General features: G+C 34.9%; 2 protein-coding genes, 1 long non-coding RNA gene and 1 pseudogene across 3 annotated transcripts; 2 read left to right on the top strand and 2 right to left on the bottom strand.

Moving 5' to 3' along the window:
- Positions 1 to 1,971: 1,971 nt before the first annotated feature.
- Positions 1,972 to 3,471, top strand: LOC100923090 (annotated as a pseudogene).
- Positions 3,472 to 31,967: 28,496 nt separating this feature from the next.
- LOC116423453 lies at positions 31,968 to 36,668 on the bottom strand. Its single transcript, XR_004234070.1, has 3 exons — positions 36,405 to 36,668; positions 36,214 to 36,312; positions 31,968 to 32,002 (listed from the first exon to the last, which is right to left on the bottom strand). It is a non-coding gene; the product is annotated as an uncharacterized LOC116423453 (long non-coding RNA).
- Positions 36,669 to 48,672: 12,004 nt separating this feature from the next.
- Positions 48,673 to 85,713, top strand: SUZ12 (SUZ12 polycomb repressive complex 2 subunit). Its single transcript, XM_023503615.2, has 16 exons — positions 48,673 to 49,165; positions 51,721 to 51,767; positions 51,853 to 51,917; positions 57,046 to 57,114; positions 63,522 to 63,571; positions 68,460 to 68,545; positions 72,954 to 73,185; positions 73,812 to 73,914; positions 75,682 to 75,787; positions 77,090 to 77,267; positions 78,027 to 78,118; positions 78,391 to 78,534; positions 79,363 to 79,520; positions 80,836 to 81,034; positions 81,629 to 81,708; positions 83,387 to 85,713. The coding sequence occupies exons 1-16, from the start codon at positions 48,853 to 48,855 to the stop codon at positions 83,730 to 83,732; spliced, it is 2,268 nt and encodes a 755-aa protein (XP_023359383.2). The 5' UTR covers positions 48,673 to 48,852; the 3' UTR covers positions 83,733 to 85,713.
- A 5,642-nt stretch (positions 85,714 to 91,355) lies between these two features.
- On the bottom strand, positions 91,356 to 125,003 carry CRLF3 (cytokine receptor like factor 3). The gene is made up of 8 exons (XM_031967633.1): positions 124,788 to 125,003; positions 113,602 to 113,809; positions 106,921 to 107,008; positions 106,009 to 106,186; positions 104,707 to 104,929; positions 103,929 to 104,061; positions 93,639 to 93,751; positions 91,356 to 92,881 (listed from the first exon to the last, which is right to left on the bottom strand). Exons 1-8 carry the CDS (start codon positions 124,920 to 124,922, stop codon positions 92,625 to 92,627), a joined length of 1,335 nt encoding a protein of 444 aa, XP_031823493.1. The 5' UTR covers positions 124,923 to 125,003; the 3' UTR covers positions 91,356 to 92,624.
- Between the last annotated feature and the right edge of the window lie 7,371 nt (positions 125,004 to 132,374).

Below are 132,374 nucleotides of genomic sequence, written 5' to 3'. Positions count from 1 at the left end.
AAATTTCAATTAAAAAGCATTCTTAAACTTTTTCATCTAACAAAGATTTTTAGACTTCAACTAGCAAGCATCTTAAAAGTTTTTCCATTTAAAAGCATTTTTAAACTTATTTTAGTTAAAAATTTTAAAGTTTTTTCAGTTAAGTGTTTATTTCTTAACTTATTTTTCAATTAACCATTTAAACTTATTTCAATTAACAAGCATTGTTAGCTGAACTTAAAAACAGAAGAGCAAAACTGTCCCTGCTCTTGAGCTTGTGGTGTGGTAGAAGAGATATTATTGAGAGGTTTCTGTTGCAAGTCAGATGGAAAAGTCAGTAGTCTTTAGGTTACAGCAGCAAAGTAGATATGAATACTTCTTTATTATCATTATTTAATGTCATTTAATTTCCAGGGTTTGGGGATTCAGAGTGTCCTTCTTAGAGCCTGAAGGGAGATGATGGTCAGTGTTTTGACTTCCTTGACACATGTTCCCTATTTCTTCCTCAGGATGCTCCACTTTCTCAGTTAGGCTATCTATCCATCCCTTTTTTCATGTGGCAGCTGATGAGAATGGTTGACCCCTTTTCCACAAAAGTTATCACTGAAGGGTAGACTGGAAGCAGGGATGCCAGGTGGGAGAAAGGGGAGGTGCTGTCACCCTCAGAATTCATGTGCTTGTCATTTGTGGATAAAACGAATCCAAAGCATTCTATATTATTCTAATATTACGAAGCAAACATCAACCACTAGTGGAAGCCATACTTCCTAGCAAGAATGAATGAATTGGAACTGAGTTCTTGATTCCCAGCCTAATAGTCTACTCACATAGCTGCTTTCCATAGGAGTCCGGACACTCTTTAAGAGGCAATAGAAAATAAACATGACTAACAAAGAAAATAAATGAGCAAAAAATTTTAAAACAGGACAAAAAAGGAACAATGAATTCATAGTAATGTCTATGTAGATAGCAGGGATATCATTACATCATCTTAAGTTGAGTTGTTTATTTCATTAAATCATCTGCTTCTGGAGAACATTTTCCCCTGATAATTCTGAGTCTGAAGGATCTATCCTAGGCCACTGTTCACAAACTAGTGCTGTCAGCTTACATTTATCCATGAATCAATACTTTCAGTTGTGACCCAAAATAGGCCTTTCTACCTCCTTTCAAGGACAGATTTACAGAGTTGTTTTTTCCTAGTCAATCCACAAGTCAGTTTCCAAGTTGTACAATCCCACTTCTTGGGGTTCCCTAAGAAATTCTGCTGTAGCCTGACAAAACCTAATCACTCTGCTGTTCCATAGAAATCAATGCAAACCTTATGGTACTGCCCTGCATAATAATCAATAAAGATATAGGAAGGATATCAAGGCAGAGTACCTGACATTCATTTGAAAGTTTTGAGAGTTTCAATTTTCACATTACCATTTATTCTTTCAATATTACCTAAGCCCTGTAGATGATAATGGACAATATCTGAAGGTTAAAGGAAGAATCTTTTTTCTTTTTTTTTTAAGATCCTGAATGACCTGAACTGTAAAATGCTTAATATCAACAATCTTCTGCTTAGTATCATCAGATAAATGTCTCAAACAGGAAAAACATGATTAGACATTTATGGACAACTCTCAAATCAGTAGCTGGTCTTCATGACAAATCTTCAACTCACATTGAAACTTTATAGCTAATTACTAAAATATATTCAAAACATTTGTATGAAATTCATCTGTGGATGTTCAAATGCACCTTCTGGAATACTATCAAAATTTTACCCTACTTTTTCAAACTTCTTCCCTTTTACTTCCAAGAAAAAATATGATCTGGGAGCAGCAGTTTTACCATTCTTTTCACTGGCACACCAGAACAGAAAAATCTAAAACTACTAATAAAATTGTAGTTATCTTGAACCCCATAAATATGTTCTTTATCCACTGGAAAATGTTTGGAAGTTATAGATGCATATTTCAGTTCCTAATGGAAATATTCTAATCATCTTGCCTCTCTCAACATAAAGCTAACTATTCTATTAAGAATGAGAGCTTTTTGAAACTTATATGCTTCTATCATGATTGGAATGACAAAGAGATTAAAGTGTTGAATAAACAATTTGTTTCTGACTTCAAAACCGATGATTTAACTATGAAAGACTAGGTTCTTCTCAGTGACTTATTGATCCAAGGCAATCTCAATAAACTTTGGATAGAAAATGCCAACTATATCCAGAAAGAGAACTGTGGAGATTGAATTTAATCAATTCATTCCTTTTTTCTGTTTTTCTTTCTGTCCTGTGTTTTTTCCTTTTTGTTCTTATTTTTCTCTCAACATGAATCATAAATATGTATTAAAATTATTTTTTTATTATTATATCTTTTTATTTACAAAACATATGCATGGGTAATTTTTTTAGCATTGACCGCTGCAAAACCTTCTGTTCCAACTTTTCTCCTCCTTCCCCCATCTCTCCCCTAGATGGCAGGTAGACCACATATATTAAAATTTACTATAAATACATATATATGTAAACATATATAAAACATGTATAACTAGAAAAAATAAATAAGAATGTTTAAAAAAAACCCCAATGATCTACTTGTCTCATCTTTCAGAAAAGGACTACATTAGAAAGAAAAACAAATGGTTGATAAAAATTAAAGAGTAGATAGACAAGAGTGACCCAGGTGCTTTCTTTTCAGTGAAGCCTTAGAACTCAAGTTGCTCTGGGAGATGACTAAAAACCATTACATTGAATTCCCAATCCCTATTTATGCCCATATGCATTTTTGATTTCCTTCACAAGCTAATTGTACAATATTTCAGAGTCTGATTCTTTTTGTACAGCAAAATAACGTTTTGGTCATGTATACTTATTATGTATCTAATTTATATTTTAATGTACTTAACATCTACTGGTCATCCTGCCAGGTGGGGGGTAAGAGGTAAAAAAATAGAACAAGAGGTTTGGCAATTGTTAATGCTGTAAAGTTACCCATGCATATATCCTGTAAATAAAAGGCTATTAAAAAAAAAAAAAAAAAAGAACTCAAGTTGCAAGAAATGAGTGCTGAGGAGAAACAGAAGTATCTGCAAGAGAATATGATATAAAGTGCTTTGCCAAAGATCATTAAGGCACTCCAACTAGAACACTTTTTCACTGCAGACCCATTTGAAGTACATGCATAGACCATCAGGAAAGAGACAAAGGTTCCTCAATCAGCAAGAAAAATTCACACTGATTTTGAAAAGGAATGCACTATGGCTAAAGTAATGAAATATGAAGATTTTAAAGAGAAAGGTTCAGAAAATGCTGTCAAGGCTGCTGGTATTTATAGACAAGGTAGAAATCACATAGTTGAAGATGGGGATATTATCTTTAAATTAAATACACCTCAAAACCTGAGAAGAAATGAATTTCAAAATATTGCTCATTGCTCAGAAATAAACAGTGCTATTTCAAAGAAAAAAAAAAAAGAATGTGAGAGCTTTTTATAACCTTATTTTCCTTTGAGTACATATTTAATCCTCATGTATTTGCTTTAGGTCAAAGGAAGGAAAAGGTTGTTCAAACAGAGAGTATGAGGTTATGAAGACATATTCTTATATATGAATATGTAACCATTCAACCAATGGAAAAGGAAATAACAATTCTAAGAACTGTCTACCAATGGTAGCTTCGATCAGAATCTTCCTGAGTTCAAATCCAGTCTCAAACATTTACTGGGCAAGTCACTTCACGCTGTGTACCTCACTTCCCTTATCTGTCATATGAGTTGGAGTAGGAAATGACAAACTGGCCCAGAATCTTTACCAAGAAAACCCCAAATTGAATCCCTAAGAGTCAGAAAGGACAAGAAATAACCACAAATTCAGAACAGTAAAAATATGAGCAATAAAGATTCTTGTATAATGTTTACTGTGTGTAAGGCACTGTGCTAAGCATTTTATAATCACATTTAATCCTCAGAGCAACTCTGAAATACAGGTGCTATTATTATCCCCATTTTACAGAGGAGAAACCTGAGGTTAAATCACCTGCCTAGGATTGCACAGCTAATAAATATCTAAGGCCATATTTAACTCAGGTCTTCTTGACTCCAGAGTGATGTAACCAAAGTATCACCTAACTTCCCCTCCAAGAAATTCTCCTTAACATTAGTAGTTCTACCCCTTGCAGCTCAGAGCAGTGTACAATTATTTCTCAAGTTAACAGTAATATCAATAGTCTCACAATAAATAGTGAAAATATTTATCCTTAGTACTTATGAAGCATATGCAAGTTCCTTCTAAAAGCTTTCAGTTGATTTTTGTTTTAGTTTCTGATGAAAAAAAATCATTAAAAAAGATGAAAATCACATTCTGGAATTTGACAAATAAAGTGAAATCAGAAAAATCCATTCAAAATCCAAAAGGCAATTTTAGTTAGCTTAATGTAGCATATGTCAATCCCCAAAGGAAAAAAAAAAAATAAAGACAAAAGAAAATCTTTTAAAATGGAACCTCCTACTCCAAAGTTGGTTCAAAAATGTAATTCTGATAGAGATCAATTCAGTTACAATTTATTCAATTAGTTTCCCTAGATTTCATGAGTAATCAGACAATTCAACATATAAATAATTTCTATTCTATACTACATTGTTAAAGTTTTAAGCCATCCCCCAATTGGCTTTTAGTAGGAATGATATAGGGTAGTGGGATCTTAGTTGCTTGTTAAAACAATTTTCCAGTGATTCTCATCTCAGGTTAAAAATTTCCTTGGATACCCATTCCTACAGCTTCATCTTTCATAGAGTTCATAAATCTATTTGACTTTTCCAAGGCCAAAGATTCAGAAGTTGGCAAGTTCCTACAGAACTTCTTATAGACAGTGAGACTTCTGGAGGTATCTGGTACTTTCCCCAAACACCATAATAACTTTTTTGACAAAACCTATATGAATACTAAGGCAATCTTTAAGGATAGGGTCTCTGTCTCTACCATCCAGAACTTGGTGACACATTGGATGGTATAAGAGACTTGAAGTAAGGATAACACAAGCTCAAATGTAGTTTCAGACCCTTAATAGCTATGTGACCCTGGACAAGATCTATTTATCTCCAGCCACAATAACATTTATTTCACAGGATTGTTGCTGAGACCAAATGAATCAACTTTATGAATGTTTACACAAATAAAGTTTGTATGTATAAAAGTTTAGATGTATAAAACACTTTGTAAACCTTAAGGTCTTTAAGAATTGCTAGCTTGTTATTAATTGTTCAAATCAAATCACAGTATTCAAGTCAAAAGAGAAGCTATATAATGATACAAATGCATAACTCTTAATATCATTCCACAAATCAACAGCACTTTTTATTTTTTTGTTTTTTTCTTTATTAAAGCTTTCCGTTTTCCAAAACATATGCATGGATAATTCTTCAATATTAGCCCTTGCAAAACCTTGTGTTCCAATTTTCTCACCCTTTCCCTACATCTTCCCCTAGATGGCAAGTAGTCCCATAGAGGTTAAACATGATAGAAATATATATTAAATCCAATATATGCATACATTTTTATGCAATTATCATGCTGCACAAGAAAAATCAAATCAAACCAGTAAAAAAAAAAAAAAAGAAAAGAAAAAGTGAAGCAAAATAAAATGCAAGTAAACAACAAAAAGAATGAGAATGTTATGTTGTGAACCATATTCAGTTCATATGGTCCTCTCTCTGCGTGTAAATGGCTTTTTTCATCATTGAACAATTGGACCTGGATTGGATCATCTCATTATTGAAGACAGCCACATCCATCTGGATTGACCATCTTATAATCTTGTTCAACAGCACTTTTTTAAAAAGCAATGCTTTATACTGGATTCCTTGCCATCTAGAGGTGGAAGCGGAAGAGGGGGGGAATTAGAACACAAGATTTTTCAAGGATTAATGTTGAAAAATTGTCCATGCATATGTTTTGAAAATAAAAAGTTTTAATAAAAATAAATAAATAAATGAAAAAGAAATGCTTTTCTAAAACCACCTTGCTAGAAACACAAAAACTGTAAAAGCTAATAAAGGCCGCTAGGTGGTGCCATGATGCACAAAGCGCCAAGTCAGGAAGACCTGAATTCAAATATATCCTCAGATATTGACCAGCTATGTGACCCTGGACAAGTCACTTAACCCTGTTTGCCTCAGTTTCCTCATCCGTAAAATGAACTGGCAAAACATGCTAATATCTTTGTCAAGAAAATCACAAAAGGGGTTTCAAAGAGTCAGATATGACTGAAAATGACTAAACAAAGATGTATGACACAGGGGCTCTGCTAAGCATTAGGTGTACAAAAAAAGTGACTAGATAGTTTCTCACCTCAGGTACTTACATTCTAATGGCAGGTACAATATGCAAATGAACATATGTAAAGCAAGAAACTTTATAGGATGAATAGGAAATTATTAACAGAGGGAAGCACTATAATTAAGAAGTATCAGGAAAGGCTTCCAGTAAAAGATGAGATTTTAGTTGGGATTAAAAGGAAGCCAGAGAAGTGTGTTTGATCTTTACAGCAACATTGTAAATCCAGTTGCTAAGAAAAACTTTAGTTTTTGCTCTTTCCTAAAAGGAAAAGTCTTTAAAGGGATTTAAATTTAAGAAAATGTTCACTTTTGTTAAAAAGAAAGATTTTAACATGTTTCTACACTGTCAGTCTATCTCTATGTGGAGCACAGATAATACCATAAAAAAAACACATATATACATATATACATGTGTGTGTTTATATAGAGGTGTGTGTGTCTTTGCTTTGAAAGTTCTTACTCTTGTCACCCTATTTTTTTGGCTGATCACACCACTGGAAAACAGTACTAGAACACAATACTAAGAGACATTGCTGACTGTATAAAAACATTAAACAATAAAAAACAAAAATCAAGGAAACACAGTATTACTTGTTCTTGGACAATTTTTTTTTTACTATAGCTCTAAATTCACTTTTGAGTGGATATTATAGGCACTTAAGTGACAGCAAATAAACAATCTCTTCCATTAAAAGATCTACAAAGGATGATAATATTCTTGGCCAGGGACAGCTAGATGACTCAGAAGATAAAGCACTGGACCTGGAATCAGGAAGACCTGAGTTCAACTCCAACCTTAGATACTTACTAGCTGTGTGACCCCAGTATCCCTTAACCTCTATTTGCTTTCATCCCCTGGAGAAGGAAATGGCAAAACACTCCAATATCATTACCAAGAAAACCCCTTAAATAACATAGTCCATGGTGTCATGAAGAATCAGACATGAGTGAATAAATTCTCTGATTAAACATTTTAATAATTTTTTCCAATAGAGTTCAGGGAACTTTTTGCTTATTTTGAATCCCATTTCTAAGGAAGACACCTTAAATATGAAATCAGAGACCATATAATTATATACCACACAGCCTAGCCAATTCCTAGATTTGACTGTGAACTATGAACTGCCTTAAAAATAGGCTAATCATTTAGTCTTAATTTAGTTTAAGGTTTTTTGTTTGTTTTTCAACAAACTAACCAACCACATTCAAGTTAACCAACTATAAACTGACTTAGCCACTACAGAAACTATACTACAGTGAATTGTATTTACCATCTATAAAAAGAATTTTCCACAGGTTTCCTAAAAGTCTTAAACGTATATGAATAGGTAAAGGGGTGATAGGTAGCCTCTTTATTTTAACATTACTGCTTTTTTTGTTGTTGTTCATCATTCAAATTGTTATTTTCTATTTTATGTCATCTTTGCCAATCTGATGTGTGTGAAGTGGAAGAATTACCTAATTTGCATTTCTTTAATTATTAGTGATAAAGAACATTTTTTATATGACTTGTGACAGCTTGGATTTCTTCTTTGATAACTGGCTGTTGTCTTCAACAATGTGGTGATTCAAGGCAATTCCAATATGGAAAGAGCCATCCAGCAACCAGAGAGAAAACTACAGAGATTGACTGTGGATCAAAGCACCATATTTCGCCTTTTTGTTGTTCATTTGCTTGTTTTCTTATGTTATTTTCCCTTTTGATTTGATTTTCCTTGTGCAGCATGATGAATATGCAATATATTTAGAAGAATCCATGTTTAACCTATATCAGATTGCTTGCTATCTTGGAGGGAGGGGAGAGAGAGAAAAATTTGGAACACAAGGTTTTGCAAATGTGACTGTTGAAAATTATCTTTGCATGTATTGTGGGCTTGATATACTCTATATACTTAATATACTTTATACCACATACTTTAACTATACTTACCACAAAGATTTTCTCCCAAAAATACATCTTTCCTTTCTATTTTTAGCTTCATCATTATTATTTGGGCAAAATCTTTTTAATTTTATGTAATCAAAATTGTCTATTTTGTCTCCTGAAATCCCTTTTTTGATCATGAATTCTTCCCTAGATCTAAAAGGCAATTTCTTCCTTTCTCCTAAATCATATATATTTGGAGCTTTTTTTTTTTTTTTTATTTAATAGCCTTTTATTTACAGGATATATACATGGGTAACTTTACAGCATTAACAATTGCCAAACCTCTTGTTCCAATTTTTCACCTCTTACCCCCCCACCCCCTCCCCTAGATGGCAGGATGACCAGTAGATGTTAAATATATTAAAATATAAATTAGATACACAATAAGTATACATGACCAAAACGTTATTTTGCTGTACAAAAAGAATCAGACTCTGAAATATTGTACAATTAGCTTGTGAAGGAAATCAAAAATGCAGGTGTGCATAAATATAGGGATTGGGAATTCAATGTAATGGTTTTTAGTCATCTCCCAGAGTTCTTTTTCTGGGCATAGCTAGTTCAGTTCATTACTGCTCCATTAGAAATGATTTGGTTTATCTCGTTGCTGAGGATGGCCTGGTCCATCAGAACTGGTCATCATATAGTATTGTTGTTGAAGTATATAATGATCTCCTGGTCCTGCTCATTTCACTCAGCATCAGTTCGTGTAAGTCTCTCCAGGCCTTTCTGAAATTATCCTGTTGGTCATTTCTTACAGAACAGTAATATTCCATAATATTCATATACCACAATTTATTCAGCCATTCTCCAACTGATGGACATCCATTCAGTTTCCAGTTTTTAGCCACTACAAAAAGGGCTGCCACAAACATTCGTGCACATACAGGTCCCTTTCCCTTCTTTATAATCTCTTTGGGATATAATCCCAGTAGTAACACTGCTGGATCAAAGAGTATGCACAGTTTGATAACTTTTTGAGCATAGTTCCAAACTACTTGGAGCTTATTTTCAAATACAGCTTGAAGTGCTGGTCTTAACCTAAATTCTGCCAAATCCATTTCCAATTTTCCCAGTTGTTGTTTTTCCTTCATTCTCAAAGAGAACCATAACATCAGGGAAAAGTTGTCATGATATACAAGTGAATTGGATTTAAGTGTGAGAGGACTGTGCCTCACTTTCCCCTCTAGAGCTATCTGGGTCCAATGACAAAATATAGATCAGATGGACTGGAGATGGTCCTGGATACAGTGGGAGACCTTGGTCTTTTTAAGCTAAAATCTTTCCCAGGTCTCAGTTTGACTGAAGTAATACTCAATCAGTTAATTAGTGTAAGGTAAGAAATGAAATAGAGAATGATCTTTCTTACCTAGTTAAAAGAAAGTACATCTCTCTTAAAGCAAAGACAAAGGCAGTGGACACACAGTTTACATATCTATCAATACAGTAGTTAGGCTAACTAGTTACCAAAATTGGAAGTGAGTTATATTAAAATGAAAGGCTGAATATCTTTTGGATAAGGAAAGTATCTCCATATCAAACCACTTATAGCTTTGGGCTATCAATTCACAGAATGTATATCCCACCCAAGGTGAGCAGAACACAATAGTTTCTACCTGGGTGAGGCTTTGAAAGAAAAAGTATATCCAATCTCATCACCAACAATGTCCTTAAGAATTGAATTTAAAGGTCAAAACTTGGTAAGTAAGGGTGGGGAACTCCAAATCTCCCTAAGATATCGATAATTAATAATCATTTCTCATTCTTGTGACCTCCTAATGCAGTGGTTCTCAAAGTATGGTCTAGAGAATCCTGGGGATCTCTGAAACCCTTTTAGAGGGTCTACAAATTCAAAAATAGTTTTTATTTCCAATATGGTAAATGTCTATAAATATAACCCAGATAAACAAAAACGCTTTGGAGAGATCCTCAATCATTTTTAATAGGTAAGGATACTGAAAACAAAAGTTTGAGAACCACTGTCCTAATGTATCACTAACTGATATAACAAGCCTTTCATCAAGAGTTTCTAACTATGGGATTTATGAGGAAAGAATGTGTGGGGGGAAGGGAAAGGTGGAAGAAATTTTGATGAAAGTGGGGGATAAGCAGATCTTATAGATAAAAGGTACAAAGGGGAAAAGTAAACAGCAAAATAAAATTCATATGTGTATGTCCTTCTGTGGCACTGGAAACATCCGATACAGTCCTGTGGTTTGGATGTGGTCTCAAAGCAGTTTTTCTCCAGTTCAGGTTGCTTTTAGAGATTCTCTTCTCAGCTAAAACTTTCCTACAAAAATTGATCTTAAGATAAATTTCACACATATCAGGTCAGATAATGAAGGTTACCTTAGAACCTTTTAAATCAAACAATTTACAGATTTAGGTTGTCCAATCATCATGTTGAAATATCTAGACATATAGATTACATATGAAACCCAAATTCAAAAATAATCTAATTTTTATACTTAGCATTATATTAGGATAAGATTTCGCTTTAGAATTAGTAACAATAGTTTTTTTTATAAGATGAATTTTAATACAAAAATGAATTTAAAAGTTGCCTAATTATTTTGTGACAACAAAAGTGTTGAGGTCTAGATTTGGGGTACCTAAATGAAATTAGGATTTAGTTGAGGTCTAGTGGCAGGTTTGGGGTACAGGGAATCAAACAGAGCTCCCCTGTAACCCCCCTTGGATTCGGCAAGGATACGTCGGTAAATGAGGTCTAGTAGCGGCGGGAGTCCCCAATAAAAGCATTTATTGGCCCAAGAGCTAGATTGATAAAAGAGGTTTATTATTGAGTTTAGAAGTAGGAGAGAGGTGAAGGTAGAGATAAGGAGGGCACTGGACAGAGGGTCCAGTGGACAGAGGGTCCTCACATGGCTACCATGTTTGGAATCTCTGCAAAGAGGGATTCCCAGCGAGGCCCTTTTATAATAGGAGGCTTAGCTCGAGGGGCTTTTGGGTGTAGCCCCAAAGTTGGCTCAGATCCGGGTGGGGCTGGGACAGGTCTGGATCTCCTATTGGAATTCAAAGGGACCAGGATTTGTGAGTCAAAGGGTAATTTACATTAACTAGGGGGGATTGGGAATCAAAGATTGGAATCTTTCCCACATCAAAAGGTTCTGGAATAGGTTATATAAATACATTGAATAATCCATCTTAAAACGGCATACCAAGTAAGCTATTTATAATTTATATTTATATATTTATAAATATATATTTATTGTTATATGTAATATAAATAGTATTTATATACTTATAATTATAATTTATAATATTCTAGCCAAGTTCAAAAAATGAATAGTGCTTAGTAAAAATGAATCTTTCTTTAGGGCCTTTTCAAGATAGACAAGATATCAAAAGGCATTGGGAAAAGAGTGAGGAGAAAAACATCAAGAGGCAGATTGCCAAGGTGGGCTAACCAAAAAGGATTGAGCAAAGATAGCCTAGGCCATGTGTAGATTCATAGAGGAAATTTAACCTCAGGCTTTTGAGATCATAACTTTCAAAGTATGGTCTAGAGAATCCTGGGGATCTCTGAAACCCTTTTAGAGGTTCTACAAATTCAAAAATAGTTTTTTATTTCCATTATGGTAAATTGGATACCTTTCTGATTTCTGATTGGATACAGTAAGGTGATGTTACCCAAGACCTCCACAAGGGGTGGGGCTGTAAAATTGAGCGGATCCCAGGGAGTTGCCTCAGGGAGTTTCATGATTCATGATTTTATATTGATATTATTCACCATACTAAGAAAAGGTTCATTTTCTTCTATGCTTTTTTTCCCATTTTTAAAAGCAGAAATGGGGGTTTTTTGTGAAATTTTGTCAAATTTATTAATAGAATCATATCATTTTTTGTTCTTATTAATGATGTGGATCCAGAAACCAGCTTATTCCCTGTTCTTGTCAGGATATGCTAAAAAACTCATCCTAGGAACTTAGTTTCCCAGACTGTCTTATTAACAGCATCAAAGCAACCATAATATGCCCAGACTGCCTTGAATAGCATTTTTAAGATACCTTAGATGGGAACTCCCAGACTGATGAGAATCCCAGCCTTGATAAAAATCAAATTTTCTCATAATATCTTTAAGAGTCTCAATATCTCAATATACATCCTTGTTCTTGTCTTTATTTCCACTTCTTCCCTGAAAAACCCCCAAGGTTACATTTCCCCTATAAAAGATATGCTTATAATGAAGATTTTTTGTTGAATTCTTTCCAGAATTAAACACTAATTCTAATTTTAATATAACGCACTCTCTACACCTTAGTCCAAAACATTTTCCCCAGGTGGCTCCTTTTTCCTGGTTTCCAAGTTCCACTAGGAACTTGTTAATTCGCATAATAAATAGCATAATTTTGTAATCTGTGTTGGATGTCTTGTCGTGGCTGTTCTATGTCATGAACTGAATATTATGGTATTTTCATACAACTTTTTTTTTTCAATTGGGATGACCAAAGAAAATGTCCAGAGCTGAGAGATTGGAGTGTCTTGTTCATGAAATAGCCAGGAGACAAGCATCACTGGATTGAAGAATTTGTGTTTATGTTCAAATTGAAGGGAGTAAGTCATAAGATTGGAAAGATAGGAGGGCATTGATTATGAAGGGCTTTGAAGGTCAAAGAGAAATTTGGATTTGCTCTTAGAGGTTACAATAGGAAACCTCTGGAGTTTATTGAGTGGGGTAGGATATGTCATGGTCAGACCTGTGCTTTAGGAAAATCCTTTCAGTGGCTGAATAGAGGATAGATTAGAGTGGGGAGGGTCTTGGAACAGGCAGACCCACCAGCAGCTATCATGATAACCCAAATGGGAAGGGATAAGGGACTAAATAAGAATGATTATGTGAATAGTACAAGAAGATGTAAAAATAAAAGTGACAAAAAAATGAGTCATATAGTGACAGAATCTACTTGGATCATCCTATTATTGTTGTAAAGTTTCCTAGAGAACATCTAGTCCAATCCTTACATCCTATAAAAGAAGTGACTAAGACTCAGAAAAGTTGCCCAAGACCATACTTTGTAAATACAAAGCCGTGATGTCAACCCAATCCAACAAATTATCTGTTAAATTTCTATTATATTGCTAGGCATTGTGTTGAACTTTGGGGAAAAAATAGCTCTTGACCTCAAAGAGATTTTATTCTACCAGATGGTATAACATGTACAAGGATCTAAATACAAATTTATTAGAGGAGAGAGGGAGCATTAATCCCTGATTTTGCAGAGCAGGTAATAATACCCAGGGAGATTAAATGATTTGCCTATGGCCATATAAGTAGTAAGCATCAAAGGTGAGATTTGAACCCATGTCCTCTGATTCAATGTTCAGTTACACTGAACCATATGAATAACATGCTTATCTTCATGCATGTGTTGGCTATGTGTATTTCCTATATATGTGCTTTTCCACTTCTGGTTTGTTTATACTATGCTGTTTCAGTAAATACTTTTGCTTTGAACTATTTGTCACCTCTAGCCAAACAAAGTCAAGGTAAATACACTGGTAGAGGCTCATAAGCTATACTTTAGTAATTTTTTAAAAAGTGTTTTAAATCTATGATAGTCATTACCCATGCAACCAACTTGTGAGTATAGATGGGGAAGGTAGCCTACCTAAAAAGACAGACTACAGTCAGATTGTGAAAGGTTTTCAGTATTTTCAGGATTCAGTATTTCAGCTGTAAGGTTGAAAATTCTATTCAATTAATAAACTCCAGTGGTTCCTTATTATTTCCAGAATCAAATACAAAACTTTCTATTTGGCTTCTAATTTAGACCTTCATAACCTGCTATTTTCCTACCTTTCTAATCTCCTTATATCATACTCCTTCCGTGTACTTGTAGTTCAGTAAGGCTGATCTTTCTGTTCCTCATACAAGATATTCCATCTCTTGACTCCATGAATTTTCACCATCTGTCCCCATCTCTGAAATTCTTTCCTCATCTTCTTTGCTAGCTTCCTTGGTTTTCTTTAAATCTCAACTAAATTCCTACCTTCAGCAAGAAGCCTTTCCCAGCCCTCCCTAATCTTAGTGCCCTTTCCTCTGAAACTATCCCCAATTCACGCAATCTTCTTTGCGCATAGTCGGTTTTATGTTGTCTTCTGAATTAGACTGTGAAATCCTTGAGGGCAGGGACTATGTTTTTGCTTTTCTTTGTATCACCAGGGCTCAGCACAGTACCTGACTAAGGTTGCAGATTTCACTTCTAAGAACTGATGGAGTTATAAGACCTAAAATAATACAGAATGATTGGTGATGGTCATGACTACTTTCCCTTGCTTGTCATACTGGCATTTCACTCCTAAGTCAATTTATTGCTAGTCTGGGTCAAACATATTACCCACAAAGCAAAGAATCCAGTTCTTGGACCTCTGATGGCTCTACTGCCCTTTGAAGTGCACAGATTGTAATCTGGTCTGCTCTTCCACTAAAAATAAGGAATGAATAAAAGGACAAAAGCCATACGAAATCTCCTGAACTTGGTGGGAAACAAGAGCAGGAGTTCATCCATCATGACTTTCTAGAAGAAGGCTCACCAAGCAATCATTAGGATGGTAGCAGACAAAACATATTGTGACTGGTCCAAGGACTGGACATTCCCTGACAAGTTTCTCTCCCTTCCCCATTACAATAGCAGTGACACAATTCAATAATTTTAAGTTCAACAAGATAATAATAACTAAAAGGAGAATATTTGTTAGATTATTTTATTTCATCATTCTTATTAATGGCTAATCACTCTCATTCTCATATAGGAAATGTTTGACCACTAAGTAAAATCTTCCTATTTTTTTTTGTTCCTTTTTAAATGAACAACACAACAGTTCAGGCAATAAAACTAATTTAGGAAATAGAGAAAGAGAAATCAATGATTTCAGCTTAATTACTTCTTGGTTCTGGAAGCATCAACAAAAGATCCCCTCATTCATTCATTCAATATTTATTAAGCAGCCACTTTGTGCAGAGAACATAGAGAAGGAAAAAAATTAGATAAGAAATCCTCTCTTGGATGTGGGAAAATGGGGACACTAATACATTGTTGATCCAATCATTCTGGAGAGTAATATGGAACTATACCCAAAGGGCTATCATACCCTTTAATCCAGCAGTGTTTCTACTGGATCTGTATCCCAAAGAGATCATAAAGGAGGGAAAAGGACCCACATGTGCAATAATGATTGTGACAGCCTTTTTTGTAATGGCAAGAAATGGGAAACTAAGTGGATGCCCATCAGTTGGGGATTGGCCAAATAAATTATGACATATAATTGTTATGGAATATTATTGTTCTATAAGAAACAATTAGCTAGAGGATTTCAGAAAGGCCTAGAGAGATTTACACGAACTAATGCTAAATGAAGTGAGTAGAACCAAGAGAACATTGTACATGGCAACAGCAAGATTATGTGATGATCAGCTCTGATGTATGTGTCTCTTTTCAACAATGAGGTGATTTAAGTCAGTTCCAATAAATTTGTGATGGAGAGAGCCATCTGCATCTAGAGAGAAAACTATGGGGACTGAATGTGGATCATAACATAGTATTTTCATCTTTTTTGTTGTTGTTTGCTTGACTTTTGTTTTCTTTCTCACTTTCTTTCCTTTTCTGATTTTTCCTGTGTAGCATGATAAATGTGGAAATGTGTATAAAATTGTATATGTTTAACATATTTTGGATTACTTGCTGTCTAAAGGAGGGGATGGGGGAAAGGGAGGAAGAAAAAATTTGCAATACAAAGTTTTGCAAGGGTAAATGTTGAATACTATGCATATATTTTGAAAATAAAATGTAAAAAAAAGAAAGAAAGAAAGAAAGAAAGAAATCATTCCATTCTAATCTCACATCTCAATTGCCTCTAAGTCACATGAAGTATGAGGTGCCACATCCTGGCAATTTTAGCCTCTCTTGTATGTGTACTCATCTATCCTCAGACACTTTCACCACCCTGATTCAGTGACTTTATCACTTCCCTCCTGGACTATTGCAATAGCTGCTGTTTGATATCCCCAACTCAAGTCACTCTATGTTCCATTGTTCAGTTCCATCCTCCACTGAGCAACCAAAGTGATCTTCCTAAATTGTAGGTCTGATCATGACAGCCTCAACTGTCTACTTAATAATTAACTCCAGTGACTCCCCATCACCTCCAGGATCAAAAATAAAATCCTCTTTTTGACATTTAAAACCCTTCAGTGCCTCATTCCTTCCTAAGTTTCTAAAATGCTTGCACTTCACTATTTTCCATGTATTTTACAATCCAGTAGCACTAACCTACCTCCTTGCTACTCCTCCAATATAACATTTACTTCTATGCTTTTTCTATTTATTTCACTTCTTGTTCTGGCCTTTGACATGCTTCCCTTCCTGGTCTCTGCTTCCTGGCTTACCTGGCCCCCTTTAAAACTCAGCTCAAATCCCATTTTCCACATTAGAAAATGAGCTCCTCCAGAGCAAGATCCATGGTCTGATTTTCTTTTGTAGCATTTACACTGTACCAAACATACAATAGGTCCTTAATAAATGCTTGTGGTCTTAACTTCTAGATATGTTCTTAGGTTCCTAAAAATCCTGGGTGTTTTATTCCATTTTCGTATGGTAAAATCAATGTTATATATTGAGTGATGGTGGGAAAGCTAGGGACCCTGTTATGAACATTTAGGGGCGACATAGAGTCAGATATGACTTTGTGACCCCCTTTGGGGTTTTCTTGGCAAAGATACTGAAGTGATTTGCCTTTTTTTTCCAGCTCATTTGACAAATGAGGAAACTGAGGCAAACAGGAGTAAGGGACTTGCCCAGGGTCACATAGCTAGTAAAGTAGGATTTGAAAAGAACCCTCCTGACTCCAGGCCTTGGCATAGGGCACCATGATACTGCTTAGGTGCCCAGACATGATTTATACTTATACTTCATTTTTGAGATTGTCAGAAGTAAAATTCAGGAAAGAGGACAATAAATCAGAGATTGTTATTGCTTGTTCTTCCTTCTTCAATAGGATCATGACATCAGGGAGGGGTTGCCCTGACAGGCAAGTGAATTGGATTGAAGTGAGGGAGGGCTGGGCAAGTTCACCTGTCTCACCTTCTCCTCCAGAGCTTTGTGGGTCCACTGGTCAGATAGAGATCATGAAGACTGGGGATAGTCTTCACCAAGAGAGAAAGCAACATGTGAAATCCAAGGAAGATTTCACCACAACAGGGGAAAAAAAAGTAGCAGCTGAGTTTGGTATAGTAGAAAGAACACCTGGATTCACAAGAGTTCAAATCCTGGTTTTGCCATTTAACTACTTACATGACTTTAGGCAACTTTTTTGCTTTGTTTTGTTTTTAATAGCTCTTTACTTTGCAGGTAGTTTTCAACATTCACCTTTGCAAAACTTTGTGTTCCAAATTTTTTTCCCCTCCTTCCCTCCTTCCCCTCTCCTCTAGACAACAAGCAATCAAATATAAGTTAAATTGTGCAATTCTTCTAAACATATTTCCATATTCATCATGCTATGCAAGAAAAATCAGATCAAAAGGGAAAAAAACATGAGAAAGAAAAAAAAAGCAAACAACAACAAAATGTGAAAATACTGTCCTTTGATCTACAGTCAGTCTCCATAGTCCTCTTTCTGGATGCAGATGGCTCTTTCCATCATAAGTTTACTGGAATTGTTTTGATTCATCTCAGTGTTGAAAAGAGCCTAGTTTGAATGTCTTAACTTTTCTGGGCCTAGATTTTTTTCTCTGAGGTCCCTTCTAGCTCTAGCTCTATGATCCTAAAGTAATTAGTAGAAATTCAATAAGCAGAAAAACAGGAGAGGGATTCCAGGCATAGAGCACAAGTTGAACAAATGTAGGAGGAAATCAGTGGGAGACAACCATTAGTCTAGTGTGTACAGAAGAGTAATATGAAATAAGCATTAAAAAAGTAGAGTAGATGATATTCTATATCCAAATAATTTTAAATTTAAATTCAAAAATTGTTAAATTATCAACATAAGAAATGAGAATTATTAATATAATGTAAACTGGGGAGTAATTTGATTTTTGTTATCAATTGAAATTGATATGGAATAAATTGAGTTGTGAACAAATACCCATTTTCACAATATGGGAATCTTGGGTAAACAAAAAGGGCAAATAACAATAAGTCCAGAATCGAGGAGAAATTTTGGGAAATTGCTCATTGCCTTCAATGAAAACACAATGGATGTCTCTGCAAAACCCTATCTCCTTTACTTCAGTGTTTTTCTGTTGGTCCTACACAAATGCCAATTATGGACTACATCTATCTCCTAAGAATTGAAATGATTCATTCAAAGGGCAAAAGAAAAAAATTGGTGGGCATAAGTAGTTATGTTACCAAGTGTTAAACTAAAATGTTATGAGGAGTGGAATGACAGATACCATGAAGAGAAGTATGATCAGAAAAGGAGACTAAGTGGGTCGTGCAGTGAGAATGAGGGACGAATGATAATTGGACAAATCTGGGGTATTGTGCTTATATCTGGATACCATATTTTAGGAAGGATGTTAATAAACCAGAGAATGATCCATTCAAAGAGGACAGTGAAAGGAATGGAAATCATGCACTACAATAATGGACCAAAGGAACTGGGCATTTTTAGCCTGGAAAAGACTTTTGTCTTCAACTTTTTAAAGGGCTGTTGTCATATGGAAGAGGGATTAGATTTATTTTGCTTAATCTCAGAAGGTAAGATTGGAAACAACTTGTACCTTCTGAAAGATAGATTTTAGCACTATAATAATGGAAAGTTTTCTACAAAAATTAAAGCTGTCCCAAAGTGGAAATTGTTGATTCCCTTTCACTGAAGCAGAGGTTAAAGAGAATATATTTTTATCGAGGATACTGTAGAGGGAGATTCCTGCTGAGATGTAGGTTGGATTGGTTGGCATTTTAGGTCCCTTCCTACTTTGAAAGTCTATAAGCCTATGATTCATACCTTCAAAAATACAGAAAGAACAAGCCTTTTGAATAGATCTGCTTTGGAGGATTTAAAATAGAATTACAGACAAGAATTACTCAGATCAGAAAGTGTGGAGGAATTACATTCCTCATAGTTGAAGTAAATAACTACAGTGATAAAATCCCAGATCATTTAAGGAATAAACCACTTGGCTTCTACATACAATTTGCTTTAGGAGAATATTAAGATGGAAATAAGAGAAATGGTAAGGACCTCTTATGTCTGTTCTACCTCTCATGAGACATATATTAAAAACACAAACCTAGAAAATTTTGCTCCAGATCAAAAAACACATTTTCTAGTCAAGGAGAAAAAGAAACCAGATTGCACACAAATGAAATGACGCATTTTATCAAAACCCCCATAGGTTTTAGGATTACTAAATCAAACAACCTAGTTAATCTCAATTTGGGTACCAAAATATTCTTTTAAGGTGTTTGCTGTTTCAATGGCAGCCAGATATTTATAATTAAAGAGAAACCACATTACTCTCCATAGCACTGACCAGTGTTTAATTTTCCGGTGAATCATTGATAAAACAACACTGTAATACCTGAAAATAGTGGGTTTATATCATATACTCAGTGGTTAAAAATCAGCCAAGGTAAAATGAATTATCTTCCTCTTTCCTTTCCCTCGGTAAAGTAATATACATAATTATGAAATTAGTGAGAACCTGGGCACCTGGAATTCTACTTTTTTTTTAATCCCTAGCCTATATCTTCCTTACACACAGGAGCTCCCGCGGACTTCAAAGTCTGAAGCAAAAGGAATGATGGGTACAGTTCTACCCTTTGATGCCCTAAAGAGCATCCCAGCTTTAGTCCAATGCTTTAAATGTGCATTTTTCAAATTTTACAGTTATCTCACATTTCTGAACATAAAAAGCTAAAAATATTTGGAGAGCTTTTACACAGCAACTACATTAGACTATTTTGAACTATTAACTTTTCATTTGTTTTTTCTATTATTTAAGGCTTTTTTTTTTTTTTTCTCAGGGAAGAAAATTGCTTCTGGCACCCAGCCTTGTCAGCCTGCCAAATTTCAACTGAGGCAAGTTTTTACAACCCAGTTAATAAGCCCTGAAAATTGGGAACTGAACATAATGGGAATAATGACATGGTGTTTGAATATAGGAGCAAGGGGGAAGGGGGAGGAAAGAGTGACAGTACAAGGTAATAATGGATTCCATTTTTTTTTTTTTTTAACAAAAAGCGTCTCTCTATTTTGGAACACATACCTATGTCAAGTGGATTGCAATTAATTGCTTAAAAGCTGTTTTTCTGATGTCTAAGTTTTCGGGGAATTTTGCAAATTAAAAAAAAAAAAATTAGCAAGATGGTTTCCAACAATATACACTAAATCATTTTTATTAAATCAAACTGTTGTACAGGGAAAAAAAAGTTCTGAAATGGTGGGATTTTACCACGTTTTGAGATTCTTGGGACTGATTTTGTTTTGTCTCAACAGGCAATTTTTAGAAGTTCAATTTGGTTAGCAATATGGTATGTTTCTAACATTAACCTTAATCCAGAACTGAAACCCAATCTCAACTTTGGCCAGTAGAAACAACAGATTAAATTTTCAATTTTGATAGAAATCAAAGGGAATAAACATTTTAGTAATTAAAAAAAAAAAAAGGCATAATTCTGAATTGCTTGCCAGATTGATTGGACCAATTCAGAGTTCCACCAACAATGTATTAATGTGTTCATCTTCTTGAAGTACCTCCAAAGTTATTTCTATTTTTTTGGAATCATTGCAAATATGCTAGGTGTAAGGTGAAATCTCAGAGCTGTTTTAATTTGAATTAGTCTTCTGAGAGAACAATTTTTCATCTAGTTCTTGAGAATTTATAATTCATTTTCTAGAAGTTTATATTCCTATCTTTCTACCACTTATCCATTTGGAAACTGAAAACTCTTCCTATTCAGAACTTAAATGATAGGTGATTATCAAGAAAATTTTTCTCACCTTTCTTTCTACCTTTCAGTTAGCTCAGAAGTAGCCATCTAGCCCACATACTCATCTGGCCTACTGTATGTCTGAGCCTGAAATGCTGAGTAAAGGCTGTGGCATTTACATAGTAAAAGAGCAGCTTTCCTAAAGTGCCCACTTCATAGAAAGGGGAAATGTGTGGGTAGCATCCTTGCATGTCACACTTTTCTTTGCTTATTTGAGCAATGTTACTTTTAAAAGTGTCACTTTTCTCCTGTAGATGGATAAATTTAAATGTCCTTTAAAATATTGAGATAATTGTAATTTTTCTTCAAGCCCTCAATCCCCTTAGCAGATGATTTAACTGCTTATTTTACAGAAAAGATAAACATCATCCAAATAAGCAAGCAGCCCGGAGCCCAGAAGTTGGCTCATTGTTCACTTTAGAGGGAGAAGAGCCTCTTCCCAAATGACAGAAATGCAACCCAAAGGCTTCCATTCCAATCTGGAGGGGCCAGGAACTCTGAAAGGGTTGGGCACAGTTTCCTCATCCATAAAATGAACTGGAGAAAGAAATAGAAAATCACTCCAGTATCTTTGCCAAGAAAACCCTAAATCAAGACATAAAGAATCAGACATGACTGAAAACAACAATCTTTTTTTTTTTTTTTTTTTTTTTTAAATTTAATAGCCTTTTATTTACAGGTTATATGTATGGGTAACTTTACAGCATTAACAATTGCCAAACCTCTTATTCCAATATGAAAACAACAGTCTTATGGAAATTTTGAAACCTGAAACATTTGCTCAATAAGTTTCTAATTGGTAGAAAGAATGATGACTCAATGATGAGTACCTGGATGTAGGGCAAAGCGGCTGCAAGGATTTTTTTTTCTCTCTACAGATCTCCCAAAAGAGAATCTAGAACATCATGTACCTTTCCCCTAAGAAGGAATAAAGAAATGTTTCTTCTCTCCAAAATCCTCCAAAATCTATCTTCTACCTCAACCAGGCAGCTTTGAGTCAAAATTATCTCATCCAATAAGGACAGTCTTATGTAAATGATCTAGGCTTGACATCTGGGTTATATAATATGAAAAAAAAAATACCAAACAGATCAATAGGACAATGTATTGATCACCTCAAAAATCAGAAAAATAGACCAATACAAGATATTGGAGTAACAGGATTGAAAGGAATCAGGTTTTTTCTTACAAATGACAGAAAGTATTAGAGAAACAGTATCCTCTCTGGACTTCTCCCAAATTGTCCTTGTACTCATGTTAGATCCCAAGAAGGTGGTTCTAAGGTACATTGAGTATGAGAACTCCTATTCTAGTTCATAAGACCCCACCAGTGTGCTTCTAATTAGGAATCGGTCAGTAGACAATTGTCAGAAGAAGAGAAAAAAAACACCTATAAAATATTCCTTCTATAAACCTGGAATTCACTCTTATAATTAAACATTGAATCCATGGGGACAGAAATTTATTAACGTATGATGATAGTGAAACACACACATAGAGAACACGGTTTTTTTGTTTGTTTGTTTGTTTGTTTTTATTTAATAGCCTTTTATTTACAGGTTATATGCATGGGTAACTTTACAGCATTAACAACTGCCAAACCTCTTGTTCCAATTTTTCACCTCTTACCCCCCACCCCCTCCCCTAGATGGCAGGATGACCAGTAGATGTTAAATATATTAAAATATAAATTAGATACACAATAAGTATACATGACCAAAACGTTATTTTGCTGTACAAAAAGAATCAGACTTTGAAATATTGTACAATTAGCTTGTGAAGGAAATCAAAAATGCAGGTGGGCATAAATATAGGGATTGGGAATTCAATGTAATGGTTTTTAGTCATCTCCCAGAGTTCTTTCTCTAGGCGTAGCTGGTTCAGTTCATTACTGCTCCATTGGAAATGATTTGGTTGATCTACTTGCTGAGGATGGCCAGGTCCATCAGAACTGGTCATCATATAATATTGTTGTTGAAGTATATAATGATCTCCTGGAGAACACATTGTTAAAGCTACTTTTTGGGTAAAGCCAGATCTCAAATTCCCCTCTCCTGTGGAATTCTCATAAAGCTTCCCCTTAGCTTGTCCCAGCAATGTTTCTGTTGGGTGCAGTGTTCATTTGGCTCTCCGGATCTGTTCCCCTTCACAGCTCAGTTCTCAGTTATCAGGACTAGGGTCTCCTAAACCCATAGCTAGCAGTTTTCTGCTGCCAGAGGTCACACTCCCTGAAGCTGTTTCTCTGTATGATTTTGCCTGTATTAAATATCAGTTGCCTCAACTATGCGTCAGTCTCTCTCAAATTGATTCTCCAACTGTTGAACAGGGTATCTCCTGAATGGAAAGATGAAATGCTAGAAACTATGGCCTTGCTTGCTACTCGCTGATATAAACCAAGGAATCACCAACACAAAAAGACTTAGATTCACCAAAGCTCTAAAATTTGTCCAAACCTTAGCTATGGAACAATATCTTAAAAGGCATTAATAACACATTGGCTCTAGTAAGAAAAATCATAACCTAGAATAAAAGAACTTGAAAAAAATTTCAAATGACTAGAGCAATTAAGTTAGAGCTTAAATACTTTAAAATAGCAGGAAGAAATAGTGAAGAAAATGACCAATATGGATAATGAAATAGAAAATCTCAAAAATTCAAAATATAGAAAAAAAAAAAGAATTGACCAAAATATAGAAGAAAATGGAATTGTACACAATGCAAAATAGTTGTAAATAAAATAACTTATTGGAAAATACACAGATCCAAGTGATAGTCTTGGAGTATTATTTTTCAGGAACCTCAGGATTGTTAATATCCCAGAAAACTTAGCAAAATATAAGAATCTAAGTCTTATATTCTATGAAATTATCATGGAAAATTGTCCAGAAATGGCAAAAAGATGTGAAATACAAATAGAAAGAAGAAATGAAACCTCAAAAAGCAAGTATTCATAATTATTCAAAACAGAATTTGACACTAAAACAATAAAGAAAAATAGAAGCTGCCAGAAAAAATCTAGAAATCACTTGCCAAAAAAATAAACAAACCAGGATCATAAAATATTTTTTTCAAGAAGGCAAGGGAAAATTGGGGAAATTGAAATGTAACACTTAGAAAATTAAGAAGCATAAGTCAATGATTATTGTCATTGTCATATAAGTCAATATTGTCATATATTGTCATATTGTCATATAAGTCAATAATTATCCACTCAATAAAAAAATGATATGCTCTATGAAAATAGAAGATGATTATTTGAGAAGCCAGCTTTGAAAAGTCAGACAAGGAAATTTCAACCCAGTCTTCAATTAAATTTCCTAACTGAAAGATTTGTTTAAAAAATGACTCATATTTCTTAAGTCAAGATAAACCAGTTGTTAATAAAATGTGAGAACCCTCAGAATGTGGGAACCCTCTGAATGTGAGAACCCTTAGTAGTGACTAAATCATTAAAACTTTCAAAGGAGTATTTCAAAGAAATAGAGAAGAGAGGAAAATAGCAAAAGGGAAGTGGAGGAGGTGGGGTAATTCCAAAGCAAAGTTCCTATCTCTGAATAATTGGAAACTTCAGGTTAAAGAAATTTGTATCATTATTAATATGAGACAAAGAAACTTTGTTCAGATTTGTTTGGATTAGTAATTAAAAATAAGAATGAGGAAGTGAGTATTCCTTTCCAAAAAATAACTATTTAAAAAAAGACAAACCTTACAAATTTAACATTAGACCTAAATGGACTAATCTCCTCACTAAAACAAAGACTCAGGAACTAGATAAAAAAGTAAAACCTTAAAATATCCTGCTTGGAGGAAATATTTAATGAAGAAAGAGCTCAATAGATTTCAATGAAATTTTATTCCCAACCACAAAAAGCAGACATTAATACTATAAGTCAAAGCTGAATTCAAGCCAAAAAAATATAATACAAAGTAGAGTGTAATGGGGCAGCTACGTGGTAGAGTGAATAGAGAGAGAATTAAATTTTCTTTCCAATCTCTACTTTTTAACTAACTCCTTGCCTCTGCCCTGCAAATATATATGAACCTTGCTTATTCTAAAAATTTCTCTCACAATGCTATCTCTCCTGTCCTTTTGTCAGACTTCCCTCACTATCCCATTCACTTTTCAACTCCTTACAATCTCATTTCTCTTCTTAGAACTCTATTGAGATAGCATTATCAAACTAATGACTTCATAATCACCAAATCCACTGACCTTTTCTCAGTTTTTTCCCCCCTTCCCTTCTATACCATTGTTTGCTACCTTTTTTTCCCTCCTTTGATACTATTCTCTATTCTCTTAACTTCCATTTTGTCAAATTCTCTAGTCTCACTTTTGGACTACTCCATCTGTCTTTTGCTGGTTTTTTTCTTTCTCTCTTGTCCTTAACAGGAATAACCAAAGCTCTGTCTTCAGCCTTTTTTTCTTCTGTGTCTGCACTCTTTCCTAGATAATCTCACTCATACCAGTAGCTTCAACTACTATTTTATGTGACAAAACTCTCAAATCTACATCTTAAATTTTGTGATAGAGAGAGAACCTGATATACATTTTAAATTTTGGGAAAGCAGATTTCTGAGTGTTTTAGCCCTTTAAATTCTATAAGGGATATCAGCCCAAGAGAGATGGAAGACATTGAAAAGTAAAATTCTAAAGACAAATAATGAAACAATTCAAAGAGGAGGAAAATGGAAGCTACCTAAAGAGAGTGAATATATACAAAAGGAACACATCAATCAACTTTGATTTTTTAAAAAAGATATACCTACATGTGCAAAAATGTTGGTAGCAACTCTTTTTGTGGTGGCAAAGAACTGGAAAATGAATAGATGCTCACAGTTGGGTAATGGCTGAATAAATGATGATACATGAAAGTAATGGAATATTATTTTTCTATAAAAACTGAAGAACAGGCTGATTTTAGAAAGGCCTGGAAAGATTTACACTGATCCTGAGCAAAACAAGCTGAACCAGCAATACATGGTACACAGTAACAGCAAGATTGCACAGTGATGAACTATGAAAACTTGGTTTTTCTCAGCAATTCAGTGATTGAAGGTAATCCCAATAAAATTGAAATAGAAAACACCTCTGCATCCAGCACATGTTATGTTCACTTTTTTTTTTCCTGTAGTTGTTTTTCCCTTTTGTTCTGATTTTTCTCTCCAAACATAATTCATAAAGAAATATGTAGGGGAAAAAATGAATGTACATATTAAAAAAAAAAAAAAAGAAAAAGAAAAAAGAGAGCATTGCTCATTTATCACATCCAGATGTTTTTGGTTTGGAAAATTTAGTCATTACAACCAAGAGATAATTTTATCTCTATTTTTTTTCCAAGTCTAGTAGTCTCAGATCTAGAAAAAGTTAGTTACATAATAGATAGTATCTTTGTATTATGTTTGCCAAACTTTGAAAACTTTAAGTTTTATTCTATTTAAAACAATTGTTTTTCCAACATAAAACATACAGGGGCAGCTAGGTGCAGCAGTGGATAGAGCAACATCCTTGAAGTCAGGAGGACCTGAGTTCAAATGTGAATTCAGACACTTAACACTTCCTAGCTGTGTGACCCTGGACAACTCACTTAACCTCAATTACCTCAACAAAACAAATAAATAAAATTTATATATTTTATATATATATATATATTATATACCACAATTATTTTTTAAAAATTAAAAGACTTAAATGTGTTCCTTAAAAAAATACACAAATACAAACACACAAAGATATATACAGATGATAGCTAGATAAGTAGGATAAGTAAAAGATGAGGAAATTAAGGAGATGGGACAGACTTGTATGAATAGTGTCAGTGCTAAAGCTCAGTTAACCGAGGCTGGTAAAATAAAGGAAGAATGGCAAAAATGGTTGTTTAAGGGGAAAAAATATTATTGGGAGAGAAAGGAGGATCAAAGAAGGGATGGGACTTCTGCCTGAAGTTGGTGGAACAATAGTGACAGATAAAAATGAGAAAAAAAAAAGTTGCTCAACTATTTTATTTTGTGTTTTCTCTACCAAAAGGAATAACCATTGCGATAGAAATGACAGGACAAATATGACTATTAAGCAGTTGATTCTTGATGTAACTCAGGAGATAGTAAGAAAGAATCCAGATTGTCTTTTAAGAGTTCAGGTTACCTGATCCAGATGAATGTATTTTAGGAATGAGAAATATCTACTAGAAACTTGGTTGGAACCATGGCAGTAAGCGCTATTGTGCAGCTAGAAATCATGACCTGCAAAGCCTTGTGACACAATATAGTGGGGGGTTTTCCCCTTAAAAAGCAACAAAACCATCCTCAAAATTTAAATGATCTAGGAGATAAAGGCTTAAAGCCTTGATATAGCTTCCCGTTTGTTTAAAATATAGGAGCCCAAAGCACAAGTAATCAATCTTTTCAGGCTTGATAAATTTGCAACTCCCATGAAAATCAACACAACCTTCTAAACAGGTAAACTATTGTGGCAAATACAAAAAGGAGGGGAGTCGAAACACTACTGAATCCATGCTATATCTACTGATTATCCTTTAAATGATATTATTGAATAAAATTTATTTTTGTTAAATTGTATATGGAATCATTTCACTTCATAATTCAGACTGAAATATTGGACTGAGCCCAAAACATTTGCAAGGCCAGGATTAGCTCAAGATGATCTTGTGGCTAACTGTGATCAAAGTAGGGAAAGGGATATGTGGAAGGATGGGTGATATGATACTAGGGCATAGCAACCTCTAAGCCATTATGCTTTCAGCCAAATATATCAAGTCCTCTCAAGTGGAGAGAAAAAGAATCTCTAATTAATACTATGGGACCATTGGGTAGTAAGGAGCTTTCACAGGGAGATTAAAGATAGTACCAGGGCCAGAACTCTCTGGCTATTGCTGATGGCCCTAGAAATTCTGTGATCTAGGGCCTAGAGGGAATAGGACTGAACAATCCAAAATTCTGCCTTTGAAGTCAGAACCAATGAAGGAATTTCATCCTATGTACAAGTTGTTTATGGAACATGTCAGTACCCATCAGAGATATCATGAGCCTTCTGTTGAACTGAATTACTAAACTATCATTATTGTGGGACAATATGATCCCCCTAAGGACAAAGCAGCTAATTTCAACAAGCTCCTCATATCAATCAGAGCAATCACCTCTGAAAGAACTTGGGTATCCTTTGGAGTTCTCAACTTGTTTCCAGCTGTCCAATTAATTATACTGGACCCTTTTTCTATTTCAGAGCAAAAGATTTATCCTTATGGAAGTAAATACCTACATAGGATATGGCATTCTAGAGTACCAGTACCAGTCAGGTCTACTACCTTGCCACTATCAAAATTCTCATAGAACATATTCATCTTCCACTTCATCATGAAGAAGGTTCAAAATTGGATAAAGCTGTTTGCCCAGGATCACACAGCTAGTAAGTCTCTGAGAGCAGATTTTGACTCCAGGGTCAGTGGAGTCCATTGCACCACCTGGTTGACCTTGAAATGGACTCTTAAAACAAGAGTTTCATCATAATATTCATGATTCCCATGGTTGGGTTTTCCATCTCCCAAAACCCATGCCAGCATAAGAAGGGGAAAGTTTTCCATTCTAATGGTTTTTTAGATCTAGTGGAGGACTGATTGCTTTCAGACACAGCTCTGATTGACATTGTCTGGCCCTTCCTTATTTTATCCTCATGGACATCTAGATTCCTGCCTCCTAAGACAGTTCCATACTCCTAAGAAAATGGCTTGAGCATCTCTCAATTGGCAGGGCTTTTTCCAATGATAACAACTTCCCTGTGAAGGCTTGGCAGAAAAAGGAGTGGAATTGTTGGCAAGTGCCTTCTGATTTCTAATGGAAAGGGGGAAGATGGAACTGTTTCTGCATAAAAAAGATGAGTATGAACTTAACTGGAAGAAAGGAGATCCCTTAGTTGACTTGGTAGCAATCCTGAGTCCCTAAGATGAAGGTTGCATTCAGGAGAGCTATAATCTTTTACTATCTTACCACATATAATCCCGTTGGAAATTGGTGATTATACCATAAGTGTTATTATCTTCATAATGTACTTAATTTTTTTGACATTGTTCCTATTCATCATTGCTATACATTGGGAAATTCACAGTCCACTGATTCTGATATTGCCACCCATATGTGGCCCCGTCCACTAAGTTCTAGGATTTAGTCCTAAAAAGAAAAGGTGATTCCTAGGATTTCTTGTCTTTGTTCCTTCAAAAGGTCAATCTATCTTTTTTTTTTTTAAACTGTGTTCATTTTCAGTGTTGTCTACACTATGCTTAAGGTCACTTAAGTGATAACTTAGAAGACCTATAGGATCTGGTCACTAAAGTTTGGAATGAAGTAGAAATCATATATATTATACCATTCTCAAGATATGTAACAGTTGGTCCTGTTACATAATTTATCATACATTACTTACAAAAAGTGGTAGGTCAAATAGATCTATTTGTGATCTATTTGATCACATAGACTAAGGATAATTTTTCCCTGAAAAAGACAATGAAACTTTCCTCAAGATCAGTTTGCTACAAAAGCAAATGCTTCACCCAAATCAATGAATGAATGCTATATTTTTGCTGAACATCTTTATTATATTACTGTTGAGTAAATTTCCTTTTGTTAAATGTTCTGTGGTCTATGATTTTAGGGTCTGTTTTCATTCTAATGTCAAGCCTGAATCATGGATCAGCTTGAGTCAGGTCTAACTGAAAACACTAGTTCTTTGTGAATCTGATAACTGAACCACTATTAGTAATATCTGAAAGATTATGGAAACCAGACAAGGTACTACAACAGCAGAAAAGAGTAAATAACCAAGACAAAATCTGTGAACTACAGGCTAGTGAGTTTGATTTTGATTCCTGGGGAAAATCTTGAGCCAGTCTTTAAAGAGGTAGTTAGTTAATGAACATGTAGAAAAAGAAGTGGGAAATATCAAGAGCTAGCATAGTTTTAAGAATAAGTCATTCTAAACTAACTTAATTACCTTTTTTTTTTTTTTGACAAGGTTACTAAATTTATAAATAAGAATGATGTAAATATAGTTTATCTAGATTTTAGCAAAGCATTTGATAAAGTATCTCATATTATTCTTATAGAGAAGATACAGAGATTGACTAGAAGATATACAATTAAATGGCAAACAGATGCAGAAGATGATAATGATTTTCAATAGGAATCAATTTGAACTTTTACACTCAGGTTAAAAAAAATCAATTGCACAAGTATGGAATAGGTAAAATATGGCTAAAAGCATCTTTTCAGAAAAAGATTTGGAGGTTTCCATGAACTACAAACTCAACATAACTCAGGATAAAGTGGCAGCCAAAAAATCAAAGGTCACTTTGGATTGAATTAAGAAAGACATAAGCAAAATAGGAGTGATTTGTATAGGATCCCTCTTTTCTAAATCCTATATAATGTAAACCTTTAAGAGCCTGGATGAAAGTTTCTTCTACAGCAAAGTTTCTTCAACTATGGATCTTAACCATCTATGGAGCCATTAACTGAATATGGGGTTGTGAAATTATAATGTATTCTCAGAAAGTGTTTGATTTGTATACCTTGTGTACCTAGAGGTATGTAAAAAATTTCTTCGGTGAAAAGGGATTGTGAACATGTTGTTTTTGCCTTTGTTTCCTTGATTGTTTTTTCCTCTCATTTTTTTTTTTCTTTTTTGATATAGTTTTTCTTATGCAGCATGATAAGTGTGGAGATATGTTTGGAAGAGTTGACCTATATTGAATTGTTTTCTGTCTGGAGGAGAAAATTGGAAGGGGGGGGGGGGGCAGAAAAGTGTGCAACACAGGGTTTTGCAGGGGTGAATGTTGAAGGCTATCTTTGCATGCATTTTGAAAAGTAGAAAGGTATTATTTAAAAAAATGAATAGGCAAACCATATTTACATGTAATTGAAGAAATAATAATTAGGATAAATTTTTTTTTTGTTTTCAAAGTTGTAGGATATGTATTTATTTATTTTTAAAATTATAACTTTTTATTGACAGAACCCATGCCTGGGTAATTTTTTACAACATTATCCCTGCACTCACTTCTGTTCCGACTTTTCCCCTCCCTCCCCCACTCCCTCCCCCAAATGGGCAAGCAGTCCTATACATGTTAAAAATGCCATAGTATATCCTAGATACAATATATGTGTGCAGAACGAACAGTTCTCTTGTTGCACAGAAAGAATTGGATTCAGAAGGTAAAAATAACCCGGGAAGAAAAATAAAAATGCAAAGAGTTTACATTCATTTCCCAGTGTTCTTTCTTTGGGTGTAGCTGCTTCTGTCCATCATTGATCAATTGAAACTGAGTTAGATCTTCTCTTTATGGAAGAAATCCACATCCATCAGAATACATCCTCATACAGTATCGTTGTTGAAGTGAAGTGTATAATGATCTCCTGGTTCTGCTCATTTCACTCAGCTGTTTATGTAAGTCTCTCCAAACCTCTCTGTATTCATCCTGCTGGTCATTTCTTATAGAACAATAATATTCCATAACATTCATATACCATAATTTACCCAACCATTCTCCAATTGATGGGCATCCATTCATTTTCCAGTTTCTAGCCACTACAAACAGGGCTGCCACAAACATTTTGGCACATACAGGTCCCTTTCCCTTCTTCAGTATCTCTTTGGGGTATAAATCCAGTAGTAGCACTGCTGGATCAAAGGGTATGCACAGTTTGATAACTTTTTGGGCATAATTCCAGATTGCTTTCCAGAATGGTTGGGTTTCTTCACAACTCCACCAACAATGCATCAATGTCCCAGTTTTCTCACATCCCTTCCAACATTCGATAAATTTTTTTAAACAAGAAAAGGTAATGAAGAAGAAAAAAAAAAAAAAAAAGGAATTGTGAATAGAAAAGGTTTAAGAAGCCCTGCTCTACCGAATGATCTAATAAATTTCTAAAACTATTTTAGACTTTTTGGGATTTGTTTTTGGGAACAACACTCATTTAAATCCCAAATAAAATCCTATTCTTTGCTCAAAGCTTTCCTTAATCCCTCTTAATTTTAGTACCTTCCTTTATTAATCATTTTCTTGTTATCTTGTATATAGGTTGCTTTTTATACATTTGTTTACACATTTTCTCTCCCTCTAGATGTTAAGCTACTTGAGAACGGGAAGTTTCTTTTGCTTTTTTTTTTTTATACCCTCACAATCCTCACCTGTACAGAGATGGATCAAGATAGATGAGTAACTATAAACATTCAATAAAATTGGTTGAAGCCAAATCATAATAGAATAGGACAGCAAGGATAAGATCCATTGCAAGTACTGGTTATAGAAACTCAAAACAATGCTTTGGATGGATCCAAGACCTGGGGAAATTCCCAATAACTCATAATCATTTTCAGCATTCTAGCATTCTAGTTCTTGGGATCAAATTTTTTAGTGTAGACAACCTTTAATCACATAAAGTTGGATTGAAACAGCAAAATAATTGTTCTTGACCAGTGTAATAAATTATTGTTCCTGTAGAAGCCAGAAAAGTCAGCAGTAGAAGTTAAGGAGGGAGAGTTTCTAGGTTTGTGGGATGGAAAATGCCTAAAGATTTGTATTAGGATCCGAGAGAGCAGAATTAAAAGCAATGACCAAAGAAATGACTTTTCTCTCAAGTTCAGACCCTTTGTTTCTTCTTCTTTTATTGGCACTCCTAGTACAACACATTTAAAATCCAAATCATTATCTCCCCTTAAATACAACTCCTTTTCCTAATTTCCCTATTTCTTTCAATGGCATGGCTTACCTTCTGTTTGCCTCAATTTCCTCCTCTATCAAAAGGGGATAATCACAGCACCTATCTCCCAGGATTGTTGTAAGGATAAAATGAGATATTTGCAAAGCCGTTTTCAAACCTTAAAGCACTCTGTAGATGCAAGTTATTATTAGTCTCAGTTTTCTATGCTCATAATGTCAATCATCTTTCAGGTTTTCTTTCCTTTTTAATTCATCAAGTCCATCATCCATCCCAGCAATAACTTTCACATCTTTTCTTCTGCCACTAGTATAATTCAGGGCCTCATTAATTCTTATCTAGTTTCTACTTACTAGTCTGAAATTGTCAATGGTTCCCTATTGTCTTCCAAATAAGACTAAACCCATAGAAGTACAATCTTCACCTTAGAGAAAAAATCTAAATTTCTAGTCTTCTGTCACTCTACTTTCCTTCAGGTAAGCCAAAAGTTTTCTTTGTCACTCTGGAAAGTTTTTCAGCATTTTTCTTCATATGACCTTTATTTTTAATTTATGTATCTATAATAGTTAAAAAGATTTAGTTGCTCAAAGTCATTTTTTTCCAACCTAATTTTTTTACTTTTTTCCAATTATATGTAAATATAGTTTTCAACATTTTCTAAGATTTTGATTTCCATTTTTTCTCCTTCACTCACGCCTTTCCCACCAAGATGTCAAGCAATCTGATAGATTATACATGAACAATTATTTTGAACATCTTTTCACATTAGCCATGTTATAAAAGGAGAATCAGAAAAAAGAAAAAAAAAAGCATGAGAATGAAAAAACAAGCAAACAAAAAAAGTGAAAATAGTATGCTTTGATCTGCATTCGGACTCCATAGTTCTTTCTTTAGATGTGGATAGCATTTTCCATCATGAGTCTTTTGGAATTGCCTTAGATCTGTATTGCTGGAGAAACTGAGGCAAGATAGAGATTAAAGAGTATTTAATAATTTATTTAAAAGGGAGAGGTTTACTGGGATCAAATGGATCCATGGTTTGGTCCCAGGACTGAATGAGACTATAGTCTCCAAGAATCCAGCAAACAATGTGAGTTCTCAATGAGATATATACACATGGCTCAGACTCAGGGGGTAGACTGAGGCAGGGGTGAAGTCAGGGTGCTGAGAGCTGGAACGGGACTCTGACAGGGTGGAGTGAGCATCGGAGAGGGGAATAACATAATGGGGGAGGCACCCCTGAGATGGGGAGAGGCATCTTGATGAGATGGTATCTATTATAGGTTGGGATGGAGAGACGCATTCTGATATTCTAAAACATAAGATGTTTTATCCTTATCAAATATTCTGATTAAGAGGGAGGGGAGGTTTTGCAGACAATTATAAACACAGGTAGAACATTTAGGGTAACTGAGGCAGGACTGGATCCGGATAATTAGGGAAACTGAGTCAGGGCAATAAAAGAGAACTGTGGCATAATAGATCTTTGCATTGCTGAGAAGCTAAGTCTTTCATAGTTGATCATTGCAAAATGTTGTTGTTGCTATGTACAATGTTTTCCTGGTTCTGGTCACTTCACTCAACAATGAGTGAACAAATTACTTTTGTTCATAGTGTTTTTTAATACCTTGAATGCTCTTCCTCCTATCTCCAGTTGAAACCCCATCTCTTCCATGTAGTTTTTCTTTATCTAGCGACTGTGACTTGTCCATCATCTCATTTCAAAGTACTTTATATTCCTTTTATGTACTTAATCACATTTTAATTTCTATTAAGTTATTGTTGTTAAACATATGTCACCGTTGGCCAACATTTTGATGGTGTTTTTCTTTTCACAGTTTGGTGCTTAAAGACTTTCCAACTGATGGGATCTACCAGACCTCAGCTGATAGAATCTGGAAGTTTTTTCCCCAATTCTTTGTTTTTGGTATATGATCTTTATGTTTTTATCTGCTTTGAGAGTAGAGGCTCAGTACTGAGATTGCTGGGTCAAAAGTTTAGTTTTTTTCCTTGCAAAATTCTAAATTGATATCCAAAGTAGCTAGACCAATTCACCAATAATGTATTTGTGGTCACTTTCCTTTAGACCCTCCAATAGAGACTATTCTCATTTTTTGTCAGCGTTCTCCTCCTGTTCAAATTGATTCAATGTAGCTGTTTGACATAGTTTCTCTACCACAAACTTGTTTTATAACCCTGGGTAAGAAGACAAATCAATTAACTGATTGATTTAGGAATTAATAATGTTTGTTGACTGACATACCTGCAGTTGCCATTTACATTGAATGCCAACCTTAGTACATCACTGGTTTGTTTGTTTGTTTTTGGGGGGAGGTTGTTTTTGTTTTTGTTTTGTTTTGTTGCAAAGCCAGGAGAAAGTTAATCAGACCCCCCAAATGGGATAAATCTGTGACAAAATTTCTGGGAGAATACAAATGAGAAGTGAACACAATGGCAGTTATGGATGAATTGCAATTATGAGTACTTGAGTAATTTTGCCATTTTTGCAGAGTTGAGGTGAAACCTCAGAGATGTTTTAATTAGGATTTCTCTTCCTAACAGAGTGATATAAAGCAGGTTTTCAAATAAAGCACCTTAGGACTCTCTTGCAGGATAAGTTCTACAGAATGGTTATGCCAGATTCCAAGTACTCTCTGGAACCATATTCCTAAAACTATAGTTCACAAGCTCCTATTGATGTGTTTACTTTTAATAATCAGCCAGAAAACACAAATTATCAAGGTAAACTTACTAAAATGGATTAATAGAAAAGTAGCAACAAAACATCTCTCTCATAAACTTGGGGTTCATTCTCACATAAGAAATCCTTAAGCCAGTGTAAACATGGGAGAGGCATATGAACATTAGGAATAAGTTTATTCCTTGCCCGTTTAATGAGGGACAGCTTACACCCCTGAAACTACAGATCTGTCAATGTCTTCATGCTCTGCTTGCAGACCTTGGTTTATAATTTCTGATATTGCTCTGCTGTTAAGGTCTGGAAACTGCTCTGCTAGATGCTAATTTGCTATAATCTATACTGCCTTTGGTTTCAGATTCTGCTGAATCTTTAGAATGAGCAGGAGGCTTTACATAGGAACAATTTATTTCCTTTGGTCAATTAACCGATCAGGTAGCATTTATTAAGAAACTACTCTGTGCTAAGTAATCTGCTAAACACTAGGGATACAAAGTCAAAAGCAAAACAGATCTTGTCTTTAAGAAGTTTACATTCTAATGAGAAAGTTAATATGGATATGTATAAGTATATACGAGGTTGATACAAATTTACCTTAAAGATGAAGGCAATAGAAGTTAGTGTCAAGGAGAAGGAAGGACCAGGAGCAGGTTCCTGCAGGAGGTAGGCTGAGTCTGAAGGAAAGCAAGGATTCTAAGAGGTGGAGGTAAAATAGAGAAAACATTCTAGGTATGGGGACAATCAAACATGAAGAAACTGAAGTAAATGTGGGTTAAGTGACTTACCCAGATAAGTATTTGAGTCCATAAGTGAACGAAGGTCTTCCTGATTCTTTGCCTCCTGTTCTATCCACTGTGTCATCTCTGTGCAGAAGTCCAGGAAAGAAGTGACAAGAGTGTGAATTAGGCAGGGCCTTTGTGAGTGTAGAGGAAAAAAAATGTAGCAGAGATAGAAACGACAAGATTTGGCAACTGATTGGATATGTAGGCTAAGGAAGACTAAGGGGTTGAGGATGACACTGAGATCATCAACCTGCGTAACTGGATGAATCATGGTGTCCTTGACAGTGAAAGCAGGAAGTTCATGTCATATAAATATAGGAAGCACTTACTAAGTTCTTCCTAAGTACCAAGCACTATGCTAAGGGGTGAGGATACAAATAGAAAAGTATAATAGTTACTGCATTCAAAGAGCTTATGTTTTAATGTGAAGAAGAGAGAGTTCAGGAGGAGGAGATAGATTCTCTTTCAGAGAGACCTAGAGGTCAAAATGTCCAGTAGTGATACAGAAGTGGATTTCAGGAAAGAAACTAGGACTGGACATGTCACTGTGGGAATCATTTGTATAGAATAATTGAACTCATGAAAACAATGAGGTCATGAAAGAATAGAGGAAGAAAGAAGAGAGCCCAAAACAGAACCTTAGAGGGACACTCAAAGTTAGTGGGTTTGACATGGATGATGATACAGCAACAGAGACAAAGAAGAAATAGTTAAGCTGAAAGGAGGAAAACCAGGGCAGAGTGCCTTGAAAAGGAGGGAAGAGTGGAGCAATATTAAATGATGCAAAGAAAAATAAAAGAAAAATAAAAAAAAATAAAAATAAAAAATGAAAACTTAAAGCAAAAAAAATAAATAAATAAATGATGCAAAGACTTCAAGAAGATAGATTCTGCTATCTAAAACTATCAACAAGCATGATGTTATATTTATAGAATCCTAGGGAATCGACTAAAAAACTATGGTGAGGGTTTTCTAAGAATGAGAGAGATGGACTTGTTTGTAGGCTACAGGAAAAGAGTCAAGAGATTGGGAGAGTTTGAAGGCTATAGAGGAGGCAAGAATGATGCGAGAATTCTGCTAATCACAGACATCAGGATCTGGATTGAGTGATAAATTTGTTTAAAATGAATATCACAAAAAAGTTGTCAAGTGAAGACAGTATTAAAAAGAGTATGGAAAGTGGCAATGAATATTCTGGTCTGTGTGGGACTATGGCAAAGGGGAAAGATTAAAGGAACAAACAGCACTGGAAAGGATGGCCAGAGATGCAGCACCACTTAGATGGAGCCAGATCTAAGTGAGTGCCAGAAAGTGGAAAGAGCTTGAGAGGAAGAGGTCTAAAATGAAAAGAAATGTGTGAATTATGGAGTGAAAATTCCACAAGCATAATAAATTAGCAGGAAAATGTCAACTGGGACACTGATAAAGAGTAGGATTAAAGGGAATAGGAACCTGGGAGTAGACAGAAGATATTGGAGAAAGGTGTTCACTCTTTGGCAATCAGAGATTGAGGATCATTGGGACAGCAATTGGGGGAGGTCTGAGAACTAGCTAACCATTGGGTAATGAGACTGGGCAGAGCATCAAGGAATGGGAAGAACAATGCTAAAATAAAGATATGTGATTAGAATGTTCAAGGTCTTAGCACAGCTCTTAAGTCTTGACACAAAGTCCTCATATTCTGTATATGGCTCTTGAAGTTTGGGGAGGGGGGAGTTGGACCTTGAAGTTTCAACACAATCCTCAACTACTAGAGGAATTATGGGGCCAGGAGATCCTGAAGCCTTCCCTCTGGTGATGTTGTCTCAGTGCTATGGCAGTCCAGCACTTCCAGAAACAAGCCTGTTAGTGATGTGTTTCCAGGGGTGTCTAGGATCTCATGACCAGAGACTGTAAGTCTGGCAGTGTTGGGTCCCAGGGATGCCTGGAAGGCAAGCTTTATGGCAAGTAGAGCTGTAAATGTTGTGTCCTAGGGATGTCCAGAGCAGGATATATCAGAGAATCTTTTCTCTCAAGAAGATACCATTTAAACTTGGCAACTCTTGAACTTGGAGTTTCTTAGGAAGCAGCTCTCCAAGTTGATGCTGCCTGAAAAGTTTGTTTCTTTGCTGGAAAGTCACCTTATAGTAATTTGGAATCCCTTTTTTTCTACAAAGAATATTGGAGTTCAGAAAGCAAGATTCTTTTTATTACCATCTCTGGCTAAATACAAGCATGTCTCCCATGCCATGTCCTTGTGAGGCAGAAGAGAAATCTCATTGAACAAAAGGTGAATAGAAAGTGATCAAAAGTGAGAGTCTGTGAGTGGTGCAAACTTGTCCACAGAGGTCAGGAGAAATGTCACTAATAATTTAAACCAAAAAAATCACTTAAGAGTTCTCTGTTTCCTTGTTTATTCATAAATTATTTTCTTATTCATAAGTTTAATAGATAATTTATTCCATGTTCTTCTGGGGTTTCTTATGATAGTTCCCAGCTCTAGCTGGGTTTTCTTATGATATCTATGTCATGTATTCATTTGGACCTTACCCAATTTCCACTTGGTTGCTTTATAGGTTTCCCAACAACTTTTTACCAAATAGTGTATACTTTTTCCACAAGCTTAAATATTTACATTTGTCAATGCAAATTTATTATAATTATTTACTACTGTGCATTGTATGTCTACTCTATTCTGGTAATTTTGGTAATTACTGTTGTAAAATATAGCTTAACATGTTAAAGTTCCTTCCTTTACATTTTTTTCCATTAATTTTTTGTTATTCTTGATATTTTGTTCTTCCAAATGAATTTTATTATTTTTTCTAGCTTAATAAAATATATTTTTTTGTAATTCTGTTAGGATAACATTGAATAACTAGATTAATTCAGGAAGAATTGTCATTTTTATTGTATTAGCTCCTTTAAATCATGAACAATTAATATTTGTCCATTTATTGAAATCTGACTATATAAAAAGTATATTCAGTCACTTCTTTTTAGGAGAAAATTATAGATCAGAAGAAAGTAAAAGTGTACATTTCCATAAAGATTTTTATTCATGGAGAAATGAACTACATATATGCATATATATACATAAATGTATAAAGTTTTAATTCCATAGTTAGATAATAAAGCAAAATATTAGATAATACGTACCTTTCTAGAGTAGAACTTCTTAATGTTTTTTTGTATCATGAATCTTTTTTTTGGAAGTTTGTTGAAATCCATGGATTTATTCTCAGAATAATATTTCAAATGTATAAAATAAAAATATAGAATTGCAAAGAAAATCACTCATACTGACATCATTACCAAAATACTTTAATAAACCAATTCATAAACACTAGTTTAAGAATTCCTGCTGTTGTGGTAAGAAGGAAACTTTAAATATTATTTAGTACTTAGGAATTAATTCCATTACCTTTAAAGATAGTATGTACATCTATATCTATATTAAAAAATAACAAACTTTAAAAAAAAGAGTTCTCTGTTTCTCATGAAGAATTTTTATCCAACTGCCAATATGAAAAACTCTTATCAAGTTTACAGATGAATTCTTGAGTCTGATCAGTCATTCCCCCAGTCCAACTCCTCCTCCTCCTCCTCCTCCTCCTCCTCTTCCTCCTCTTCCTCCTCCTCCTCTTCCTCCTCCTCCTTCTTCTTTTTTTGCTGAGGCAATTGGGGCTAAGTGACTTGCCCAGGGTCACAAAGCCAGGAAGTGTTAAGTATCTGAGATCACATTTGAACTCAGATCCTCCTGACTTCAGGGCTGTACTCTATCCACTGCACAATCTAGCTGTTCCCCTACCCACCCACCCCAGTCCAACTTCTTTACACAAATCAAATAGCTATTGATGATATGCCATTTTTTTAATTGAAGCTTTTTAATTTTCAAAACATATGCAAGGATAATTTTTCAACATTGACCCTTGCAAAACCTTGTGTTCCTATTTTTCCCTCCTCTTCCCCCACCCTTTCTCCTAGATGTTTGCCATTCTTTTGAAAGCTAGTCATATCCTAGAACTAGGCTAACAGGGGAATAGACAGGAATAATAGATTCAAATGAAAAAAAAATGCCAGAGGAATGCTTTCCAGAGGAACAATGAAATGACCAAGTAATGTTAGGTTACATTCTGCCATAATGGTGGGTGACTAGGACAGTGAAAACCTGAAGGGATCTCAAGACTTGATGCCTCACATGGTTACTCACAGAACTGTTTTCAAAGCTACAAAGAATTAAGAATTAAGTTGAAATAAAACCATTTCAAGGCAATGCAAAATAGAAGTCCAGAATTATAAATTACTTGAGACAAGTTGTCTCTCAACAACACATCTTAACTTGCCAAAGTTAAACAGCAATAGACACATTACTTGAAATTTCTAAAGGCTATGATTAATGGTTGTTGATTAACCAAAACTGAAAACCAACAACATTTGTTTCTTTTTAAACACATGTATATTTTATAGAGTAAAATATTAATAAATAAAAGGTTTTTATCGTTAAAAAAAAAAAAAACTAATCATATCCTTTGAATGGTACTTGCCAATGTGTCATTTAGAGAGTTAGTGCTCTGACCTTCAGCATCTCTTACATTATTTCCTTTGAAAACTCTCTCTGCTGGAACTTAAGTACCTGCTTTTAGATTACACAGCCTCAAGCTATTTACCTCTTCCAGGAAAGGAATCTCACCTGTCTGTACTTTGATCCTTGCCTCTGCATGCCCCCTTTAGCATCTCACTTCAATCTGCCTGTCTCTGATATGAATAATGCTGCCTTGAATCAGGACTGCTTCTCTATTATCCCTCTAGTATAATGCTTTGATCTACCTGAGATTCCACAGAATTGATTTTACGCTTTTGGCCTCCTTTCCCCTTTTTACTCAACTCCATCTGTACTAAATCGTTGCCTTGGTCCCTGTCATAACTTCTTGCTTATCTTAGCCCTATTCTAGTCCTGTCTCAATGATATTGATGTTGCTAATTATTTTTAGAGTGATATTGCCCAAAGCATCAGCGCACTTAAGAGTAGACACTCATAACCTTGAAGTAGAATCTAGGTACCTCAGAGTTATCTGAAATGATCAAAGGAGAAACGAATGTACATCTAGAATTGGGTACAGAAATACACTTCATTCAGTAGAGAAATCAGAGGAGAAGGGAAGAAAAGAAAAAAGGGTAATTAGAGGGAGGGTAGATTAAGGAAATAGATCTAAGCAAAACAAACCCTAAATAAGGATATACAAAAATTTTATAGCTCTTTCTGTGGAGGCAAAGAATCAGAAACTGAGGACATACCTATCAATTGGGGAATGGTTCAAAAAATTATGGATAAATGTAATGGAATACTATTATGCTATAAGAAATTATTAAGGGGATAGTTTCACAAAAAGCTAGGATGACTTGTATGCCCAGATACATCATGAAGTGAGCAGAACTTGGAAAACAATTTATATAATGACAATATTGTAAATACAATTTTGAAAGACTTATAAGCTCTAATCAGTATAATGAGCACCCAAGGTTCCAGAGGATTCATGATGAAACATGCTACCCATCTCCCAACAAAGAAGTGAAATGAAAGACTCAGATTATAGAATAAGATATTTTTTGGACATGGCCAATATGGAAACTTTTTTTCTTAACTATATATATTTAAAAAAGGGGACTTGTTTTTCTTTCTATCTGAATTGGGGGAGGGATGTGGGAGGAAAAGAAGATAGTTTTTGGTGATTGAAAAAAATAAACTTTAAGAAAAAACAACAATGAAATAAAGTCAGATAATTGAACTGATGATGGTGGCACCTAATATAAAATAAACTATAATCAGTAGCAATTTTTCCATCATTAATTAATATAATTATAATACAAATTAATATTATAGCATTATAATTTTACAATATAATTACATAATAATATAACTAATAATATTATTGTCATAACAGAAAAAAAAGATTCTATAAAGAGTAGCAAAGGAGGAGAGAATAAGGATACATCAGTATATCTTTGACACTTTATAGGCAAAGGAATGCTCTGATTTTAGGAAAAATACCTGGAAAATAAAAGGCTTCTATAGCATAGTAGTAATATTAACAGCAAAAATTAACTTTTTGGTTACCATTGGGACAGGTTCACTGAAAGTGAGAGGATAATTGAAAAATTATCTGATTTCCCAAATTTTATTCATTTGGAGACCAAAAATGTAGGCAACTTTATATAAGCAGTAAGCATGTTATATGGCAGTAATAGCTTAACTAGAGCCTGACTTTGGCATGTAAGATGGTATATTATATTATTTTCAGAAAATCATATAATGTTAGAACGGGGACTTTGGAAATGGTCTAATCCAAACAGTTCATTCTATAGGCAGTGATGCTAAGGCACAGAACTTGAAGGATTTGCTTAAAATCATATTGCTGAAACATTAAAAAACTAGAAATAGAACCCACTTCTCCTGATTCCCAGTCTAGTGTTCTCTCTCTCTCTCTCTCTCTCTCTCTCTCTCTCTCTCTCTCTCTCTCTCTTCAATTTTTAGCAAGTTGGAACTTGAGGGGAAATGGATAGTTAGAAATGTGGCTGGAAGTTATTTCCTAAAGGAATTTCTGAACTACAAAGATTACCTCCAGAAAAAGAGTGAATGAAACATTTTAGTTTGGTCCTGTGGACTAATTTGACCTAGGCTGTTAAGTGTTAAACACTTTATTTATTTTAAAATGGAGAAAATTGTTCTTTAATGTGCTCTCTCCTCCTCCTCCTCCTCTTCCTCCTCCTCCTCTTCCTCCTCCTCCTCCTCCTTCTTCTTCTTCTCTCTCTCTCTCTCTCTTTTCATTTGCAGTGTCTATATGATGGAAAATAGAGCTCTACAATTGTATTTTTACTTGTGGATTTTTAAAAAATGTTCTTAAGGAACTTTCCTTAGGCATGTATAGGGTACACTAACTACCCTAAGCAGTAAACAAGCCTGCAGTTACTCTATCAAAAACATAATTTTATTAATTCTGGAGTTGCCTTCTAGAGTACCTCTTATACAGAGTTCTACAGAAAAGGTGGAATATTTCTCAAACTATTATTAAATCACACAAATAGTTTTCAGTCACAACACACCTAGGCAAGTCAAGAATGTTATAGCCCTTACTGTGGGCAATTCCAAACAAACTTTTTAAGAACAAAAATTCCATTTTGACATTAAATAATTTCATGAACCATCCAAGAGAAAAGCTGTACTACTTGAGAAAATGTAAGATGACAAAAGCTACTATGAATTCAGTAACACTTTTAAGTAAATTCCCATTTTATTCATTAAAAAACTACATTAGATGTATAGTTATACACATATTTTGAGACAATCTATAGAAGGGATCTGTTTATTAGTTATTCTATAGGAAGAATATTTTCATGCTGCATATTTTATGGAACCTAAAAATCAACAGGGCAATATTTGGTATGAATCTAAGTTTATGGATTCTTAAAACAACTCAGAGTTTTGTGGCCTCCTTACTGGGAATTATATAATTATTAAGTTGTCACAAGGGTCAGTGTTTAAAATAAAAGAAAAGCAATTTAGTGGGGAAAAAAAAAATGTACTGAGTGATTTTGCTTCACTAGGCCTCAATATTTTCATCTGTATGTTAAGGGTTGTAGTTTAGGTGATTTCTAAATTTTCTTTCCAACTTTAATAATTTTAGATGAAAAATGAAGAACAATAAATATGAAAAATAGATACATTTTCAAAAATGGAATTGAGTTGACAGCAAGTTTCCCCCAGGAACCAGCTCTAAATAATAAAATATTGAGCATAAGTGACTCTAAATGGGATTGACAAAATTACTATATATACACATATGTTCTTTTTTCATGAAATATGAGAGTTCTATAATATAGATATGTATGTATATATATTTATAGATATATATGTAGATGTTATATGTAGATATATCTGTCCACATATCTATATTTATCTATCTACCTATACAATCTATTGGAAAGGGCACTGAACTGGGATCAGAAATTTTGCCTGATATTAAATTACTATATTTTCTCATCTTCATTTTCATCATTTGCCCAATGCTGAGGATGGGGAAGAATGGGAAGGATTATATACTAGATGATTTTAAAGGTATTTTTCAGCCCTGACATTCCATTCACTATTGACTTAGCTTATAGGACATTAATTAAAACGTTAAAGTAATTTATACATTATGGGAAATGAAAGTTGCAGGTCTAGTGTTGCAAAAATTCTAAAATGAAGCATTTGTTTCAAGTTGTTTTTCTAATAATGGTACCAAGTTGGTAATTATGTCATCTGCAAAGTTTTCATTGAAGTCTAGTATTGTAGTTTTAAAATCAGAATCCTGGCTCCAGAACTAGAACATATGGTTTTGACAGTAATGTTATTGTTTATTTTGACATGATTCATTTATTTGCTGGAATTCTAGCAATTTTTTTTTCTTTTTTTAAGTAAATGTATTAAAATATGTTTTTGATAAGTGGTCAAGTTTACATGAGGAATACCTACATTTTTAAAACAAAATTCATAACCAACTAAAGGGGGAATAAGCAAGACCAGAATTTTCTATGTAGCTTTTATCCCTCTTCTTTACCAGAGTCCTATTTTTTGACGGTATGAAATTCTGTGTTGTGTATATATAAGGATAACAGTTTACTAAATCTCACTTTCCTCTAGTTCCAGAGCCTTGATTTTCCCCATCAATGCTATTTAAGATTAATTAAAAATCTGTCCAATAGGTATAGATTGCACTTAATATCAGAGAGTCCAGGTGTAAATCGCATCAAAATTCAAGTTTACATATTTCTAAACTAGCTCAGGTGCCTTTTGTCCTCAGGTAATTGGTGTCAAATAACTACATTTCCCAGGAGTCCTTAATTCCTCCAAGTATCATTACATTATTATTATATCTGGTTAACTCTAAAAACACATGTACTAAATTGTGTGAAATTACAAAAGTCTAGTAATATTGCATAGTCTATGATTTCTCTGCCTTTATTTTTCTTTTAGAAGAAAAAGGAATTTTTTCTAAGGACCTATAAATCTTTGGTTCTCTTACAAACAGGACTATTGAATCAATTCTATAATTTCCCACAGATTATGAAAATAACTCAAGTTTCATTTGGACCTTTCCCCCCATGCAGTGAAATTAGGTCCCAAAGATAATTTAGTGGATTATTTATCTTTTGGGACCTTATCTGAAATACAATTTTTAAATTTTCTAAAAGGAAGACTTTGTTTCTTTCAATTTAGCATTCTTTGTCTTATTTTTTTTTTAGTCAAAATTCTTGGTTTTAGGGTGAGGGACAAGTCACCGTAAAATAAAATTAAAATAGAAGAGTAACCGGACAATTTTTATGAAGAACAGTCTTTCACCCTACGGATTTTTCATTCCAAAATTGGATTACTTTTAAGAAGACACAATATAATTTGAGGCAGCAAATCAAATTAAATGTTTCTACATCTCTAAATCTTCTAAGCGAAATCAAGCTTTTCAAAAATATACAAACAGTTCATGTCATTTGAATGTATTATTTCATTCCTAATTTTTGGTACTTTAGAATTCCTCCTTTTGTGTGCTTTTCAATTCAATAGCATTAAAATGCAATAAAGATGCAAAGTACCTTGTATTTTTTTAAATCTTTTATCCCAAAACCCTCTAATATATACTCACAATTTGGATGATTCTATTCTAATTGGACTATTTCATTGAGTTCACAATTATTTAATACCCACTGCATACATACAACGGCCAGTGATACACAAAGGAAAAACTGGGTCCTCCTACCAGTTATGATTGGAAAATAGTTTAACAAGAGTGAAACAATTAGACAAGGCTTCTAAGGTAATAAACATGTAAGTAGCAAGGTGGCCACAACATACATATACATAGATTCTTGAGGAATTCAAAGTTAAAAAAAAAAAAAAAAACATCATTGGGGGTAGGCATTCCAAAGACTTGCTTGAGGAGGGAATGCTTAATGTTAGGTCATTCATTCTCAGTCGGCTTTGACAAAACCCTGGGAATGCGCTTATAAATCAGTACAGGTATATCTCATTTCATGCAATAGGTATGTTCCTAAGAAAATAACGCTGAACATCATTCACAAGGAGAACTTGCTTTTTGGAGGAAGTAATGATTTTGTAAGGACAGCCAAAAGTTCTTTTGTCAGGCTGTGAAAATCACCCACCTCTATAATTTACACCACCTCTGCAATCATTGGAACTATTACTAGGTTTGTCTCTTGGCCAGGACTTTCAAAACAATGGTTTAAGGGTCAAGTTTCTGATAGTGAAATGAATCAGGTAATTGGCTCTTACCTAAATTACTATTATGTAATAATTGAACTGGAAGGGCCCCTTTAAAATCGCCCTGACATCCCACCCTCAGCTTCTGGGCAGAACTGTATCTTAAAACATGCCAAAAAGATTGGTTGTCTACCTTTTCCTTTTGCTGGAAAAGTCAAAACTTCTCTCAACAGAGGGACCTATACTTAGATTAAAGAATCTCTAACTCAAATCCTAGTGACTCCAGTTAAAAGTGCATTCCTGTATGTCTACGAGTCAGGGGCAAGGGAAAAGTGAAGAAACAGAAAGCAGCCAGCGCGCTGAATCTGAAGACTCAGGCTTCATCTGTCGGTTCTGTTTGTGACCATTTCTGTGACCTTGGGAAAACACTTCTCCAATCAGGGCTTCCATTCCCTCATCTCGGTCACAAGAGGCTTGAACCAGTCTCTTCCTAGATCAAAATTTGGAGAGCGGATCATTCAAACAAGCAGAGAACTCAGCGTCGGAAGATCTGAATTCTGCAGCTGAGAAACGCTTGTGGAGCAAGTCATTTCCTTTCTCTGGGCCTTGGGGTTAAAAGGGTTAGGGGAGAATTAAGACGATCCTGACTCCTTTCAATTTAAAACATCGATCAGTCACCATTTATTTAGCACTTACTGTGTACTAAATGCTGTCACCATTTATTTAGCACTTACTGTGTACTAAATGCTGTGCTAAGAGCTGGGACTACCAAGAAAAGCAAAATTCCTGGAGACCTACAACACCTGACTTGCAATTTGAATATAGCAAGGGTGCTCCGGGGAATGGAGGGGAGGGGACTGCCTCGCTGGGAGCCTCCCCACTCCCTGAATAAAATTACGGGGCTCATTAGTTACCCCAGCGCACGTCGGGGAGCAGAAGGCATGTGGGGGCTGAGAGCAGAGAAAGGGACCCCCCTGATGACTCTGGCCTCTCAGATTGGCAGCTGGCAGCCCTCGAGTGCAAGGATTCCCCTTTCTCGGGTGGGGGGGACGGCCGGCAGGCTCCATAGACCCCTTCCCAAAGTGATGGTTAGAGGGGAAGCCGGAGGAGTGGAAGCTAACAGCATCGTGGAAAAAGCAAGTTCATGCACCCCAGACCACTGCCCCTTGCCTGGCCCAACTCCCATACTGGGCGACGGCGGCATCATCCGGACAAGGCTCTCACGCGGGCTGGGGCCAGAAACCAGGGCATCTAGCTCTCTCCCCCCCCTCCGCAACAACAAGGAGGGCCCAAGGGGGTCGTGGCGGAAGGGTCCAAGGACCTTGGCTGGGGCCACCGGGCCGGCCAGCCCGGTTCCTGCCCGCTCTCCTTCCTCGTCCCAGCCATCTCCCTGGACCCAGCTGCGCCCCTCCCCCTGCTGTCAAAGCTCGGGGCAGGGGGTGAGGACCCAAGGTGCGGGCACCTAAGTCCCGGCACTGGCCGCCCCGCCCCTCGGCAGTGCGCAGGCTCAGAGAAGACTCGGCCTAGGACCGGCTGGCGGGGGGAGGGAAGAGAGAAGGGGGGGGCCGGTCCGGAGCTAGCGACTCGCGGCTCGCGCTGGGGTCCCCTCCCACAATGCACCGCGGCCGGGAGGGAAGGCCGCTCTGACCCCTCATTTTCCCGCGAATTCAGTTCAAAGAGGCGGTCGGGCCCGCGAGCGGCCGCGCGCACCGGCCAACCAACCCCTCCCCTTCCTCTCCTGCTGCTGCTTCCCCCACCCCCGAGGGCCCCCGCGTCCGCGTGACAGGCGCCGAGGCCGCGGCGGGCCAACGGGCGCGGGCAGGCGGGCGGCGCGCGCGCCCGGCGGCCAATCGGCGCTGCGGGCGGAGGGGGGCGGTGCGAGGCCGGGCTCGGGCTCGGGTGCGCGGGCCTCCGGAGCGGAGTAGGGCTCGCCGGAGCGGGCGCTGATTTTTTTTTTCCTTCCCTCCCTCCCCCCCGCCGTCCTCCCTCCTTCCTTCCTTCCTTCCCTCCTGTCCTCTCCTTCCTCCTGTCCTCCCTTCCCTTCCCTCTCCTCCTCTCCTCCCCTCTCTCAATCCTTCCTGCCCCCGTGCGCGGGCGGCGGGCGGACAGTCGCTGGGGCCGGCGCTTCCCCGTCCCCGTCCCCGCGGCCCGCCCTCCCGGCGGGGAGCTGGCGGCGGGGGGCCCGCGGCGGCGGCGGCGGGAGCAGCGTCCTCGGCCATGGCGCCTCAGAAGCACGGCGGCGGTGGTGGTGGGGGAGGGGGCGGCTCGGGGCCCAGCGCGGGCTCGGCCGGCTCCGGCGGCGGCGGGGGCCACAGCCACGGCCACGGCTTCGGGGCTTCGGCGGCCGTGGCGGCCACGGCCTCAGGCGGCAAGGCCGGGGGCGGCGGCGGCTGCGGGGGCGGCTACTCGGCCTCCTCGGCCTCCTCCGCGGCCGTGGCGGCGGCTGCGGGAGCCGCCGTGCTCCCGGTGAAGAAGCCGAAAATGGAGCAGGTCCAGGCTGACCACGAGCTTTTCCTCCAGGCCTTCGAGAGTGAGTGCGCGGGGGTTGGGGGGCGGAGTAGGGACCCCTGAGAGTCAGGGCCTCCCTCCCCGGGACTTCTTTCGTGCCAAGGGACTTCAGTCCCTTGTACCCCTACATCAGGGACTGATTTCTCCCGAGTAAGGGATCCCCTATTCCGTGCCCTCAAACTCAGAGACTCCCTCCTCCGTGTAATGGATCACCTACACCCGCTGAGAAACCCCCTTGGAGCCCCTCCCGGAGGGATTCCCCTTCTGAGAGAAAGATCTCATCCCGTGCGTCTGCTCCCCTGCACTTAATGACTCCCTCCTTTCTCTGAAGGGGTTTCTTCCCTGTTCGTTAAGCTCCCACACCTTCCCGCTGCCCTAAACGGCTCCCTCCTTCCCCTCGTTAATGTACGCCCAGGGACCCCTTACCTCTAGAACAAGGGACTTTGTCTTTCTCCCGGCTAAGGCGCCCCCCCTCCCTGGTTCCCAAAGTAAGGAGAACTTGTGGGGATCCGGGGCTGGGTCAGGACGCACCCCCTCGTGCGCTGAATGAGAGGCAGGTCCTTCCCCCTGCACGAGGGAGCCGGGCCCCGCCGCGGGACAGCCCGCACCCAGCTTACAGCTTGACTGGAATTACTCATGTTCGAGAGTCCCAAACACATTTCAACTGCGGGTTCCAGGGCACAAAAAAAGACTAAAGTTTGAAAGAAAGAAACGAACACAAATTGTGGCAGGGTTGATGTTTTTGCTGCTTGGCTGGTGGTAGCAGTGCTGCTGCTGATCATCCCTGGCGTTTTCACACGTTAGTCCTCAATTCTTTTTAAAATACTTGTGATTTTTATAGATACACAACTCGGGCGTGTGAGTAAATTGCCTGCAATTTAGCTAACTCTGCCTTGTATTAATATAACAACCTCTTAAGATGTTTACTTGGCCCATTTTCAGCTTTTCATGTTTTTTTAGGGGTGCTTGCTTTCTCTAAGGAAATCCCTCTCCAATACTTAGACCAATAACATCAAAATTGTGAATAATCCGAATTGTTCTGTAATGGAGTTGTGTTCTAGTTTTTACTACACTCTTTGCATAGCCTGTAGTTTGAGATGGCTATAATTTAGAAAAATGTAGATAAGTTAGCATCTCTGCTATATTGGTCTTTTAAGTTTTATGCTGCATCTAAAGTTCAGGGTGTGAGCTGTTCTTGGAAAGAGAAAATTGCCTTATTGAATACTGGTTGGTTCTCCACTCTTACGTGGAAATTTGAATTGGGGCTTATTTAAAAAAATCAAAGTTTTTAGTCAAATGTTACCCTTGGTAAGAACAATGCTCACTTGTGTTTAATTTACTTTCAAAGCCAGGTGAGCCTTGATCATTGAAAATAATGAGCTCTTTTAAAGCAGTGATATTAAGCATGCTGGTAGTACAAACATAAATACCTGTTTGTACCTTTTCTAATTTATTCCTTCCACTTAATAGCTTAATCGGAAGTATTACTACTATAAAGAAAACGTTAAAAATATATATTTTTGCGGAGTGTCGCTGAAAAGCAAGTTGTCCCAGAGTTTACTGTTGAATTTTTAGATGTTGCTCTCTAATGGGTAATCCCATGTTAATTACAAGTAGGTCTGATTGCACAAAATAGAACTTCTTTGTGGGCAGCTAGGAGGTGAAATGGACTGCAGTTAGAAAGACCTAAGTTCAAATCCAGCTTCTGATACTTACTTACCAGCTGTGTGACCCTGAGCAAGATGCTTAAAGTTGTTTTCCTCCATTTCCTCATCTGTAAAAATGAGCTGCAGAAAGAATTGGCAAACTGGTCCAATATCTTTCTCAAGAAAACCCCAACCAGGGTCACAAAGTCAGACACAACTGAACATTTCTGTTGTAATCCATGTACAATTTATGTGAAATTTAATTATATTATGAATATAACTTTGTCCGATTTTGGAGAAAATCTAGGATGGATGGAGAACGGTTGCAATTTTTTCCCCTTGTCTAGCATTATGATATACATATCTAATATTGGGGGGTTATGTTAAGGGGCTTGTAGTAAAGTAAATGTCAGTTGTCCCAAAAAAAAGTCTTATGTATTTTTGTGATATAAAGAACTTTCAGAACAGTATATTAATATTAAAGATCTAAAAAAATAGAAATTATTAACATATCAACTGAGAATTGAAGTTTTTCTAGTTTTATAAGGGGTTTCCTTAAAAATAAGTATTTTAAATATTGAATAAATTTCATTGTCAGTATTTGTATAAGGCAGGATTTAAAGATTTATTTAGTAAACGTTGACTTAATAGACATAGTGCTAGAAACAGTCATGTTTAGATTGAGAGTCAGTTGGATCAAATGCTTATTTTACAGAAAGCACTCTTAACTGCTTTTAATCAATGTTATATATACTTAGCCAACAGGTCTTTGATGCTCATTGTAGAAAGATATTATTGGAGACAAGTCTGATTTTTGTTAACATTAAGATAAGATTTTAGATTTCGGTATATTGTAGAATTTCCATGATAAGTAATCATTTTTTAATCATGATAACAGTTTTGATAGTGGATTTTTTCTTCTGTTATGCAGAACCAACACAGATCTATAGATTTCTTCGTACTCGAAATCTCATAGCGGTAAGTGTTTGATAATACTAATCAATATCTTTACTTAGTACTTAATCTATATTTAATTTTAACAATTTTTTAAACTTTTTTATAGCCAATATTTTTGCACAGAACTCTTACTTACATGTCTCACCGAAACTCCAGAACAAACGTCAAAAGGTACATTTTATGAATCTTATTTAAAACTAAGCATTTGAACTTAAAAAACAATTTCATTGTGAAAACTGAAGTGGGGGGAGGGTGACTGGATAAATGTGTCATGAAATATTTTTAGGTGCTGTCATCTATTTTTGTAAAGTATTGTAGCAGATTAGCTTTCCCCCAGAGAAGCATGCTGGTAGGAAAATGAATAAAATTGGCTTTGTTTCATTCTGACCTGGCATAAATTCTTGCCTTGGGCAAGTAGTTATATCCATACTTTATAATTTCAGAATTTACTGTACACGGTAGAATGGTCTTGGGCATATGAACACAACAAAGTAATTATTAATTGCCCACTCCAATACTTGGCTTACTGAACAATGAAAGATTTAAGTCATCTCTTTTAGAGTATGAATGTCTGGGTAAAATATCTATCATTTCATGCCTCATATGCCAAGTAAATTTAGTGCCCCTTATCGTGGGTAAATATGCTTAAAAACATAAAATAAGCCAGGTTTTTGTACAATTGTAGTTAGGTTTCATTGTTTTCAGAATTATGGCATGTTGTCATTAAATAAGAACATGAACTAGAAAATAATCTTAAATATTCCGTTTTGGAATTAGATCTTGAAAATTTTTAATATTTTAAGTAAAAACAAAACTTAATTTTAGTTATTTAAATTAATGTTTTAGTGAAAAGTGTTTTAGAACTTTCAGTAGTTATGGGAGTTAGTTTTTTTTTTTTTTCTCACTGAGACCTAGTTGATGTTTGAGAGAGATTAGATTTTTTTGTACTCAATTATATTATTTGACAAGCCTATTTCAAGCAAAAACTCCAGTTAATTGTTGACTTTCCCAAGTTCTTCCTGAGAATACATAATAGAGATGTGTCTGATCTTGTTTTTTCTCTACTCAGAATCATTCAGTGACTACTGTTGCTTGTCAAGTGAAACACAAAATCCTTAGTCTGGCATTGAAATTAGACAGTATGGCACAACCTTATCTTTCCAGCTTTATTCTCATACATCTTTGCACAAATTTTGTACTTTAGCCAAACAAAATTACCTGCAGTTTTCTAATATGTGATCTGGTCTGTCCTGCCTTGGTTGTTTCCAGTGTCTTTACCCTCTCTTAACTTTGCCAGTTGATTTCCACCTGCTCTTGACAGCTTCCTAGAGATGTCATCTCTTTGGAAGCCTTTGGTATCCCTAGACAATAAATTCTTTATGCTTGAACCTTAAAGAGCAGTAAGACTATAAGTCTATCTATGAAAGTGACCTCAGGCTATCTGGTGCAAATGCCTTCCTCCCCCATTTTTATATTTAAGAAAATTAAGGCCCAGAAGATTCTATAAAGTTACTATTCAGTTTTTTATTAACTTTTAACTTTATTAAGCTCCGTGAGGCCAGGAAACATGTTTCATATAAATTTTGTATTTGCCTTGAAATACAAAGTAGATATTTAGAATATGTTTTTGAATTGAGTGATAAAGATTATTCTAGGTGCCAAAATAAGTGATTTAATCAATTCCTACCCAGTTTAGTCTGCCATAACTTAAATCATTATTAAAGCCTGTTTTGTTTTCATTAGCTTGTTTTGCATGTTTTCACTACCGACCACAAAAAGGGTGTCCAAAATATTCAGTATAAAACCCATAAAGGATAAGATTTATGTCTTTAAGAATTGATCTACCAAAAAAATCAAAAGTAAATTCCGAATTAATTCATCCCTTAATTGTAATAGATTTTTATCATGTTACTTATTCTCAAGAATACGATTGATTATGTTTTACCAATAGATGAAAATAGTTTGCAGTATTGGATAGCATAGTATAAAGTTTAGGGTTTTATTTTTTATAAACTTGTCCTTTGCTCTTTTATTATCTGAGAATTATTAATGTGAATTATTAGGGAGGGGGAGGAGATCAGATAGGTGGTACAGTAGATTGAGCACCTGCTCTGGAGTTAGAAGGACCTGAATTCAAATTTAGCCTCAGACAATTATTATTTGACCTTGGGCAAATTATTTACCTTTAGACTCCCTATCCAACTCCTTCCCCCCCCAAAAAAAAAAATTATTGAGGATGTTATCATACATAATAAAACGTAATAACTAAGATACTGAGACAAATTTCTCAATATATCCTGATTTATAGATTTCAGTGAGTGTATGAATGTTGTTCATTTCAGTAGGATAGGGTTTGTTTTGGGTTTTTTGAGCATGTATACGTTACTATTGTTCAGAATAGCATTTTTGTAGCTACTTTCTGAACCAGTGGTGATCGCATTATTGAAATAAGTATGTAGCTTTCTAAGGTGTAATTGAAGGATAACTTCAATTCTTCATTCAACGAGCATTTATTATTGGTTATTTTAATAGACTGTTATGTTTGAGGATAGTCATGGGGTAGTAAAGAGTTGGCCTTAGAGCTAGAAGACCTGTTTTAGAAGTACCACTTCAGACATAATGCAATAATTGTAACTCATGGCAGATGGTGTAGACTACTCCTGTTAAATTCAAATGGAAACAGTACTATATATTTACTTTTAAAAACTACAAATTAATGTTACGTTATATTGTATTTTTATTTATTTTGTTAAACATTTTCCATTTACAGGCCAGACTATTTTAGGCAATTCCCTGAGAATGTTAGTTGCAAAGATGACACCTACCTACAATGGTAGAGGAAATTGGCTCATCCTCCATTACAGTCTCAGTTTCTATCTCTTACCTGTTTGCAGTAAAATTATAAAAGCAGATGCTTTCTTTTTGTTTCTAAAGCACTATAACCAGTGGGTTTCTTTTCTAGGTTAGTTTTTAACATTAGCACACTATAAACAAAAGTATAACTAAAAATGAATTGACAAAATGCCTGCATGTTTTCTTTGTCCATCTGAGTTCTGCCCCCTCTGTACTATCTCCTTTTTAAATAGTTTTGGTGATTTCGACTTTGCTTTATTTGACTCCTTAAAAAAAATTTTTAAACAGAACTGCAATATTTGATAATATACTGTCACTTAGCTAACCATTCTTCAGTCATTTCACTAAGTTTATTCTGAATTGCTTATGGATTTTCTAAGAAGTTCCTGAAAGTTAGATTTTTTTAAAAAATAACTATTTCCTACTTTTTGAAGACATTTTAGAGACTAAAAATACCTAATGTAGATATGGAAGGGAAATTTGATTTTTCTTATGGCATTGTTTATACCAGTTTTCATTTGGCTTGCTGTGATTCATAGCATTGAAAGGAGGGGAATGGACTTATAGAGTTACTAATTTACCCCTTTATCACCAGACAGGATTTCATATTAACCATTTCAGAAAAGTGCTATCCACCCTAGTCTTTAAAGCTTCCACAGAAACTTGAAAACCTCCTTGGAAATAATTATTAATTACAGCAGATATTTAATAAGTTGTTACTATGCTGTTCAAGACACTAGATATAATACAAAGAAAAAAGTCTTGCTATTATGGAAATGTGTGTTGTAAGGCAAGTGATTGGTCACATAAATCATGACTAATGTATTAAAAATAACTATATTCTTCACTAAAAATATGTATGGGATGAAGCAACCTCCCCCCACAAAAAAAAAAAAAAAAATTGGTTCTGTTTCATTTAAACTACAACCTGTTTGTGCTAGGGCACATGAGGACCTTAGAGTTTGTTGCCACTGCTATTGTTTAAAGCTTTAATTGATATGCCAAGGGACCAATTGAAAGCATGTTTTTATTAAGTCATGTCAAGAAAAATGAATTCATAATAGGCCTCTTAGGTTGTGTAGGACCCTCTTTAAACATTGGAGTAGCTTTGCTGGATTCTGTGTAGCCATTGAGATGAATAAAAATTAAAAGGTTAAAGAGTATGAAAATGAAATCTTTTATTCCCACTATGAGCCTGCAAAAATCTTCCAATTTGTATATTACAATCTACAAAATGTAGACTTAATAGTTTCTTAATAGTTTAAGAAGGTATTGTCTGGTTTAGGCTATCCTAACACAACTTAAATATGATGAATCTTGTCAGCAAGATGTGTAGTCTTTTCATTTGTATATAAACATTTTACTAGGAAGGTTCCTAATCAAGAAATTGAAAATATTTTTGCTGTATTTTCCTTTTTTTTTTTTTTCCTTTTTATGGAATTGATGGTGGTTGTGTATAATATAATGTATTTGATAAAGCATTTGTATTAAAATTAGATTACTGCTAAGAGTAATAAGTTTTCTTTAGGTTACTAATGGCATATTATAGCCTTATGCCTTTGCAAGGAAAATTGTTCCACGTAGACTTACAGTCACTGCTGACTGTAAGAAACTAGAAGGAATGTACACTTAACATTTCTTTACTGATATTTTTTGAAACAGCAAGCATGACAATAAATGTTTGTATCACATAGACTATGAAAAGATGTATTAATCTCTTAAATGGTAGGAATTAGTTTCTTGAATATAATAATAATTAGTATTATTTCTGAAAAATGAAATTATATGAGCTTTAGATTTTTATTTTACATTTTGAAGTCTATTTGATATCGTAAGAATTTACATGAGATTTTTAAAAAACTTGTTAATGCTTTAATTGCTTTGAGGATTTTAAATTTAAATAACACAACCTTTTATACCTTTGTTTAAAAAGATTTTTTTTCTCCTTCTATGAAATTGATTTACAAGTCAATTTTAAATTCCTAAAATTTCTTTTGGTATGAACATTAAATTGACTTCAAAACAGTTTTACGACTGTTAACCCAATTTTTAATCTGACTTAAAATTTAGTTTCTACTGTTCCATGAGAAAAATTGAATATGTTGAATTTGTATCTTTGCCTAGGTACTTTGCTTTAACATGTGGAATAGATGTTTTGTTTTGCTTTTTACAAAATCTACATTAAATATCACTTTAGCAGAAATTGAAAGGTTTCATATAGTCCCCAGATATTAGTGATTATTTCCATATGCTTGTTTTACCATTATATACATTCTGTTGAAGAAAAGGCATACCAGTTGTTATGCTTGACCAGTCCTGTTTAATCTCATTAAAGTAATAGATGAGTCAAAATAAAAAAATTTCCATCTTGTTTTGTTGTAGGGCCATTAAAATATATTCACTTATTTTTCTTGAGAAGCATTAACTTAATTTCTGTTTCTTACAGGAAAACATTTAAAGTTGATGACATGCTATCAAAAGTAGAGAAAATGAAAGGAGATCAAGAATCTCATAGGTAAGGTAAATTATGAGCATATATGAGTGATAGAATATAAGGCAAAAGGTGATAACTGTGATAAGATTCCATTAAAGACCTTAATACAAGGATCCCTTCTGTAACACCCTGACCAGTGAGTATCCAGCCCCATTAGAAGTACTTTACTGTGGCCGGTACTCCAGAGCTCCTGGCTGCATGAGATGGTCCATTCCATTGTGGTTAGGGCTGCTTTATTTGTTCAGTGTTGAGCTTTTTTAATAAACTTTTTCCAATTTCCAATTATCAGTTCTTGTAGAGGAAAAAAAATAAAGATAGGTTTTCTTCAAGACAGTCCTTAAAGTATGTGAAGACTGACTGTCCAGGGTATTCCCCCAGTTCTCCTTTTTTAAACAAAACATTGCTTAGCTCTGTCTTTCCTGACTGTGTAAGCTCTCTGAGGGAAGGGGTTTTATTTTTTTATTTTTTTTTTTTTTTTTTAATTTCTGTACCCAGTACCTAGCACAGAACCTGGCTTACTGGTGCAGAATAAATGCTTGAAGATGGATTGTTTTCTGATTACTTGAATGATGACCATTATATCTCTGCCCCTTTGAAAATGAGGCTCAGAAATGAATGAGTAGATTGTCTGCCTTTGACAAAACACAAGGGCAAGTTAAAAAAAAAAAAAAATGAAGAAAACATGATTAAAAATAGAGAACTGAGAAAAAACCAGGAACTTGTGCTATATTCCTTTGAGTACTTGTATACCAAATAGGGCAAAACTATGAAGAGATGCAAATTTTGAAGGAAATAATTGGTCGCATAATTAAAGTTGGGAAAGGGATCTTAGAAATCTAGACCAGATCCTTTCTTTTTTTCAGATGAGGAAGCTGAAGCCCACAAAAGTTAGAGGACTTGCTTAAGGTGGTGTAGGTAATACCAGGTGGCAGAGCCAGGAATTGATCCTAAGCCACTGGTAAAGCCAGGCCTCCCTGATTTCAGGCCTTGAGTATAACATTGCTTTTTTAGTGCTCTTGTTGTATAAGGAAACTAATGAATGAGAATACACAACCAGTTTTCCCATTTTAAAAAATATACTTTCTAAAATATACAGTATTTGATATAATTTTTAGTGATTTGCTGTGAGAACAGTTTAGTTTGTTCAAACTTTAAAATTTGTCTTTAGAATGAAATAGTTTTGTAACTATTGAATTTTTTTTTAAAGCAAAAATTGATTTTTAACCTAATCTTATAAAAAATCTTATTTTAAAAAATTGCAGTTTGGGATGTTTACAAATAGAGCCAGTCACTAATTTATGAGCAGGTTCGGTTCAAGAAGTTTTTTCTAAGTTAGGAATCATTTTCCTATAGAAACAATGTTATCAATGGTTGGTATTGTCCTAAGGTAGCCCATAAAAGTTCTTACTATAGCATTAGTAATACAGACCCCAATTGCCATTGATAACATTGTTTCTGTGTGAATGCTCGCTCATTCAGAGTTTTAGCATCATCTACCAAGATTATATCTCTTGATAACTATTCAGGCAACAGGAATGGATCCTCAATTGAAATTGTCATTCATATGTTAGGGAAGTTTATAAGATAAGATATTCTTAAATTGTCTCATTTATAATAGAATTGTATATGACACTAAAATTATGGCTTGTCATTGCTTAAATTTTTAAAATTCTTTAAATTTTTTTAGTAACCAATTCCATCAAAAGCCATTATCAGATTGCTCTTAAAATCTAAATTATACCCATTAATCAGAATTTTACAACGAACTTAAATTTAAATGCATCGATTTTTAATACCTTTTCACAGTTGTCACACTTTGGATGTGTGGATGCCTATGTTTACCTAATCTAAAATAATGTACTAAGTACTTGATTACATGAGATATTTGAAATACTACAGTGGAATATATAGTATTTGCCTGATATATAGTGTGCATTTATATCAAGAAACCAGATCTTTAATATTTTAAGTAACAAAAAAATTGGTTTGATAGGTAGAGTATCTGAGAGGCTTGAAATTCAGGTGCTCTTTTCTATTGAAGATTGCAGTGGGGTTTTTTTTTTTGTTTTGTTTTTGTTTTTTTGCACTGAGACAATCGGGGTTAAGTGACTTGCCCAGGGTTACACAGCTAGGGAGCGTTAAATATCTGAGGTCAGATTTGAACTCGAGGTCCTCCTGACTTCAGGGCTGATGCTGTATCCATTCTACCAGCTAGCTGCCCTCAAAAGAATATATTTTTTAAAACTAAGTTGTAGGATAGGAAGAGGCACTGGACCTGTGGTTTTATACTGATACAGGGAATTTCTGCATAAGGAAACTCCATCTAGTACTGCAGGTCATCAGCCCTTCTCTCCCCCAACTCCTATAGTTAATAGAGTTATAGGAGTAAGAAAAGGGCCTTGAACCTTGAGAGGACAAGTGATTTGTCTGAGTCACACAACCAGACATACAGGTCACATCTGGAAGTGCCCAGCACTTTGTCTACTATGCCGTATTTCCTCTTATACTTTAGTTAAAATTACAAGTTCAAAATATAAACTTCACACAAGAGAGGAAGGGTGGGGGGAAAGTTAGGAACTGACATCTTATGCAGCAGTTTAATTCAGAAACACATAAGTGCCTTCAAAATCCAAAATATAAGGTTAAGTTCGAGGGGAACTATAAAGTTAAGGCTTTTTCCCTATTAACAGCTGCAGTAATAGAGGACTAAAGCATACATATTAATAATTTTACTTAACCAGCCCTCTGATTTTATTATATGAAGAAACTTTATAATAAACGTTGGCATCTGGTGGTTGTGAATTAACCCCAGAGGACATAACTGCTGCTTCCATGTTGGGGCTTAAAGCCAGGTCTTGGCCAACTTAACTGTTAACTCTTCTCTAGTCCTTGCTATTTTAAAAAAAATAACTGCAGTACAAAATACTTGAGCTTGCTATATGTACATTCAATTGTGTTAGCAAATGTCTGATTTTTTTTCCCAATGAACAACAAAAATCACTTTTCTTTCCCTGCCTCTTCCTCCATTGGAAAAGAAAAACAAAATTCTTGTAACAAATAATAATCCAAACAAATTTCTACATTGAACATGTCCTAAAGACAAGAACTCATTCTGTCCCCGAGTGGCTCACATCTCTGGCAGGAGGTGGGTAGTTTGCATTATCAGTGCTCTGAAATTGGAGTTGGATCATGCAGCACCTGTTTAGGAAGTGTCAGTTTCATGCCGAGGAAGTACCATATAAAAGCTAGCTCTGTAGAAAACCTTACTGCAGCTCTGCCTATGAAGAACTTAACCTCTAGTTAGGTGTCATCATAATGAATTAAGTATTTGAGTGCCTGCTACTGTATGACACTAGGCATTGCACAATGTAGTCCAGGCCAACAATCTAACTGAAGGGGGAAAAAAATCTATATATTAAAAAATGGATTAAAAACCAAACCTTTTAAACCCTGGCCCTTATCGACCCTTCCAGTATTCTTGCACTGTAATTATGTATACATTCTGATGTCCAGTCACAATGCCTTCCTGACTTTTTATACTGACTGTCCTCATTTGCCTAGAATACTTTGCCTCCTGGCATCCTCCTAGACTGCACAAATCCCACCTTTTATAAGACCACCCCCTCAAGGATGTGCTTCTGCCATCTCCCAGCATCTTCCGTCTAAGATTGCATTGGATTTACACTGCACAGATCTTGTGTGGTTAGAATTGTTTGTATGTTGTCTTCCCCATTGGAATGTATGTTTGAGAGCAGAGGCTGAGTTTTTGCCTGTCCTACATACATATAGCCAGCATAGTAAGTGCTTAATAAAGGCCTATTGACTGATTACTGACTACTAAATTTAGTGGCATATAAAAAATAGAAGACTTGAGAGTTCATTGAAAAGAGTAATCAGAGATGGGATATTGGAATTGCCAAGTTTTGAACCAAGTGTAAAATCACGAAGTATAGAGGAGCCTCAGAAAAAGGGAGAGTGTTTTCTGGGAGGCCTTAGAAGAAGTGTGCAAGACTTGAGGTATGGACAGTAAATGTTGGTAGATTGTGTTTCAGAGGTCTGGAGTGGCAGCCACTGGGAGGATTTTGTCACCTAGGAAGATAAATGTATTACCGGTGTTGATAGGGCAAATTTAATGGTGACAGGCTCTTTTCCCTTCTGGTTTTGTGCTACAAAAAAAAAAATAATAATGATGATAATTTTTCCTTTGGCTGTCTAGGAATTGAAATATTACCCTTAAGTTATTTATTTATCTTCGTGGACATTTCAGTAATTCTAAGTCATGTAGAATTTGCTCAAAGCTTTTCTTGCCCTCATGTTTACATTGGAATTTAATTCTATTCATAAAAACCAAGATTTGCTGACTTTTCTTTATCCTCCTTCTATAGCCTAACTCTAGAGCCTTTCACAAATATAAGTATGCAATAACATTTTTATTGAATGAATTATTTGATTTTTCTTTAAAGATCAAATAACTGACCAACAATTGTAAAAATAGATTTTGAGTTTTCTAGCACTAATTAGGAGAGCTGAACCACAGAATTCATTAGCCAGATGGCTGGCATTATGTAATGGGTTGAGGTTTTTTATATATTTGATTTGTGTGATCAGGTAAACTGTTTGGTCCCTTTAGCTAATAATTATCTGTAGTTCAGAGGGCCTTAATGTTTAAAAATCAGAGTCCCTTCAAGGTATATTTGTGTTTATTACAGAAAAGTCAAATGATTTTTATATTAAACACTAGGTATAGTGATTTGGACAATGACCTTGTGCTTAGGAATTAGGAAAAGGTGCTTTCTGAAACTTTGGTGTAATTAAACAAAAATTGTGAAACTTATTTTAAATATAGATTGTGCAAGAATACTTACACTCATTTTGGCATAATTAGATATGATTTAGATTAAATCAACCTATCAAAATTAGCAGTATGAAATGCAACATTTTCACATTTATTTAAAATTGCCCCATTTTCAAGAAGGAATGAAATGACAACTTATATAATTTCTGAGCTTTGCTTTCCTTGTCTGCAAAATGACAGGGTTGGAAATGGTCCCTTAGAACTTAAAATATAACTTTATGTTTCTGTTGGCAATTTAAAGTTTAATGACCACATGTGTGTGTTCTATTAAAACATTAGCTAGGGGTCTCATTGTTGCTCAGCAGTTCTTCTATTGATCACCATTATATTCCTTGTTATACTTGCAAAAGCAGGTATTTCAAACCTTTGCTCCCTTTATGATTAGCCTTCTTTCCCCATTCAGCTTTGTATAGATAACCCCACCTATTTCACTTGCCAAGGAGATAGAAATCATCTAGTATGAACTCGCTTTCTCATCTACCTACCTTTACTTCAGAAAAGACCTACCTTCTACACCCAACTTCTCAGTCCTTCCCTCATCTCAGAGGAAAGTAGGTCTCTGTAAAGCCAAACTTTCCACCTGTGCTCCATCCCTTAATCTCCAGAGTCATCATTCCTATTCCACTGATGCTTTCTCTTTGTACAAAATGAATAGCTGAACCCCTCTCCTGGAAAACATTTGAAACTTTATCTCTTCTTTCTTTCATGACCAACTTCTTGAACTAAGAGCCTTTTACCTCCATTTTCTCAACATCCACCCTCTCCTTAATCATTTGCAACATGGCTCCTGAAACTGAATGCTTAGTGTGACCACCACCTAATCAGCAGATTCTGTGGTCTTATTCTCAATTCAGCAAGAGGTTATAGGGAATGTCTTATGTGGTTGATAATTTTGCTCAGTTTTTCATTTTCTTATCCGTTTCATCTCTGTAATTTTCTTTCCACTTAAGCCTTTAAAACAATCATCTAAATGCTTTCTTCTTTTCGTTGTTCCTTAAATTAGAATTGATGTATACATTTAAACCAAATAAAATTATTCCCACTAAGTTGATGTCTGAAGCAGTGTTTGAACGTGTGCATAGCAAACATAATTTAAAGAGGAACATAATTAAATGTTTTGCAAAAAATTGTTAAAATTCTATATCTATAGAATGCACAAAGTAGTTTGGATAGATTCATTTTTTTTCTAACAGCATTCCTTTGAAAACAGACAATCCCCATTTTACCAGTAGGGAAACTGAAACACAGAAAACTCTCTTTGGATCATCTGTTTTCCTTTTCTAACATCTTGTAGTAAGGGAGAATTATTATTCACCTGAAAACATTCATCTTCTCTTTTTTCTCTTACAAAGCTAGACTAAATAGGATTTTAGACATAGAAAGCAGAAGTAAAAATATTTAAAAATTAAGAATAAGGGGGTAGAAACTGTACTTTGGCCAGGAAAAACAAAACTATTATCTTTTTTATTTTTGCACGTCAGATTCCCAAAAGTACTTTACGTCAATTTAAATAACCAGTCTTGTCATCATGAACTTTGAGCACACATCCTAATTTTTCCTTTTCTTTGTTTAGCTTGTCAGCTCATCTACAGCTTACATTTACTGGTTTCTTCCACAAAAATGGTATGTACCTTTTAAAAGTTTAATAATGTTGGCATTCTTACAGAAAATGCTTTTTGTACATGTGTAAAATGCCCCTCCTTAAATAGTAATTCTAAAATTACTTAAGATGATTATTCAGTGATTGTTAGTGGGGTTTTTTTTTTTTGTTTGTTTGTTTTTTGGTTTTTTTTTTTTTTTTTTTTTTTTTTTTTTTTTTTTTTTTTTTTTTTTTTTTTTTTTTTTGGTTTTTTTTTTTTTTAATCTTTGATTTCTCCAGATATTAACCAGTTACTTATTTGTTTTTGCTTCATGTGATCCTCTGGGAGATTCAGGTTAAAGTACCTATCTCTGAACCTAGAGTCTCAGATATTATGGACTTCAGCCTTACTTTCTGATTGCCTTTTTGTTACCTGTTTAAATTTTCGGATGCATTTTGGTATTGGCATTGAGGCTAGACATCAATCCTAATAATGCAGTCCAGTCTTGATACTGAATCCATTTGCTTCATCTGTCTTACGATCATCTCAAAATCAGTTGTATTATCTTTGAATTGGCCAAAATTTAGCTCTCATCTTTAATCCATATTATCATTTCTGCTGTTCCCAAATATTAGAGAAACTTTATAAATATGCAGCATAAAACTGCATCTCTATAACCATCATTCTGGTGATCATATTCCAAGAGAGAACAATGTCAAACCTATAGAATCTTGGGGTGAAAACAGACCTGGGTATCCTCGTGTGTATTGGTATTTATCAGTGAACATAAGATATGTTGGGTAGTGCAAAAGTGTGAAAAGTTATACTTCATACATAATCTAGAAGTCTTATGGGCATCCTCAAGTTGGTTATCATTCATCATCATAAAAATCCATAATTCTACAGTGCCTGATTGTCTTTGGTACAAAAGAGAAATGCTGCATAATCACTTTAATAACTTAGTTCTGGCCTGTAGACCACAGGCATATTCAAGAGAATTCATATTCATTTCAACAGAATTAAATTCTACATCCATATTTTAGGGTTTGATAAGATATTAGAATAGCTGTTAATCAAATGAATATTTTGGCTCTTTCTGATTTCTATAGTTACTACCCTCCCTTCTTCAGATAAGTATATATTTATTTTGTATATGCCTTATATTTATTTACTTTTGCATCTGTAAGCTCCTTGAGATGGCAATATGAGGTATTTGTACACCTAGTACCTGGCGATATTAGACACTTGATTTGTTAATAAGTATTTATTGAGTGTTTTAAAAGCTAATTATCAATTTAATCAACATCATGGATGCTCCTATCTAAATCTTTCAAAAATAAGGGATCGCTTCAACTATTTTTAGTGTACCTGTAACTGAGAAGGTTATTGGGCTACTCAGGTATCCATATAGAAATGAACTAAAAGCTACTGTTTTGAGTTTTTTGGTTTTTTTTTAATATATTTATACTGTTTATTCAGTTTGTTCTATTGGGTTACTCTGATATTTTTGAAATATTTGAGGCCTTTATGTTTCTTCACACTTCTTTAAATAAAAATTATGCCAGAATTTTTCCAAATTCGGGGGGGGGGGGGTCATAATTTAAAAGTTATTTATCTTTGTTAATTTGAAATTTTTGATGGTGTCCAAAGCTTTTAAAGCAAATTAATGGCTTTACAATAAAATAAAAAAAAAATTGTTAGCTTCCTTTCCCAAGAAATAACTTCTTAAAAATAGTTTTGAAATCAATGTCAGTTGGGGAAAATTGGATATTCCCTGAGTTTGTTTATTTTTGTAGGGTTTTTTTTGTTTGTTTGTTTGTTTTACTATACTAGAAAGAAAGATTAGAGGGAAAGAAGGTTACCACTAAGATGTAACTTTCCCTTGTCTGGTTTTATTTACTACCTTTTTTTTTTTTTTTAAATGGACATTGCTTGACAGGTATTTCTTGAAGTTAGGACTCTAGGATGTTATTATAATTGAGTAGCAGTCTTAAAACAGCCTGGGTTTTTATTCGCTTTATTTTTTCTAGTAGCATATTTTTATCCTCCCTTAGTTCTTAGAAATTTGATACAATGAGGCCAAGATAGTGATGTACACATACAATATTCAATAAAAAAACATTTATTCAGCATCTAATATAGAGCCAAGCTCCTGGTGTACAAATAAAAAGATAGAACTCAGAAAGAAAAGTTCTTGATCCCAGTAAACTTACATTCTATGAAGGGGAGAGATGAGGGATCAGAGGTAAAGAGGGGGCAGGAAATGCCTCATGTAGAAGATGGTTCTGGAACTAAGCATTGAAGGATCTCTGAGAAGTAGAAGTGAGAAGTGGAAATACATTCTAAATCTGTACTTAGATTAGCCTTTGCAGTGAAAATTGAAAAAACCTGTCTTGGGGAAGGAAAAGTAAGGCTATATTATATAAGAATGAGTTATGGAATTCAAACTGATGAAGTATATGACTTTTTAATGGATATATTAAACATTAATTATTAGTAGTAAATGGAAAAAAATGATGGTCTAAAAGCAATTTCAGAATAAGGAACCATATTTCCAGACTATTTATATTCATTTACTTTAGTAACTTTTTTATGAAAATTAATGAATCATCAATTCTGAAGATGGAGCAGTTGGAAGACTGAAAGGGAAAAAATACATATTACACCTGACAGCTGTACAGTGATGACTTAAAGCTCTTTTAGCAGGAGAAAAGAGGAAGGAGTCAAATTCTCCTTCAAAAAATATAATGAACTCTAATAAGCATAATGCTTTGAACCTTACTATTCGATAATTTTTCTATCCGTTCTAGGAACAAAGTAATATCAAAACTTGTTTTCTTGTAAAATATTTAGTTGCTGAGTTGGACTAGAATTATAGCTATCATAGAGGATTTCACTTTAAACAATTTTTCATTTTAATAACAGAATTCTAAGCATTTAGAATTAACCTTGTTATTAATTATGACTTGCTTCAGGGATACTGAAACATTACGATCTAAAGTTTCTATGTTATGATTATCCATATTTGGAATAGCATGCCAGTTAGAAGCTTTTTATAATTATTAATCTATTGGTTTATTTTTGCATTGTTTTCCTTTAAAATTAAAGAAGGAAGCCTGATGTTAGTTTGGAATTCATGTTTCAAATATGGCTTCATACTGGCTACATGTTACTAGATAACTCCCTATACTGATGAAATCACAGGTCTGGTGTCTTCAGTGTTCGTGACCCATATCACCCAGTTAATTAAAATAATTTAGTTTTTTGAAGGTTATTTTACTTGTATTTTTTGAAGACATCAGTATTTTTTTTTTTAGCCCCTACAGTAACATTAACAAACTCTTTTTTAAAAGTTTTATTATCAGGTTAAATTTCCCTAAATTTAATGTATGACATTTATTTTAAAAGCCTCTATAAGTTTGATAGAGTTAATGATATTTTTGTTAAATATGGTTGAAAAGCTATATTGAAAGTTCCCAGTTTCTAAGGGGAAAAAAATCCAGAACTAGATGGATTTACAGGTGAACTCTAATAGATTTTCAAAAAGAAATTGTATAAATTTTTTTAAAAATTTAAAAATCCTACCAAATTTCTTTCAAGACATAATTATAATACCTAAACCAGAAAGAGTTAAAGCAGAAGAAAAGAAAAACTATTAGACCAGTTTCCTTAAAGTTCTAAATAGTAGCAGAGATTACAGTAATACATCAAGAAAATCATAGATTATGACCAGACTGGCTTTAAACCAGGAATGAGGGGCTGGTTCAATATTAGGAAAAGAAAATAAAAAACACTATGCAAGAGAAGATCAAAACATCTTAATAGTTTTACAAATAGTAATTGCTATCTAAATTAAGTTACTTAGTACCATACAAATCAAACTGCCAAAGAATTACTTTATAAAGCTAGAAGAAACAATAATAAAACTCGGCAGGAGAAACAAAAAGTTATAAAAGAATATCAAGAGTCCAAAAGAAGAAAAAAGGAAAAGCACATGGCTTTAGTGGTAACAGAATAAGAGTCATTCATGAACTGATAAATGGTCAAAAGATGTGAATGGGCAATTTTCTGGAAAAGAAATCAAAGATGTGGGAAGATGCTCTAAATCACAATTTAGAGAAATGTAAATTTTAAAGCCTTTCTGAAGTACCACATCACACTCATTGGACTTCTATTGACAAAAAGGTTGAGTAGAGGCTTATGAAAAGGCGTCAGGCATGAGTCAAGCAGAGGTCAAGTCTTTTGTACAACTCTACTTAGAGGAGAGTTTTAGATATGAGATGAAAGTTTAAAGAGGCTCTACAGGTAATATATTATTTAAGTCTTTTATCTTTCAAAGATGTTTTTAACTTGTTTCTAAGGATTTACATTTAATGCTAACTTTGTATCCATAGTTAAGTAAATGTTAAAACTTGAAATTTTGGAGCAATTTATATAGATTAAAATAATAAACTTTTTTTCAGATCCAAAAATCTTTTTTTTTTCCTTTTCTTTTTGTGTGTGTGTGTTTACTAATTTTCAGTTTCAAATTCTCCTATGTTCCATATCCATTGAGAAGACAAGCAATACAATATCCATTATATGTATGTTATTCACCTATTTTTTGTTTTGTTGATAAAAAAGAAAGTTTGCAGGGTACTCTAGAATTGTTTAGGAAACAACCTGACAGGAAATTGACTTACCTTGTGGCACATTGACAAGGTAGCTGGAACTTCTTATCTGAGAAAATTGCCTGGAGGTTGAGAGCTTTTTGATATTAGAGCCAGCTGCCCTTGTGTTCTGTACTGTTTGTCATTCTAGTAGGAAAGTTTAATTCTAAGGAAAAGTATTTAAGTTAACTTAATTTGTAAAGATTTTTCTGAAGGTTTGAACTTGTAAATATTTGAAAAGTCATAGGTAAAATAATTTAACCTGTTGATTTTTCTATTTAGATAAGCCATCACAAAACTCGGAAAATGAACAAAATTCTGTTACGTTGGAAGTTCTACTTGTGAAAGTTTGCCACAAAAAACGGAAGGTAATGCATAAAATTATTATATTGCTAGTTTTAGTGAAACATTACTGTGAGCATTACATTCTATGCTAGTCCCCAAGAAAACTAGCAAGAATTAAAAAATCTTATAACTTAATTTGGGAGTTAAGTGTGCCCACAGGAGTACGACCTAAATGTACCAATTCTAGAAGGTAAATATATATTTAAAAAAAAAAAAAAAAAAAAAAAAAGGACAATTCTTGAAAAAGTGCTAATTAAGGGGAAAGAGATGCCCCTGGAGATACCTTTGTGCTTTGATAGTAGGAAAAACTCTTCATAGAGGAAGTAACTAACCTTAAGCTATCAAGAAACAGGATTGAAGATTTTATGTGCAAGGTTACTTGCAACCTTCTTTCGCTTATGTGGATTGCAGTCCCTTTTCCCTTCTCTTCCCCATCCCCCTTTATTCATGACCACAAGACAGAAAATTTTTGGACAAGAAAAATTTCAGCACAGAGAGAGATGGGGGAGATAAGGTTTGGTGGCAGCATTGCTGCCGTCAACTTTAAGTATAAGTATTGGATGAGTGGTTATGGCAGAGTACCCATTGGCAGGGTGATGGGGCCATCAATAAGAATAAGTCATTTAAAAGGCAAGTGCAACTATTTTGGAAGGACCTACATGGATTTGATTATTGTAACTGTAAATCAACCTGTTTGGATTTTTACGAGGGGATCAAACTTAGCCTATTTGATTCTGTCTGCTTCACTTGACACTGAATTTTAATTTCTTTCAAATTGTTTTTCACATTTCATAGAAACATCAGCTATAAATATGTAGGCTTACTGAGGCACAATATTAATTGAGAAGTAACATGATGTAATGACATTTAATAATATCTGGAAGCAGGGCTTCCAGCCACACAGCCACAAAGGTGGGGGGGGGGGGGCAGAGGAAGTTACAACAAAATGGGCTCAACTTTGGATCTAGAAAGAAAGCTGATCTATAGACCTGAGCCAGGCAAATAAACCTTTCCCATCTGACTTTTCATCTCTGTAGTCCACCTTGGCTGGCAAAAGCTTTCATCAGGAGCCCCAACAGTCTTTGGCTTCAGCTCTGCTAGCCTTTTTATATTCGTTATCACTTCAGGACTTCTCTCCAGTTACTTTCCTATTCCATCAATGTTGGGTGTCTAATAGTGTGCTTGTCCACATTCCTCTAAAGATAGTTCATATTGAACATTACATTGAATTCCCAATCCCTATATTTTTGCCCACCTGTATTTTTGATTTCCTTCATAGGCTGATAGTACAATATTTCAGAGTCCGATTCTTTTTGTACAGCTAAATAACGGTTTAGACATGTATTTTATTTATACTTCAGCATATTTAACATGTATTGGTCATCTGCCATCTAGGGGAGGGGGTGGAGGGAAGGAGGGGAAAAATTGGAACAAAAGGTTTGGCAATTGTCAATGCTGTAAAATTACCCATGCATATATCTTGTAAATAAAAAGCTATTTAAAAAAATAAAGATAGTTCATATTGGATATAGGGATGAATGTTGGCATTCTTATAAAATTCTTTGCCATAAATGAGATTTTACTCTGAACTTTCCCTATGCTTGTCTTTCTGTGTACAAGTTGATCATAGGAAATCTTGTTTTCTTGATAGTTTTTAAGGCCTGTTTGCTTCAAGTAATCTGCAGTAGCCCAGAACAAGACAATGTTCAAAGCCATAGTGTCACTCCATGTGTTGGAGTCCCTAAATGTCATAAAGCCATCCCGGTCATATCTGCCCACACAGTCTATTCTACCATGGCCATATCCATGACCTACAAGTTCCTTCCTTTGCACTTGTACCATCTCTACATTAGTGGTACACCTGCTGTCCCCTATGGATGCAGGCTGCAGTTGTTGCCACTTCTCTCGCTGCTGCCCTGACACTAGTTCTGCCTACTTGGCTCAAGGGAGACTATAGGACCTTGGCAGCTATCCACAGGAACTTTGGCTAGAGCTGCCATGCCGCTTATTCTGGAAGCTTTTCCCCTGGCTCCTTAGTCTGCAGTTGAGAGCTGACTCCTGGCTGGGGCCAGACTGTGCTGATTGAGCTGAGTCACTAATTATAAGTAGGTTGGTAGTGCTGGCTGTTGTTCTCACCTCTGATTGATCTCCACATCATTATAGTCTGTACCCTAATTTGTCCATGAAAGAATCTGTAGATGATCTGACCATAGACAGTAGGACACTTTTGTTCCCCAAGCTATATTGTATATTGTTGTCTTAGAATCAGCCTTGAGAATTGGAAACTGAGTGGATGCCCATCAATTAGGGAATGGCTGGATAAGTTATGGTATATAAATGTTATGAAATATTGTTCCATAAGAAATGACCAGCAGGATGATTTCAGAGAGATCTGGAGAAACTTAACATGAACTGATGCTAAGGGAAGTGAGCAGAACCAGGAGATCATTATACGTGTCAACAAGAGTATACAATGATCAATGATGAAAGTAGCTCTCTTCCACAATGAGATGATTTAAACCAGGTCCAATAGACTTGTGATGGAGAGATCCATCTGCATCCAGAGGGAGGACTGTGGGGATTACAACATAGCATTTTCACTCTTTGTTGTTCTTTGCTTGCATTTTGTTTTCTTTCTCATTTTTTCCCTTTTTTATCTGATTTTTCTTGTGCAGTGTAATAATTATGGAAATATGTATACAATAATTGCACATGTTTTACATATTGGATTACTTGCTGTCTAGAGAAGAGGGTGTAAAAAGGGAGGAAGGAAAAAAATTGGAAACACAAGATTTTGGAAGGGTTTATGTTGAAAACTAACTGTATTTTGAAAATTAAAAGCTTTATTTAAAAAATAGGAGTCATTATCAGTGGACTTAGTCCTGTAGCGTGATGGAACTTATTGGGGACTACTTTCACACCTGTGTTTACTGGCTTCTGAGTAGCAGAAAAATATACCATAGGCTAGGCAACAGACTTGAAGTAAGAAAATGTCTTCAATAAATGAGTTCAAAATGTATCCAATACATTTTGCTTCAGATAGTCACCAATATTTCCAATATATGGCTAAACTTATTTTGTTCATTTTACTTAGTTATGTGCAATATTTGTCATGGTTGAGAATAAGAAAGCAAATTCCTGGTACTCTGCAAGAGAAACAATTCTTACCACACTGAATTTATGGATGCAACAAGAAATACATATAATCTTAAAATTAGGTAATTTGATTAGGGAGAGCACTAGCAGTTGAAGAAATGAGGAAAGGCCCAAGGTCACAGTTTCCTTGCATTCTGTTTTTGTTGTTAATTTTTCCAATAGTATTTTATTTTTCCAAATACATGTTAAGATAGTTTTCAACATCCATTTTTGTAAAACTTTGTGATCCAAATTTTTTCTTCCTGCCTCTTTTACATCCCCAAGAAAGCAAGCGATCTGATATAGGTTAAATAATGCAATTCTTTTAAACATATATCCATATTTGTTGTGAGAGAAAAGAAACTGACACAGAAAGAAGGTGAGAATGTGTTCCAGATCTGGGTAAGGAGTAGTAAGATGGGTTGGAACCAAATTGTAAAAAAACAGTTCAATTGTAGAGTGGGAAAGACATATCAGATCTGCCCTTAAGGAAATTTGGATAGCAATATGCCTAGATTGGTGAGTACCTTGAGTTAAGGGAAAACAATTAGGAGGCTAATAATACTATCTAGTTGAAGTGATAAAGGCTTGAGTTCAGGTGATTTGTAAGATGTTAAAAAGGTAAAAAGTGCAAGATTTGGTACTTGATTGAATTTGGAAGGTATTGGAGGTGGAATTGAATGGCATAATGCTGAAATTGCAAATCAAAGACATTAGAAGGTTGGCAATGCTATCAGCAAAAATAAGGAAATTTGGGAAAGTGGAAATTTAAAGGAGAAAGATGAGTTCAGTTTGATATATTTAGTTAAAGATGGCCCTCAAGAAATTCAGTTTTGACATACCTGATAGACACTTGGTGATTTGGGACTAAAACTTTGAAGGAAAGGATTAGTCTACTCTGTGTAAATATAGGTGAGGATTATCTGTGTAGAGATGAAAGTTAAGCTTGTGGGAGTCAAAGATGTTTCTGAGAGAGAAGAAGGACTCAGGACTTAATCCTAGGAAACACCAATACTTAGGGTATGTGATCAGACTGCTAGGATAGTGCTGTCACTACCCCAAAGAGAATAAAGCCTTTGGGAGGAGAGAATGATGGTCAGCAGTGTGAAGTAAAAAGAAACAAATAGGATAGAGAAAAGCTGTGAGAATTAAACAGTTGATTTTGAAGGAATGAAAAGAGATAAATCAGAAGCAGAGTATAGACAATTTTTTCAAAAGGGTATTATAAATGAACTAATCTTGACAAATTGTAAGAGATTTTTTAATTTACTATTTCGTTTTTTTTCTGGGTTGTAGGATGTAAGTTGTCCAATAAGGCAAGTTCCTACAGGTAAAAAGCAGGTGCCTTTGAATCCAGACCTCAACCAAACAAAACCAGGAAACTGTCCATCCCTTGCTGTTTCAAGTAATGAATTTGAACCTAGTAATAGCCATATGGTGAAGTCTTACTCATTACTATTTAGAGTAACTCGTCCAGGAAGAAGAGAGTTTAATGGAATGATTAATGGAGAAACCAATGAAAATATAGGTAATTATAACTTTTGTCAGATTTTGTCATAGAGAAGTAAGAATTATTGGGGCAGGTAGGTGGCGCAGTGCCCCTGAAGTTAGGAGGACCCAAGTTCAAATTTGCCCTCAGACACTTAACACTTCCTAGCTGTGTGACCCTGGGCAAGTCACTTAAGCCCAATTGCCACGGGGGGAGGGAAGGAGGGGGGATAAAAATTAGAAATTGTGCATATAATGGGGAAAACAGCTGCTTGCATTATACTTAAAAATTTTTGTAATGTGTATATGCATGTAATAATAGTCTAGTATAACAGAACCATTACAGTGTTATAAAGTTCTTTTACTTGGGAAATTGATTTTTTTTCCTTGAGAAATTTAAATTTCAAACTTCTATGGTTGGAGTATAATTTTTTTTGTTGTTGTTCCATCACCCTAAAATATCTTTGTCAGTGAAAATTGTTCATTTTTCCAGCAAAGTTCATGTAGCAAATAATATTACTAAAGAGTTTATAAATATTTGTTTGGTTTTTTAATTTATTTCTCAATGTTTTATTGCTAAGAGAACCTTTGCTTTCAAATTTTACTTTTGGCTTATTCACCTGTTTTACTTATTTGAATTATGAGAAAAATGCTTTTCAAATTTAGATGTCAATGAAGAACTTCCAGCCAGAAGAAAACGAAACTCTTCAAATCGTGAAGATGGGGAAAAGACTTTTGTAGCACAGATGACTGTATTTGATAAAAACAGGTAATAGAACTTGAAGTGAAAATGAAGTTCCCCTAATATTCTGGATACTTTAAAAATGCCAAAGCAATTGTCATTAGTATTACATTTTGTGAATCACTAGATTTAAAATCACTTTCTTTGACTCTGGGTTCATATTGAGTACTTGGGATAACACAAGGTATGTTTTGACTTTTTGTCTTGCCAATATAACTCTTTGAGTACTAGCAAGATGAGTGATATACATACTAAGTATTATGAGATTTCCAGGGTTTTTGTTGGCTACTCTTAGAGATGTCTTGTCCATTATGGCTCTCCAATTGGACTGATTGAATACTAACAGAATTTGTTGAAATTACCTGAAAAATGATCCTGATACAGGAAATTTTGTTCTAAATCATGACTTTTTTTTTTTTTTTTTTTTTTTTTTTTGGCTTGAGGGTGAGCTGCTTATTTGCATTTAAAATTTAGTTTCCAGGTTGGGCAGTTGTTCTCATTTACTGCTAACCAAGGGGAAATGATAAGACATTTAATTTATAGAGGCAGTTGAGCAAAGGTTGGCAAGTAGCTCCAGATGTTCCCTTTAGGAACCCTAAGCATGATTTCATATGGTAATGTGGCATGTTCAGAGTTATTGCTTACCTTTATGGTTGATGATGACAGGGAGCAATTATGTTTCCTCTATCCGTTTTTAATTTTGGAAAGTTGATTAACCCTTAGACTGCTTTTGAAGTAGATCAAAAAGGGAGATAAAGGCTTCCATTCTGAAGTATTAAAATCCAAATAAAGCTTAACTTTTATAGCACTTATCTGTGTAAAGTTGATTTATAATGTGTTCCTTAGGAAAATGAAATCTTTTTGAAGTCGGGACTTGTTTTTGTATGCATAATTCTTAAGATGGTTAAATTGAGGTGCTTCGTTAAATGTTAACCAGATTTATTCATGAGTTAGAAAATATTTTTACATGTATATCCGAATATTCCTTTTTGCAAATTATCAGTTAAACAAAATATCCATACTTTTTCCATATTCAGAATTGCATATCTATTTCTATATCAAGTCCATTCTTTTGTGAAGAGGGTGGGTAATATGCTTCCTAATCAGTATTGTGTTGTGATTTTTCATTTTATTTTTCGGGGTTCCTAAGTCAAGTTTTTGTATTTCAAAATAATTGAAATTTTGTTAACCCCATGTATCATTTTATATCAAATATATTTGTTGTTAAAGTTATTGAATCTTCTTATTAATAAGTCAAATCTACAAAAGGAACCAATATTTTTGTTAGCTTTTTATTAAGCTAATAGGATTTCATTGATAGCATTTTATTTATAATTTCAATTAAAATTAATATATAAATATATTATTTATTTGTGATAATTGTAGAATGATGTAGAAGGGAAGAACCTTAGAAAGGTAATAAAAACTTTTCTCTCTATAGAGCTGAACAAACTGGAGCAAGTAAATTACTTGCCTATACTTCATATACCACTTTTTTGTTCTGCAGACTTTTATTCAACTTCATGATGAAATGTTTAGTTCTTTTGTTGGTACAGACCCCAGACAGAAATTTTAGTTTGACTAATACTTATACATAGGTGTAATTTTGTGAAAATGGAGCTTTCCATATTTTCACATGTAACATAAGTATTTTAAAATTCAATTAAAGAATGATGTGCTTTCTGATTTAATTATTTGTATAAGCATTTGCTTTTGAAGTGTTTTTTACATTACAAAAATCTATGCTTGCCAAATAATGAACAGAACTTAATTCAAAGTGTGTTTACCTAATAGGCGCTTGCAACTTCTAGATGGAGAATATGAAGTAGCCATGCAGGAAATGGAAGAATGTCCTATCAGTAAGAAAAGAGCAACGTGGGAAACGATTCTTGATGGGAAAGTATGTAGTTATAATTGTGTGAGCATTCTTTGTAAATATGCATTGTATGAAAAATTATCTGCCCCCTCATCCAATGTGGTTTCTGTCCATATCTTTTCAAAAGTCTTCCATAGAGAATTTAGAACTTGAAAGCATTAGTAATAGAAGTTCTGTGAATAAATTCTCAGGGAATTGGGTTTGTAATTTGTAAATTAGGACAACACATTCATGTAATCTTTTTAAGATAATTTATAGAAATGGTTGGTGCTAATTTTATGTGTAGTTACAAGGAAAAACACTGACCACCCTCAGTCTAAACTGCCCTATTAACTTCTTAAAGTTGTTTTCATTTTTTTTTTATCCAACTAGAACTTTAAATCTTCTAGGAGTAATAGCCTTATTCGAAATAAATTTATTTACAAATATGTAGCTATAGAGGACAATGGCCTTGATCAGCCTAATAGTTTCCTAGTGTTAGTTCTCTATTCAAATCATGTCTTTGCTGTTTAGAAATGTTCAGCAGTCTCCTATCCCTTTCAAATAAGCCCATTGCAGATTTTGCAGTAATTATTCAAGAAGCAATAAAATTTAGGTCAAGTTTGTGGCTATAGGAATGATGAGCAATGCAAAATTGACCAGATTTTTTATTTCTAATATAGAATTTGAAGGAAAAATTTCTGATAAAATATATAGCGAACTTTGGAGGAGGGAAGGCAGTTTGTTTTTGTAAGAGCATTGAGCATTAAGCATTGAAATGAATTATGGTGAACTCAACTGTCAACATAGGCAACTGGCTAAAATTGGTTTTACACTTCATATACATTGGCTTTTGAGGAACTTTCCAATAGAATAAGAGTTCCTCATAATTGGGGTAGGGGAAAGGAAGCAAAGTCATTGAAAAAAATAAGAGAGACATAGGATATAAGATAATTATATTTAAGACCCTGTGTGCTAAGCTCTAGCAATGTAGCTAGATGGAAGTAGACAGTATCTTTAAGAAGAAGGCAAGTATAAAACCTTTAAATTTAAAAGCTGTTATTCATATTATTAGAAACATATGATGCACTCATTCAATTTGGCTGTAGCTATGAGGGACAGAAGGTCACGTGAAGGTTATTTGGAAAGAAGAAAGGAAATGAGCAAGTATTGAAGCATATCAGGAAAGAATAATAACTAGAACAAACTTGAATGCTGGAAAAACTATTTTAGGCCAGAGGGAAGGACTGATGATTTTATGTTTCTAGACACATCTGAATATGAACAATACTTGGACATTATTTAGCATCAGTCTTAATATTTTATTTTTCTTTTTTTCTTTTTTAGAGGCTACCTCCATTTGAAACATTTTCTCAGGGACCTACTTTGCAGTTCACTCTTCGTTGGACAGGAGACACCAATGATAAATCTACAGCTCCTATAGCAAAACCTCTTGCAACCCGAAATTCAGAGAGTCTCCCTCAAGAAAATAAGCCTGGTTCTGTAAAACCCCCTCAGACTATAGGTAAGAAAACATTCCTTTTTTTCCTCCCTACTTTTAAAATAAATATTATTTTATTTTTCCAAACACACAAAGATAGTTTTCATTTATGTAAGACTTTTATGTTTCTCCCTTCCATTTTTACATCCCCTCTCCCCTAAGACAGCAAGCAAACTGATATAGATTTACTATGTGAAACTCTTTTAAACATTTTCATATTTACCATGCTGTGTGAGAAAGATTAGACCAAAAGGGAGAAAAAAGCAGAGAAAGTAAAAAAGCAAACAACAACCAAAAAAAGGTGAAAATACTATGTTTTGATCCACAATCAAGTGTCCAAAGTTCTCCCTCTTCCATCCCAAGTCATTGGAATTGCCTTGAATCACTGCATAAGTAAACATGTAAGAGTAGGACTTAAAACTATGACATTTCAAACATCTCCACACCAGCATTACCCAAGTAATTTTTTGAAATTGTTGAGCAAATCAAGAAATCTTTAATTCATGATAGTATGCAACATTCTGTATATTAAATCCTGTGCTTCCACAATAAAAGAGATAATTTATTTTATTGCAGTTCATTCATAGGATCATACATTTAGAGCTAAAGGAACATCCTAAATCAGTGAAAAATACCTATTTAAATTTATGTTGCCCAGTAGAATCAGACATGAGGAATTAAATAAAAGCAAAGTTATTACAATACTTTGGGCATCTAATTATTTCATGAAGTTTCTTTATTGAGCCATAATACTTTCACAAACTAGAATTAATCAATTTTCAGCTGTGAAAGAATCATTATCTACAGACCTTCAAGCAAGAAAAGAAAAGGATATTTTAAATGAACCTAGACAAAAGTTACGAATATTTTACCAGGTAAGCCAAATCTGACAATGCTTCTTTTGCAAAGAGAAAAGTTTTTTGCCTTTTTTTCTTTTTTTTTTCTTTCTTTCTTTCTTCTTCTTTTTCTTCTTCTTTTTTTTTTTTTTTTTTAGGGAGAAAGATAGAAGGAGGGAAATGTTTTGTGCCCTCATCAATGATTTAAATAGATTTTTAAAGTTTTATTTAGATTATTTTCTTTATAGAGATAGGGACAATGCAGTCAATTATTTTAAAATATACTAAGTTTGCACTTGCCCGTTTTCCAGTTCCTTTATAACAACAATACAAGACAACAAACTGAAGCCAGAGATGACTTGCATTGCCCTTGGTGCACATTGAATTGCCGCAAGCTTTATAGTTTACTCAAACATCTTAAACTCTGTCACAGCAGATTTATCTTCAATTATGTAGTAAGTAAGCTTTTTTTTTTTTAGTTTTCAATAAAATAAACAATATGCATGTGAAAAAACTTGTGGTTTAGTTGTATTGGACTCTTTGCATTTGGGTTTTTTTTAATTATTATTATTATTATTATTTATTATTTTTTTTTTTTTGACAAAGTTGCTAGAGCAGTTGGCCATTGTGTTTTCCAGCTCATTTGACAGATGAGGAACTGCGATAAACAGGGTTAAGTTATTTGCTCAAGGTAACACAGCTAGGGAGTATCTGAGGCCAGATTTAAATTTAGGAAAATGAATCTTCCTATTTCCAGGCCCTGCAAACACTCTCTCCTCTGTACCAATCTAGCTGTCCTAATGAAAAATGTGATAAGTGGAATAAGGAAATTAAAAACTAAGCTTTTATTTTTTTTTAACCTGTTTTCATTCTTTGTTAAGAAATAGTTTCTACATTTATTTAAAGAGTGCCAAATATATTATAATTATGTATATAATAATTTGTTTCTAGACATTGAAAAACGGATTGTATTAATTAGGTTGTGGAGCCTATTTTATATTACCTAAGTAATTTTCTTCTCTTATCAGCCCTCCCCACCCCACCCCCCATCACAACTGAATACAAATCTTATTTGCTATGTTTTGGAATTGAAAGATAGATGTTGTGTTACATTTAGTGAGAAGGAGGTAAGAATAAGTATTCATTATTATAGCATCTACATGACTGGTGGCTGTGTGCCAAATGATCATTAAAGAGGAAAATTTTATTATTGGTCACATTAATTTTAGAATTAGTGACATGGCAAGTTTTTTAACTAATGGGTTTACTGTTTGTTGTTACAGTATCATCCAAAAGGTGCTAGAATAGATGTTTCTATCAATGAGTGTTATGATGGCTCCTATGCAGGGAATCCTCAGGATATTCATCGTCAGCCTGGGTTTGCCTTTAGTCGTAATGGACCGGTAAAGAGAACACCGATAACACACATTCTTGTATGTAGGTAGGTTAAAAGATCAAACAGTAAATGCTCAACATCTTATTTCTAATTGGTCTTGTTGGAGGAAATAGAAGATTGCTAGAAGAAAGTACCATTTTTTATTATATTTTGCTATTTTGCGATTCAAATTTGCAAATGGTTTTTGGTGAAACAATTATGGTTAAATGGCTTGCCTAGTGTTACACAGCTAGTAAGTATTAAGTATCTGAGGCTGCATTTGAACTCTGATCCTCCTGACTTTGGGGTGGCATTCTATACACAGTAACATCTAGCTGCCTCCAAATTTGTAAATGTTAATGGTTTTGTTTGGGTTGCAAAATTCGTTACCTGTAAGTTCCACAATTTTATCATTTCTTTTTCTCTTTAATTAACATCAGAAAATTCATCAGTTTGATAAAAATTGAAAATTTAAATGAAGGATAAATATTGGATCGGGGGCAGGTCTGTTAGGTACAATGTTAATAATAGCTAAGTTTTAGGAACTGAGTGCCTTCTTTGTGACCCTATCCTCCATGACAACTACACAGATTTCTCACCTTTTTAAAGTTGTCTTTTATTTGAATCTCAGACCATCATTATTTGATTAATGGTAACTTTCCTAGAACTCTACCTTGGTTAAAATTTGTCTCTACTACTACTACACATCTATGTGAGTTGTCTTGGGAAGATTGTGGATAGGATAGTAGATAGTAAATGCAAAAAATTCAGCATAGTGGATTGAGAAACAGACGGTTGTGTGTATCATCTCTCTACCATTATCATCTAATTTTTGTCAAATTTTTACTTGTAACTTCATCCTGAACAATAAGCATGTTGTGAACTAAATCACCTTCAAGGTCCCTCCTATCTCTAAAATCCAGTTTCGATGCAATTGGTTTTGTTTTTGAATCCTAACTGGAGGTGGACAATAGCATGAGACTCACACTAGTCTGTATGCCCTGCTCAAAATGAAGGGAAATTAAACATGCTTTCAAACTGCACTGTATTATAAAATTTTCCCCCTAAGGCTTTTTGTGGTTGATTGTAGATTTAGGTACCAGAACATTCATCTTTTTAATTTCTCTTCCACCTAGCTCATCTTACCTTTGCCATCCTCTGTCATTTCTGTTTCTAGATTCATTTCTCTGTGGAATTATCTTAAATGCCTTTGATGTAAAAGCTGTAGAATATAGATGAAAAAGATTTTTTTGATATTGCATGAAGTGCACATAATTGGCTCATTAGTGGTTATTTTTGCATTCAGTTTTGTTATGTGCTCCTATTGTGCTAATAGCTATCTGAGATCATTCTTACTTAATTTTTATGCTTATTTCAACAGACCAAAACGTACAAAAGCAAGTATGTCTGAATTTCTTGAATCTGAAGATGGAGAAGTAGAACAGCAACGAACATACAGTAGTGGACACAATCGACTTTATTTCCACAGCGACACTTGTTTACCACTCCGACCTCAAGAAATGGAAGTAGATAGTGAAGATGAAAAGGATCCTGAATGGCTAAGAGAAAAAACAATTACTGTAATTTTCAGTTTTAATATTATCCCTTAAAATTTTAGCATTTTTTAATTTATTTTTCTTTGGTGGTTCATACAAAACTAGCCCATGTCATTGCAGTTTGGGTAATTGCAAGATTGAATAATTGATGATTTGTCCACACAAATTGGACAGGAGGGCTCCTGATGCATCTACCATTTTTCCCCACTTACCACCTTAGGGCAAAAAAGTAGTTATTTTAACTTTGAAAAATTGGGTGCTTCCATTTAAACATGGTATTATCTTAACTTGATAAATCTGAAGGTAGTATTAACTAGGTTTTGATTAGATTGATGATTATTGATTTTAAAAGAATCTTTGCAATTTAAGTTGTATTATCTTTTGGAGGGAGGGGGAGTATTTTGACTTTGATACCTAATAGGGTATTTACAAATATATTTATTATTTATATGTTAGTATTTATAAATATAGTTCATTTTGTCTGAATTGTGTTAGTACAAATGACTTAAATTTAAAGTAATCAAAATGAGAGAGCTTCACAAACATAACATGTGAACTGGGCTGCTTCCCTCTCCCTGGTATTTTATCTTTGATTTAATTTTTCACATTTACTTTTAGCAAATTGAAGAATTTTCTGACGTTAATGAAGGAGAGAAAGAAGTGATGAAATTATGGAATCTTCATGTCATGAAGCATGGGTAGGTTATTTTTTGAAATCGTTTACATACATTAATTCTTAAATCCATTTGCTGGTATTCTGATGCATATGTTACGAGTGTAGTTATACTTGATTTTTAAAAATTTCTTAAGGCTTAACTCACATTTGGCCTTGGCTCCTTTACTTTATCTGTAAAATTAGTTGTTAGATTTGTAGTAAGGTTCCGGGAGTTAGTAAGAGCTGACATCTCAAATCCTGCTTCAGACACATTGGCTGTGTGACCCTGATCAAATCACTTTATCTCTTTCTGTTTCTGTTTATTTAGCTGTGAAGTGCGGAAGGGAGGTTGATAACAGCAACTTACCTCACAGGTGTGAGGAACAAAGATAATATGTCTAAAGTGCTTGGCATATAGGAGGTGCTTAATAATTGTTTATTCCCTTTCCTGTTTTGGATTCATGGTCTTGTGATCCTATGGATCTAGATTTAGAAGAAACAAACAAACAAAAAAAAGGCAACTCCACAGGATGGAAATGTATTTGAAAATTTTAAATTCTGTAGTTACTCAATTTAAAATGACAAAAGTATTTCATGTCACAGTATCATGAGGTAGCAACAAGTAGCTTAGAAGCTTTCTTGGGCTTCCCCAAAGCTTTATCTCTTTTCTAACAATGAATCTCATGTATTCCTATTTTTCTTGCATGAAATATTGAGACACCCTCCTAATTGTTGTATCTGCTACAATCCTACAGCCTTTCTTCCATCTTGAACACAGTTAACAAAAATTGTTTTTCCTAAGGCATAGGTTTGATCATGTGATTTCCTTCCTTAGTAAATTTCAGTGGCTTTTTGTTGTCCCTGAGACCAAATACTTAAAAAGTCTGACATTCAGATGTTTCACAACTTATCAGTAATCTTTGCCTCTCTTCCAGCTTTCTTGCCCTTCCTCACAAGTAATGCTCTGTCTTACCTTTCCTTGGAATCATTTCCCTCTTTTTCTTTCTGCCCCAACATGGAAGCAATGCCTAATCTCTGCCCCATGGCACCCCTAGTTACTTTGAAGGTCAGCTAGCTCAAAGACCAGCTACTTCATAGCATTAAGCTTTTCCTGCTACCTCAATTGTAGCACCTTCTTCCCCCTCCCCCCCCCCCGAAATTAACTGTTTTACAAATGTACAAGTCTCCCCTATTTCCCAGGTATATTTGTCTCTGACTGGCACACCCATTGCAGACCCATCACCACTCTGAATTATAGACTGGTCTATTCCAAGCTCCCAGACTTCTCCCATATACATCCCTTGCCTTTAGCAGCACATCCTTCAGTACCAAACTATCCAGAAGAGGGAAGACTGCTTTTTACTTAGGCCAGAGCATGTGGTGAAATAAAAATGTTGGGGAAGCAGTGTACTAATAATAGCCGAGGTCATGAGGGCCAGCAAAAAGTAAGGCGATAGATTTTCGTGGGGGGATTAGGGAAATGATGCAGACAGAATGATTATGCAAAAAAAAAAAAATCATTGTTTGTGGTCATAATTATATGTTGGGGTGATGCTTCTCCTACTAATAGCATTTCTATAAACATTTAGCTCAAAGTCTAAGTAGTCTGAGAGAAAAAGACCATTTAAACTCAAAGTTGTTTCAGTGTATTTTCTTTAAAATACAAAAAGTGGACAAATGGCACTGATAACTAACCTTGCTAATTGGATTTTGTTACACAGGTTTATTGCTGACAATCAAATGAATCATGCCTGTATGCTGTTTGTAGAGAATTATGGACAGAAAATCATTAAGAAGAATCTCTGTCGAAACTTCATGCTTCACCTGGTCAGCATGCATGACTTTAACCTCATTAGCATAATGTCAATAGACAAAGCAGTTACAAAGCTCCGGGAAATGCAGCAGAAATTAGACAAAGGAGAAGCTGCCCTCCCAGCAAGTGAAGAAGCGACTGAAGAGCAAAATGGGACCTCCAACGGATATAGTGACCTTCACCCAAAGGAGAGGATTTCAGAAACCGATATGGTCTCAGGGGTTTCAAAACAGAGTAAGAAACAAAAACTCTGAAAGGCAATGCTAATCCCGTATGATGGACAAACACTGAGCAACATTCTGGGGAATACACTCTCTAGGAAGAGCTTCTCTTCTCTTTTATTTTGTAAATCATAGGTTCCAACCAGGCACTGTTAGATGAAGTAAATGATTTCAACAAAGACATTGTATCAGGGTTGGCTTCGTTATGCAAGTAATAACTGTGTATTTCAGTTGTAGTGATGTCATTGCAATATTCTCCAGTTTGAGCATGAAGAGCAATACTTCATAAAAATCTTTTTGTAACTTGAGCGATTAATGTCTTATGAAATCTATTGAATTGATATAAAAAACTTACATATATAAATTATAAGTTTTTTGCATTTGTGACTTGTTTTCCTACTTTGTAATTGTGAGACATTGGGAATTGGAATATGATTCACTTGTTAAGCAATTTAGACATCAAATTTTTGGCAGAATTATGCACATTACTATTTTCAGTCTGACCTTGATCCTTGCTTCTTGAAATCATTTATTAATTTTGAATGAAGAGTCACAAATTTGGACATAGTTGTACATCAAATTCAATTATACTTTTCAAAAAGATAAGCTAGCACTTCGTTGACTTGTACCTGTTTGAGAAGATCTTGGACTTTTTCACCTTTGATAACATGAACTAATAACCAGGCTGAGTTGTTTGGTTTTGTTTCTGGCAATGTGTTTTTATATGGATAACTTTTATGCATTGCTCACCCAGTGTATTCTTTTAAACATGAATGTTTTGCTAATTTTTTTTCTTTTGAAATTGGGTAACTACACTTTGAAATTCAGAAATTCAGGTGTCCCATCTTCTCATTTGTATTGTATCATAGCATATTGAGTGAAGAATTTACAGATTCTAATTTGAAAGAAGGGAAGAACTCCCTTTGAGGTTCAACAGAGAAGTTGTTCCACATGTGAGTGTGCTACCCCAGCAGGTCCCTCACTCCATACAGGCTCATTAGAGCAGTTTCACTCTTTAGTTGCACACATTTACAGTTGAATTTTCTCTAGTAGGAAGTTGTTTCACTACTGGCACAATGTCAGCACCAATGAGTTTTTATTCCAACTCCAGGCACTGTGGTTGAGAGACATCACCTCAATTTTTTATTATCCTTAAGATATTGCATTTTCATATTCTTTATTTATAAAGGAACAATGCTGCTGTAAATACAGGTATTTTTAATTTTTTATTTCATTCCTCCACCATCAGATGCAGTTCCCTATTTTGTTTAGTAAAGGGAGATAAAAGCTTTCTAATGGTGTCTTCAGAAATTTATAAAATGTAAATACTGATTTGATTGGTCTTTAAGATGTGTTTAACTGTGAGACTATTTAACTAATGGTGTGGATGTGATTTGTCATCCAGTATTAAGTTCTTAGTCACTGATTTTTGTGTAAAAATAGGAAAGAGGGAAACTGCAGCTTTCATTACAGATTTCTTGAGTTGTCAGCTCTCCAGTGATGAGTTTTCTCGTAACTCAAAAGTATGCCTCCGGATAGTGGATCTCAAGCATTTCTCTCTGGCTTTAATTTGCTAAAGCTGTGCACATATGTAAAAAAAAAAAAAAAAATAGATTATTTTAGGGGAGATGTAGGTCTAGAATTATTGCTTATGTCATTTCTTAAGCAGTTATGCTCTTAATGCTTAAAAGAAGGCTAGCATTGTTTGCACAAAAGTTGGTGATCCCCCCAAAAAATAGTAATGAAATTACTTCTGTTGAGTAAACTTTTTATGTCATCTTATAATAAAAGCTGAAAAAATCCCTTTGTTTCTATTTATAAAAAGATGCCTTTTCTATATGTACCCTTGATAAGAGATTTTGAAGAAATCATGTAAGCTGGTCAGCATTTGAATGGTACAGTAGATGTGTTTAAAAAAATGGGAAAAAAAAAAGTTCAGTTGTTGAAATGGACCTTTGTTTTTACATTAAATGTTTATTTGAAATCAAATGATTTTGTACATAAAGTTCAGTAATATAAAAGCTGCATTTCTCTTCTTTTTTCTATATAGATTAACTCTTTAGAAACTGCTATTTAAAAAAAAAAATTATATATAGACCACCAGTATACAAGTTCACAATCACAATTTATTCCCTTTTATAGAGCACTATTAATATTACCGTTTGTTTAAGCAGATCTTTTCTCTATTACCTTGATATATAACATCCTGAAAAGGAGGGAAAAGTTTTATTAACCGTGTTAAAATGGGGATTAACTGACTTTTAGGTAGAAATTTGCTAAGTTAATTTAATAACTATGATTAAAAACTTATGCTTTGTATCTTGCTTTAAAGACAAACTGGGTTGTGATTTAGCCTGGATTACAGAGCTAGTGTTTTTGTAAGGCCAGTTTTAGTGGCTCCAGAGCTGGTGGTGTATCAAACTACTGCTCCCTTAAGCTGCCCTCCATGCTTTCCTTAAAAAGCATGTTAAGTGAACTTTTCAGAAGCTTGTTCCCCTAAGAAAAGCTGCTTTGGAAGTTCTAAGTGAACTATCTTGATTTTTGCTCTATGGGGCTGGGAGGTGACTGAAAAGGGGAAACAATTCTCTCAAATTTATAGAGGGACAGAATCTTGAGTTCTGAATTCATTTAAAGAAGTGATCATCTACCTTCTTAGCTCTCGTTACTATTAGAAGAGAAGATCAAGGGGAAAACCAGAATTTTCAGTTAAGAAGTTGGAACAGAAGATCAGGTTTGCTCAGGAGTTGAAAAATGGGAAATGAGTGAAGTCCATGCACTGTATATGCTTAAAATTTCCTGAAATCTAGAGGAAAGTCTCTAAAGAAAATCTTGATCCCTCTGACTTGTTACCAATTTTTGTTGTCAGAACACTCTCCACTTTCTACAAACATTTAGACCCTTTTTAAAAGCTAAAGAAAATTGATAATCTGCCACTTTGATCAGTGATATGTTAATATGTTTGAACTTTAGCTATATTAAATTCCAGAAACTACTGGTTAATATACTCCCAAACTATAATTCCCCAGTACCATTTATTTTTATGAACCTTGACGACAGATTTGAAAAAAGGACTTTGAGAGAATGTATTGATCTTGGCATAAGACATTGGAATCCTACCTGAAATTCATTACCTAAGAGAACCCCTGAACAAGTCGGAACCTCAGGCTCCTCAAATGAAAAATGGGAATATCTGCTTACACTGCCTACTTCACAAGGTGAGAAAAATACTTGCAAACTTTACATCCCTTAATAAATATGATTTATTCCCACAGGAGGGAACAAGATGGAATAAGGTTTTACATGAGTTTCAATAACTGATGAAGCTTTTGCATTGGCTTGTGAATAAAAATTTTTTTAATAAAATTTTATCTTAAATTTTAACATTTTAATTACTCCATCTAGGATACCTGTTTGCTTATTTCTTTTAATATGAAAATTTGAAAGATTGAGTTCTAAAACATTCTTTGACATTTAAGACTTCTTCATCAAAGAGAGGAATTGTACTTTGGAATTACCCTGTTCCATTTGCCTTTTTGGGGGGTATTTGCCTGTCAATTTAAAATAGCATCTGATTTAAAAAAAAAAAAACAATACCCCTTGAAATGCAACATTTTAGGCTTTTGAATGCTCTCATATTGATAATAGTTGTTTTCTTTTAAACAGATTTCCACATTTGTCATGTGCAAGAAAAATCGGACCAAAAGGGAGAGGGGAAAAAATGGAAATACTACGCTTCCCATCTACATTCAGTTTCCATAGTTCTCTTTTAGGATGATTGGCATTTTCCATCCCAAGTCTATTGGAATTGCTTTGAATCACCTCGTTGGGAAGAGCCGATGATAACATAATTTTGTGGTTGTGTATGATGTTCTCTTGGTTCTGCTCATATCTCTTAGGGTCAAGCCATGTAAGTCTCTCCAGACTTTTCTGAAATCATCCTGTTGATTATTTCTTTTATAACAGTAATATTCCATCATATTCACATACCATAATTTACTCAGCCATGCCCCAACTGATGGGCATCCACTCAGTTTCCAGTTTCTTGCCACTACAAAAAGGGCCGCCACAAACATTTTTGAGCATGTGGGCCCTTTTCCCTCTTTTATGATCTCTTTAGGAAATAGACTCAGTAGTGAAACTGCTATAGTATAACAATATTTTGGGTATAATTCCAATTGCTCTCCAGAATAGTTGGATCAGTTCACACCATCACCAATAAACAATGGATTGGTGTCTCAATTTCCCACGTGCCCTTTAACATTTATCATTACCTTTTCCTGTCATCTTAGCCAATGTGAGAAAATGAAATGGTCTTTCAAAATTGTCTTGATTTGTATTTCTCTAATCAAGTGATTTAGAGTACTTTTTCATGACTTCAAAATAGTTTTCATTTCTTAATTTGAAAATAGTTCATATCCTTTGACCACTGATCAATTGGGGAATGACTTGTATTACAAATTTGAGTCAGTTCTCTTATTTTAGAAATGAGGCCTTTTATCAGAAACTGGTTATAAAAAATTTCTCCAACTTTCTGCTTCCCTTCTAATCTTGGCTACCTTGGCTTGCTTTGTGCAAAACCTATTTAATTTCATCAAAATTATACCTTCTGCATTTCATAATGTTTGCTAGTTTTTTGGGAGTTTTTTTTTTAATTATAAAAACTATTATGTTAACTAAAGTCTGTGGGATTGTTTTTAAAAATCCACCATCTATATAGCACATCCTAAACCGGTAATTATGGAGTTTCTCATCCACACTCCTTATTTTTGCAACTCTCCTCCATGAGAAAATTAGTTGTGATCAACTTGCTAAATAATTTATGCACTAATTTGGCACCATGTATTTTTTTTCCTTGGGCCGATAGGTGGCGCAGTGAATTGAGTGCCTGGACTTGGAGTCAGGAAGATTCTTGTGTTCAAATGTGGTCTCACATACTTAATAGCTGGAGGAAGAAATTATAAACTACTCCAGTATCTTTGCCAAGAAAAGCCCAAATGGGGTCATGGAGAGTTGAACATGACTGTTCAATGACTAATTCAATGCACATTTATTAAACACCTTTATACAAGTAAGATTTGTGATACAAAGATGAAATGAAAAACAGGATCTGCTTTTAGACAATTTATTTTCTGTTGGAAGGGAGTAGGATCATAACATTTGCATAAGTAAGTACAAAATATTTAAGGAAGGAGAGTTTTTAAACCTGGAGGTAGTGGAAATGGTTCCTATTAGTGACATCTAAGTTGAACTCTAAAATAACAGGTTATAAGAGGCAGAGCTGGGCAGGTGATAAACTGGGATTACTTGGAAGTGGGAGAAGAGTTGGCCAGTGTGGCTGGGATGTAAAGGGCAGTTACATGGAATAAACATGGCAGCCACAGGAAAAAGATTGAAGGGATCAAGGGATTTACAACAGGATGTTTAGGAGAGAGAATGGGACAGGGTTGCAAGAAACATGATGGAATTGGTAAATAACTGGATTTGTGGGGTTAAGCAAATGAAGAATTAATATTGACTCTCGTCTCCAATAGGGTGTCTTCAGGAGACTAGAGCATAGCAATAGGAGAACATGATTTCCATGACTTCAACGTGCTTACAGGATATCCCTGCAGAGGTGACTAGAGGGTAGGAATGGATGAATAAATGGGAGAACTGGCTGGAATAGGTAAGAGTATGGCTAAGATTAGCACCTGGGCATAAAGGAAGGAAGAAAAAAGGTCCAAGACAAACCCTCAGGGCCAAAACCAGAAGAATCCAGGGAAGGTTGGTAATAAGAACGGGGAAATTTTTAGAGAAGGAGACACAGAGAGAATGGACATACAGGAAGGGATGATTGGAACTGTCAAAAGCTAATCAAGGAGGATTGAGAAGCTTCAACGAATTTATTAGTAACCCTAGACAGTAGTACTGGACATGGACAGTTTTTGCTAGGAATTTGGCTTTTAAAAAAGTATTTAGGACAGTAGAGATATAAGGGGATAAAAGAGCTGGTGGAATTATGTTTATAAGAGCTTTAGGATATGAGGAAAGGGATAGTTTATAGATGGGCCAGCTCCCAAATGACAGGAAGGGATGAGTTTAAAGGGGTAGAGCAGGCAAACAAGGAGATAGCATCTTTAGCACTGACAGGAGCAAAGAAAAAGGGAATAGGGATGGTGTGAGGATTCTTGGATGAAACGGAAGAAGAGCAAATTTTGAACTAATGGCCTCTTATTTATTCAGTAATGATGTTTTCTGCTGACAAAAAGGAAGAAACTTGAGAAAAGTTAATTTGGAACAATTATAGGAAATGGGATAGTTGATCAGAAAGGGAAAAATGGATTGCCAGGCAGCATTGAAAACACAGTAAACTCCTGAGAACAAAACTAGTGGACCCATCCATACCAAGCAGCATTCATTTGTCAGTTTGGCAGCACATAGATCTTGGGCTCTTTCCTTGTCTAGGTCCTAAGTGGGTCTTTGTATTGCACCAATTTTGCCAATTCTGGAATTAAAAAAATCCATCTCCTTCAAGACGGTGTTTATATTCTTAATGTCTTCCGGGTATCTATAATCCCAAAACAATTGCAATTAGAGTCTTTGTTCCAGGACTATCATTTGATTCTGTTTCCCAATAGTTTGGATAATTTAAAAAAAAAAATTAAGCTTGTATTTCCAATTGTGGATTTTGTGCAATTCCCTGTTTTCCTGTTCATTGTTTATATATGAACTTATTAATGTTTCCTATTGTGTTCTCTATATTGGTTATTTTCTTCATTTTCCCCTCTCTTTTTAATGTCTTAATTTGTATGATCATTATTAATTATCCCTCCCAGCTTTGGAAGAAATATAAATACAGAAGAGGAACAGAAATAACAATTTCTACTTTATTTGACTTAATCTCTTGCTTTTCTTAACACTGGCAGTTTTTGATCAGCATCCATCATATGCATTTGAGGACATCCATCAGGATCTGCCTGCTTTGGTTCTCTCTATTGTTTCTAATATTTGATTTGATTAAATTCTATAATATTTTTATTTGTATTAACCCTTTCTTTTGTCCATTTAAAAAGTATTAGTTTGTCTTTTCTTGTTCTAAGCTAATTTTTCCCCCCTGTTGGTGAGGCACCTGAGAAATCCAATACTATGGATTTATCTCTGGATTTTACCTTAATAGAGTTTAAAATAAGCTTAGGACTGAACTGTGTTGCCAGAGTCACAAGTAGTTCACTAATTAATAAGATCTTGTAGAATGTGTAAACTATACAGTTTTCTTTGGCAGATTTGTTTATACTAAAATTCTTGAATAAGTTCAGATCAAGTTCAATAAGTTCAATTCATTAGAAATATTGTTTAAATAACACTGGTTCATAAGTTGAGTAAAAATTAGTAGTTGGATTCCTTTTTAGAATTCAAGTCAGTCTGGGTTAAAGTTCCATTATAGAAGCACAGTTTGCTTAAATATTAAGTCTCCGTTATATGACTGAAGTAAAACAAGTAAATCTTGTTGAAAAATTAACTTTAGCATTTTCCTTCTAATAATACTGAAGGACATCTGAACTACTTTCCTCAGCCCCCACCAAAAAAAAGCATAAATTTCATTTAAAGAATAATTCTTGTCTTAAGCTGTTGCTTAAAATGATATAAGAAAAGAAAAAAGAGAGAGAGAGATGCACATGTGTTTTGTACTTTATTTTATTCAGGTTCAGCACTAATAGATAAGGCATTTACATCTGCCGCATCCTTTTAACTATCACAAAATGAAAGACTGCTAATATATAAAAAAATCAAAGGGACAACATCATGATTGTCGAGCAGGGACCTGAATCCCCAAATAAATTATTTTACAAAAATATCAAACTTGTTTTTTCAAACATGTTCCTACCGATAAAAAAATTCACATTAAACTTTTTTGTAAGTTGGTATAGCTAGTTAAGACCATTATTTTAACATAGTAGGGTCTTAAAATAAATATTTTACACAAATGTAAAGTTATCTCAAAAAAATCAAGTATTATTTTATGTTTGGTCGGTTCTTAAAAGACAAACAAGCTGATAAACTACCAGAGATCATGTGCCATATACACATGCACACCAATATATGTAATATGGCTAACACTGTATGTACTACTACTGTAAGTAGTTTTACCCTGTGAACATCTTCTAGAATGTCAAACTTCACTACAAAGTTTGTGCAAAAAAAAAATATATATATATATACTTTGGTTAGATTAGGTTTTTGCTTTAGGCACAAAAAACAAATACAGAAAGTCAAATGCTTTGAAGGCTTAAGTATTATTACTGAATGCAACAATTCAATACTGTTCTTAAAATCCCTGATTTTGTACAAGGCACACTGGTGAAGAATGGCTAATCTAATGAAAGACAGAAAACAGGACCTTGATTTCTAGCTGGATCTTTTTTTCAGTCACAAATTAAAATCTATAAAGCAAGAGAAGGTAAACATTGTAAAGAAGTGGAATGTGCTACATTTGCAATTCATATGAACCCTAACAAATTCCATCTATTGCTGTTAATATACTACATACAACTGCATCATGCCTGAAAGCTTTTCCAAAACTCTGGTTTTAAAATATGCAGATTTAATTGTATGGGCATGTAAATGTAGTTCTTCCAATATAATAACCAAAGTTAATAAGCAGTGAAAGGTTTCAGGCTGTGTAAGACACTCCCTTCCCACTCACCCTTACATCAGAGAAATCCATTTAAAATTTATCATAATGTGGTATTTGCTTACCATATACTTGGAAATAAACTTGGTTGCATTATGCTTTTGTCCAAAGAAATACATATGTTTTTAAATGAATCCCGTTAGAATCACATTCAATTTCTATTTGAGAGATGAGTCTGGCTTTGTCACTTGGTTAAACTTGGCTGAGGATATCTCTGCTCAAAACCTTCAACCTGATACTAATTAATCAAAAGGCTAAAACACTAACACTTTCCAACCAGGGTAAAAAAATGAACATCCAAAGTAAAGAGAAACATAGGATTGATCAAGTAACCAGTCAAAAACCACTTCCCTATTATTAGAGCTAATCGTTACTCTCAGCTTGAAGTTCCCAGTATCGTTATTATTAGTGGTAACCAGCGTCACTGCTTCCATGTCAAACGTAACAGTGGATCCAGAAGTAACTGCTGGCAACTGATTTGTCATCTCCTTCCCGTTTACAAAAACGGCACCTGAAACAGAAAACATCACTGGAACGTGTGCACTGAAGCTGAACAAAGAGCAACAGCCTGGATGTCCCCTAGAAACCACTCAAACCAGGATTTTTAGGATTAGCCAAATTTTTATTCTAGATGAGAATATAAATGATTTTTACAAATTCTGTTGCTTAAACAGTTCAGAAATTGTCAATCTTTCATAGATCATCACTAAATGATTCACTGCAAGTACCATGAAAGACATAGCTGTGTCTAATGACAAAAATATTAACTATTCTAAAATTGATCGTCCAATGGGATCATTGTGTTGTAGTTGAACATGGACTAGGAATCAAGAAAGGTTCTTAAAGGAACTTGACCTAGAGGTCAAGAATTCTTACCCTTTTTTGTGTAATGGATCTCATTGGTATTCTGGTGAGGCATATGTACCCCACTCCCTCTTCTCAGAATGTTTTTAAATGCATAATATACATAGGATTATAAAAGAAAGGAATCATACTGAAACAGTCATTAAACAAACAAACACATTCACAGACCGTGATTAAGAAGCCTTGGTCCAGGTGCAAGCCTCTTAGATTACCGATAGAAAAAAAATGAAGGCCCCAGTTAAGTGGTGCAGTACAGATCTGAACATAGATATTTAGTCTCAAATTTCCATTTTACTGCATTGATTCCCTGACCTGGTTTATCTTTGATCAGCCATGAACCAGAAAAGGGACATTAGATAAGCTGTCCCATTTCCCTCATCCTTAAAAACAAAGGTATTTCTTACCATTTGTACCAATACACACTGCTTGATCACGCTGCAGAGAGTCATAGCCATTCTGCTTTTCTACACAAACTCCAATACTATCTCGTCTATCTGGCTGGCCCACAGTTTCGACTCTGTATGAGAAGGGTAAAAGTTAATTACAAAAAATAACTATAAACTAGTAACCTAATAGTCTCTTATTCTAAAATTTATAGAGCAATCCTGCTAGAATTTTTGCTTTTTGAATGTCACAAACTTCTACTTCACAACTCAGTAAAAAAGCCTTACTACAACAATTTGAGTTGTAGTTATTATTACACCCAAACTTTTCCTATCAGGTGAAGTGAAATGTGACTTCTGACCTCCCTCAATAGAGCAGGTAAGAGTGGTTCCCATGCTGTCACTCAGCGTTGTGAGTGACAGTTGGCCTAAATGTGAAGCAACATTCCAGGCCCTCAGGGTCATTCCCCCTCATAATTCAGAGCTGAAAGGTTAGCATGAAGCTGTAAGTTATCCCGAAGAGAATTTTGTTAGCACGATGGCACTTTTGCCACCCAAAGTTCTTTCTGAAGTGACAGACAATAAGAGGGAGGGAAGTGTAATCTAAGAATCAAAACAAGTTTTGTGAATGGTTTTCTTCACCCAAGTCAATAGTTTAATTTCTTTTTTTGGGGAGAGGGGGCACGTTTCTATTTCAGTTTTCTGAGGATAATAGAAGGAATCTAATTATTTTTAAGTAAAATCATAAAACTAAAAATAATGACGTGCCAAAAACACAAAAAAAATCCTCAAAAAAGTGATAAATTCTTAGCAAAGAAGTCTTAGTCACAAGCACATAGGGAATCAGCAATACTTAGTATGTTTATTTAAGAATTGTCTCTCTTTGAATGGAAACATAAGGTGACTACAAAAGGACCTGAAATCAAAGTATTCTAATTTAAATGTTTTAGTAAGATAGCATTTTACTCCTTTTACCTTGCTTTATTTGAATTTACATTTGTATGAATTTCTAAAAATCATAATTGTTTTAAAATACAAAGCTAACATTTTTAAAATGTGGAACTTCTGAAAATTAATCAACAACATATTGTTTTGACCAGAAAACATTTTACAAAGATTCCATGACATAACAGGTAAGAACTTGGCTTACACTGCTCTAGCTAAAGGTCAACTAAGGTTATTTTTATTACTACACTCCCTAAGAAGCATCTGACAATATGGTACTGACATCAGCCATTGTAAGTGACCAGTCTCATTGCCTTACCGTTGCACCTTATTTGACTTAGCAGAATTCTAAAACTATTAAAGCAATAATTAGTGACCATCTAAAAAAGCATTTATTGCATAAAAGTAAAGCTTCATTTCTTTAAAAGAAGTTCTGATTCGCTTTTTTTCTTAGGCAAGACTTTCTTTGGAAGAAAAATATGCTTGAATGACAAGAGACAAGGAAAAATCTATTTTTGTTTTCCACTGCTTTTCAGCTAGCTTCTATTTCACATAAAATAGACCTGGGAATGAGTAAGTTATTTTATTGTCCGTGGCCAACTGGATAGGAAACCAAAAAAACCTGGTGGTATCCAATGAAAAGCTTCCCAAAGGAAGATCTTAAAGAGTATCAATTTAAGTGTATAGAGTGATTTAAGTGATAGAGTGAAAAAGGGAAAGACTAAAGACACAAAGATGAGCAAGGGGGCAACCAATAAGTTGAAAGTGAGGCTTATCATTCCAAAAATGGATGGCCTTCATGTGCCTGGTCGTAGCAATTATGAATATTATTTTGCTGGTGCTGCTTGTTATGGATTCCATCTCACTCCTGTGGCTTTCCCTGGGGCTGTGTCATGCCTGGAAAACATCTCCTGCTTCTTGGAAATCCTACCTGCTATTTGGCTCCGATCCAGGGTCTCCTAAAGAACTCTTTTTCTAACCCTGCAATTGCTAAGTATTCTCCTTCCCCATTCCTCACCAAAATTACATAGTTCTTTTGTACCAACGCATATTTGTACATGTTGTTGCCCTCCAGGAGTTGTCTTTGCTCCTCAAAGGCAAGGACGTTTTTGTTTTGGTCAATATTTCCAGCAACTAATTTAGAACTTTGTACTCAACAGAAACTTAATGAATGTTTGGTGAATTGTAGAATTTTAATCTATAGCAATATCCACAAAAATATTTAGTATTTATAGTCAAATTTATAGATTCTTGATGTAAACATGGGGAAGAGAAGATAAAAGAAATAGGACTACCACTTGGAATGGACAGAATGATGAAATTTGGAAATAAAAAAGCTTTAAAAATAAAAAAAAAATAAAAAATGAACCCCAAACCACACCAGTATCAAAATAGGTCAGTTAAAACAAACAAACAAACAAAAACTTTATATCCCACAGTATTCAAAGAAGTGGCAAATATGATTGCTGGCCTAGTCAATATACTTTTAAAGATTGTGGAGAACTGAAGAGGTGTTACAGGACTGAAAAAGAACCAACATCATCCCAATTTTAACAAATGGGAAAAGTGAGAAGAAAAAATTTTCGGCTGTAAACTTGACTATTTCTTGGCAAAATTCTATTTATTCACTATTCTATTCACTGTTCACTATTAAATTAATAGTGAACCTCTAGACAAAAACCCAACACGGCTTCCCTGAGAACAGATCGAACCATCCTGACTTTACTTTTTTGTTTTTTTGACAAGGTCACTAAACTAGTAAATTAGGAGAATGTTAAAACAAATAAGTTTTAGCAAAGCATTTAATAATCTCTCATTTATGGCTTAAAAAAGAATACTAGTTAAGTGGGTTTGAACTGCTTGAATGGAAAAAACCAAAACATAGTCATTAATTTTTTGATACCAACTTAGAAAGGGCATTTCCAGAGAACTATGCCCAAGCACTTCATTTAAAAAAGAGAGTAAGGAAGATGGTGAAGGAACTAAAGGGACACGTGGAGGGGAGCAATAGGATAGATGTATTCAAGTGTCTTATGTGCTAAATCATGAAAGGTATATTAAAATACATTTATTCTGATTAGCCCAAGAAGGCAAAACTAGGAGCAATGTGTAGAAGTAGCAGAAGCAAATTTAGGTTGATGGAAGGAGAACCTTGGTATCACACTAAAGTGAAAAGAACTACTTTAAGAGATATAATGTTTCCCTCCCTGTGAAGTCTTCATGCAAAAGCTAGTTACCCATATATGATGTAGACATCAGGTATAGTATGAGACAGCAGGTATAATATAAAAGGGATGTTCAGGTTTTTTGTTTGACTATATGAACTCTATAGAGTTTCTTCCAATGCATTATAGGAGTCTATAAAGTTAATGCCATCTTCATCCCCTTCTAAACTCCTCCACAAATTTCAATAAACCCACTAGTGTTCAAACCATTTGGGGATGCTTTAGTGAAAATATTTGGGTCTTAAATTAGCCCCATCAAGAAGCACATCAAAACTCAAAATTGGAACCATGCTGCATTTAATGTTATTAGACTTTCTAATCCTTTGGGAAGCCACACTGATAACAAAGTTAGGAGTTTAAAAAGTTGTAAAGGAAAAAAAAAACCTGTAGACTTCAAGTTCTGAATCAATAATCTTTTTATTCTGAAAATTATTAGACCACTAAGCCTCTAAGAGCTTCAACTATATCTGCCATGTTGTGACAATTCTGACTAGATTACTTACTGCTTTAAGTTTCATGAATGTATTTATAAGTAAATAGTTACAAGGAATGAATATCCAGTTGCAGCAAGGGGCTTAATTTACATGATCTTAAGATTTCTCTGGAAAGATCAAGTCACTAAGTAGTTAAAATTAATTCTGACCTGCAAAATTTATAACTAGGAGAAACCTTATAGATTATAGATTTTAGCTTTCTCACTTCATAGATAAAAACAACTGAAAATTGAGTGGATGCCCATCAATTGGTGAAGGGCTGAATAAGTTATGATATATGAATGTAAATGGAATATTAATATTCTATAAGAAATAATGAGCAGGCTAATTTCAGAGAAGCCTACCAAAACTTACATGAACTGATTCCAATAGACATGGGATATAGTATTATTGTTCTATAAAAAATAACAAGGGGGAATGGTGTCAGAAAAAATTATGGCAAGATCTATATGAATTAATGCAAAGTGAAGTAAGAAAAATTGGTAGATCACGGTATACCATAACAGCAAAGATATAATGATGATCAAAAGTGAAAGATGACTTTGATCAATACAGTGATCCAAGACAATTCCAAAGGATTTATGATACGAGAATGCTATCCATTTCTAGAGAGACAATTGATGATCTCTGAGGGCAGATTGATAATGACTCTTAATATGGCTAATATGGAGATGTGTTTTGCATATGATTTAATGTTTTTTCAGGGAGGAGTGGGAGAGAGGGAGAGAATCTGGAATTCAAAATTTATAAAGAAAACAATTTTTTAAATTGGAAATTAAATCCCCATCAATTGAGGAATGGCTAAAAAAAGTTGTGGTATATGAATGCAATGGAATACCATTGTGTTATAAGAAATGATGAATAGGAGGATTTCAGAAAAATCTGGAAAGGCTTACATAAATTGATGCTGAGTAAAGCGAGAAGAACCCAGAGAACATTGTACACAGTACAACATTGTGTGATAATCAACTATGAAAGACTTTAGGTCTTCTCAACAATGAAATGATACAAGACAATTCAAAAAGACTCATGATGAAAAATGCTAACCACATCCAGAGAAAGAACTATGGAGTCTAAATGTAGATCAAAACATATTATTACCACTTTTTTTTCTTTCTTATAGTTCTTCCCTTTTGATTTGACAACAACAATTGATTGACAATTAGACAACATGTCTAGTGTAGAAATGTCTAATATGATTATACATGTATAATCTATATCAGATTGTTTGTTGTCTTAGGGAGGGGAGAAAAAAGGACAAAAAATAGAACTCAATATCTTATAAAAATGGATGCTGAAAACTATTTTTACATGTATTTGGAAAAAACAAAATACTACTAAAAGGGTGTATGTGAGAAGACTTTAAAATAAATAATGGATTAAAAAAACAACAATAAAATTCTTAGTCTAACTTCATTTGTAACTACAGATAAGAAAAATGTGAACTACATTACATTTCTATAGAGGAATTCATATCAAAATACAAAAACCTAACTAAGCTGAATTCTCTCAATAAAGTATATTCTGTCTCAAAATATGAAAGCAGTGCCAAGATTTTAAAGACTTTACTGTTAAGATTAAATTGACTGATTAATCTTAAGGGCTTGAATGGACTTGCCTCAGGAGCCAGTTTTCCTCTTATGAAATTTCTGCAAAGGCTGTAAGGATATTGAGGGGATTGCAGAGGGGGAGTGGAGAAACTCACTAGGGTTCTGAGCCTCTGGCCTTGCTACCCTCTTCTGTTACCTCTCTTACTCAGAAGCTTATTTGGATTTCCCTATGATTCTCATAATCTACCCTACACAGATTACTAAGGCTACATTTCTACCTTTTAGCATCCCCAGAGATCATTCCAATTTCAAAATATCTTCCAGACTCACACTTTAAGCTGAATGTGGCTAGAACTTCACTCATCTGCTAGCAACCTAATTTCCCTACTTCTGTTGCTAGCACCATTATTCTCCTGATCAACTAAACTGAAAACCCTGCAATAAGCTTTAGACTCAATCCTTGCTCACCCACCCTCCAAATATCTGCCAGTTGTCTGCTCACACTTCTATCCTGTCCCTTTTGCTCCTCTTTCTTTCCAGCCCCATCACTTTACTCCAGGATGTGTTAGATCTTTTCTAGCCTCCTGTTTCAGGCGTATAACTGGCCTTCCTGATTCTGCAGTCTCTTCTGGTTCCCATTTACCCTTTACACTATTGCTACCAAGCTCTGCCATGTGCAGAGTTGATTAATTAAGCTACTCATCTGCTCAGAAACCTTCGGTAGCAACTTGTCCACTTTAGGATAAAACAAATTCCTTATTATTCTCTTTGGCCTTGATTTCATCATAAGGAATGTAGTAGAATGCCTTAGGCAATTTTTAAAAGAATTTTTTTCCACTGGAATTATGAGTATCATATATAATTGACCATCTTTTAATCTACCTTTCTAAAATTCAGTAGATTAAATCAATTTTTCAATTAAAAAAAAAAATCCTTTATTTCAGCGTTCAGGGCCCATCACCATCAGAGGGCACTCTTTCTTCACATGCCAATTTTACATGTCTCCTTTTAATACATTTCAGTCAAACTAAGCTGCTAGTCATTTCCTAACCTCCTCTATGTATTTGCACAGCTGACTTTCAGGGTTAAAATCTATTTCCTTTATAATTCTGCATACAAAACTCCTTCCTGTCAAGGCCCAAGTCAGGCCTCCACAAAACTTCGCTTGGTTTTTCCAAGTCAGACCCCTTTATTCCCCAACCTCTCTCCCCTCCCTTTGCTTCATTCTAATTGGATTGCAATGCTCAGGTCTTACCACCTTCTTATGAGAGAAAAGTCAAGTAGCCTTTACTTCTAACAGTGTAAAAGGTAGTAAAGGGATGTAAAACAAGGATCACAGTAGCATTTGACTGAGAGGTTATGGTAGGAACTAAGTAGGTAACACATGGAAAGCTTTTGCCAGCTTTACAATGCTGTATGTTATCTCTTCTCATTATTGGATTAGGACAGTCAGTAAAGAGAACTAGAGGCTCCACCTGATCATGCGCCTATCACCATCATTAACTGTGACCAACAAAGACCAATCATCACAGCTCGAAGAATGTATACCCTCTTGTGTAAAATGGGAAACTCAGCTAATGCACTTTCCTCCATCACATGTTCTATTTATTCACCTCTGTCTCATTTCCCCAGTCCTTACTTTGTTAACAAAGGAATGGCTACTGCCATTCTGCAGAACTCATTTTCCCGTAGGTAACTGAAAGCACTACACCAAACTCATCTGCTCGATCCAAAACACATCTCGTCCTAATAAGATCTAGTTTGGGACCTCTTAAAATAAAATGTGAGTATCAGCTCTTAGATCACACATTCAAGAACAACAGAAGTTCTCTAGGATACACTTTGTCACAAATATAACTAGAAGCAGAACTAATAGCGAAAGTAAAAGAATGCATCCCAGAACACAGAGTGAGAAAGGGCTTTGGTACTCCTGAGAATAATTAAAATTACTAAATAAAATACGAGCAAATGAGCTGCTAAACACAAAATCGTCATGTGGAGATGTCAAAGCAGAGGAATAGAGGGCAAGAACCAGGTTACTGTCATGGAGGTAAAGAGACCTAAGCTGTGTTAGGACAGGGACAGGTTTGGGGGCAGAAGACCTGCAATGAATGGGCAGTGGGGAAAGAGAAAGGATAAGAAAGCTAGATTGAGAACAAGAGACCTCAAGTTCGAATTCCAACTCTGCCACTTACCACCTCTGTGAACCTGGGAAAGACACTTAAATGTTGTGGCTCTCACATTTTCAATTATAAACTGAGAGGACTGAATCCTAACTCTAAACTATGAGCAGAAGGCACTAGGCATTAGAAGGTGCCAGCCACACAAGCTCCAACTCTTCCCAGCAAATCCAGTCCTGTGGATAGTCACCTGTCCACATGTCCTAGGAGAGTTTCTTACAAATCTGAATGACATTTTCAATAAGGTTTGTCATTGTTTTAAGGCACAAAAAACATACACAGCAATTAACAATTCTTTTGGCAACTCAAATATTTCCAATTGGTTTTCCGATGTTTTGTGGTGGGGTTTTTTTTTCTTTTTTTTGGTGAGCCATTTGGAGTTAAGTGACTTGCCCACAATCGCATAACTAGTAAGTGTTAAATGTCTTAGGATTTGAACTCAGGTCCTCCTGATTCCAGGGATGGTATAAGTGCTCTATCCACTGCATCATCTAACTATCCCTAGTTTTGTTTTTTTTTTAATGTTTTAAGTACCTCTTTCCTTAGACATGCCTCTTAAGTTAAAATTCATTCATTCATTCATTCATTTATTGCAATTTAATCAATGAACAATCACTGTTTATTTTCTGCAATGATTATACTTTCCCTTTAAGATACAAGTAGTTTTTTCTTTTGGCAATTCCAGCTCAGGCTGACCAGACAAAGCAGAAATGAGATTTTTTTATTATCATTTGTCTGAGTAAATAACAAAAGAGCTTTTCTCCCACACAGTTAGTATAGATCTTCTACTACTGATAGACACTTTTATTTGAGTGTATCTTCTCAAAAGTTTTCAATTTCTTTCTTAAATTGTACTGAAAGTTCAAGCAAACCTTACTTAGAAATACAGTCAGAAAGAAAAAAAAAAAAAAAGAAATACAGTCAGCTGAAGCCCCTGAGAAAATACTTTTTTGAATAGTCCTTAACTTTCTTTTACACTATAAAAATAATTTATTTTGACACCTGATTGAACTGACTTTGATAGTGGCAACTCCCCTGATATAAGACTTTCTTCATATAAGACTCTCTTCATATAGCAACACTGAGGGTTTCTTTCTTCTTGTTTAGACTAGAAGCAATAAGTTTTTTAAATAGGAAGCTGAAAGACTAATTTGTTCTGGAAAGAACCAGTATTGTGAGGTTGAGTGGAAACAGTAACATGTCACTTTCCCACTCTTTGCAATCTCAATGAAGTCATATTAGCTGAGACCTTACTTTACAAGCAGATGAAGGCTTCTTACTTGTCATAGAACTTTTATTCTGAATTTATGATGGCTTTTGTTTTGTTTTACAAAGTAACTGGGTATTAAGTGACTTGCCCAAAGTCACACAACACATGTCAAATATTTGAGGATGGATTTGAACTTGGGTCCTGTACAGGGCCACTGTGCCACTTATATCTGGGCCAAATTAGCATCTTGCTTCAACTTTTCTGCAATCACATGTTCTATTTATCTTAAGGCAAAAGGCCCAGGCTAAGTGACACACAATTCAATGTTTATTTAATGACACTTTTATAGTTTTATCACAGTCCTCACCAGAGTAACATGCATTACTATCTATGGCTGAAGAACCTCAAAGAATATCACTTTTTTCCTACTGCTGGTGTATTTTTTTCACTTAGCATTTTCTTTGTCCTTCACTTAAGGGCTGTTAAGTTTCAGGACCACTGTCCCTTTTTGGAGCAGGTCTCCAGATACCTCGTTACTATTAAGCCTGGGCCAGAACTGGCTTGTGAGCAGCTGCAGTCACATGCAACACAGCTGGAATCGGGGTGAGAACAGGAAGAGCAGGTCCCTTCAGCAGCAAGCCTGTACTGGGAAACTACTGACAAAAATCAAAGTTTCAGGTTCTTTAAATAATAAATAATGAATACATGTAAGATGGGTGAGTATAGTGACATTTTCAAAAAACTCTTGACTATTCAGTGATTAACTATATAGTCTGATCCAAGCTCCATGTTTCAATAACTTTTGCTGTTGGGGGCTTTTTACTGTTAATAGCAAACACCATTATGTGATTGGGGGAGGGGCGTTAACAAAACAGGACATTTTGATACTTGTTAATAACTCAGAAAAATTTAGCTAGAGAAGAAGTTGGTGGTTTCAAAAAAAAATCTTCAAATGCCACCACCCTATCTTGTATCACAAGGAACAGAGAGTTGTGTTCACAGAAGATAGAGGGTACATGATGTAGCTAATATGGGGCCATATTCGAAAATAAAACCTTACCCTCTTCGGACCTGAAATTTACAGGATCTGCTTTATGGACTGAAATATGGTGAAGAAAAAAAACAACCCCCAAACCAAAACTATAGAAATGAAAATCAAGTAAATCTTTCCTTTGAGTAAAATTAGATTTTTAAGAGGACTAATTTTCAAATATGACCTTGGGATTCAGAAATGAGATGACATGAAAATGAACAAACTAAAATATAGGAAAGCAGTAGGGATTCAGAATATAAAATGGATAGCTGATGGAGAGACCTAATAATTGGATTTTGAGGAAAAATTACAACTAGAGACAGAAAATTTACATTACTAGTCTTTTCCACAAGAACATACCTACATATACTGATACACAAAACTTGAAACAAAATTTTCTATGACTTCTTACTTTATAATTCTATTACTGTATTTCCTATTTATTACTGATAAATAAGTATTATTCTTCATCAATTAGTATTATTAGCATTAATGCTGATTTCATGACTAACCTGCTAATTTTCTATTTTGCATCCTAAGGAAAATGCCCAAGAGACCCAGAACCAACCAACTTTCTCTAAATTTTTACAGTTCCATTTCAGAAGTAAAGAAGACTATTTTCAAAGAAAAATCTATTTATTAAGTGAATCATACATATTGCAGCATCTACTTGCCTGAATGTTAATGTCTGCCCACAGAAATAGGTTGGAGCACTGGAGTAGAGAACACCTGTTGCCTGGGAATCATTCCTTAGTGCTATATTTCTTCGACTGCTCAGGCTATATCCCTCAAAGCCAGCTGTCCACTCTTTTTAGAAGCAAAAATATGAAAAATTAAAAAGAAATATACACTTATTGTAAACATCTGAGATAAAGTTAAGAACAGACAAGAATCATTATTCTAGAAGATCACATGTGATCAATATACATGATATATACACAATATACATAAAATTTTGATTGTTATTCCTAGGAGTCTGTCCCTACCTAGTTGTGAGGTGCCAATGTTTAAAATAAAGTCATGATGCTCAATTTCTTTGTCTAATTGTCTAATTCTCCCCAACATAAACATCGTCAAATTTATTCCAGGTCAACTTTCACAGCCCTATCTAGTGCTGTCTAGACTGATCTCTGATCATAAAAATCATATGTGATAACGCATGTAAAGTACTTTGCAAACTTCAAATTGCTTAAAGTATAAATACTAGCTATAATTATTATTGTTATTATTATATAACAAGGCATTAAGATTGCTAAGAATCTTTCATAATAGTCACAAAGTGCTGGAGAATTGATAGAATTATGTGATAGAATTCTAAAGTTGCATTCACTCCCACTAACCTCTAAGTCAAGATCCATTCCAAGTAATTGTCCCTGATGAACTAAAAGCATAAAATGTAATGTTTTGATATGTAGCTAGCACTACAGAAAAGTGACAAAAACAGTGGCATACCGTGAGGCACCAATGTAGAATGGCCCATCTGTGGAACACTCCAGGGACTCCATTCCTGCCGACCATCCCCTCTAGCACATACTCTGAACTGATAATCAACATTGGGATCTATGTGTAATACTATAAACTCAGTTTCAGAACCAACGTACACATCTTCAAAATGATTTGATGTACTCTTACGAAACTGGAGTCTGTAATCTTGTGCTGTAAAGTCATCATCAACCTGAAGAGAAAAGCTTACCATGAGCCAAAGAACCAAAAGATAAGTTCCTTCAATATCACCACCCAGAACTAGTATTCTCTTTCCTCTCCTCATGACAACAAATAGCAAATTCAGAATAAAGATCAGCTATATTCAAGAAGGCTATATGAAACGCACCATAGTGAATGACTACACTGTAAATTCTTTGAGGATGGAGGACTACAGTATACCATTTTCCCCATCTGGCACATAATAAGCGACTAATAAATGTTTGCTGAATTGAGTAATTTATAGCTTCTAGGGAAGACGAACAATTCTGCTTCTTTGGAAGTATGACATAAAAATACAACTCTGGAAATGACTCCATAAGAGATTACTGAAAACAAAATATATAGTGCTAGAGACAAAAGACTCACATATCAATTGTCTCTTCTTTACAGCTGCTCCTATACACAATATTGAGCAGGAGCCTTGATTTCAATCAGTAGAGATTGCAAACAGCTACTTTATTTGAGCATTACTAATATTAGTTTTCCACATCACAGCTTCTTAAGAGAACAAAGATTTATCATACTTGGAAATAACATTTTCACAAATTGGGCAGTGATATAAATAATATATCTGTTAAAGGTGAGACATCATTACTCAAGAGATTAACCTTTATATACATCATGCAAATTTAACGTGAAAATTTTCGAAGAATAAGTACTGAAGTGAAAAACACTCTTAATGAATCTTATTTTAGAAATGTTCTAAAAGACAGTATTGAACAGAGATGGAGGCAGGCCAGTGGCATCTTTTGAATTTTCTACTAAATACATCTATATCTACAAGTCCCCAACCCACTACAAAGCTGAGCTGAAAAGCTGGTGGTAGGAAGTGATGTACAGGAAGATGTGAAGGAAGTAAGGCACCTTTCTAAACAACTATCTCTTTCATACTAGAATAGCTATCTCAAGTCAAATACTGTTTATTTTGATCATAAAGGGATTTTTATTTTGAAAAATAAAAATCTGCTGTATCCCTAAACATGAAATAAAAAACAAGGCAACTTTTTAAAGAAATATTTTAATGCAAACTTCTCACACTGAATAACTCACCTTACACCATCGTACTATGATACCTCCAGGCTTTTCTATGAGCTCTTCTATCTGTACTGGTGGCCGAGATGCAACTGTGCCATGATTGAAAATCTGATCTTTGACTATGGTGAGAATTGAGTCATCCAACTGAGCAGATAAACAAGGCACATCAACCAGCAGAGGCACTTCTGGCAAGCTAGAGAAACAACATTAATGCATACTACTTTTTAAAAATACTGAAACCAGAGGAGAGGGTAAATTGAGGGAATAAGCAATTGCTCTAATTCTATAAAGCTTACATGATGTTGAAACTCCTAAGGGTGCTGAAGCCCAATAATATTTTTAGAAGCATGAGTTATGCAAGATGTAACTAAGATGTTCCCATTTTATAACCACAAAGAAATATAACCACAGAGTTTGTAGAAAATTGGTAGGGTCTCAACTGTCAAATTTACAAATACTGGCCTTTATAGCTAAGGGACGTTTCTGTTTCAACAACACATTTGGAAATTAAAACCATATGGTTTTTTCATCTCACATGAGCATGTATAAAATAAAGATGATAGTTACTGCTATTTTATTTTAAATTTTAAAAAATTTGTATTATCTTTTCCATATCACTTTCATTTCTGAATACATCCCCTTTACCTAATGAGCTGTTTCCTTGTACTAAGAATAAAAAGAAAAAAAAAAAGCAGTTCAGCAAACTAACCAAAACATCAACCACCTCTAAAGTGTACAATGTTTCACATCTATAATCCTTCTCTGTTAAGAAAAACATTATTTTGTAAAAATACTGATAAGAAAAATGAAAAATAAGGGAAACCATGGAAATAAATATTTTCCCTCAAAATCAACTATATATATAATAAAGAAAAATAGCACATCTTAGTTCAATTCTCAAAAAACAACTAAAGATAATTCATTTACCTATCCAATTGAATGTGAGAAGCCTTTTTGGTAAAGCTCCATAGTTTTTCATTCTTTTCTCCCACACCACCAAGTATGGCAATCTCACCTGGGACCAAAGAAGAGAAAAAGAATAGGCTTAAAGAATGTTAAAGAAAAAAACACACATTTTGGCTATTAAATGGTAACTAGTAGAAGTCTTATCAAGCTGGTTTAATGGCTAAACACATACAAGAGGGAGAGGGATAAGGGAAGGGAGGGAAACTTCAGTATTCCCTCGGTTCACAAAGAAGGAAAAGTTTAGACAACTATGAATAAGATTACTAGTGAGGGTTGACTCTCTGGGAGAATTGTGGAGAAGAACATAGGAGGAAATTTAGGATAATTAAAAACAAGATTACCAATAATAAATTATTATTTTTTAAAACTACTAATAGGAAAAAAAGTTATATTAAACACAATCTTATGAGGCAGCCTTGTGCTAAATGCTTTTAGAAATATAATCTCATTTAATTCTTAGAAGAACTCTTCAACATAAGGGCTATCATCACCATTTTATAGTTGAGGAAACTGAAGATTAAGTGATTGACTCAAAGTCACATAGCGAATAAGTGTCTGAGAGCACATTAGAGCTGAGTAAAGAGCAGGCACTCTACCCACTGCACCATCAGCTGATGATCAGCCTTGGTAAAGGGAGAATCAATGGCAACTGTCAAAGGAAGGCTCCATTTTGTATACGTAATATTTGGTTTGATATCATTGTTTTCCCAGAAAGACTACTGTCGATGAAACAGAGAGCCCAGTTATCTTGTAACTTTCCCCATCACAGCATCATTAACAGACACAGGAAATAATGCATGTTTATTACCTTTGCCAGAATACTAACATGTGACAGAACTGTTTTTTCTAAAAAGAATTCTATGCAATATTAGTTGGAGACTAGATTGAACAGAACAATGACAGAAAAACTGATGGAATCAAAACAGGTAACAAGGATATATCCTACATAGCACAGCTATGAATACTACTTTATTGAAAGAAAATGATGATTTGTGTTGCTTTTATTTCTCTAGCAGACTTTAACACTATTACAGTCTTAAAGTTCTTAGGATCATATGATGCTAACAAAAAGAAAATAGAGGCAGGTCAGTTTAACATAATCTTTGAAATCTTATAAACAAGTTTTTATTTTTCAAGCTAAAAACAGGATTTGAAAATTAAAGTATTTAAACTCCAAATACTGTAACAAATATTAATGGTATGTGTATCTCAGAACTTGTTACATCCTATTCCTTAGGAAAGGGAGTGCACATTTTTGACCTATACTGGTAATGGCATTTTAGTTTGTTTCTAAATTTAAAACCTCCAGGGGAATAATTATGTACTATTTATAAAACAAAAGTGAAAAAGCAATTTGTCTTAGTGTCTTGTCAATTTACACTGAATAAGCCAAAGATACAGTGTCTTTTGTATGTGAAGATAATACAAAAATGTATCAATAATAGTGGGGTGGAGCCAAGTTATTTTCCAGTAATCATAACCTACATTCATGTACATATTTGTCCTAGCACGCTTCTTGTGACTAATAACATATAATGTGAGGAGTCATTTACAAGGATAAGAACTATGAGTATAACATGAAAAAACATTCTTTTAATTCAGTCTTATTTTATTTTAGTTCTGAATTCTCTCTCTCCCTTTCTCCTCTGCCACCACTACCTATTGAGATAGCAAAAACAGGGTTTCAAATCAAGACAGGGCAGCGGAGGATGTAGGAGGCATAATTCAATGCCCAAATTTAAAGAATCTGTTTTTTCAAGCTCATCTGGAAGTGCTTCTGACAGCAAAACTGACAAAATGGCTAAGAGGAAAAATACAAGCTTCCCCAGAAAAACTCTTAAAGAGCCAAAGGACAAGAGAAAGCTCTAAAGCACTAGCTTCAGCCAAACAAAGCAGCAGGAAGGCTGAAAAAATGAGATTTGCCAATGCTTGAGACTGTTCAGGAAGAGCCCTAACTGATACTAGAGAATACTGTATGAGCCAGAAGGTGAAAGGAACCTAGTAGAAAAGACTTTTTCAGGCTGAACCAAAGGAGCTGCACAAACAGATCCTTGATACTGATGGTGCAGTAAGAAATCAGTAACATCAGTGACACCTGTACCAATGTGGCATCTTTAATCATTCTTTTTACATTGGATCTGGTTTTCTAAGCTGTTTGTCTGCTACCACACTGTATATTAGGATTGTAAATCTGTAATATGAATTTTTTTAGTATGCATTAAAAATCTATTCCGAGGGAAGCTAACTGTCTCTACATTATTAACAAGGAATGCTTTATATCTACCACTGGATAAATTAAAATCTAACTGTTATAGCCCTTTTTCAATCAAAAATATTCATTAGTAGAAGGCCAAAATTAACAATTTACAGATCTATTAGTTTCAGTTCAATGTTAAGGAGACAATGAATAGCACTGAACTGAACAATAAATATTTATCTATGAAAGATAGAGCTTATCATCTGTTTTTTCTTTAAAATATCAAATATTCAAAATAATTTGACTTCAGCATTTTCCTCTATCATAATTTCACTTCTTCTCCCCATTTTTAATTTCATTTTTTCCTAGACTGGTTTATCTTTTTGATTTGATGTTTAACTTTACATCTTTCCCTTAATGATATATTAGGGTTTTTTTTTTTTTTTTTTTTACATTTTAATCTTTCCTTCTAGTCTTTTTTTTTTCTATTAAAGTTTTTTATTTTCAAAACATATGCAAGGATAATTTTTCAACATTGATCCTTACAAAACCTTGTGTTCCAAATTTTCCCCTCCTTCCCTCTAGTTCCTCTCCTAAATGGCAAGTAATCCAATATATGTTAAACATGTTAAGATATATAACATTAATTTTTGAAAGCTTCACATGAAACTCTACTAAGGTATCTCTCATTAAGGTCCATTTAAACATTATATATGGAAGCCTTAAAACCAATTCTACTGTACATGAATATTACTTATATTTTCTCTAAATGAGTATATGTAATTGCCTTATGGTTCTGTGTAGACTTTAATATCAGAAAGCATAACAAAATAGACTTTGTTATCAGAGATAATTAAATTTAACAATATTCTATACTATTATAGTAAACTTTTATAAGAATGGGCTGATATATTTGTTTTCTTTGGCTTCTTCAAGAGTAGTCTATAGGGAATTATATTGTTCTGATCATGCAACTAAGGGCAAATGAATACATAAATTAATTTGATTGAACTACACTTGGCTTTTAGCTGCTTTTCCCTATTGTGTCAAAAGAGCAAGGCACAGGAATGGTGAAAACGAGAATGCACTAAGACTTTGGACACAATAGCAAATAAGATCTGAAAAAGGGGAATCTGAAACTATGCAAAACCTGTAAAAATCTTGTTTATACTAAAGGGAAATCGTTATAACTGAGAGGTTGGAAAAGATGGAAAGACTAATGTATATACAGCTTCAGATTAAAGACAAGTAGAAATAAGAATATGTACATTTTCAGTGACTCAAATAATCACATTTTTAGAACAGTACAAACATTTAGATAATGTTTGTGAAATTAGGTGAAATTTGGTGAATTAGGTGAAAAATGAGAAAGCTAGAAAAACAAAACCCATTCCTGTGTTTGTCATTTTTAAAAAAGCTTCAATTTGTACTCTGGCTCCATCAGTTCTTTCTGGAGGTGGCCAGCAACATGTCTCATGATGAGCCCTTTGGAACTGTGATTGGTTAATCAGAGTTACTAAAACTTTTGTGTCTTTATGATATTGTTATAATATACATTGTTCTCCTGGTTCTGCTCCCTTCCCTCTGCATCAGCTCATATAAATCATATAAATATAACATATATAAACATATATGTTATATAATATATAAAGCTCATATAAGTCTTTTCACGTTTCTCTTAAACCATCCCCTTCATTATCACAATACTATTCCATCACATTTATATACCATAACTGGTTTAGTCATCCCCTCCCTAATTTCCAATTTTTCATCACCACGAAAAGAGCTGAAATGAATATTTTTGCCCATATGGATCCTTGAAAAAGCATTTATTAAGCACTTCCTATGTGTTAAGTGTTGAGAATACAAACAGAAAATAGACAAACCTCACATTCTAATTGGTAGAGACAATGCAGAAAATCAATTTCAATTGCAAAGTAGATGGCAAAGCCCAAAGGTCCTAAAGGTTGTATAGTGGGAGAATGGCAAGGCCCAGGGATCCTTAGGTTACATCAGAAGATCATATGACAGTGCCAGGGGGGTTGCAGGGCATAGAGGCAAGGTAGATTATAAGGAATGGTTTTCCTCTATCTCAATGGACGACACACAGCTGGTGACTTCAATCTCCTTAAAACCCAGTATGTGATCAGCAGACAAAGGAAGGGAAAAAACAAAAGGGGTAGGATGCTTCTAAGTGGTGGTAAGTCTTCTCACTGCCTGGCCATCCCAGATGCATATATTCTATAATTACAAAAGCTTCAGAAAAGAGCAAAGTTAACTATTACCCAGACAACAATATCAAGCCTAGATTCTTAGCCTTATACCTAAAGTCATGCTCAGTCTCCTGGCACTTTGCTCAAAACCAAATACTATTTTTTGAAAAGTGATTACTAAGTCCCAGTACACAGGCAATGGTATAAATATGGTCAGAATTAGGAACCACTCCAACTACAACCAACCCTGAAAAGAGAAAAGAAATAGTATCAAAACTCCAGATCGGTGAAATAGGAATCTCTGAAACTGGTTGACCCTAAGTCCCAAAGAGATATGGGATTTGCTGAGGTTCATAAGAAGGAAGGATTGAAGATGGCATAGGCCAGCATTGCTACCAAGGCTCTTACCAACATACCGCCAGTGCTAAAAACACTAAGCCCATTGACCAATCTTGCCAAGACTACCACCAAAACTACCAGGCTCAAATTCACCACCAACCATTCATGTTCCTTGATATTCAAGTTCACCAACTCCAAGCTTATCAGAAATAATGAGAAAGCCAGACACTGATCTCAAGTTCATTAGCCCACCAAACTCACTGATTACCAGGCACTAAGGCCTCCAGAACTAGGGTCCAAACAGCCAGTCCAAAATCTATCAAATAAATGCTCCACAATAGAACTTGTTTAGATCCTAAGCACAGTTTGATCTCAAAGTATTATCATTCACTATTTTCTACAAATAAAGGAAATGGTAAGGCATAAGAACTATCAAAAAGGAAAAAAATATTAAAAAATAAAGTCACATCATTCAAAAGATAGAGGAAAATTCTGAAGTCCAAGTTTTTGAACCAAATGACTGCTGAAAGCACCCCTTTACAAATGATCTCTAGGTCAAAACCAGATACGATAAAAAGATCACTGTGGCAGCTAAGTAGCCCAATGAATAGTGCACTGGCTTTTGAATCAAAAAGACCTGAGTTCAAATGTGACCTCAGAAACATACTTTGTTGTGTGACCCTGTGCAACTTAACCCCAATTGCCTCCAAAAATTAACTAATTAACTAAAAAAAATTTTTAAAGATCATCTTACAATCAGAAGACCCTGACTCCAGTTTTGACTCTGATGTTTGCTAGTTAATATTGCACAACCATAGTGAAGTCTAAACTGAGATGGGACAAAGCAGACTGAGGAATTAAGGTGACAATTTGATAAGACTTCTGATGTTTGAGTTTAATATATCCATTTTGGTGTTGAAGGGGCAACCTTCAGACACATCTTGTATTTGTGATGAATATTTGAATACTGAAGAAAAGGTTAAATCTGTTATGAACTTGATTATAGCTATTACAAGTATAAGGTAAGTAATGCCCAAAGTCATGGGCAAGATTTCGTTTTCCTGATACGTAAGCAGTGTAGAAAGATTGTGTGACTGGAAAGCAAGCCTAGGAAGTCCCTTCTAAGGAGCCAAAAGACTTGAATTCAAGTTCTGTCTCTGCCAAAATACTACTGAGTCACTATAGCAAAGGTTCTTAGCTAGGGTGAGGGTTATAGGCAATTCTACAAGACTCTAAGTTGTCAAATTAAATGGAAAGAGATATTACTTCATCTGGGAATCCCTGATACCAATGAAATCAGAGATTCTTCTCTTCTACCTACTTCTTCTGCTCAACTTATTGTCTTTGATAGAAAAACAGTTGTCAACTGTGAAGAATTAATTTACAAACTACTCTTATTTATATGATTGGTGAGATATCATGTTGTAACAGAAAACCTGCTGAGCCTGAGAGCCCAAGGGCCTTTTGATACTTGCCTCCTGTGTGATGTTGGACAAATAAGTCCCTTATTCTCTCTGGGCCTAAGTCCTCTTTCCTGACAAGCCAGGTCAATGGACTAGATGAGCTGTAGAGGGACTTCCAACAATTGTAGAGAATTCTAGAGAACTTAAAAATAGTTAGCTGTGTTTCTGCAGAGCAAGGAGGCAACAGTCTGAAATCAGATGTGTTTCTTGTTTGACAGATCATTCTATACATCTGAATCATTCTGAATTACACGTAGAAGTTTTAAAAAAATGATCATGAACATCTTATAAACTACCAAAATTGGAAAAAATCTGTTGAATTCAAACCAAATCACTAAGATATCATAGTCCTTCCAAACACATGTACACACTCTCCTCTCTTCAGAAGATTTTCAGATAAAAAAACTTGAGAAGGATCCCAGGCTCCTACCTTCTCGGACCAAATCTTCAGCCGTGTTGACTCCATGTTCAATAAGTTTCTGGCAATCATCTAATGGCTTGATAGTCTCCTGCTCAATGATGTCCACTTCTTGCAACAAGGACACTAATCGTTCATCCAAGAGCTTCCTGAGGGTTCCCTTTAGATCATTAAAATGTTGCCTGAGAACATCTCTCGTTTGTGATGCACTCTCTTTGATCTGAAAAGACATAAAAATTGGGAAATCAGAACCTCTGAAAAGGACCAGGATAATTCATGTACTCCTGTAATCATAAATACAGAATGAGATGGATCCTGCAAGATGACATGTGATGGTAATTCTAAGATACTGCATAGTTATCACCTGAACACAAGAACTTGAGCCTGGGTCGAAGTCCTGGCTCTGAAACTTATTGCTTGTAACTTTGGGAAAAGAAATAACAATTTTTTCAAGCCTCCATTTACTCACCCATAAAATTACAAGTATAATAACACTTGTAGTCCCATAGGATTACAATGAGGATGAAAATGACAATCTTAAGTGACTTGCTAAATTTTAAAGCATATTAATGTCCAATTAAATATATGTCCAAAACAGAACTCATCTTTCCCTAAACCCTCACTCCTTTTCTGAACTTCTTTGTCGGTATCAAAGGCACCACCATACATCTCATTAAAAACTTGAGGTCATCTGTGACTTCTCACTCTCCCTCACTCCACATATATGACCTATTGTCAAGTCTTAGTAGGTTTACCACTTTCTATTCATATAGCCACGACCCTAATTCAAGCCCTCACCATTTATTAATTGAACTATTGCAAAAAAGTCCTAAATGTCTCCCTGTTTCAAGTCCACTCTTAAATCTATCCTTCATGCATCTGCCTAAGCAATATTCCCAAATTACAGGTATTACATCATTGATCTTCTAATTTCCTGAAGTGTGACATAAGTAAAATACCTTTCATACCTTGGATCAAATATAAGCTCCTTTGTTTAACCTTTAAAGTCCTTCACAATTTAGTTCTTTTCTGCCTTATTATAACATATCCCCTACTTCATGTATGTCTAAAGAAACTAGATTACTTGTTGACTGATTAGATATCATTGGTGATTATCATTGTAATTATTACTGTACTCTCTAATAATCATTAACTAAGTACCGGGCAATTACAAATGTGGGCAATAGTTTTACAAAAACTGTACAGATCTGTAATGGAATATTACTATGTTAAAAGAAGTAACAAATATGATAAATACAAATAAAAGTGGAAAAACTTATATAAATTGATACAAAGTGAAGTAGAGAAAAGAAAATAATATACACAATGACAACAACTACAAAATTATTTGAAAATATATAATGCAAACTTACAAAGCACAAATATAAAAAAGAGATAACTTCCCCTTGCTTCTTCACAGAACAGGGATCAGGAAAAAGTTTTTTGTTTTATGAAATAATTTGCAGGGGAAGGTTACAGGAGGAAATATAAGTGACATAAAAATAAAACATTAATAAAATTTATTTTAAAAGAAAAAAATTGCATAGATTAGAAATTCTTTTCTAATTTTAAAAACTGATAACAAAGAATGAACTAAAAGTCACAATAGAGAAAATATCTCATAGAAATAACAGATTTCTGTTAGAATAACTATAAACTAGATATTAATTTTTGATCTAACTGAGAATGTTCAAGTAAATGAAATGCTGATCTTCCAAAGAAAAGATGTCCGAAAAATGTTTCTGGTCTATACATTTAACTTGCATGTTCCCCAAAATGTTAAAAAAAGAATTCACTTAACATGCAATTGACATCATCTTATTCAAGATGGGATTTTCCCACAAAGTAGGACACAAATAGAATTACACAAATTTTAAAAAGCACATACCAAGTTTTGCAAGTTTTGTCATGTGAATGAAATGTCAAATGAAACTCTACTATCCTCACCCATATTTGTGTTCCATTTCAGATTCATGATGCCTAGTTTTTAATAACCAAGAAGATATCCATGGAAGAATATAGCAAAATATGGTATACATATTAAGACAGAAATTCATACTGAAAAAAATAGAATTTTAATTTATCATTTTATCAAAAGACAGCTATGAAATAAATTCAAACAAGCCAAGATAAGACAATAGGTTTAATGTACTTAATTTGGGTTTATCATGTAGTTTTAAGAATTTATTTTTAAAAATCACAGAAAACACAGAGAAAAGTAACATATACAAATAAACTATTATAGCTTTTACTTACATCATACTTCAGGAAATTCTGCAGTACGCAGCTCACAAAAGAGGTTGCATTAGAGCTTTATAAGCAACGGATACAGCACACATAGGAAGTACCTCAGTTAAGGAAAGTCAGTTTCCTTTTCAGAAAGAATTCAAAAGCTTCTTAACTATTATAGTATCTATACATATCTTGTTTTTCTTTTAGCACCTACAAAAAAAGGAAATACTTGGATATAGAGCAGCAAAAAAGCTAGGGATGTGGGAATATGCTAAACCTCCTTACTTCCTGGAATCCTACTTCAGGCTTTGTCCATGTTACTCAAAGTCTTTCATTTACTACTAGAAAATTAGAGGCTGCCTTAGAACAAGTATCTTTTTCCTCCAATATTATGGTGTATAGAAAGCAATAATGTCAAACTTGAATAGAAATGGGTGTCAATAAACCATATATAAGGATCCCTGGAGTCACATACTTACAAAATTATATATTAATATTATTTGCATCCTATTCTATTTTTACTTATTTTGTTAAATATTTCCCAATTTTAATCTGCACCAGCTGTATTTGACTTCTCTAGTACATAGCAGCTCACCATATTGAACTTGATCACAGATTCAACCAATTTTTTACTTTGGTTTTGTGAAGCTTATTAAAAAGTACTGACTAGCTCCAATAGACTTTTCTTTTACAGTATTTATTAGCTTGACACAAAAACAGGGAATGACTCTTTAAACAGGAATTCTTAATCTTTTGTAATATTGTCTCTTTTGTTTTCTGTATTTAAAAATACTGTTCTCAGAAAGGGGTCCACAGACTTTACTAAACTGACAAAGGGATCCATAATATCAAAAAGGCTAAGAATTCCTGCTATAAAACAGCTTCTAAAAATGATCATTACACATATTTTACCTGGGATTTTATCTCAACACTAATAAAAGCCAAACTTTAATTGAAACTTGATTCAGAAACCAAAGTAAAAGCATGTCAATAAATAACAGCTCAGAGCCCTGTAACACAGGAGGAGCCCACAGGATCTGGTCTGAAGCTCAGCTAGGCTCTTTACTGGCCTGCTCAATAGTAGGCAAATCCCAGAAGCCCTCTGGCTTCAAAGTCTCTATAACATAAAGAGATCAGAGGAGATGATCTCAAAGGGCCAGACTTCAAAAATCTACAATTCTTTAACATGCTTTAAGATATATGGGAGAATTCCCTATGCAACAAGAGAACTGTTCAGTTCTACACACATATATTGTATCTAGGATATACTATACTATAACATATTTAACATATATAAGACTGTCTGCCATCTAGGGGGTGGAGGGAGGGAAGGGAAAAGTCAGAACATTAGTGAGTGCAAGGATAATGTTGTAAAAAATTACCCAGGCATATGTTCTGTCAATAAAAAGTTATAATAAAAAAAAAAAGATATATGGGAGAATTGATTAGGAAATGTCCAAAATATTGGAAAATGAATTGTTTCTATACCCCCTGACAGAATTCCTGGTCAATCCAGGGAGGGAGTAGAGTGTTACAGAAAGAACACAACTGACTTTGGAGGCTGTGTGACTTGGGCAAAGTACTTACCCTCTCAGAACCTCAGTTCTCTCATCTGTCAAACTGAGCAAATAATACTTGCACAAATTTGGAAATATGCCCCCAAAGTCATTAAATTATATATACCCTTGGATCTAGTAATATCTCTACTATTCCAAAGAGAACATTGAAGAAAAGGATTTTTTACAGACAAAAATATTTAAAGCTGCAATTTTAGTAATGGCAAGGAACTGGAAACTTAACAAGTGACCACCAAAAAAGGAGATAGATGAACAAATATAATATCACAGTGTTAATAAAAAATGGAAGATGATTTCAGAGAAACATGAAAGATTCAATGTATGAATCCCTGTAGAAAAATTAGCTGAATCAGAAAAATAATTTAAACTGTAAATACAAATAACTATTTAAAAAAAGAAGAAGAAAAGAACTCTCTGAGAGACTTGAGAGCACTGATTAATGTATAAACATTCAGGATTCTGGAAGACAGATAACAAAGCATATTATCTATCTACTTTCTGTTTAACAGATGATGATTCAAGATGCATAATAGGACATATTTTTGGATTTGGCCAGTGTTAAAATATTTTGCTTGATGATGCATATTTGTTTTAAGGATTTGTTTTTTCTTTCTTCTTTCTCAATGTAGGGTGAAGAAGGAAAAGCAAATAAATGCATATTAACTGGGAAAAAATTCAAGTTTTTCTTCCAACTTGTATTACTTACTTTATAGGACTTCTTTAAGAATAATACTTTATATCTCATTCTTAAAGCACTATACAAATATGAGCTATTATAATATAAATGGCATCTGTCTTTAGGATGCAATAACGATGAAAGTTGAAAAAAATTAGAAATTGAGAACTGTCCAATGATTAGGAGTATTCAAATGTGTCACCAAAAAAAATTGTGATAAAGACTGTTAAAGCTGACTCCTGCTATGTTCTGTTCCAACTTTCCACTAAATCCTCTCCAATAATGTAGAACATTTTTACAAGTTTACAAAGTTTCTAATGTACTGGATCTAATCCAACTGGAATCATTGGGACTGGGTTTTTTTTTTTTTTTTTTTAATTTAAAATATGATGAGCTCAGAAAACATTGAGGTCACCAAATAATATCTCAACACCAAACTGGGTGAAAGACAAGCACCCTACTTCTACAAGAACCTTTTCCTGCTCTCCCTCCTGCCCCACAATTGTCAGTAGTTAGCTCTTCCAAACTATCTTATGTTGAAAAATTCTATCTTTATTTTCTATATACTTATATATGAACTTGTCTCCCTAGTCAGAATGCAAATGACTTAAAAGTGGGATTGTTTAATTCTTTTTTGAATATGTATCACCCAGAACTAACAGTGACTGAGATATATTAAATGCTTGGTTGATTATTAGATAAGAATATATGCAATACCCCTGCCAACATATCCATGACTAACAGTCATTGTGGACTTCATAACTAAAAATTCATTAAAGTGATTTTTAGAACTATCAATGTTTTTTGGGGGGAGATTGTGCCACAAGTATTACTTATCAATACAATGCATTCAAACACATGTAGAGCACCTATTACAGTCAAAACACTGTGCTATGTTCTATGAGAATAAGAAAAGTGAATAAGCAATTAGAGATTGTATTTTACTTAGTAGACAGTGAGAAGCCACTGAAGAATTCTGAACAGGTTACTAAGTGATCAGAACTTTGGCTTAAGATGATTAATATGGAAGGTCAATGTATAAAAACAGAATGGAAGTGAGGTAACAATAAGGGGACTAGATCTTCAGTCCAGATAAATGGCAATGAAGACATGAATAGTAACCCGAAACATAAAGGGAATGGACAAATCAGTCATTTCAGAAGTAAAGGCGACTGGACAGAATAAAAAACAGGATGAACAGGTCTTAGAAGCTGACTAGAATAGAAGTTAGTAGAAAGTAGAGGAAAGAATAAATGATCAAGGTCTCCAGCCTGGGTGACAGAGAATGGGGCATCGGGTTTTAGATATTGGCCAATTTTTATTAAGAAGGGGGCTGACACAATCACCCAGGCTTTAGGAAATTCCCTTCAACACATTCAGTCTGAAGTTGGGACAGGTAGAGATATCTAGCAGGCAGTCAGAAATGCTTCTCTAGAGGTCAAGAGAAAGTACTGGACTGAAAATATGCAGAATTTAGAGCCATCTTTGTAATAACAGATGAAGCCATGAAAAGTAGATGAAATTGCCACAGGAGAAAGTATCAAATACAATGTATCTGTGCAGGAGATGTAAGGCTGGGAGTTACTTAGCAATAACTAAAACGAAAGGAGTGTATGAGATTGCCAAGGAGAGAGTGAATAAAGAATGTGAATAAATGAAGCTTTGTGTACTTTCAGGGGAAAAGAAAAAGAATAGGAGTCATTGAAGTAAAATAAGGAAACAACTATAACAAAGTTCCAGAAAATGAGGCATAGGAGCCAGGAGGGAAGTGACTATTAAGAATGGGTCAAGACGTGAGAACAAGCCATAATTAAGTTATAAAATCTGATCATTTTACAATCCTGGAGAAAACAATTTCAGTATCTTGATGATGAAAAGGGTGCACAGCAAATGATTCCAATTTCTAAGACTTCAAAGAATTAAAAAAGAAAGCAGTGGAGTAGGTAAGTGAAGGATCCTCTTTCTAGAAGTATGACACTACAAAAGCAGAGAGAGGTGGTTGATTTTTTCATTGCTTTTATGACTGAGGAGACCTGAAAATGTTTATAGATAAAAGAGGTGTCGATAAGGAGGAAGGGTCAAAAGATAAATCTGGGCAAAGGAGAGAATTGCGGGATCAAAAATGGTCTGTTTCCTACCTGTTCCCCTACCATCTATTATCATAAACAATTAGAAACCAAGAATCAGGGTGACTTGAACCAAAACCACACCATGAGTAAACAGAAAAGCCGTGATTCAAATGCCAAATCCGATGTTTTTCCCACTGGAGTGCAGTCTCTCTTACTAAAAGGTATGAGTAAGAATGATGCTTTTGTAAGATTCAAAGTGCCTGTTTCTAATTATAGTCTTCATTTTAACTATGTTGACCTTGGAAGGCTACTTTAGTAATCTTCTATCTGTATTTGGAAATCCTTGCTATAGGTTTCTATTTATATTTTCAAATTCTATTTATCTACATACCTAAGGCTGCCTGTCCTCTTCTACCCTCAATTAATAAATTCATCAAGACTGTTAAACAGTAAAATATAGCCTTATTTCCATATATATTTTCTTCAACCAGAAGATCAAAAGTAGGATTATAAGGCCTTACTCTTACACAGTGCTTGGCAATCATCATCCTAGCTTTATTTATCATTCTTTGGAGGTAAAGGTAGAGATATTTGGGCTACAAAACTCAAGATTCTCATTAACTCTTAATTACAGATACACATCAATTCCCAACCAAATATCTAATATTACATTTTGTTAATAATAAACTTGGAATAAGAAAACTTGAGTTGAAATCTTTCCTTAGATATTTCCTCAATTGTGTGAACTCGGGCAAAACAGATCAAACCTCATCTTCCTCCTCTGTAAAATGGGAATAATAGCATCTATCTCCAAGGGTAATTGTGAGGATCAAATGAGATGTCATATATAAAGCACTTTGCAAACTTTAGAATGTTGGATAAATATTAGCTATTATTTTACATAAACACTTAAAAAAAAACAGCCAGGATTGAAACAGAATACTTGAATGTGGCTCAAAGAAGGCACCCCATCTGACTCCATAACCAACCTGCATAATGTCCTTTAATTTGAAAAAATTAATTGTTAAAATCTAGTTTACAAAAATTTATTAATGGAGATGATAATAATTATACTAATGACCCACAGGGTTGTTGTAAGGAAAATCACTTTATAAACCATAAAGAAATATATAAATGTGAATTACTACTGTGATTAATATCTTAAAAAGGTCACTTTTTATGTTACTTCTTATATATTTGTGCAAATATGGTGAACTGAAAGGCAAAATAATAATTTAATGCAAAATGAGATTGCTACTAACATTACCAGTTGAACCTATGATATATGCCCTTTGTAATCACACACTGCATACAACTAAATCTGCAGGCGTGTAGTATCAAAAATGTTCAACCTTATCTTGGAATTCTCTTGTTCATGAATCCTACTGCATACACACTATAAACATCAAAGCAAACTACACTAGATTATGCATAATCTTCAAAAATGGAGTAACAGAAAGAAGGGCAAGTAGGAGGTAAAGGGGGAAATTGTAGCACTCTTTTCCTTGATGAGTGAAGATTTCCTGTCCCAGTTTCTCTAATATTATAGAATTTAGAATCCTGTAGTGCAGCCTGTACTATGTCTGACTCAATCTTGTTATTAAGAAATGTGTTCTTCTGTCCTTTGGGAATGATTGTCCAAAGAAAATCTGGCTAAACTTGCAAGAAATTTCACAACATTAATAAGAAAAATATTTTTTAAAAGATTATGTGATGATCTGTTGTGATAGACATGGCTGTTTTCAACAATGAGGTAATTCAGGTCAATTCCAATAGACTTGTCATGGAGAGAGCCATCTGAATCCAGAAAGAAGACTATGGGGCCTGAATGTGGATCACAGCATAGTATTTTCACCTCTTTTTGTTGTTTGCTTCCTGTTTTTTTTCTCATTCTTTTTTCCTTTTTGATCTGATTTTTCTTGTATAGCATGACAAATATGGAAATATGTATAGAAGAATCACACATTTTTAACATATATTGGATTGCTTGCTGTCTAGGGAAAGGGGGAATGGAGGAAGAAAAATTTGGAACAAGTTTTTGCAAGAGTGAATGTTAAAAACTCTTTTTTTATATATTTTGGGAAATAAAAGCCATTATTTATTTGTTAAAAAATTGAGAGAAATTAAAGACAGAAGTAAAAAAAAAAAATCCATAAGTGGCAAATTTCCACATGTCAAAATGATTAAAGTATAGGTTATAACATATAATGAGATGTAATTCTACAGTTCCTTTCATATACTGATTCACTTTTTTGGATAATTATCCAATTTCAACATACATATTGAGGCTTTTAATTCAAAGCATGGAAGACTTAGTTAATTAGGGCAGAATATATCATGATAATTTATAGAGAAAATATGTTTTGCAATTCAGATAAATAGTTTTAGTCAGAAGACTAGGTCACAGTGCTTTAGATCACACAAGTATAAAAAACAACACTACAAGTTTATAAATAGCTCTAAAAAACTTTAAGGAAGTGAACATTTCATGTCCTTGTATAACTGATTAATTCTTCCTTTGAATGATCTCCAAATAGAATGGGAGTTCATTTATTTTGTATTTTCATCGTGACACCAAGGATTTGATCAGGCATTTCAGTAAGCTAAAAATTTTTCTTAACAATTTCAATTCCATTTAGGTAAGGAGAGTGGTAAAAATGCTACAGTTTCTTGAAAACTAACTCATTTCTGGCCTTTACTGACACTCCTACTCACTACACAGAACTTCCTTTTCTCGGGGCAGGGCACCAAAGTAACCACAAGTGAAGAAGCTTAGACATGGTAACAATTTTGTTTATTTTTGACAGACATGCAAAATGTTTTATTCTTTCTAAACTTTCATTTACAAAAACAACTCTCCATCTCATATTTGAGAAATTTTATATGATTACTAAGATGTTTTTAAAAGATGAAGGGAAAAACTTCACTAAGAAAAAAATAAAATTATTTATTGTCCAAGCAAATTGGAGAAGAGTCCTCCCTTCCCCCTTCTACCTTAAGCATCACTGTTGACCATAATGCCATAAATTTCCATTTTGGATCATTGTTATAAAAATGACTGAACCCTAAAAATGACTCAGCCATTGAATAAAAAGCAATAAATACTTTCTTTGACAACATTTTTATAGTACAAACTCCCATTGAAATGAAAGTGACAGAGAGCTGATTGTTCTTAGTATAAATCACCAACATTCGAAATACACCCTTAATTTGCTTTGGGGACAGAAACTGTTTTAACTAGCACCAGTTCAACACACAGAGCTCTTTCATGAAAGGGAAAGTACAGCATTCGTCAGTCCATAAAAGAGGCCAAGTCATCACAAATCTAACTGAAGTATGTTCTAATTGTATACCCAAGAAGGCAGGATATTAGATCTTTATGAAATCTTTTTAAACTACAGCAATACAAGGCTCGAGTTATAAAGAAAAAGTCTATCGCCTTTAAATTTGGAAGCAAGATGACAAAGAATATGTATGAAAATAACTCAATACATTTAACAAATAATTACATCAAATTACTTTTGAAAACCGAGTTATTTCCACATGAAGTGATTATTACAATAAGTACTTTAATATTTAACTCTTGGCTTTTAATTGGGAATAAGATTGACCATACTCAGATAAAAAAAAATAATCATAATATACTGGTCAAATGGCAAAAGTTAAAATTTTTTAAAAAGGGACTTTCCCATGAAAACAAAAGCAAGACTATAACTGTCATACTGTAAATACTTTGAGATTCTTGTTTCAAAGACTTTATTATGGCTAGGATACTTAGGGAATTCCCTCTTGAGCTTGGCGACTGTTATATTTAGGTAGAAAAACCCTCCGCTGGGTCACCTTTTCTAAAGTAAAAATAATACACGGCCAAGCCTGCTCTACAAAACTGGTAAAGAGAAGAAAGACATAATATAGGAGACATTTTATACACTGTTATTACCAGGACTAAATTTACATTTTTTGTAAGTATGAGAAAGTTTATAGTTAAAAAAAAAAAAAAAAGGTCATCTTTTATATAAAAACATAAATAATCGCACTGGGTCACCAACGGCATCGATATTGGGAAACGGTACAGAGAAGTAAGTATTCATTCACTCAAAAAAAGGCACTTCATTATAAGCTTAGAGGGCTACATCTGGCGCGTGTTTTCGTGTACAATTTCGTCCGATAAATCGTAAGATTCCATGCATTCTCTGTGTGCCTGGCACCCATTAGCAAAGAACCACGGAAATGATTATACAAAGCGATATGCAGAATTTCAGCCCCGAAGGCCTCAGTACTTAATTAGCCCTCAATGGGGAGAAGGTAACACGGACCTCCACCCAACCCCCACCTTTTCCTCACACTCACGGCTCTTCAGCCCCTCCCCCGTTTTTTCTCCCTGTTCTCCCTATCCGCTCCCCGCCCCCCCCAGACTGGGGAGACCACTCCCCGCTTCTCCTAGTTGGCCCCTCCGCCGCCTCCCCCCCCCACCCGGAGCACACTCCCGCCCCTTCACAAGCATGGCCCCGCCCCGGCACCCCTCCCCTCCCACGTCCTCCCTCAGACCCCGCCCCTCGCCCCTGAGGCCCCGCCCCTCGCTCGCGCCCCCTCACGCGCCCTCCCCCTCTCGGACCCGTCTCGGGCCCGGGTTCGGACTCGGACCTGCCTCTGCGCCGCCTGCAGCCCCTGCAGCCGCTGGCCCAGCTCGCGCCGGTAGCTCTGCGCCGCCTCGATGCTCTCCCGGGCCTCCTGAAGCAGCAGCTCCAGATCCGGCTCGGGCTCCATCCTCCCTCTCATCCAGCCGCCGCCGCCGCTCCGGCCCCTAGCCCGGCTCCGGCCCAGCCTCTTCGGAGGCGGAAGTGTCAGACCTCCTCCCTCGCCGGGCTTGCGAACAAACTTTATTGACAGTCGGGATTTGCGTGCACGGAGCAGCCGCGAGGGGAGGCCACGCCCCACGCCCCGCTGACCAATCCGGGAATGGCTGGGAAGCATCCGCGCAGCTCCGCCTCCAGGGAGGAGGGGCCAGTGCAGGACACGTTTGGGAACGTTTAGACCTGGAACAAGATTGCAAAGCGCTCCCTAGAGCAGCCAGAGGCGAGTCCGGTTGTCTTCATATACCACAGCTTATTCAGCCATTCACCAAATGATGGGCATCCGCTAATGCTCCAGTTCTTTGCTACCGCAGAAAGAGCTGCTGCAAACTTGTTGGCACATGTGGGTCCTTTTCCCTTCATGGTTTCCTTGGGGTGCAGACCCAGTGACGGCGCTGCTGGGTCCAAGGGTGTGCACAGTTTATAGCCCTTTGGGGGTAGTTTCAGGTCGCTCTCCGGAATGGTTGGATCATTTCACAACTCCACCTATAATAATGCATTAGTGACCCAATTTTCCCTCCCACATTTATCCTTATCTTTTCCTGTCATCTTAGCCAATGTGAGAGGAATGGGGTGAGAGGTATAAGAAATGTCAGTTCAGTACTGGTACTAACAGTGTTGTTTTAATGACTGCCTTGGATGAATGATGCAACATCTCTGAGGTATAAAACAGAGTTGTTTTTTCAAAAGCTGTTTATTTTCCCAAAAAAGTGTATATTTTTCAATATTTACCCTTGCAAAATCTTGTGTTCCCCATTTTTTCTCCCTCCCTTCCCCCCACTCCCTTGCTTAGATAGCAAGTAATCCAATATATGTTAAACATGTGCGATGCTTCTATAGATATTTCCACAATTACCGTGCTGCACAAGAAAAATCAAAAAGGAAAAAAATGAGAAAGAAAACAAAATGCAAGCAAAGAACAATAACGAAGCGAAAATACTATGTTGTGATCCATACTCAGTCCCCATAAGCCTCTCTCTGGATGCAAATGGCTTGATCTATCACAAGAGCTTTGAAATTGACCTGAATCACCAGGTTGTTGAAAAGAGCCATGTCCATCAAACTGATCATCACATAATCTTTTTGTTGCTGTGTACAATGTTCTTTTGATTCTACTCACTTCACTTAGCATCAGTTCATTTAAGTCTCTCCAGGCCTCTCTGAAATCATCCTACTGATCATTTCTTATAGAATAATAATATTCATATACCATAACTTATTCTGTCATTCTGCAATTGATGGGCATCCATCAAACTGAATAGTTTCCAGTTCCTTGCTGCTTCAAAAAGGACTCTTATTAACATTTTTGCACATTTGGGTCCTTTTCCCTTTTTCATGATCTCTTTGGGATGGGCCCAATAGAAACACTGCTCAAAGGCACAGTTTGATAGTCCTTTGGGCATAGTTCCATATTGCTCTCCAGAATGATTGGAAGAGTTCACAACTCCACCATCAATGTATTAGTGTCCCAGTTTTCCCACATCCCCTCCAACATTCATCATTATCTTTTCCTCTTAGCCAATCTGAGAGGTATGTAATGGTACCTAAAAGTTGTTTTAATTTGCATTTCTCTGATCAATAGATTTAGAGAACTTTTTCATATTACTATAGATAGCTTTAATTTCATCATCTGAAAATTGTTCATATCCTTTGACCATTTACCAATTGGGGAATGATTTGTGTTCTTATAAATGTGACATAGTTCTTTATATATTTTAGAAATGAGATGTGGTATATGATTGTGATGAAATACTATTGTGCTATAAAAGATGATTTCAGAAAAACCTGAAAAGAATTACATGAACTGATGCAAAGTGAAGTGAGCAGTATCAGAACATTGTGCACAGTATCAGCAAGATGTACAATGATCAACTATAAATGATTTAGCTATACACAGATCCAAACTAGTTCCAAAGGACTCCTGTGAAAAATGCTATCCACCTGCAGAAAAAGAATTGGTGGAATCTGAATGCCAATCAAAGCATATTTTTTATTTTTCTTGTTTTTATTATTTTTATCATGTTTCTTTTCACCACATAACTGATATGAAAATATGATCTGTATGACTGCACATGCATGACCTATAACAAATTGTTTGCCTTTTCAATGAGGGGGAAAGAAAGGAAATAGGGAAAGAATTTGAAAGAAAAATTTTAAAAACAAATATTAAAATTTGTTTTTATATGTATTATAGGGGAAAAATTAAAAACATTAAGTACATTTTAAATGACCTCAAAATGACTTTACTTAATTGAATTTCTTTCCAATCTTTCAATTTTTTTCTGTACTGATTCTCATTATCTTATGAGGTAATACTATTTATCATCTTCTAGCTACATAATATTTTTCATACAAGTTTATATTCTTTAACTGGTATTAATGTTGCCTTCCATTTTTCTCCACTTGGTAAAAGATCAAAAGTTTCAACAGTCTAGATATTTTCTATTCTTTTGGTTTCTCCATTGTGGTGTTTGATTTACATTCTTTAAACTTCCTTATGAAATGCTATCAGTTTGTAGTGATGTCTATTATTTTATCTGTCTTTTAATCACATCAACAGCTTATTTAAAAGGATCAAATTGGAGTTATCTAACTATAGCTCTATATCTCTTCTGCTTTTTGTAGCTAAACACTTCAAAAAGGCTGTCTATAATAAATGCTTCCACTTTCTCTTTTCACTTTCTTCTTAACCCCTTACAATTCAGCTTTCAACTTTATCATTCCCCTAAAAGTGTTCTTTCCAAAGTTATTAATGATCTCTTAGTTGCCAAAACCAACAACTTTTATCAATCCTCAATCTGCTTAACTCCTCTGCTGCCTTTGAAACTGTTGATCGCCCTTTTTACCCCAACCTTTCAGCTGATTTCCAATCTTGCATCTCCAACTATTTTTAAAACATCCCAAATTAGAGGTCTAGTAGACATCTTAAACTCCACATGTTCAAAACAGAACTCATTACCTTTCTCCTTAAAACCTTTCCCCACCATCTTCTTTATTACAGTATTGAACAATACCATTCTCCTAGTTCTTCAAGCTCATAATGTAGGAGTCATCTTCAACTTATTATCTCTCACTTCCAATGTAGTGCCAAGACTAGTTGATTTCATCTTTGAAACATCTCTTATATATACTGATTTCTCTCCTCTTATATAGATATTACTCTAGTACAAGCCTTTATCACCTCACTCTAAGAATTATTTCAATAGCCTAATGTTGAATCTCCTGCCTCTACTTTCTCCCCACTCCAATCCATCCTCCATTCAACCACTATAATGATTTCCCTTAATCTAAGGTCAGATCATGTCACTTCCCTACTCAATAGATTTGAGTGGCTCCTGTTGCCTCCAAGATGGAATACAAAAATCTCTACCATTCCGGTGTTCTTATACCTTACTTCCCAACAGATATTCTTAGATCCAATGACACTGTTCCACAAACAAGTCTCCCTATTTCTTGGTTCCAGGCATTATCTCTAGTTTTCCCCCATGCCTGAAATGCTCTCCTTTCCCTATTTTGGCTACTTACTACCTTGGTTTTTTTTTAGGTCCCAACTAAAATTCCATCTTTTAATAGAAATCTTTCCTAATTCCTCTTAATACTAGTGCCTTCCTTCTGTTAATTATTTCTTATATATCCTATGTATATTACTTTCTTTGCATACATTTTCATGTATTCTTTCCTATAGATTGTAAACTCCTTAAGAGTAGGGATTGTCTTTTCTCTTTTTGGATCCCCAGTTTTTAGAATAGCTCTTGGAATATAACAGTTGCTTGATAAATGTTTATTGATTAGTTGATTTACATGCCCACATCTTCTGAATTTTATTCTTTATTTTATTTGGCATTGCTTTTTATCGTTATCCTAACAATTCAGAAATAATTTCCACACTGGCAACTGGTCATCTGTAATCATTGTAATTTTCTTTGTCTATCGTCTGACTTCTATCTCTTATGAGAGAGATAGAAGGTAGAAAGATTTGGGTAGGCTGGAAAAGTAGGAGAGAAAATGGCTGAAAAGCCAAGAAGCTGCCCTGAAGCTACACTTAATTCCAAACTAGGAGTTTTATTTCTTCTGCACCAAGAAGCAATAGCAGCACATATTCCCCCTTTTCCCAATCCTTCCAATTTGATTTGCAATTCCAGTCTTGAGAAACTACAAATGTAAGATTTCTATGCTCTCCAAATCTAGTACTGCAATGTGATATCATTCAAATCTGAAGGTTCCTGGATTTGATCATCTGGCAAATTTCTCATGCCCTTTAATCTTCCTTTAGGTGACTGAAATGTGCTGACATAGCAGCATGTTAGGGCTGATCAAGTAGATTCTCAAACTTCTTTTTCTTGTTTTGCTAACTTTCAAGACTACACCGATAAGCTGCCTCAGGAAACAGAATCATAAGAACTCACAACCTTTACTTTCTGAAATTTTGGGAAGATGTAGTTTGGGAAATGAGTGATAAGAGTACTGTTCTTGATTCTTATCTTAGTTATCTCGAATTCAATTTTGAATATATGTACTTTTGTGTTGCTGTGAGAACATATAATTAATTTTGACTGGTTAGAGGTAAGAAGAAAAATTTGAGGATCTGGAGGATTGATAGAACAGCTAATAAATTCAGTTCCAAAGAACCTGGGTATGATAGTTGGGTACTAGGAGGGAGGAGGGGGAGTAGGCAAGCATCCCTTTCTGAGGCAATCCACTACATGTTTGGATAATTGTTAGTGTAATATAGGTTACAAAGAGCATGCACATATGCTTTGCCTGCTTCTGCCCAGTCACATGTATGACTCAGCATTTGGGTGTGTTAAGGTAACAAAATGATGAATGGACTTGGAATTTTGGTATGACATGGTAAACCCTGAAGGGTCCCTTAGTCTTCTCTCTTCCCCATAATAATAGCAGTGAGACAGAGTACTCCATGAGTTAAAAGAAGAGAAAGCTTCCAGCTCAATCCTCTGCTTTAATTATGACATAGCAAATAGAGTATTGTTTCTAAACACCTCAAGAATAGGTTGGAGGGACAAGTTGTTCTCTTTTCTCTCATCTCTTGACCATTTTCATGTGGAATATGATCTCAGCTAGGCCAGTTTGTATCTGGGCCCTAGCTAGCTTTTCTTTCTTTTTTTGAGGCAAGAGGATTAAGTGACTGGCCCAGGGTCACACAGCCAATAAATGTCTGCCTGCCTGCCTTTTCTAGTTTATGTTTACTTTCCTGAGTAGCATCTAATTTTCTAGGTTTGGAGGAGACCTTGTGAGTTTAAGATATCCAGACATCTTGAGTCCAATAAGTGGAGTCGAATTTACTCAGGAGCAAGCAAAGTTTCTAAATAGTTTCAGAAAAGTCAGTCTTTGACAAGATGGAGAACCCAAGTCCCCCGAGCAGCTTGTCTAAAGACATGAGCTTTGAAGGAGATGATGTAGAACTAAGGTGAAATATAATGTGCTACACAGCAGTTCTGCAAAGTTCATATTTAGATGGCTTTAATGAGTCTAAGTCTCTTAGCCAAGAATAACAGTAATCACTGTGACTTGTTTATTTTTATATAATTTTTGGTTTAGTCAATTAGCAAATATTAATTTTCTCTTCTGCCTATTTTCTTCCTTGCTGATGAAAACAGCTCTTCTAACTCATAAGCATAGTTAAGCAAAACAAATGATCACATGGGCCCTATGCAAAATTGATCAGAGTTATTAACTTATTTCGTCTTAAGCATAAGACATTTTGCTCCAACACCTTACTTTAACTGTTGGAATCTTGGTTTCAAATATATTTCTTGTAAACAACATATTGTTAGATTCTGCTTTCTAATCCATTTTTCTATTCTCTTCTACTTTATGAGTGAATTTATCCCATTCACATGACAATTAGAATTATTGACTGTGTATTTTCTTCTATCCTATTTTTTTATACATTTCTAATTGTTTCCCACCATACACCCTACCCCTATGGAGAAGATGAAAAGAAAGGAGTATGCTCAGCACAATAACCTAGGTTTAGTATAGTGTGCTTCTGTTCTCCTGTCCCAATTCTCTTTCCTTCACAATCATAGGTTCTGATTCTTTCTTTCTTTCTTTTCTTTTCCTTTTTTTTCCTTTTTGCTGAGGCAATTGGGGTTAAGTGATTTGTCCAGGGTCACACAGTTAGGAAGTGTTAAGCGTATGAGACCAAATTTGAACTCAGGTTGTCCTGACTTCAGGGCTGATGCTCTATTCACTGCGCCACTTAGCTGCCCCTCTTTTTTTCTTTTCAACCCTACTTACCCAGCCTAGTTTTTGTTATATTTAGGATTAATCCTTTCCTTAAAACTCTCTTTATTCTTCCTTTTCTCTTCACTTCTTTTTCTCCTGTTATCCTGTTGAGTGAAATGTATTTCTGTATTCAATTGTGTGTGTATTCTTCCCTCTTTTAACTAGTTCAGATAAGAGTGAGGGTCAAGTGTTACTCTCTTCCTCCAAACATTCCTTCCTTGTTTGTATAGTCTACTCTGGCATCCTGATTATAAGATATTTTTCCTTTTCCGTTTTCTCCCTGCCCCTCCCCCCCCCAATTCCTCTGCCTCTACAATGTATTTCTTATCCTTTCACTTTCTTCTAAGGTCATCAAAATATAACAAAATCTCTTCTAGGCTGCCTGTCTTCTAACAATCCATAATCCTTGATGATAAAAGAGTCCTGATGGGACAGACACATGAATCATTTCCTTATAGTAAAATAAAGTGTTTAATCTATTATGATTGTTAACTCATGTTTACCTTTCTACATTTCTCTTGACTTCTGTGTTTTATTTTTCCTACACAACTTGATTTTTTCATCAAGAATGCTTAGAAAGTCCTCTATTTCATTTTCATCCCTGTAGCATTGTTTTGTTGGGTAAATTAGTCTTGTTTGTAAACCTTTATGTTTTCCCTTCTAGAACAACAAATTCCAAGCTCTTCACTCTCTTCTAGTGGTAGCTACAAAATTATCCACAATCCTATATGGCTCCTCCATAATTGAATTATTTCTTTCTGATTGCTTGCAGTAAATTTTTTTTAATATGGAAATTCTAGCTTTTGCATATAATGTTCCTTGGATTTTTCATTTTTGGTGTTTTTTTCATAAGGTGACCATAGATTCCATTTTCACTTTGTCCTCTTCATATAAGAGATCTTGAAATTTGATCTCTAGGCTCTTTTCTTTTTCTTTAGGGTTTCAGATTTCAATGACTTAAATGATCTCTCATCAATTTCTTTTCCTTTGAGCTGAGATGTATTACATTTTCTCCTGTTTTTTCAATCTTTTGACTTCGTTTTGACATTTCTTGTTTCACGGTGTTATAAATTTCTAATTAGTCATTCTAATTTTCATTTATTGCTTAAGATTTTGCACCTCTTGTGTG

The sequence above is a fragment of the Sarcophilus harrisii genome, chromosome 4 (assembly GCF_902635505.1).
Source record: "Sarcophilus harrisii chromosome 4, mSarHar1.11, whole genome shotgun sequence".
Lineage (NCBI taxonomy): Eukaryota > Metazoa > Chordata > Mammalia > Dasyuromorphia > Dasyuridae > Sarcophilus > Sarcophilus harrisii.
Note: the sequence above shows the minus strand (reverse complement) of the source record. Positions and strands in the feature narration are given on the sequence as shown.

Coding starts and splice junctions, on each gene's coding strand:
- SUZ12 (XM_023503615.2), top strand. CDS start 48,853: ATGGCGCCTCAGAAGCACGGCGGCGGTGGTGGTGGGGGAGGGGGCGGC. Junction 63,572..68,459: donor TGGTTTCTTCCACAAAAATG/GTATGTACCTTT, acceptor TTTTCTATTTAG/ATAAGCCATCACAAAACTCG. Junction 73,186..73,811: donor AGAAACCAATGAAAATATAG/GTAATTATAACT, acceptor TTTCAAATTTAG/ATGTCAATGAAGAACTTCCA.
- CRLF3 (XM_031967633.1), bottom strand. CDS start 124,922: ATGAGAGGGAGGATGGAGCCCGAGCCGGATCTGGAGCTGCTGCTTCAG. Junction 113,810..124,787: donor TGCAGGCGGCGCAGAGGCAG/GTCCGAGTCCGA, acceptor ATGTCTTTTCAG/ATCAAAGAGAGTGCATCACA. Junction 104,062..104,706: donor TTCTACATTGGTGCCTCACG/GTATGCCACTGT, acceptor GCTTCTAAAAAG/AGTGGACAGCTGGCTTTGAG.